The sequence below is a fragment of the Saccopteryx bilineata genome, chromosome 1, assembly GCF_036850765.1.
Source record: "Saccopteryx bilineata isolate mSacBil1 chromosome 1, mSacBil1_pri_phased_curated, whole genome shotgun sequence".
NCBI classification, from domain to species: Eukaryota; Metazoa; Chordata; class Mammalia; order Chiroptera; family Emballonuridae; genus Saccopteryx; species Saccopteryx bilineata.
In genome coordinates this window covers 89,498,375-89,626,107 of record NC_089490.1, presented here as the reverse complement: position 1 = coordinate 89,626,107, position 127,733 = coordinate 89,498,375, and the positions used below count along the sequence as shown (strand labels likewise).

General features: G+C 50.7%; 4 protein-coding genes, 1 long non-coding RNA gene and 2 pseudogenes across 11 annotated transcripts; 4 read left to right on the top strand and 3 right to left on the bottom strand.

Annotated features, from left to right (window-relative positions):
• Positions 1-10,612: 10,612 nt before the first annotated feature.
• On the top strand, positions 10,613-10,893 carry LOC136319260 (small ribosomal subunit protein eS27-like; annotated as a pseudogene).
• A 36,985-nt stretch (positions 10,894-47,878) lies between these two features.
• On the top strand, positions 47,879-55,755 carry CDC42EP1 (CDC42 effector protein 1). 2 transcript variants are annotated; one of them, XM_066258752.1, is made up of 4 exons: positions 47,879-48,053; positions 50,755-50,897; positions 52,585-53,338; positions 54,636-55,755. In XM_066258752.1, the coding sequence occupies exons 2-4, from the start codon at positions 50,856-50,858 to the stop codon at positions 55,235-55,237; spliced, it is 1,398 nt and encodes a 465-aa protein (XP_066114849.1). In that variant the 5' UTR covers positions 47,879-48,053; positions 50,755-50,855; the 3' UTR covers positions 55,238-55,755. The 2 variants fall into 2 exon arrangements, with proteins under 2 accessions (XP_066114849.1, XP_066114859.1); XM_066258762.1 differs by lacking the exon at positions 50,755-50,897.
• A 493-nt stretch (positions 55,756-56,248) lies between these two features.
• LGALS2 (galectin 2) lies at positions 56,249-60,726 on the bottom strand. Its single transcript, XM_066258778.1, has 4 exons — positions 60,573-60,726; positions 57,968-58,050; positions 56,737-56,896; positions 56,249-56,570 (listed from the first exon to the last, which is right to left on the bottom strand). Exons 1-4 carry the CDS (start codon positions 60,576-60,578, stop codon positions 56,424-56,426), a joined length of 396 nt encoding a protein of 131 aa, XP_066114875.1. The 5' UTR covers positions 60,579-60,726; the 3' UTR covers positions 56,249-56,423.
• Positions 60,727-80,184: 19,458 nt separating this feature from the next.
• Positions 80,185-84,328, bottom strand: LOC136325037 (uncharacterized). The gene is made up of 4 exons (XR_010729194.1): positions 84,218-84,328; positions 82,918-83,422; positions 81,451-81,591; positions 80,185-80,301 (listed from the first exon to the last, which is right to left on the bottom strand). It is a non-coding gene; the product is annotated as an uncharacterized lncRNA (long non-coding RNA).
• A 60-nt stretch (positions 84,329-84,388) lies between these two features.
• On the top strand, positions 84,389-107,270 carry GGA1 (golgi associated, gamma adaptin ear containing, ARF binding protein 1). Of its 5 annotated transcripts, none has more exons than XM_066258711.1 (17): positions 84,389-84,570; positions 89,625-89,709; positions 90,821-90,896; positions 91,915-92,013; positions 92,992-93,115; positions 93,610-93,710; positions 94,391-94,471; positions 97,536-97,676; positions 97,754-97,835; positions 99,311-99,418; positions 100,173-100,274; positions 103,442-103,506; positions 103,961-104,127; positions 104,593-104,777; positions 105,684-105,853; positions 106,063-106,173; positions 106,265-107,270. In XM_066258711.1, the coding sequence occupies exons 1-17, from the start codon at positions 84,528-84,530 to the stop codon at positions 106,373-106,375; spliced, it is 1,851 nt and encodes a 616-aa protein (XP_066114808.1). In that variant the 5' UTR covers positions 84,389-84,527; the 3' UTR covers positions 106,376-107,270. The 5 variants fall into 5 exon arrangements, with proteins under 5 accessions (XP_066114808.1, XP_066114800.1, XP_066114817.1 ...); XM_066258703.1 differs by having other exon boundaries at positions 100,122-100,274; XM_066258739.1 differs by lacking the exon at positions 84,389-84,570 and adding an exon at positions 84,780-84,919 and having other exon boundaries at positions 100,122-100,274.
• Positions 107,271-113,262: 5,992 nt separating this feature from the next.
• SH3BP1 (SH3 domain binding protein 1) lies at positions 113,263-126,966 on the top strand. 2 transcript variants are annotated; one of them, XM_066258679.1, is made up of 18 exons: positions 113,263-113,643; positions 114,804-114,846; positions 115,086-115,190; positions 116,376-116,452; positions 116,762-116,873; positions 116,961-117,037; positions 117,518-117,662; positions 118,084-118,152; positions 118,311-118,401; positions 118,841-118,986; positions 119,728-119,839; positions 120,178-120,259; positions 120,347-120,427; positions 122,038-122,154; positions 122,806-122,903; positions 123,227-123,386; positions 124,658-124,752; positions 126,136-126,966. In XM_066258679.1, exons 1-18 carry the CDS (start codon positions 113,585-113,587, stop codon positions 126,546-126,548), a joined length of 2,082 nt encoding a protein of 693 aa, XP_066114776.1. In that variant the 5' UTR covers positions 113,263-113,584; the 3' UTR covers positions 126,549-126,966. The 2 variants fall into 2 exon arrangements, with proteins under 2 accessions (XP_066114776.1, XP_066114786.1); XM_066258689.1 differs by having other exon boundaries at positions 113,586-113,643; positions 114,804-114,877.
• LOC136321715 (U6 spliceosomal RNA) lies at positions 120,574-120,674 on the bottom strand (annotated as a pseudogene).
• Positions 126,967-127,733: the final 767 nt, after the last annotated feature.

The window sequence follows — 127,733 nt, the reverse complement described above, 5'->3', positions numbered from 1 at the left end:
CAAGGAAATTGCCAGGTTCACACAGAGAGGCCACAGTGGGACAAGGCAGAGCCTAGCCCCAGCCCTTCTCTCTCCTCTCCCAAGCTCTGTGCTCAGGCACACACCAGACCTCCCTCCCAACACACCCCTTCCTCTCTGTGGCCCCGGGTGCCCTCAACCTCTTGTACTCCTCCCACCAGCCTGCTCATTGTGAATATTTTTAACTTGGCCTGGAGAACAGGGTGGAAGCCTTGGAAAATGAGGCTGTGGTTAATTATTTTCTCATCAAGAAGCCTAAGCAGGGCCCAGAGAGAAGGCCCAGAAACCAAGAGGCCTGCCGATAAGTGAACAGAGAAGAGAGGGAGCATGGAGTCCTGGCAGGGGCTAGCTGGGTGCCCCGGGTGCCCACCACTCCTGTGGTTCCCGCAGACACCACGTTCACATGTTCATTCATGTGTGTGAGTTACACACACTCAACACACAGTCATGTGCACACACAGTGCCCCGCAGTGGGCATCAAGCCATGTGAGAGGCAGGTGGGGACGTACCCGCTTCCCCACAAAGCAGAGCCTCCTCGTTTGCATCCAATCTCTGCCCTGAGTATGGAAATGAGCAATGAAGCATCACCTCCATTATTGTCCTCTTGTGGGTTCTGCTCCAGCCATACCAGGAAGGCAGGGACTAGAGTAGGGAAAAAGGTGTCTAAACCTCGTACCAGAGGCCCAGGGTCCTATCCCAGGCTCACCGCCAGGAGTGCTGTTCTTTGGAGCCTCAGTTTCCTTCTGTAAAAGCCAGATGCTTAGTAATGCCAGCCACACCTAGAGAGGGAGAGAGAGACTGTCTAGAAACAGTGAAAGTGCCCTAGAGACCTCCATTTGACTTTGTTATGGCTCCTTAGACAAATGCCTTTCCTCTCAAATTCTACATCTGTAAAATGGGCATAATAATCCTCTAGTACAGAAACTGCCTCTGAGCTGCAATTCCATCACCTGTGAAATGGACACAGGGACATCAGTCCTCTTTCCTGCTTCAAAGTAAAGCACGTCCCCAGGCCTTATACCAGTCCGCGTCCCACCACCTCTGACCCTGCTGGTTGGTCCAAGCCACATACCACCCACCCACCCACAGGCCTCTAGTTTCTGTTGACTCTGCAGAGGGATGGCTTCAAAAACAGAACCATTTTAGCTCCTGCTTAAAACCCTCCAAAGGTTTCCCACCAAACTGGAATAAAATGCAAATGCCAGCTGCCCACCCCCCCTTCTCCCACGGCCCCCCTTACTCATTGCTCTCATTCTGTTCCTGGAACTTGATCAGCTTTTCTATCTCAGTGAGGTCTTTTGTCCAGTCTGTTCCCTCTGCCTGAAATGCTTGTCCTTCCATTCCTGGCATGGAGGGCTCCTTCTTGCACTTCAAGTCTCACATTAAATGTCAAGTCTCACATTAATGTCCTGTCCTCTTGGGACAGGAGCACCTACACAGGAAGAGCACCTCTGCACGGTTCCCTTGAACCCCCCAAAACCTCTCTGTCCTATTTTCTTCGCAGCACTCATCTCCAAGAGACAAATTTCACTTTCTTTACCTGGTAGTTGCTGCTTCCACTCCAAGAAGAGAAATGACCTTGGTCAGCAGGAGTGGGCTGGAACGTTCCAAGAATAGTGAGGATGAGGAATGAAGCAGAACAGTAGAGGAAGTCAGCTCTCTGAGTGGGGGACAGAACAGAAGCCCACGCAAGTCACTGTCAAGGCTTTGGTTTTCCCTTTTATCTGTCATAATTCTGTTATTATTGCCTTACCCACACCAGCCTACAGAGTCAGGGAGCCACTTTTCATTCACTCCTTCAAGGCTGCCCCTGGACCTGGCACTCTCTTTCCTCTTTGGCAGCCTCTGTTCACATCCCAGGAATTGGAGCCTTGATTTATCTCTCTGGCTAGACTGCAAATGTGGATGCATGGCAAACCTGGGCTCCCCCAACCCAGACCAAAGACTGATTGCATCTTTTCTGGTGGTTTCCTCACCAAGAGCAGCACCTGGGTCCCACCAATCAAGACATGGCAGTGCCCATCAGAGGACTTGGCACATAGTAGGTGTTCAACAGGAGACTGAGAACAGCCTCAAGACTGGGGAGAATTCCTTTTGATAGACTGCACAATACCAAAGCCAGACCACTCAGGGTTCAAATCCCAGCACAACATGTTTTGTGACCCTGAGCAAATTCTTAAACTTTTCTCACACAGCCTGAGTACAGGCTAGAGTCTAAATGAACACACTCAACTGAATTCATAATGTGATGTCTCTTCCTCAGCGCTCAGTGTCCCACTAGGGCACGTCTGTACTCTAGGTCCTCTCGCTGGGACCTCTTCCATGGGCCTGGAGAAGGAAGGGGGTGGGCTGGGGAGTCTGTCGTAGCCAGTCACAGGACTCTAGGCTGGAAGGGTCTTTAGGACGATCATTTTACATCAGCCACAAGAAAGAAGGAAATTCTGCTACTTGTGACAACATGGACAGACCTTGAGGGCATTATGCTAAGTGAAATAAGTCACACAGGGAAAGACAAATACTGTATGATCTCACTTATTTGTGGAATCTAAAAAAACCCCTCAGAAACAGAAAACAGATTGGTGGTTACCAGGGGTGGGGAAAATGGGTGAAGGGGGTCAAAAGGCACAAACTTCCAGTTACAAGATTAATAAGTTCAGGAACTGCAGTGTACAGTATGGGGACCATAGTTAACAGTACTGTACCACATATTTGAAAGTGACTAAGAGTCCTTATCACAAGAAAAAAACAATTTGTAACTATGTTAAGTGATAGATGTTAACTAGACTTATTTTCTCTTGTTTTTGCCATATATACGTAAGTTAATCATTCTTGTACAACTGAAACTAATACAACGTTGTATGTCAATGTAACTCAATAAAACTGTGGGGGAAATACTGGCATTTCACAGAAATTGGAGGTACCAAGGCCCCAGGCTGCAGTGTCCTGAGTGAGCCCTCTGTTCTCCAAGGCAGAGACAGGACACAGTGACACACGGGAAGAAATGACCTGCACGAGCTGTCCTCCAGAATTACATGCTGGGGACTGCAGAGGCTGGAAGAAGGGATAGACAGGCCCTGTTCCTGCCTTCCCTTTCCCCGTGGTTACCCACAGCAGCCTTGGTATGGGGGAGGGGATGGAGAGTAGAAACAGTGACTCTCCCTCATTCCTATTGGGAACAGCTGCAGAGAGATTTGTGCCTGCCTGTCCTTGGGCTCCCATGGCGCTGCAAGCTGAGCTGGGCAGGGGCAGGTCCCTGTTTGGGGGTCCAGGCTGGGTGGGGGGCTACAGAGAGCTGGGAGAAGACAGAGAAAAGGGCCAGAATTGGTGTTGGGCTTCTCTCCCCAGCCCCCTCTTGGTGGCTGTGCTCCCTGACCACATCACTGGTCCTCTCTGTGCCTCAGTTTCCCCATCTGCACCACTCCATCAGAGGGAGATGCCCCTCCCAGCAAGCCACCAATGCTCCTTCTGAGAGAAGATGGTACCTCCAAAGGAGACAAAGGGTACCTCCAAGGGCGTCCATGGGAGCTCAAGCTGCCTGCCAGCCCTCCCAGGACACCCCAGGAGAGGTGGCCACCTGAGAACGCTGTCTGCAGCCCAGAATTTTAGAGAAAGACCTTAGGAATCATCCAATCTGAGTCAGTAGGACAGGGTAGACTAGGGGACCAGCATGCTGGGAGTCACAGGGTCCTATGGGCTTGAGGGCTGTGTGTCTCCCTCTGTTGCTGAGACCAACTGTGAGGTCACGCAGAAGAAGCCCTGCCCCTTCAGGGAGAGCGTGACCCTGGGGGGCACTAAGAAGTGGAGACAATAGTGGTTGTGTGTGGTTAAATGAATGACTTTCTGTGAAGTGCCTGGCACAAAGTTGGTGTTCAGTGACAGCAACAGTGAACAGTTTGAGAGCTCATCTTATACAGGACATACTATGTACTGAGATAAGAAACCCCCTTTTACTAAGAGGCTTAAAAGGCATTTTATGATTTAGGCCATGCGTTCAGAGAGATTTTGTAAATATGATTTTTATACTTGTGTGTGATTTACACCAGCTGATGGCATTCCTGCTTAGGAAGGGCTATTATATTGTAAATGGAGAGGTTTTTGTGCTAGGTTGTTTTTGTGGCAGAGACAGAGAGAGGGACAGACAGGAAGGGAAAGAGAGAGAGAGAGAGAGAGAGAGAGAGAGAGATGAGAAACATCAATTCTTCGTTGTGGTTCCTTAGTTGTTCATTGATTGCTTTCTCATATGTGCCTTGACCCGGGGCGGGGGGGGGGGGGTCCTACAGCAGACCGAGTGATGACCCCTTGCTCGAGCCAGTGACCTTGGGCTCAAGCTGGTGAGCCTTGCTTAAACCAGATGAGCCTGCGCTCAAGCTGGCAACCTTGGGGTCTCAAACCTGGGTCCTCCACATCCCAGTCCGACGCTCTATCCACTGTGCCTCCACCTGGTCAGGCTGTACTAGGTTTTGAATGGAAAGAGGAAGGAGACTTGGACCCCCTCCCTTCCCCACACCTGTGAGGAAGAAGGTAAACAGCCAGGAATGCGGGAGGGGGGAGAGAGATTTGAGTAGCCCTTTCCTCTCCCCTTTCTTTCTCCTTAATGGGCCATTTACAAACGCTTATCCTCTGACGTCATGTAAGCCCCCCCCCATCCTGAAATCGTGTGTTGACATATGTACCTCTAGACAAAGGAATCATGAGATCCATGTATGTGAACTTGTGTTCTGTAAAAGGTATATAAGATGTAAGAAATCTAATTTCGGGGAGCACGTGTCTTTGGAGCCACAGGCCCCGCGTGCTTCGCTGACTTTAATAAATTCTCTTTTCCTCTTATAGTTATCTGAGTGTCAATCCTCCATTGGATTGCTTTCCTGTAACAGTATAAGCGTTTTCTAGAATTAGTTTCTTAAATCTTATGAACAAAAGTTCCTTAAAGAGGTAAAAAGAGAAAAGCCTGAACTCTGACTAGGGACATAGAAAACTGAAGCTGAGGGAGAGGCAGGAAAGGGCCGCGCGGTCCAGGCAGCAGGAACAGCCCGCGCAAAGGCCCAGGGTTGGGAAATCTTGTTATGTTCCCAAAGGCCCCTCATTCCTCTCACTTGCTGGAACTTGCTCCATTCCGAGCCTTGGGTCCTGCTCACTATAGTCCCTGTGACTCAGACCCACCTCCAGCGGAGAAGATGAGGTGAGTGGGCGGGTCCTGCCCGCAAGGCAGGTGAATAATCCTCCTACTGCCTTCACTGAGGGAACTCCAACCCCATGCTGGGTGCTGAACTCGTTCCATCTCACGCAACCCCAGAGGGCAGGTCTGTTACAGTCCCAGGTGCAAGTGAGGAATCAAGGCCACGGGGCAGAGCTGCCCTGTCCCAACCAGGAACCTGTTGACTTCAGCACGCTCTTGGGAGAATAAGCATCCTCCTTGCGGACATGGAAACTGGGTTCAAATTTCTTGTTTGTTGTTGGGCTTTGGGGAGCTGGAACCTCTTTTCTGGGCCTCATTTTCCCCATATGCAGTGGGGGTAGCCTGAATAAAAAGAACCTGCAGTCCTGTACCAGCTCTGGAGCCAGACTGCTGCATTTAAACCCCCCTCTCTCTCAGTGCCTCAGTCTCCTTACCTGTAAAATGGGGAGGATACTACCTAAAGTGCCCTGCACATAGTAGACATCCAGTATAGCATTGGCTATTGCAGTCCATGAGGACTCTATCTGCCAGAAAGACCAGTGACTCTAGTAGATTCTGCCCCGCTCCTGGCCTCCCCCATTTCCCCCTCATTCTGCCTAAGCCCCAGTACACCTGGACCCTACAGGAACCTTAACACTAGACCCATGCCCCTCTGTCTGGAATGCTTTCCCCTTCCCTTTCCTCAAGACTGGCTCCTCCATCACCTCCGAGTTTCAGCGTGGTGATGTACCCTCCCCAGAGAAGTTTCCCTGTCCTCCAACTGTTTTTCTGTCTCCAGCTCCTATTTTTGCCCTTTGAAGCTCTCATGAAAATCTGTCAACTTTTTGATGTATTTGTCTATTTCCACCCCCATAGAATGTAAGCCCACAAGGACAAAGATGGAGCCCGCCTCCTTCATTGCTGCACCCCAAGAGCCTAGCCCAGTACTTGACACACAGCTGGAACTCTGGAGATATGGGTAGAACAAGTGAACAAATGAATAATACATATTAGATTTCCAATGCATCTCACACACTGAGTCAGCTCCCAGAGCTCAGAGATGACAGGACTCCAGGGTCTGGAGCAATAATAATAATTGCCAACATGGCAGAGAGCTTGCTGCATGCGAGGGTCATTCTGAGTGCTTTCCATAGATTAATGTCTTTCATCCTCACAAGAGACCTGGGAAGTAGCCACTGTTATGACCCCATTTTATGAATGAGGAAACTGAGGCTCCGAGTTAAGTAATTTACCCAAGGGAATCCAGCCAGGAAGTGGGAGATCTGGGATTTGAACCCAAACTCAGTCTGGTTTTGGAGTCAGCTTGCTTTATTCTTAACAGACTTTTTATTTTAGAGCAGTTTTAAGTTCAAAGCAAAACTGAGCAGAAGGTACAGATATTTCCCATACACCTCCTACCCACCCACCACACACACAGCCTCCCCCATCATCACCATTCCCCTACCATCAACTTGCTTTTTTTTAAAGATATTCACCAAAATGTATTTGAGAACTAACCATAAAAATAAGTAAAAAAATTTTTAAAGTAAACAAAATATTTTATCATTTTTTCTAATTGGTCCATGCCTCTCATACTCCCTTATTTGCTCAACTATCATAAAACACCATTCTGGCTCATGGCGTTACCCTACCCTTGGATATAATCTCTCCAAAGCATGATTTTCTCCAACCTATATTTAAACACCCCATTTGATGTGAACTTTCTACCTGGGAGGAGGGGGGTCTCCTCTCCCAAGGGTCAAAGGTTAAGCCAAAATTAACAAGAGCAACATAACTGACCATAAGATTTCACAGGATGACTAGCAACCTAGAACTTGACCAGGTTAACTTTCATAAAACAAGTTCTGCTTATGTAACTACTTGAACTTTCAGTACTTCCTCCACTATTAACTAAATCAAGGCCAGTCTTCCCTAAGGACACTGAAGTTCAAGCTCATTCACTGAGGTACCCTGGCTCCTTGTCTATCATTTCTCTGTGCTCTATTCTGGAAGTTCTTAACTTGACTATATATTGGTGAGAGATGTAGGTGTGCATGAGAGAAAACATAGTATTACAGTAATTAAGAGCAAAGTCTCCGGAACCATACAGCCTGAACTTAAATGTTGGCTATATTATTTACTTGCTATACAAACATGGGCAAATTATGTAACTTTCCAGTGCCTGTGCCTCAGTTTACTTCAACTTGCTTTTAAACACTGACCAACACTGCAAACAGGAAGCCTTCCTGGAGGAGGTGGGGCAGAAACTGGACCTGGTAGAGTGAGGCAGGGAAGTCATTCCTGCCTTAGCGAACGGAGGGGACCCGGGTGCAGCTGGCATGACTGGAGAACAGAGGGCCTGGAGGAAGCCCTGGGGAATAATGACCAGGTGTTCCGGTTTCCTACTGATGCATATCGACCCACCCCACAACATAGCATCAAACAAGCACCACCATTTATTCAGCTCTTGAATCTGCAGCTGGATAGCTGGTCTCTGCTCACATGGCATCACCTGCACAGATCAAAGGGCGCTAGCAGCTGGACAGCAGGGCTCCTCAGGTGCCTAGCTGTGGTCTCACTGCATGGTCTCTATAGCATGGTGGCATCAGGACAGCCAGCTTCCTACATGGTGGTTTCAAAGACATATGTCACAGGAGAACCAGAGGAGGCCATCGCCCTTTCTGACTTGGCCTTGGAAGTCAGCCCGTGTAACCTGTGCCACATTCTATTGGTCAAAACAGTCACAAGCTCTCCCAGGCTGGGGAGGAGGGGACGACGGAGCATATACTGTAGCTCTTGATGGAGAACTGGCCAAGTCCTGGAAGAGCATGTGTGGAGTGGAAAACACTGGTCTAGTAGATATTATTAGAAAATTTATTCTATCACAGCAGGTGACTAGGCTGATCAAGGTGTCATTTAGGGAGCCTGCATGGCACATTCAGTCTCCAAGTCCTGGCTGGAGGTGACCTTATGCCTCAAACCTTTCTTTAAAGTTTTTTAAAACTTAAAAAAAGTTTTCATTGATTTGAGAGAGAGAGAGAGAGAGAGAAAAGGATCAACTTGGTTTTCTACTTAGCTGTTTTGTTTAGTTGTGCACTTATTGGCTGCTTTCCATATGTGCCCTGACTGGGGATCGAACCCATGACCTCAGTGTACTGGGACAATTCTCTGTCCACTGAACCACCTGACCAGGGCCTTAAAACTTTTCATTAGGTATAAAACACAGTAAGATGCACAGATCTTAAGTGGGAGCTCAATGGATTTTTACCTGTGCATACATCCAGTTGACCACCACCCAGGTCAAGACCCTGGATGTTCCTAGAGCCCAGTCAGGAACTCCTCCAGAGGCAGCTGCTCTTCTGTCCTCCATGGCCATGATTGGTTTCACCTGTTTTTGTTCTTCACAAAAAATGGAATCATGCAGCATGTGCTCCTTTGTCTCTGGTGTCTTTCATTCACCACATATCAGTAAGATTCTTCCACATGGGTCCATGTCTTTGTAGATTGTCCGTTCTCATTACTGAATAGTATTCCGTTGTGTGACTACACTGTTTATGGGCATTTGGGCAGTCCCTGTTTGGGGGCTATGAGCAATCAGGTACACTTCTTCTGATAAACATATATATGCCTTCCAGTTGGAGTCACACTCAAGAGTAAGCTTGATTGATCATAGGATTGGCATACATTCAGCCTCAGTCGGTCTACCTGCTTGTATCATCCTCCCACCAGTGTTGGTGGATGTGAGTTCCATGTCCTCAACAACACCTTAGGTGGTCAGTTTAATTCTAGGCAGTCTAGCCTGACCAGGTGGTGGCGCAGTGGATAGAGTGTCGGACTGGGATGCAGAAGGACCCAGGTTCGAGACCCCGAGGTCGCCAGCTTGAGCGCGGGCTCATCTGGCTTGAGCAAAGAGCTCACCAGCTTAGACCCAAGGTCGCTGGCTCCAGCAAGGGGTTACTCAGTCTGCTGAAGGCCCGCGGTCAAGGCACATGTGAGAAAGCAATCAATGAACAACTAAGAAGTCGCAACGCGCAACGAGAAACTGATGATTGATGCTTCTCATCTCTCTCCGTTCCTGTCTGTCTGTCCCTGTCTATCTCTGCCTCTGTAAAAAAAAAAAAAAAAAAATTCTAGGCAGTCTATTGGAATTGATGTGGCAACCCCTGTTGCAGACGAAATTTCACTAAGGGCCATCATTTCTAAGATAGGTCAAAGGAGAGATGAGCCTGACCTGTGGTGGCGCAGTGGGTAAAAGCATCGACCTAGAACACTGAGGTCACCGGTTCGAAAACCCCGGGCTTCCCTGGTCAAGGCACATATGGGAGTTGATGCTTTCTGCTCCTCCCTCCCTTCTCTCTCTGCCTCTCTCTCTCTCTCTCTCTCTCTCTCTCTCTTTCTCTGTCTCCTCTCTCTAAAATGAATAAATAAAAAAATCTTAAAAAAATAACTCAAAGGAGAGATGACATGAAAGCCAACACCTGTCCGATGGGGAGCACGTGGATGCATCTTGTTATTGTCTTATTTGATTTTGCTTTATTTTATGTTTATATCTTTAGTGAGTGATTCTCTGTTAAGTTAAAACTACTAACATAGCCTGACCAGGCGGTGGTGCAGTGGATAGAGCGTTGAACTGGGATGCGGAAGACCTAGGTTCGAGACCCCGAGGTCGCCAGCTTGAGCGCAGGCTCATCTGGTTTGAGCAAAGCTCACCAGCTTGGACCCAAGGTCGCTGGCTCGAGCAGGCGGTTACTCGGTCTGCTGTAGCCCCAAGGAAGGTCAGGGCACATGTGAGAAAGCAATCAATGAACAACTAAGGTGTTGCAACAAAACTACTAACATAAAGCATCTGTGATCCCTTCTTCAAAAACAACTTGATAATGACAAGTAGCCAACAAAGAGACAATTCTAAATAAATTAACTCAGAAAGGGAGACATGGTGGGAAAGGGACTAAGGGAAGCATTGAACCCACTTCAATAGAGAATTAAAACTAAACAAGTAGCCCTGGCCGGTTGGCTCAGTGGTAGAGCATCAGCCTGGCATATGGATGTCCCAGGTTCAATTCCCGGTCCGGGCACACAGAAGTTCCCATCTGCTTCTCCATTCCTCCCCCTCTCATTGGTGTTCTCTCTCTCTCTCTTTCTCTCTCTCTCTCTCTCCCGCCCCTTCCTGCAGCCACAGCTCAATTGGAGTGAGTTGGCCCCACGCACTGAGGATGGTTCCATGGCTTCAGCCTCAGGTGCTAAGAAGAGCTCAGTTGCTGAGCAATGGAGAAATGCCCCAGATGGGCAGAGCATTGCCCCCTAGTAGGCTTGCTGGGTAGATCCCAACTGAGGCACATGTGGGAGTCTGTCTCTCTGCCTCCCCTCCTCTCACTGGATTAAAAAAAAAAAACTAAACAAGTGACGCCTTTCCGGTGGTGACGACTTCCCCACAACAACATGCCTCTCGCAGTGGATGTCCTCCACCCCTATTCAGAAGAGGAGGAGAGGAGAGACAAGAAGAGGCGCCTGGTGCAGAGCCCCAGCCACTCCTGCATGGATGCGAGAGGCCCAGGATGCTGTAAAGTCAAACCATCCTTAGTCTTTAGCAGTGCACAAATGGTAGTCTTGTGTGTTGGCTGCTTCACCATCCTCTGTCAGCCTGTGGGAGGAAAAGCAAGGCTGACAGAGGGTGCTCCTTCTGAAGGGAACAGCACCAAACATACCTGGAACCAAGATGAGTGGGGAACCATCCCAATACACACATTTTGGATTAAAAAGAAAAAACACTAACAAGCAAAGAAGTTATGGTGAAAAAACAGACAGAATTTAAATGTTCTAAACTTTAACAAAGCAAAAATAATATAAAGAATAGTAACTAACTTGTCCTGCAGTGGCACAGTGGATAAAGCATCAACCTGGAAGGCTGAGATTGCTGGTTGAAAACCCTGGGCTTGCCCTAAATAAACCCATAAGCAGGGAGGAAATAGAAACAACTATCAAAAACCTCCCCAAAATAAAAGTTCAGGCCCAGACAGCTATACTAGTGAATTTTATCAAACATTCAAAGAAGACTTGGTTCCTATTCTACTCAAAATCTTCCAAAAAATTGAAGAAGAAGCAATACTTCCAAACACATTTTATGAGGCCAACATAACCCTCATACCAAAACCTGGTAAGAACAACACAAAAAAAGAAAACTACAGACCAATATCTCTAATGAATACAGATGCTAAAATACTAAACAAAATACTAGCAAATCGAATACAACAACACATTAAAAAAAATAATACATCATGATCAAGCGGGATTCATTCCAGAATCACAAGGTTGGTTCAACATACGTAAAACGGTTAACGTAATACACCATATCAACAAAACAAAGAACAAAAACCACATAATCCTATTAATAGATGCAGAAAAGGCATTCGATAAAATACAACACAATTTGGCCCTGGCTGGTTGGCTCAGCGGTAGAGCGTCGGCCTGGCGTGCGGGGGACCCGGGTTCGATTCCCGGCCAGGGCACATAGGAGAGGCGCCCATTTGCTTCTCCACCCCCCCTTCCTCTCTGTCTCTCTCTTCCCCTCCCGCAGCCAAGGCTCCATTGGAGCAAAGATGGCCCGGGCGCTGGGGATGGCTCCTTGGCCTCTGCACCAGGTGCTAGAGTGGCTCTGGTCTCAGCAGAGCGACGCCCCAGAGGGGCAGAGCATCACCCCCTGGTGGGCGTGCCGGGTGGATCCCGGTCGGGCGCATGCGGGAGTCTGTCTGACTCTCTCCCCGTTTCCAGCTTCAGAAAAGTACAAAAAAAAAAAAAATACAACACAATTTTATGTTTAAAACACTCAACAAAATGGGTATAGAAGGAAAAGATATCAACATAATAAAGGCCATTTATGATAAACCATCAGCTAACATCATATTAAATGGCATAAAACTGAAGACTTTCCCCCTAAAATCAGGAACAAGACAAGGTTGTCCACTTTCTCCACTCTTATTTAATGTAGTGCTGGAAGTTCTAGCCAGAGCAATCAAACAAGAAAAAGAAATAAAAGGCATTCATATTAGAAAAAAAGAAGTAAAGGTTTCACTTTTTGCAGATGATATGATCCTATATATCAAAAACCCCAAAGACTCCACAAAAAGACTACTAAAACCATAAACCAATACAGTAAGGTCACAGGATACAAAATTAATATTCAAAAGTCCATTGCCTACCTATATGCCAACAATGAAACATCAGAAAATGAACTCAAAAAATAATCCCCTTGGCCCTGGCCGGTTGGCTCAGCGGTAGAGCGTCGGCCTGGCGTGCGGGGGACCCGGGTTCAATTCCCGGCCAAGGCACATAGGAGAGGCGCCCATTTGCTTCTCCACCCCCCCTTCCTCTCTGTCTCTCTCTTCCCCTCCCGCAGCCAAGGCTCCATTGGAGCAAAGATGGCCCAGGCGCTGGGGATGGCTCCTTGGCCTCTGCCCCAGGCGCTAGAGTGGCTCTGGTCGCAGCAGAGCGAGGCCCCGGAGGGGCAGAGCATCGCCCCCTGGTGGGCAGAGAGCATTGCCCCTGGTGGGCGTGCCGGGTGGATCCCAGTCGGGCGCATGCGGGAGTCTGTCTGACTGTCTCTCCCCATTTCTAGCTTCAGAAAAATTTAAAAGAAAAAAAAAATAATAATCCCCTTCATGGTTGCAACAACAAAAAAAAATACCTAGGAATAAACATAACAAAGAACATAAAGGACCTATATAATGAAAACTACAAAGCCTTGTTAAGGGAAATCAAAAAAGATACAATAAAATGAAAAAATATTCCTTGTGCCTAGATAGGAAGAATAAATATAGTCAAAATGACTATATTACCCAAAGCGATAAACAAAGTTAATGCAATTCCCATCAAAATTTCAATGGCATTTTTTAAAGAAATGGAACAAAAAAATCATCAGATTTATATGAAACTATAAAAAACCCTGAATAGCCAAAGCAATCCTAAGGAAAAAGAACAAAGCTGGGGACATTACAATACCTGACTTCAAATTATATTATACAGTGTGTCTGTAAAGTCATGGTGCACTTTTGACCGGTAACAGGAAAGCAACAAAAGACAATAGAAATGTGAAATCTGCACCAAATAAAAGGAAAACTCTCCCAGTTTCATACCTATTCAGTGCAGTTTGATGTGGGCTCACGCACAGATTTTTTAGGGCTCCTTAGGTAGCTATCCCGTATAGCCTCTACAGACTCGTCACTGGCTGATGGCCTACCAGAACGGGTTTCTCAACCAAACTGCCAGTTTCCTTCAACTGCTTATCCCACCAAGTAATGTTATTCCTATGTGGTGGCGCTTCGTTATAAATGCGCAGATATTCATGTTGCACTTTGGTCACAAATTCGAATTTAGCGAACCACAGAACACACTGAACTTTCCTCTGTACCGTCCACATCTTGACTGGCATGGCCGTGGGCTGCTCTGCTGTATACATGGTGTTACGTCATCATCTGCGCATGCACACATGCTGCCACATCATCCTACAGAAACTGGGAGGGTTTTCCTTTTATTTGGTGCAGATTTCACATTTCTATTGTCTTTTGTTGCTTTCCTGTGACCGGTCAAAAGTGCACCATGACTTTACGGACACACTATAGAGCCACGACAATCAAAACAGCATGGTATTGGCAGAAAAATAGACACTCAGACCAATGGAACAGAATAGAAAGCCCAGAAATAAAACCACATATAGATGGTCAAATAATTTTCAATAAAGGGGCAACAACACACAATGGAGAAAAGAAAGCCTCTTCAATAAATGGTGCTGGGAAAACTGGAAAGCCACATGCAAAAGAATGAAACTCGACTACAGTTTGTCCCCTTGTACTAAAATTAATTCAAAATGGATCAAAGACCTAAATATAAGACCTGAAACAATAAATTACATAGAAGAAAACATAGGTACTAAATTCATGGGCCTTGGTTATAAAGAGCACTTTATGAATTTGACTCCAAAGGCAAGGGAAGTGAAGGCAAAGATAAATGAATGGGACTATATCAAACTAAGAAGCTTTTGCACAACAAGAGAAACTAACAACAAAACAAACAGCCAACTAAATGGGAGATGATATTTTCAAACAACAGCTCAGATAAGGGCCTAATATCCAAAATATACAAAGGACTCATAAAACTCAACAACAAACAAACAATCCAATAAAAAAATGGGAAGAGGACATGAACAGACACTTCTCCTAGGAAGAAATACAAATGGCCAACAGATATATGAAAAGATACTCATCTTCATTAGCTATTAGAGAAATGCAAATCAAAACTACAATGAGAGCCTGACCAGGTGGTGGCGCAGTGGATAGAGCGTCGGACTGGGATGCGGAAGGACCCAGGTTTGAAGACCCCGGGGTTGCCAGCTTGAGTGCGGGCTCATCTGGCTTGAGCAAAAAGCTCACTAGCATGGACCCAAGGTCACTGGCTCGAGCAGGGGGTTGCTCAGTCTGCTGAAGGTCCGCAGTCATGGCACATATGAGAAAGCAATTAATGAACAACTACGGTGTCGCAATGAAAAATTGATGATTGATGCTTCTCATCTCTCTCTGTTCCTGTCTGTCTCTCCCTATCTATCCCTCTATCTGACTCTCTATCTGTCCCTGTAAATAAATAAATAAATAAATAAATAAATATATACAAGCTTCAAATTAGCACCTTTGTAAAAACTACAATGAGATACCACCTCATGCCTGTTAGATTAGCTATTATCAACAAGACAGGTAATATCAAGTGTTGGAGAGGCTGTGGAGAAAAAGGAACCCTCATCCAGTGTTGGTGGGAATGTAAAGTAATACAACCATTATGGAAGAAAGTATGGTAGTACCTCAAAAAATTAAAAATAGAACTACCATGTGACCCAGCAATCCCTCTACTGGGTATATACCCCAAAACTCAAAAACATTGGTACGTAAAGACACACGTAGCCCCATGTTCATTGCAGCATTATTCACAGTGGCCAAGATACAGAAACAACCAAAAAGCCCTTCAATAGATGATTGGATAAAGAAGATATGGTACATATATACTATGAAATACTACTTAACCATAAGAAATAATGACATTGAATCATTTACAACAACATTGATGAACCTTGATAACATTACATTGAGTGAAATAAGTAAATCAGAAAAAACTAAGAACTACATGATTCCATACATAGGTGGGACATAAAAGTGAGACTCAGAGACATAAACAAGAGTGTGGTGGTTATGGGGGTGGGGGGAGGAAAGGGAGGAGGGGAGGGGCACAAAGAAAACCAGATAGAAGGTGACAGAAGACAATTTAACTTTGGGTGAGGGGTATGCAACATAATCAAATGTTAAAAAAAAAACCTGGAGATGTTTTCTCTGAACATACATACCCTGATTTATCAATGTCACCCCATTAAAAAAAACACACACACCAAAAAAACCCCTGGGCTTGCCCAGTCAAGGTACATATGGGAGTCAATGCTTCTTGCTCCTCTCTCTCCTCTCTCTTTCTCTTTCTCTCTCTCTCTCTCTCTCTCTCTCCTTTCTAAAATGAATAAATAAAATCTTAAAAAAAAAAAAAAGAATAGTTACTGGAAAGTGGGTCGGGGGGAAGTGGGTCGGGAGGAAGTGGGGGAAAGTGTAAAACAGCTAATTCATCTTTTATTTCAAAGAGTCAATTCATGCTGATTAAGTTGAAACATTTAGGGTTTTTTAAATAATTTTATTTATTGATTTAGAGAGAAGGAGGGAGAGAGAGAGCAATATAATAGTTGCTTTACTTTAGTTATTCATTGATTGCTTCTTGTTTGTGCACTTGACGGGGCAAGCCTGGATTTTGAACTGGCAACCTCAGTGTTCCAGGTCAATGCTCTACCCATTACACCACAGGCGAAACACTTTGGTTTTTTTTTTTTTTTTTTTTTTTTTTTTTTTTTTTTTTTTTTTTTTTACAGAGGCAGAGATAGACAGACAGGAACGGAGTGAGATGAGAAGCATCAATCATCAGTTTCTCGGTGCGCATTGCGACTTCTTAGTTGCTCATTGATTGCTTTCTCACATGTGCCTTGACCACGGGCCTTCAGCAGACCGAGTAACCCCCTGCTGGAGCCAGGGACCTTGGGTTCAGGCTGGTGAGCTCTTTGCTCAAGCCAGATGAGCCCGCACTCAAACTGGCGAGCTCAGGGTCTCGAACCTGGGTCCTTCCGCATCCCAGTCCGACGCTCTATCCACTGCGCCACCACCTGGTCAGGCACACTTTGGTTTTTTTTAATTACTCTAAATATTCCAGCCTGACCAGGTGGTGGCTCAGTGGATAGAGTGTTGGCTTGGGACACTGAGGTCCCAGATTCTAAACCCCAAGGTCATTGGCTTCAACATGGGTTCAGCTGGCTTGAGCGTGGGTTCACCAGCTTGAGCACAGGGTCACCAGCTTGAGTGTGGGATTATAGACATGACCCCATGGTCGTTGGCTTGAGCCCAAGGTCTCTGGCTTAAGGCCAAGGTTGCTGGCTCGGCTGGAGCCTCCCAGTCAAGGCACATATGAGAAAGCAATCAATGAACAACTAAGATGCCACAACTCTGAGTTGATGCTTCTCATCTCTCTCCCTTCCTGTCTGTCTGACTCTATCTATCCCTCCCCCTCTCGTACTAAGAAATAAAATAAAATAAAATAATTAATTAATTGAACATTCTAGCCTGACTGGTAGTGGCACAGTGGATAGAGCATCTACCTGGGACACTGACGACCCAGGTTCAAAACCTAGTTTGCCAGCTAGAGCACGGGGTACCCGGTTTGAGCATGGGATCATCTACATGATCTCATGGTCATTGTCTTGAGCCCAAAGGTCACTGCCTCAAAGCCCAAGGTCACTGACTTGAGCAATGGGTCACTGGGTTGTCTGGAGGCCCCTAGCCAAGGCATATATGAGAAAACAATCAATGAATAACTAAAGTTGATGCTTCTCATCTCTCCCCCTGTCTCTCTCTCTCTCTCTCAAAAATAAATAAATAAGTACTATAAATATTCCAAGTAAAAGATAAGATAGTCAGACTAGATAAAAGCAACAAACCCAACTATATGTTTCTTATAAGAGATATAATTTTATATAAGACAGAAAGGTAGAAAACAAAAGAATAGTGAGAGATATACCACACAAACAATAACCAGAGAACTCTGCTGTCCTTGTTCCAATGTTACCAAGTAGACTTTAAGATAAGAAGCATTACTAGAAATAAAGGGGACATTTCAAACAAGAAGATATAACCCCAAATTTGTATGCACCTAACAACAGAGCTTCAAAATATAAGCAAAACAATGGAACTCACAGGAGAAACAGACAAACCCATCATTGGAGACTCTAACACACATCTCTCGACAAATATATGTGAATTTAGCAAAGTCACTAGAAAGGGAGGTCAATGTACAAAATCAGCTATATTCTATCCACTGGCCACAAATACATATAAAACAACATTTTAAAACCGAAACCATTAAACTCCTAGAAGATAACATAGGAGACAATTTAGATGACCTTGCATTTGGTGATGACTTTTCAGGTACAACACCAAAGACACAATCCATGAAAGAAAGAATTTGAGCCTGACCAGGCAGTGGTGCAGTGGATAGAGCATTGGACTGGGACGGAGGACCCAAGTTTGAAACCCCAAGGTCACCAGCTTGAGCATGGGCTCATCTGGTTTGAGCAAGGCTCACCAGCTTGAGCCCAAGGTTGCTGGCTTGAGCAAGGGGTCACTCGATCTACTGTAGCTCCCCGTTAAAGACACATATGAGAAAGCAGTCAATGAACAACTAAGGTGCTGCAGTGAAGAGTTGATGCTTCTCATCTCTCTCCCTTCCAGTCTGTCTGTCCCTATCTGTCCCTCTCTCTGACTCTCTCTGTCTCTGTTACAAAAAAACAAACAAACACACACACAAAAAAAAACCCATGAAATAAAGAATTTGATAACTGGACTTCATTAAAGTTAAAAACTTCTGCTCTGCAAAAAAACACAGTCAAGGGAATAAGAAGACACAAACTGGGGGGAAATATTCCAAAAGACATATCTGATAAAGGACTAAAATATACAAAACCTTAAAACTCAACAATAGCCTGACCAGGCGGTGGCGCAGTGGATAGAGCGTCAGACTGGGATGCCAAGGACCCAGGTTCAAGACCCCAAGGTCGCCAGCTTGAGCACGGGCTCATCTGGTTTGAGCAAAGCTCACCAACTTGGACCCAAGGTCACTGGCTCAAGCAAGGGGTTACTCGGTCTGCTGAAGGCTCACGGTCAAGGCACATATGAGAAAACAATCAGTGAACAACTAAAGTGCTGCAACGAAAAACAGATGATTGATGTTTCTCATCTCTCTCCGTTCTTGTCTGTCTGTCCCTATCTATCCCTCTCTCTGACTCTCTTTCTGTCTCTGTAAAAAAAAACAAAAAACTCAACAATAGTCCCTGGCCGGTTGGCTCAGCAGTAGAGCATCGGCCCGATGTGTGGAAGTCACAGATTCGATTCCCAGTCAGGGCACACAGGAAAAGTGACCATCTGCTTCTCCTCCTTCCCCCCCCACCTTCCTCTCCCACAGCCATGGCTCAAATGAGCAAGTTAGTCCCAGGTGCTGAGAATGGCTCCATGGCCTCACCTCAGGCACTAAAATAGCTTGGTTGCTGAGCAACAGAGCAGCAGCCCCAGGTAGGCAGAACATAAGTCCTAGATGGGGGTTGCCAGGTGGATCCCAGAGGGCAGGGGCACATGCGGCAGTCTGTCTCTCTGCCTCTCACTTGATAAAATAAAAACAAAACTCAATAATAAGCCTGACCTGTGGTGGCACAGTGGATAAAGCGTCGACCTGGAATGCTGAGGTTGCCGGTTCGAAACCTGCACTTGTCTGGTCAAGGCACATATAGGAATTGATGCTTCCTGCTCCTCCCCCCTTTCTCTTTCTCTCTCTCTCTCCTCTCTAAAATGAAAAAAAAAAAGATTAAAAAAAAAACCCTCAATAACAAGAAAATAAACAACCTGCCTAAAAAGTGAACAGATGTACAGATGGCAAGTAAACATATCAAAAGATTCTCAAGGCCCTGGCTGGTTGGCTCAGCGGTAGAGCGTCGGCCTGGCGTGCAGGGGACCCGGGTTCGATTCCTGGCCAGGGCACATTGGAGAAGCGCCCATTTGCTTCTCCACCCCCCCCTTCCTCTCTGTCTCTCTCTTCCCCTCCCGCAGCCAAGGCTCCATTGGAGCAGAGTTTGCCCGGGCGCTGGGGATGGCTCCTTGGCCTCTGCCCCAGGCGCTAGAGTGGCTCTGGTCGCAGCAGAGTGACGCCCGGAGGGGCAGAGCATTGCCCCCTGGTGGGCAGAGCGTCGCCCCTGGTGGGCGTGCCGGGTGGATGCCAGTCAGGAGCATGCGGGAGTCTGTCTGACTGTCTCTCCCTGTTTCCAGCTTCAGAAAAATACAAAAAAAAAAAAAAAGATTCTCAATATCATTTATCATTAGAGAGTTGCAAATTAAAACAACAATGATTTACAACTCGTACCTCTTAGAATGGCCAAAATCCAAAAACACTGACGATACCAATTGTTGGTGAGAATATGGAGCAACAGGAACTCTCATCCATTGCTGATGGAAATGCAAAGTAGTGCAGCTACTTTGGAAGACAATTTGGCAGTTTTTTACAATTTAACATAATCTTACCATATGATCCAGTAATCACACTTCCTGGTATTTATCCCAAATATGTTGAAAACTTAAGTCCACACAAAAACCCACACATGGATGTTTATGACAGCTTTATTCATAATTGCCAAAACATGGAAGCAACCAAGATGTCAGGAGGTGAACAGATAAATAAACTGTGGTGCTTCCAGACAACAAAATAGTATTCAGTGCCACAAAGAAATGAGCTATCAAGCCATGAAAAGACATGAAAGAAACTCAAATGTATATTACTAAGTGACAGAAGCTAATCTGAAAAGGCTACTCTGTATGATTTCAACTATATGACATTCTAGAAAAGGCAAAACTATGGCAATGGTAAAAGGAGCAATGGTTGCCAGGATTGGGGGGAGGGAGGGATGAATGAATGGAGCACAGAGGATTTTTCAGGCAGTGAAAACTATTTTGTATGATATCATACTGATGGATACATGTATTACACATATGTCAAAGCTGTAGAGTGTACAACACCAAGAGTGAACCCTAACATAAACTATGGACTTTGGGTGATTATGTATCAATGTAGTTTCATTGATTGAAACAATGGGATGTTGAGAGAGAGAAAGAGAGAGATAGTGTGTGTGTGTGTGTGTGTATAGGCAGGGGATATATGGAAACTCTTTGTATTTTTCCACTCAATTTTACTGTGAACCTAAAACACACACACAAAAAATCTGCTTTTAAAAATGAAACCACCTCTAAGAGTATCAAAACATCAGCTTCCTGGGAATAAATTGAACAAAAGGTGGGCAAGTCCTCTACACTGAAAACTACGAATTGCTATTGTGTAGTAGTCATTAGAAAAATCTAAATAAAAACCACAATTAGATCTCATTTCACACCCACCAGGATGGCTATAATAAAATGACAAACAATAAGTGTTGTCCAGGATGTGGAATATTAGAACTTTCTCACATTGCTGGTAGAAATGTAAAATGGTGTGGCCACTTTGGAAAACAGTTTAGTAATATCTCAAGAAAGTTAAATATAGAGTTACCATATGACCTAGCAATTTCACTCCCAGGTATAAAATACCCAAGAAAATTAAAAATATATGTCTAGCCTGACCAGGTGGTGGCGAGTGGATAGAGCGTCGGACTGGGATGCAGAGGACCCAGGTTCGAGACCCCGAGGTCGCCAGCTTGAGCGCAGGCTCATCTGGTTTGAGCAAAAGTCCACCAGCTTGAACCCAGGGTCGCTGGCTCCAGCAAGGGGTTGCTCGGTCTGCTGAAGGCCCGCGGTCAAGGCACATAGGAGAGAGCAATCAATGAACAACTAAGGTGTTGCAACGTGCAATGAAGAACTGATGATTGATGCTTCTCATCTCTCTCCGTTCCTGTCTGTCTGTCCCTGTCTGTCCCTCTCTCTGACTCACTCTCTGTCTCTGTAAAAAAATTAATTAAGTAAAAAAATTTAAAATAAATAAATAAATTAAATTTAAAAATTAAAAAAATATATATATGTCTACACAAAAACTCACACCTAATGGTCACAGCAGTATTATTCATAAAAGCCCAAAAGTGGAAACAATCCAAATATCCATCAACTGATGCATGGATGAATACAATGTATGTTGTGGAATATTATTCAGCTATAAAAAGGAATGAAGTTCTGATACATGTTATAACATGGATAGAACTTGAAAACATTATGCTGAGTGAAACAAGCCAGACATAAAGGCCATATAGTCATATGATTCCATATATGAAATGGCTAGAATAGGTAAACAGGAAGTAGATTGGTGGCTGCCAGGGACTGGAGGGAAGGAGACTAGGGAATGACTGCTACTGACTATGAAGTTTCTTTTGGGAGTGATAGAAATATTCTGAAATCAGACAGTTGTGATGACTGCACATATTTGTAAATATACTAAAAAACATTAAATTGTACACTTTTTTATTATTGAATTTACAGAGGGTGGGGGAACAAGAAGTATTGACTCATAATTGCTTCACTTTAGTTGTTCATTGACTGCTTGTCATATGTGCCTTGACTGGGCAAGCCCGGGATTTTGTTTTAATTTATTTATTTATTTATTCATTTTAGAGAGACAGAGTGAGAAAGAGAGAGAGAGAGAAAGGGGGAAGGAGCAGGAAGCATCAACTCACATATGTGCCTTGACCAGGCAAGCCCAGGGTTTTGAACTGGCAACCTCAGTGTTCCAGGTCAACACTTTATCCACTGCGCCACCACAGGTCAGGCCAAGCCCAGAATTTTGAACAGTCAAACTCAGCATTCTAGGTCGATGCTCTGCATCACCACAGGCCAGGCTAAATTGCATACTTTATTTTAAATGAATGAATTTTAGGTACATGAGTTATATTTCAATTTAAAAATTTTAATAACATTATTGTGTGAAATTAAACAAGATCTGAATAAATTGAAGGATATATCATTTTCAAGGACTAGAAGGCAATGTTATATCAATTTTTCTCAAATTACTATATAAATTCAATGCAGTCCCATCAAAATCCCAGAAGGTTTTTCCCTGAACTTAACAAGCTGATTCTAAAATGTATATGACAATGTAAACAAAAAGCCATTTATATAAAAGACCACAATAAAAAACAAAACTAGAGAACTTACTGCACCAGACATCAAGAACTATTGTAAGTATAGGAATTTAGACAGTGCAGTGTTCTGACCTGTGGTGGTGCGGTGGATAAAGCGTCGACCTGGAACACTGAGGTTGCCGGTTCAAAACCCTGAGCTTGCCTGGTTAAGGCACATGGGGGAGTTGATGCTTCCTGCTCCTCCCCCTTCTCTCTCCCTCTCTCTCTGTCTCTCTTCTCTAAAATGAATAAATAAATTAAAAATAATAATAATAATAAATAACCTGACCAGGCGGTGGCGGAGTGGATAGAGCGTTGGACTAGGAGGCCGAGGACCCAGGTTCGAGACCCCGAGGTCACCTGCTTGATTGAGCGCAGGCTCATCTGGTTTGAGCAAAGCTCACCAGCTTGGACCCAAGGTTGCTGGCTCAAGCAAGGGGAGCAAGGGGTTACTCAGTCTGCTGTAGCCCCACGGTCAAGGCACATATGAGAAAGCAATCAATGAACAACTAAAGTGTCACAACAAAAAACTAATGATTGATGCTTCTTATCTCTCTCTGTTCCTATCTGTCCCTATCTATCCCTCTCTCTGACTCTCTGTCTCTGTAAAAAAACAAACAAACAAAAAATAGTGCGGTGTTGGTACAGAAACAAATGGACTAATGGCACAGAATAAAACCCAGAAACATGCCTGACCAGGCAGTGGCGCAGTGGATAGAGCATCGAACTGGGATGCGGAAGACCCAGGTTCAAGACCCTGAGGTCGCCAGCTTGAGCACAGGCTCATCTGGTTTGAGCAAAAGCTCACCAGCTTGAGCCCAAGGTTGCTGGCTCGAGCAAGGGGTTATTCAGTCTGCTGAAGGCCTGCGGTCAAGGCACATATGAAAAAGCAATCAGGCCTGACCTGTGGTGGTCCAGTGAATAAAGCGTTGACCTGGAAATGCTGAGGTCGCCGGTTCAAAACCCTGGGTTTGCCTGGTCAAGGCACATATGGGAGTTGATGCTTCCAGCTCCTCCCCCCTCTCTCTCTCTGTCTCTCTCTCCTCTCTCTCCCTCTCTGTCTCTCTCCTCTCTAAAAAAAAAATGAATAAATAAAATTAAATTAAATTTTAAAAAAAGCAATCAATGAACAACTAAGGTGTTGCAACGCGCAATGAAAAACTAATGATTGATGCTTCTCATCTCTCCGTTCCTGTCTGTCTGTCCCTGTCTATCCCTCCCTCTCTCTCTCTCTGTAAAAAAAAAAAACAAAAAGGAAAAAAAAAAACAGAAACAAACCCACACTTGATCTATGACAAAGTGACAGTGCCATGCAATGAGAGATGGATGATCTTTTCAGTAAATAGTGCTGGGTCAACTGGAAAGATAGAATATTGGTGAACCGAATAGTATATTGTATCTTGACCCCTTTCATAGCTTCCTGTGCGGCTGTAAAAAAAAAATTACCACAAACTTGTGGCTTAAAACAATAGAACTTGATACCTTTATAGTTCTGGAGGCCAGAAGTCTCAAATCAGTAACCCTGGGCCAAAATCAAGGTTTTAGCGAAGCCACGCTCCCTCTGGTGGCTGTAGTGGGGAATCGTTGCCTCTTCCAGCTTCTGGAGCTGCCAGCCTTATTATTATTATTATTTATTTTTTTTTTTTGTATTTTTCTAAAGTTGGAAACAGGGAAGCAGTCAGACAGACTCTCACATGTGCCGACTGGGGTCCACCCAGCATGCACACCAGGGGGCGATGCTCTGCCCATCTGGGGCGTTGCTCTGTTGCAACCAGAGCCATTCTAGCACCTGAGGCAGAGACCATGGAGCCACCCTCAGCGCCCGGGTCAACTTTGCTCCAATGGAGCCTTGGCTGTGGGAGGGGAAGAGAGAGACAGAGAAGAAGGAGAGGGGTGGGGTGGAGAAGCAGATGGGCGCTTCTCCTGTGTGCCCTGGCTGGGAATCGAACCCGGGACTCCTGCACACCAGGCCGACGCTCTACCACTGAGCCAACCGGCCAGGGCCCAGCCTTCTTGATTAATGGCTGTATCAGTCCAATGGAAAGGCCAGCAACTTCAAATTGTGCCCCCTCTCTTTGGTCTATCTTCAATAGTCTCCTTTGTGTGTGTAAAAATCTCCCTCTGCCTCTCTCTCTCTCTTTTTTTTTTTTTTTTAGATTTTTTTATCTATTCATTTTAGAGAGAGAGAAAGAGAGAGAGAGAGAAAGGGGGGAGGAGCAAGAATTATCAACTCCCGTATGTGCCTTGACCAGGCAAGCCCAGGGTTTCGAACTGGCAACCTCAGCATTCCAGGTCGATGCTTTTATTCGCTGCACCACCACAGGTCAGGCTTCTCTGCCTCTCTCTTATAAAAATACATGTGATTAGGCCCTGGCCAGTTGGCTCAGTGGTAGAGCGTCGGCCTGGCGTGCGGAAGTCCCGGGTTCGATTCCCGGCCAGGGCAAACAGGAGAGGCACCCATCTGCTTCTCCACCCCAGCCCCTCTCCTTCCTTTCTGTCTCTCTCTTCCCCTCCCGCAGCTGAGGCTCCATTGGAGCAAAAGATGGCCGGGGCCCTGGGGATGGCTTCTTGGCCTCTGCCCCAGGCGCTAGAATGGCTCTGGTCACGACAGAGCGACGCCCCGGATGGGCAGAGCATCGCCCCCTGGTGGGCATGCCGGGTGGATCCCAGTAGGGCGCATACGGGAGTCTGTCTGACTGCCTCCCCGTTTCCAGCTTCAGAAAAATACAAAAAAAAAAAAAAAAAAGAATACATGTGATTATATTTAGGGCCTGTAGGGAAACAGCTGTGGCTAGGCTTGCTCTCTGGTTTCCCAGCTACAAACACTTTGCACGATTAGTGCATTAGCCTCTATGAAAAGCTATGGGTGCTTTCCTTCAGTGGCAATTCTCCCAGAGTGCTTTCCCGCCACCTCAAGGTACAGCTCCCTGATTCCCTCAGCCACCACTGTATGGGGGTTTTCCTGATCCCTTGCCCTCCACTGTGAAAAGCAGTTTTCCTTTGCTTATTTGCTCACCTGTCTCTGTGAGCCTCCAGTGAACAGGCATCACCCAATGCTTTCTGGCTTTGCAGTTCCTCTACCATCTTCGCGAATCCAGTGTGAACCTGCCTGGCTACAGACACCGGCATTACAGGACCCAGCTGGAAAATCCAGGATAATCACCCCATCTCAAGATCCTTAACTTAATCATAGCTACAAACACTTCGCCACATAAGGTATCATTCAAGGCTCCAGGGATTAGGATGTGCCCATATTTTGGGAGTTCGTTTTCTAGCCGACCACAAGCCCTCCCTCACACCATACACAGAAATAAATTCAGACCTAAATATGAAAGACTAAAACAACAAAGCCTTAGGAAGAAAACATCTTCATGACCTTGGAACAGGCAAAGTTTTCTTAAACTACAAACAAAAGCACTCACCATTAAAAAAAGAGAGATACATTAGGCTATATTAAAATTAAGAACTTTGTTCAACAAAAAATACATTCAGAAAAGTTCAGTGACAACCCACAAAGTGGGAGAGGATATTTGCAACATATACACACAGAAAAAAAATAATTTCTAGCCTGACCTGCGGTGGCGCAGTGGGTAAAAGCATCGACCTGGAACACTGAGGTCGCCGGTTTGAAACCCCAGGCTTCCCTGGTCAAGGCACATATGGGAGTTGATGCTTTCTGCTCCTCCCTCCTTCTCTCTCTCTCTCTCTCTCTCTCTCTCTCTGTCTCCTCTTTCTAAAATGAATAAATAAAATCTAAAAAAAAAATATATGCAAAAAATAATAATAATAATTTCTAAAAGGCAGACACCTCAATAGACAAATGGGCAAAAGACTTGAACAGATAAAAGAGAATGTAGCCCAAATGGCCAATGAACACATGAAAAGGTGCTCAGCTTTATTAGTAATAAGGGAAATGCAAATTAAAGCCACAGTGCAATAACATTATCCACCTGCCAGATTGGCTAACATGAAGAAGGCAAACAATACCACGTGCAGGTGAGACGTGGCATAATCAGAACTTACTACTGGGAATGTCAGTTGTTACCATCACTTTGGAAGACTTTTGGCAGCTTCTGTAAAATGGATAAAATAAAATCTGGTATAGTCACACACTGGAGTACCACACAGCAATGTGAATAAATACTGTACCAACTACATGCAACAACACAGGTGGCTCCCACAGATGTTATGGTGAGCAAAAGCAGTTGCACAGAGAGGACCTGATTCCACACAGCAAAACAGATCCAAACCAAAGAGGTCAGGACAGTGGTCCCTTTGCCGGGAGTTAGAAGGGAGCACAAGTGGGCTCGTGAGGGGCTGGTTGTGTGTGGTCTTTATCTGGGCGCTGGCTACATGTTGTGGCCACTCTGTATATGCTTAGAAGAGTTGTGTGTGTGTATATATATGTTGTATTTCAATAGAAAACTCTAACCCCCCAAATAAATTATATGTAATCATATGGAGTCCATTGCAAAGATGTCAAGTGCAGAAATGTATATTGCATGCCATCTTTTGTTTTTAAAAAATGAGGGAGGTGCAGCCTGACCAGGTGGTGGCGCAGTGGATAGAGCGTCGGACTGGGATGCAGAAGGACCCAGGTTCGAGACCCCGAGGTCGCCAGCTTGAGCACGGGCTCTGGTTTGAGCAAAAGCTCACCAGCTTGGACCCAAACTCGCTGACTCCAGCAAGGGGTTACTTGGTCTGCTGAAGGCCAACGGTCAGGGCACATGTGGGAAGGCAGTCAGTGAACAACTAAGGTGTCACAATGTACAACGAAAAACTGATGATTGATGCTTCTCATCTCTCTTCGTTCCTGTCTGTCTGTCTCTCCCTGTCTATCCCTCTCTCTGACTCTCTGTCTCTGTTAAAAAAAAAAATGAGGGAGGTGCAGCCCTGGCTGGTTGGCTCAGTGGATAGAGCTTTGGCCCAGCTTGCGGACATCCCAGGTTAAATCCCTGGTCAGGGCACACATGAGAAGTGACCATCTGCTTCTCTTCCTCTCCCTCTCCCCCCTTCTCTCTCTCTTCCCCTCTCGCACCCAGTGATTCCAGTGTTGAGAGAATAGCACCCAGACAGGGGTTGCCAGGTGGGTCCAGGTCAGAGTGCATGAAGGAGTCTATCTCCCCTCCTCTCACTTAAAAAAAAATGGGGGAGGCGGTAATCATACATGTGTGTGTGTGTGTGTGTCTGTGTGTGTGTGTATTCGTATATATGCTTATGCATACATCATCCCAGGAAGAACGTGAAAGAAACTGCCTGCAGCTTGCCTTTCAGACAGGAACTGGTGGTCTGCATAAAGTTCTTACCCAGTAAGTATAGTTTTTAATTATAAAATAGTTTACTTATATGAAAACATTTAGGAAAAAACAATGAACACATAATTTCAACAACAAAAAATGACCAATGGGGCCTGACCTGTGGTGGCGCAGTGGGATAAAGCGTCGACCTGGAACACTGAGGTTGCCGGTTCGAAACCCTGGGCTTGCCTGGTCAAGGCACATATGGGAGTTGATGCTTCCTGCTCCTCCCCCTTCTCTCTCTCTCCCCTCTCTCTAAAAATCAATTAAAAAATCAATAAATAAATTTTTAAAAAAATGACCAATGTTAGAAAGTACTCTGAAGCAGCAAGGTCCACAGGATACCCCAGCAAAAGGCTGAGTTCTGGATTCTTCAGGTTTATCTTGCAGTCTGAGAACTGTAAAGGGACCCCAGGGGGGCTCACGTGCACCGTACCTACTTTAGAGATAGGGAAACGGGAGACCCTGAGAAGTCACGCTGTCTACGAGTCCCCACCCAACACAGTGCACACGTTTGGTTTTTTCTGGTGGGTAGTGAGATGAAGTTTGGGAGTCAGATGGAACTGAAAGATTGTGTGACCTTCGCATGTCACAGTCTCTTGAAGCGGGGTCTCCTCGTTTGAAAAAGTGAGGGTAATAACCCCACTTCTTGCTGAGACTGTGAGCGGAGTGGCTGTCGGACAACAGAAGCTCTGTAAGCGGCTGGCACCTTCGAGCAGCAGGGCAGGGACCCGGCTGGAACTTTCGTCCACACTGCTCCAAGACAAACGCACGGTGGCGCTCGTTCCCTACAGGTCCAGCGAGTTCCAGCACTTTGGTTACTGGAGAGGAAGGGAGAGAGCCACTACTGAACAGAAGGACTCATATTCGGGTCGGGATGGAAGGGTGAATGAATGCGGTATCCCTGCTCAAGGAGGCAGGGCTGGACTGGAGAGGCTGGGAGGCCCTGAAGAAGGGAAAGGGAGAATTCCTCTCCATCTGGGATTAGAATTTGGAATTAGAATTTAGGATCTTTTTTTTTTTTTTTTTTTTTTTTTTTGACAGAGACAGACAGGAAGGGAGAGAGATGAGAAACATCAACTCTTCCTTGTGGCATCTTAGTTGTTTGTTGATTGCTTGTCCATTAATTGCTTTCTCATATGTGCCTTGACCCGGGGCAGCGGGGGTGCGGGGGTGGGGGGGGCTACAGCAGAGCAAGTGACTCCTTGCTCAAGCCAGCGAGCCTGGGCTCAAGCCAGTGAGCTTGGGCTTCAAGCCAGGAGTTGGGCTTCAAGCCAGCGACCTTGGGCTTCAAGCCGGTGACCTTGGGGTTTTGAACCTGGATCCTCCTCGTCCCAGTCTGAGAGGCTCTATCCCCTGCACCACTGCCTGGTCAAGCTAGAATTTAGGATCTTATAAACATGTTGAATGGTGGCCCAGAAAATATAAATCCACCTGGAATCTGCAAATGTGACCTTATTTGGAAAAAAAGCCTTTGCAGATGTAATTAAGGTAAGGATCTTAGGATAACCCACTCCTGCATTATCCCTGGTAAGCCCTAAATCTAATGACAAGTATCTTTATCACTGACACAGAGAAGATCAGGTAGAAACAGGCACAGACTGGAGGGATGTAGGCACAGCCAAGGAGCAGAGAAGCTGGAAGAGGCAGGAAGGATCCTCCCTCAGAGCCTCCCAAGGGAGCATGGCCCTGCGGCACACCTTCATGTCAGACTTCTGGCCTCCAGAATGGGGCGAATATACATTTCTGTTGTTTTGAGCCACCCAGTTTGTGGCGATTTGTTACAGCAGCCATAGGAAACTAATACAGAAGTCCACATTCTCTTCCTGCCGCTCAGCCTACTGTCCCGCCCCAATTGCCTACAGTATGGCACCCAAGGCCCCCCAACTCCTGACCCCTTTCATCATTTCCTCCCAACCCCAAACTCCACCACAGCCACTGCTTTCCAAACACAGACTCTTTCATAGCTCTAAACTTTTGCATTTGATGGCCCTCTGTCTGGGCTGCTGTTCCTTTGTGGCTTCCCTGGACAACTATCTACCCTCAAGGCCCTCCTTAAACATCCTCTTCTAAGTATATAAGTGTATGCTGACTCAGTGGCTTCTAGCACACCTCGAATCCTCCTTCCAACTCAGTAGCAGTGTCAATCACTGTACCATCACTGTCAGCTCAGCTATGTATCCCCCCACAAGTCCTCATCTCCGGGCCTCTTCATCCCCACAGCTACTGCCCCAGGCTTGCCCCTCCCATCCATCGCCACTCTGTGGCCTTGGATAGATCTCCACGTGGCTCAGATCTCCCACGTCACTTCTCTGCGCACTGGCCTTCAATAGCATCTTGCTGCCCTGAGGAGAATGTTCAAAAGGAATGACAGTACTTCAAATGCCCCTTCCACCTCACCCCAGCCCACCAATGCACACTCCAGGCCTTGGAATAGGCAGTGCCCTTCACCCAGATGCCCTCTCCTTGCCCAGCAGGCACACTCTAACCCATGTCTCAGGCAGCCCCTTCTGAGGTACCCACCATTCAGTAGTGACAATAGCTAAACTGTGGTGACCAGGCTTTACATGTGATAACCCTTAGCTTTTTTTTTTTTTTTTTTTTTTTTTTTTTTTTAGTGAGCGAGACAGAGACAGAGAGGGACAGACAGACAGAAAGGGAGAGAAATAAGCATCAATTCTTCATTGAGGCACCTTAGTTGTTCATCGATTGACTTCTCATATGTGTCTTGACCAGGGGGCTACAGCAGACCGAGTGACCCCTTGCTCAAGCCAGCAACCTTGGGCTCAAGCTAGAGACCTTGGACTCTATCCAAAGACCTTTGGGCTCAAACCAGCAACCATTGGGCCATGTCTATGATCCCAAACTCAAGCCAGCGACCCTATGCTTAAGCTGGTGACCTCAGGGTTTTAAACCTGGGTCCTCTTCATCCCAGGCCAACACTCTATCCACTGCGCTACTGTCTGGTAAGGCAGCCATTTGAATTCTCTCAAGAATCCCAGGAGAAACGCACCATTATGGTATTGAGTTCACAGGTGAGAAAACTCCGGCCTAAATGGGAGAAGAATCGTCCAGAAGTGGCAGAAGAATCTGAAACCAGCCTGCATTGTCATTCCTCCTGGGGGGCCTCAGACTGTGGGCCTGAACTGTTGATGCCTCTTATCCATGCCGCAACCACTCTACTCCAAATGAATCACTCTCTTCCGTGAAGTCTGAATTTTACAAACACGATTACATGGTCGTCTCCCTGCCAGGAAGCTCCTGGAAAACTTTATTTCACTTCCCTAGGTCCACGGCAGGGGTAGTCAACAGAGATACAGCCACTTTTGTATCTCTGTTACTAGTAAAACTTTCTAATGCCCACCAGTTCCACAGTAATGGTGATTTATAAAGTAGGGAAGTAACTTTACTTTATAAAATTTATAAAGCAGAGTTACAGCAAGTTAAAGCATATAATAATAATTACTTACCAAGTAATTTTGTCGGATTTTTGCTAAGTTTGGCAAAATAAGTCTTTATAAAACAACTTACTATAGTTAAATCTATCTTTTTAAATTTTTTTTTTTTTTTTTGTATTTTTCTGAAGGTAGAAACGGGGAGAGACAGTCAGACAGACTCCTGCATGCGCCCGACCGGGATCCACCCAGCGCGCCCACCAGGGGCCACGCTCTGCCCACCAGGGGGCGATGCTCTGCCCCTCCGGGGCGTCGCTCTGCCGCGACCAGAGCCACTCTAGCGCCTGGGGCAGAGGCCAAGGAGCCATCCCCAGCGCCCGGGCCATCTTTGCTCCAATGGAGCCTCGGCTGCAGGAGGGGAAGAGAGAGACAGAGAGGAAGGAGAGGGGGAGGGGTGGAGAAGCAAATGGGCGCTTCTCCTATGTGCCCTGGCCGGGAATCGAACCCGAGTGCCCCGCACGCCAGGCCGATGCTCTACCGCTGAACCAACCGGGCAGGGCCTAAATATTTTTTATTTTATTGATTTTTAGAGAGAGGGGAGAGAGAGAGAGAGAGAAGGGGGAGGAGCAGGAAGCATCAACTCCCATATGTGCCTTGACCAGGCAAGCCCAAGGTTTCGAACCGGCAACCTCAGTGTCCCAGGTTGACGCTTTATTCCACTGCGCCACTACAGGTCAGGCTAATTCTATCTTTTTATTTATACTTTGGTTGCTCCGCTACCACCCACCATGAAAGCTGGAATGCCCACTAGTAAGCGGTAGGGACCAGGTTGACTACCACTGGTCCATGGTAACCAGCATGATGTAGGGGGTTCAATAAACTAGAATGAATGAGTGACTGGTTTCCAGGGCTCTTAGGTCCCAGGAGATTTCTCATCCCCCTCAAAGAAAAGAATAAATTATGCAAATTTTCTGGAGTCAGACCAGTGGTGGGATTCAGCTGGTTCACACTGGTTTGGCAGAACGGATACCTAATTTTTTGTTGAGTTCAGAGAACCGGTTGTTAAAATGGCACTTGTAATCAGGGTTCTCTCTAAGGTGGGTGACTGGGCAGCCGCCCAATGTAGAAATCACAAATTTACATTCCTTACTCTTTTTTAATGTTCATCTGCACAACAGTGTATTCTAAGCACCGTATTTTTTTCACCATCCATAGGTGAAAAAAAATTGCAAGTGAGGATATCAATAAAGAATATGGAAATATCTTAAATAACAGTTTTATTGCTTTTTGTCAGGTATTACTTAGTAATTTTTTATTAATATTAATTTTTTTTTTTTTACAGAGACAGAGAAAGTCAGAGAGAGAGATAGACAGGGACAGACAGACAGGAACGGAGAGAGATAAGAAACATCAATCATCAGTTTTTCGTTGCAACACCTTAGTTGTTCATTGATTGCTTTCTTATATGTGCCTTGACCGTGGGGCTACAGCAGACCAAGTAACCCCTTGCTCGAGCCAGCGACCTTGGGTCCAAGCTGGTGAGCTTTGCTCAAACCAGATGAGCCCGCGCTCAAGCTGGTGACCTCGGGGTCTCGAACCTGGGTCCTCCACATCCCAGTTTGATGCTCTATCCTGACGCTCTATCCACTGCGTCACCACCTGGTGAGGCAATATTTTAAAATTCTCATAATAATCTAGTTTTGTGTACCTCTTTTATTGTTCTTATTTAAGTATTAAATGCATGAAATAATAAACTACCATTTAGTATTTTTTTTTTTTTCATTTTTCTGAAGCTGGAAACAGGGAGAGACAGTCAGACAGACTCCCACATGCGCCCGACCGGGATCCACCCTGCACACCCACCAGGGGCGATGCTCTGCCCCCCAGGGGGCGATGCTCTGCCCATCCTGGGTGTCGCCATGTTGCGACCAGAGCCACTCTAGCGCCTGGGGCAGAGGCCAAGGAGCCATCCCCAGCGCCCGGGCCATCTCTGCTCCAATGGAGCCCTGGCTGCGGGAGGGGGAGAGAGAGACAGAGAGGAAGGCGCGGCGGAGGGGTGGAGAAGCAAATGGGCGCTTCTCCTATGTGCCCTGGCCGGGAATCGAACCCGGGTCCTCCGCACGCTAGGCCGACGCTCTACCGCTGAGCCAACCGGCCAGGGCCTAGTATTTTTTTTTATACTTAAAATGGTCATGGCCCTGGCCGGTTGGCTCAGCGGTAGAGCGTCGGCCTAGCGTGCGGAGGACCCGGGTTCGATTCCCGGCCAGGGCACATAGGAGAAGCGCCCATTTGCTTCTCCACCCCTCCGCCGCGCCTTCCTCTCTGTCTCTCTCTCCCCCTCCCGCAGCCAGGGCTCCATTGGAGCAGAGATGGCCCGGGCGCTGGGGATGGCTCCTTGGCCTCTGCCCCAGGCGCTAGAGTGGCTCTGGTCGCAACATGGCGACACCCAGGAGGGTCGCAACATGGCGACGCCCAGGATGGGCAGAGCATCGCCCCCTGGTGGGCAGAGCGTCGCCCCTGGTGGGCGTGCCGGGTGGATCCCGGTCGGGCGCATGCGGAAGTCTGTCTGACTGTCTATCCCTGTTTCCAGCTTCAGAAAAATGCAAAAAAAAAAAAAAAAAAAAAAAAGGTCATTAGGGCAGAGAACCGGTTGTTAAATTATTTGAATCCCACCACTGAGTCAGACTTTTGGCCCTCTCCCTTCCACTCTCCCTCCTAGCCCCTCCCCCCAGGTTTCTGGGAGAGTACTGGGCTCTCCAGAAAATGCCCCAGGCTCTCCAGCGGCCCATTTCCTGATTACAGATGAAACTAGGGCTTAAAATGGGTGAATCACTAGGAGCCCAGCCAGGGCGTGTCAGAGTGTCAGGCAGGAAGGAGAAGCCAGGTCCTAGTTGACCTCCCCTACTCCTGCCACCCCCAACTTTGCCATCCCTGTGTGACTTCCCCAGCCTCTGGAGTCTCCCTGACACTAGGTGGACAAGGGCCCAGCCCTGGGTGCGATGAGCTTGAGCAACTCCTAGGCTGTCCCTCCTCCCATACTCAGGTCCCAAAGAACCCACAACCTGACCAGTTCCCAGACTCTAGTCTGGACAACTCACTGATGACACCCAGGGAGGTGCTGCTTCTACGTTTTAGACTCAGCAAAACCAGCTCAAGGAGAAGGAAGTACCTGCGACCACCTGTAGGAAGTAAGGAGGACACAGGAAGTTGAATCCACTTTTCTGTTCCCCAGGGGGGCTTAAAGCAGGACCAGTCTTTTTTTTGTTTTGTTTTTTATTTTTCTGAAGCTGGAAATGGGGAGACAGTCAGACAGACTCCCACATGCGCCCGACTGGGATCCACCCAGCATGCCCGCCAGGGGGCGATGCTCTGCCCATCTAGGGCACTGCTTTTGCAACCAGAGCCATTCTAGCGCCTGGGGCAAAGGCCAAGGAGCCATCCTCAGCGCCCGGGCCAACTTTGCTCCACTGGAGCCTCGGCTGCCTGAGGGGAAGAGAGAGACAGAGAGGAAGGAGAGGGGGAGGAGTGGAGAAGCAGATGGGCACTTCTCCTGTGTGCCCTGGCCGGGAATTGAACCCAGGACTCCTGCACGCCAGGCCGACGCTCTACCACTGAGCCAATCGGCCAGGGCCTAGGACCAATCATTTTTTGTCTCAAGGCTCACAATCTTAAGGACAAAGGAGTGATAAGTATGGATTCCTCGCTCCTACCCCAAGCCACCTGGAGGCATCTTATCAAGTGTCCCAGGGGATAGAGGCAAGTGAGGAAACTACAAACTCCCAAGTCCAGATTCAAATCCCAGCTTGACTCCTGATAAGTCAATCACAGTTTCCTGCAACCTTGGGCAACTTTCTTAGGTTCCACAGGCCTCAGTTCCCACAACAGTAAGATGGGAGCAACTCTAGGTACCTGCACATCATAAGATTGTTTTAAGGATCCTAGGAGTTGACTCAGAAAGGGCTGAACGTAGGTGGTGCATGCTCAGTAAAGCGGCTTTTTAACGGTGTTTTGAAGGAATGGGTTCCCAAGGAGGAAGCATTTGGAGTGAATCCTTGTTGTCATCAGGGAGGAATGTTCTCCACACCTGTCTCCAGAAAGCTGGGGCTTCCTTATATAAGTCCTGAGGACTGACCCACCCAGGCCTGCCAGGACAGAGTGTGGGGGTGGGAAGCTGATATTTTTAACAAATGCCCAGAGGCTCCCTTGAATTAAGCAAGTCTGGGAATCTCAGGGGCTGAATATCAAGCCTTTATTTTTTTATTTATTGATTTGTAGATAGGAGGAAATGGGGGAAAAGCAGAAAGCATGAACTCGTAGTAGTTGCTTCCCGTATGTGCCTTGACCAGGCAAGCCCAGGGTTTTGAACTGGTGACCTCAGCATTCCAGGTTGATGCTTTATCCACTGCGCCACCACAGGTCAGGCACCTTTTTTTTTTTTTTTAAGATTTCTGGTAACACACCTTTCACCCACCTGTCCGCATGTCATGGGAGGAAAACCAACTTTCTCTTTTTCCCAATTAGTAATAATACTTGTTAACTGGAAAACACTGGTGAGTGCCAGGTGCTTTACTAAATTAATTCCATCCACTAGCAGCCCTCTGCAACAGGTCCTGTCATTAGCCCTATTTTACAGGTGGAAACAAACAGGAAAGTTAATAACTTGCCCAAGGTCACATCGCTGGAGCTTGGCAGAGCCAGGACTCTTCACTGCCACACTGTGGCCTGTGAGAGCAACCCCAGCACCTTGGAGAAGTGCTCAGATGCTCCAGCCCAGAGCAGGCCTCTCAGGAAAGCCTGCAGTTTGGACAGCTTCGCAGAGCTCGAGGCCCGGGTCCCAGTTTCCCGGCTCTTTCCTTTACCATGTCCACACAGCCACATCAAATCGCTGTGGTTCCTTTACCACATCCCTCTCCACCTCCTGGTCTGTGGCAAAAGAGGGAGCTCCAGAACCATGGAAAGCCTAGACCTTGAGGATAAATGATCTCATCTCCCACCCCCAACCCCACCCCATCCCTGTACTCCTGCAAATCTCTCACTCCCTCACCTGCACCTTTCTTTAGCCTCATCTTCTCACTAGCATTTCTCTGGAAGTGTTGTGCCTTTAATCAGGCTGTTTCCTGGGGCCAGCACATCCTTTCCCAACTTTAAGTTTCAGTTTTAAGAGGGTGCCCTCCTCCAGGAAGCCCTCCCTGACTACCTCCTCTATTAGCTGACTCCTTACCACCACTGCCTTCTAGGGGACGACTGCCTCACATACTGATAATGTTGTGTCCTAAGGGTCTGTTTCCAGGTACTCTAGGAGAGGAGACAGAGAACAGGTGTGGCTCACCTTCTGGGTTAGGTAGGGAAAGAGGAACAGGGCAGGTCACCCTCTTCCTGGCCTCTTCCAGCTGGCCTTGACCCTCAGGGCCTTGGTCAATACCTATTGGGCAACCACAGAACGGAATGGGAAGGCAGCCTGGAGCGGGGAGGAGGACACAGCTGTTTGCTTCCCCAGGGGCACCTTTGGCCAGCCCCACCCCTCAGTGAACCCCTGCCCCTGCTTGGATCTAGGGCTTTGAACAAAAGGAATTTTTTGAGGTGTGAGGTGACATCTTGGCCTGAGTGAGGCATGGAGGCCCTGGGGTGTGGAGGCAGAAGGGAAACTCCAGAACCAAGACTGACCGAGTGAGCTGCAGACCTACCACCTATCCCCACAGAGGTGAGGCTAAGGCTGCCAGGGCCTGCTCCAGGCAGACATGAAGCCCTGTGGCCCTAGCAGGGCAGGATGGGGTCTGCCCTCCTTCTTCCTGCTCCCTCAGTCCCTCCCCCATCAAAGCAGGGCAGGGCGCCCAGACTTGGGGGGGGGTGGCTGGGCCCTGGAGCCATGGATGCTTCCTGCGGACATTCGACTCCCACATTCCTGGCCATTCCGGCCATTCCGAAGACTCCTCAGTCCTCCTCCCTTCTCGCCCTCCCCACCTTGGGGGAGGGCAGCGCCTGGGTCTCAGCTGGCAGCTTGGTGCCTGTAGGGATATGTGGGGACCTCTCTGGGACTGAGGTCTAGACTAGAGGGGCTGCCAGGAGGCCTGTCAGAGGCACCAGGCACCGCCCCTGGGGTCCTTGTGATTCTCGTAAACAGGAAGTCCCCCCCCCAGCCCTGCAGACAGGCCCCTGTGTGTGCAGATGCTGGGCTCTGGAGGCCCAGCGGCCCTTGACCTCTCTGGCTGCTTCCTGTTAGCTGGGCCAGAGGAGGGAGAGAGAGACAGGAACAGCTGGAGATGGTGGAGAGGTGGCCTGAGATGGGGAGAGGCCTGAGAGAGTGAGCGCACAGGAGAAAAGCAAGGAGAGGCCAGGCCTGCCTGGCACATAGTAGGCACTCAATATATAACCTGCTCTGAGGTTAGGAAAGGAGGGGAGGGGCCACTCTGGGGAAAGCAGCACAGCTGGGAAAGAGAGCCTGGAGGTTCTCCAGCTGTGGTCACTGAGGCCTAACACATAGTAGGTGCTGGGTAAAAGCAAAAGGCCTTTGTTTAGAATAGGAAGGGAGGGAGTGTTCTTGGGAGAGCAACGCTGTTGGCAGGGCGAGGAGAATGGGCTCTCCTGGCCTGGCTGCTCCCTGTGGGTAGCCAGTTTCCAAGTCTCAGCTTCCCATTGTCCCTGTCTGGCCCCCACGCTACCCCATGGCCGCTGGGCCAGGCCACTGTCTCAAGGCCCTTTATTTTTAAAATCCCTGCGGTGTTCCCACCCCAAACCGAAGGAGCAGTGCCAGCCACAGATCCGCCTTGGGCCTGGGCTCAGGGCCCAGAGGCCCCGGGGGTGGGGCATCCGGCCACCACAGCTGCCGATGCAATTCTAGGAGGACTACTAGGCAGCCAGCCTGCCTGAGCAGGGTAAGGAGGCCCAGGATGCCCCCCACTGGCCTGAGGTGTTAGCCCACTGGCCTGAAGTGTTAGCCCAGAGGCCCACGTACTTGGTCGGATCCAGTGGCTTATTCTTCTGTAAAGTGAACCTTGGTCTCCCCACATTCCACCAAATAGATTATGTGGATAGCACCCATCTGTGTAAGAAAGGAGGTGTGGGCTCAACCTTGTGGTGGTGATAGATGGGCCTTGCAGAGGATACAGACAGTGTCATAGAGGGGTTAGTTCTAGAAAGAGCCCCCAACTAGCTCCATTCCTTCCTGGCTGTGTGGCCTCGGGCAAGTCATTTGCCATCTGAGCCTCAGGCTTTTCTCTGTAAGATGGGACAGTAATATCTACCATGGAAGACTGTGGTCCATCTCCAGACACAGCAAGGCAGTTATGGTCCCTCCTGGAGCTTAAAGTCCTAGGGGGAGGTAGTTCTGCCATATAAACAAAGTCAGCATGGAAGCGGGAAAGGGTGCTGATTGGGTGCAGGGCGGGAGGGAGAAGTGAATTTAGGTGGGTGGTCTGGTTGGTAGGCTTCTTAGAATGTGAGACTTGAGTCGAGAAGGAGTTAGCCTTTCACTCATCTGGGGGAAAAGAGTGCTGGGCAGAAGAAATAGCAGAGCAAAGGCCCTGAGGCAGGAGGTAGTGGGGTGACCTGAGATAATAGTATGAAAGAACTTTGTAAACTCTCAAGGACTTTGTGTACCTGGAAGGTGATGTCATTATTATTACTGTCATTGTGTCGAGCCTGAGGAGGAAGCAGGGATGTCAGGCACACTCAGGCTGCAGCTGAGAGTTGCCCCTGCACCCTTTCCCCTTCACTTACTCCACCTAGAGAATGCCAGGCTAATGGCCAGCCGATGTGTGTGGGCCCTTGAACTACAAAGGCTCTTCACTCCTGCCCAACACGTTTTTCTCCTTTGATCCTCCCAAAAGCTATGAGGTAGAAAGGGCTAGGCTTATTATCATTGCATCCATTTGATGGACAGGGAAACTGAGGCAGGGAGGGGGGACGGACACAAGATCTGGTAAGAGCTTGCTGAAATCACCAAGCACATTAATGGGAAAGCTGAGCCACATGCCCAAGTAGCCTGGTTCCTAGGCTAATCCATTCACCCTGAGGTGTCCCCATGGGTCCCCTGCCTTGGGTCCCCCCCCAAGAAAACATTTTCCAGCCTCACCCCAGCATCTGTCCCAGTCCCCACAAACCAGTACACAGACTCTACCAGAAGGTGCCAGCCAGCCCCAGGCTCCAGCGAGGGAAGAATGCAGCATGACCCTCCGCATGGGAGCTCTGGCCAGAAGGCCTTGGCAGAAGAGAGGCCGGCTGAGTCAACAAGGGGCTGGCAGAGGCTCAAGCAGGCCCAGCAAGGCCTAGAAGGGGCTGCCCACTCCCCACCCCTCACTCACCATGCACACCTCCCTCTGCTTGTTTGGGCACCAGCCAGCCCAGTTAACCCCTGCAGGTCTGACAGGGCAATGGCCTGGTAAGAGTCAACTGGTCAATCACGCTGCAGAAAGATGCTGAAACAGGTCACTCCACCTCTCTGGGACGGTTTCCTAACCTGTGAGATCTACTTACCCACGAGGGCGTGGTCAGAGTCTGTGATTAATAAAGGTTACTCTGCACGTGAAATGATATAAGCCATTGCATCCTCCCTCTTGATTCCTGATTCCAAAGGCCATAGCTGTGCCCTGTTACCAGGTGTCCAGTAGGTGTTTAGTGAGCGCTTGCTGTGATGTGACAGTTAAGTTCATGAAACAACTTAGAAAATGACAAGGAGTCTGAACCTCTGAACCACCCCAGCCTGGGTTTGTGGAGCTCCTACCCACAAATAATAATAATTACAGGCATTATCATTCCCATTTTAGACAAGAAAACTGAGGCATGGGAAGATAAGAAGCCTTCCCAAGATCCATCGCTGGGACTAGTGGGAGCCAGGTCTTCTGACTCCTGGACAGACATTTGGAAAGGGGGACAGCTGGGGCATCTGTGGGCAGCCCCAGCAGGTGGGAGGTGGAGCAGTGGGCAGAGCTTATGAGGAGTTGATTTCTGCTCCATTTCAGAGGGAAAGTCTTGACTAGCAGGGTTGTCCTCTTGGGGTGAGCTCCCCATCCCCAAAGAGGTGTGAGTAGAGACAACACCCATCAGTCAGGGATGCCTCTGGGCAGCTCCAGCCCCAGGAGGATGTATGCACAACACGAAGTCCCTCCCGCATCCTGAGACGTAGGTCATGGCCCCTTCATGGTCTCTAAGCCTTTGCCCTCAAGGTGGCAGGTGTTTGTGGATACCACAGACCTGGGCTAGAGTCCAGGGGGGACCACGTCCAAGCTGTGAGAGGCTGAGGAAGTCACTTTACCTCCTGGGCCTCCGTTTCGTCACCTGCACTATAGTGTGTTGAGGATTAAGGCATGGAACCCTGTGCTCAAGCTCTCTTCTGGCACTTAGAGGGTGCTGAATATTAATTAACTGTTAGCTCCTCTCACTTCTAATAATCTTTCTCTTATCATCAGTCCAGGAAAGGGAGGAGGAAACCAGGAGCTAAGAAGTAGTAGGGGTGGACCCAGGAGCACCTGGGAATCAACGCAGCTCTATAAGGGATAGGCAGGTGCCGCCGCCAGGCTACGTTCCTTGTCTATGGTCACCCAATAAAGGAGGGCATGTACGTGAAAAACCTTCATCAACCAACGTGAGCTGGCTTTTTTTTTTTTTTTACAGAGACAGAGAGTCAGAGAGAAGGATAGACAGGGACAGACAGACAGGAACACAGAGAGATGAGAAGTATCAATCATTAGTTTTTTTTTGTTGCGACACCTTAGTTGTTCATTGATTGCTTTCTCATATGTGCCTTGACTGTGGGGCTACAGCAGACCGAGTAACCCCTTGCTTGAGCCAGTGACCTTGGGTTCAAGCTGGTGAGCTTTTTTTTTGCTCAAACCAGATGAGCCCTCGCTGAAGCTGGTGGCCACGGGGTCTTGAACCTGGGTCTTTCGCATCCTAGTCCGACACTCTATCCACTGCGCCACCGTCCGGTCAGGCCGGGCTGGCTTTTGTGGAAAGAAAAATGGATGGACCCTTGCATCCAAGAATAAGCCCATGGTCACGGTGGAGAGGAGAGCCCCCACCTCACCCAGAAAGGACCATGTGAAGCCCCAGGGCTGGGTTGGCTGGAGGAGGTGACACTAGAGATGGTCAGGGCAAGGCAGGGCTGGCCCCCAGCCCACCGGCCTATCTCTGGAGCCAGGCTGTATGGCAGAGAATAGGCCATTGTTTCTGCTCCTCAAACACTTTTCCTGTCGTCCCCCCCCCTCTCTCCACCCCACTCCCCCTCACGTTGAGAACAAAGATCTCCTGGAGGACCCTCCCCACTGCCCTTCCAGCCAGGCTCCTGGACGCCAGTCCCAGCCCTAAAGAACCCAGCCCATCATCCCTGGGATGACAGCGTCACCTGGCCCTGACCCTTCCTCTATCCCTCCCCACTCCCTTCAGCTATAGGGGCCTCAGACCCCCATGCCCCCTCCGTCCATTCATCTGACTGTCCTCAGGGGTGAGCTGTAGGAACTGACCCACATCCGTCCTCAGCCCCCGACCAGCCTCTTGTCCTATTCTCCAGGAGAAAGAGAGCCTGGTGGTGGGATTGGGGGGCCCACCCCACCCCCACTGCCCTGCGGAGGACTGAGCCCAGGCGGCCTAGAAGGCTCTGGATGAGAAAACTCTTCCTCACATTCGGCAGGCCGGCCTTGGTCCCTGAGCCTGGAATTCCAGAGGCGTTTCTGGGCAGCCAGACAGCTGCCTGCCTCAGGGAGCCTTGCTCTATGAGTAGGCCTGTGGCCACGCCCTCCAAAATACCCTTGGGATTAACTTCCATTCTGACCCTATATCTCCCAAGAACCCACTCACGCTCAGGCAATGGGAGAAACAGCCAGCTGGATAGCCAGGGCTCAACCTGCCATCACCTGGCCTCCAGGCCTCCGGCCAGCCCCAGGCAGGACCCTGACTCCCAGCATCTCCATCATGCTGGCTGATTCCCCATGGTGCACACACTTGTGCCAGATGAACACATTTCGTGTACCCAACCTGGCTTTCACACTTTCTGGCTTGTGCAGTCTGTGTAAAGTCTCATCCCACCTCCTTCAGGCAGCCTTCCTGGAAGCCCTGCCAAGTGTATATGCTCTGTCTGAGCCTTGACTATCTGTGAGCCTGTCCGTTTCGACCTGTTCGTCTGGGAGCTGGCACACAGTAGGCACTCAGCAGATGTTCACCCACAGTGAAGGCAGCCGCAGGATGTATGGCAGGCAGCAGAGGCCGCCCAGCTCCCCTGCAGACTCGCTGTGCAGCCTGGGCAAGTGCTACCCTCTCTGGGTCTCAGCGTCTCCTGAAGCCCTCTGAGGCCTTGGAATTCCCCACCAAGTGTTGGCTGGAGGGGCTGTGCGGCAGGAGGAAGGAACTAGAGAGGGTTAACAGTAACTCCCAGGGGGATCTCCATTCCTGGCTGCCTCAGAGCACATTTCTGGTGTTAGAGTCAGCTGAGGAAAAAAAAACCCAACCTTGGTCCAGGTTGCTGCCTGGCCTCTGCTAATGAGAACACCCCTGTCAAGGACCCCAAGGCATGCCAGGGTCTGTGAACCCTAAGGGCGGCCATCACTGGGGGTAGGGTGGTGGCCCAACCTAGCCTATGTCACAAAGGTCCTCCCACCCCTCCTCCCAAAGTACTGTGTTCAATCCCTCTCTCCCCTCCTCCATGGTAGACCCTTACCAGATCATCCTCACCCTCTCAAGGCCTACTCTACCTATGGGCAATCTTACCCCAAGACACAAGGCCCAACTCAAATGCCACCTTCTCCAGGAAGCCTCCTTGGACCTCCTCAGTCAGTCCCTTGCCTCCCTGGCCCCTTCTACTACTAACTTGGCCCTTCATACCCACCAACGTCCTGGCCTCTGTCTTGAGAGCAGGGACTGCATTTCCTACTCACGGCTGCCTCCTCACAGGGGACCCACCCCAGGCCTGGCCTAGAACAGGCACTTACTTAGTGTTAAATGAAATCACCTCCTAGAGAAAGGAAAATTATAACAATAGTAATAAGAATAGCTACCCTTTGTTGACCATTAACCACAGGTCAGGCAGTAAACTTCGTGGGGCACCACAGACAAGGCAAATGAGGCCCAGGTGAGGAAGAGGCTTGTCCAGGGTCACTCTGCTAGTGAGAGGCAAAGCCAGGGTTTGAACTCAGGTTTATCTGATTGGAAATGCATGTGGGTCACAGAGGTGGGACCATGGGAGTAGCCCCTGTGGCCCATTGCCTGCCTCTCCTAGCTGGGAAACTACTCAACAGCACACCCCTCTTGGAGAAGCCAACACTGCCCCCCTCCCCTTGCAATGCCCAGGCATGTCAGAGCCTCTACCAGGAGTCCAGTCCAGGGAGCATGTCCCTAGAGTGGTCCCAGGAAGAAGGCACCAGTTTAGGGGACAAGGACCCCTTCCTATGCTGGCCGTGACCATTCATTCCCCAGATGTGCCAGGAGCACAGACATCACTGTCTTGCTGATGATTTCACAGGGCAACAGATGCCAATATAGATGATAGACCAGGTGCTGGGGAGAAGTTCACTCTGAAGGAGGACCTTCAGGAGGAGGTGACATTTCAAAGCAGTCTTCAAGGATGTTTTGCCCAAGGGAGACCCACCAATGAAGGTGATCAAGGCTTTTGCATGTGAGAAAGACGGGGCATGTTCAAAGACCCATGATGGTCAGCAGAGGCCAGGTGTGAGTCAATGTGAGAGCATTCCAGGATGGACGGGGAAATGAGTGGGTAAATCGTAGTAGGTCAAGAGGGTGGGTAGGTGGGTGCAGGTATGAGCAGCAGATAAAGGGATGCTGGATGGATAGAGTGAGTGGGAGGATATACGGGTAGGTAAATCGGAGTCGAAAGATGTATGGGCGTGTAGGTGGATAGATGGGTGGGAATGAATGGATGAACAGACAGGGGTGTAAGAAGTGGGTCACCTGAGGGATGGGTAAGTGGTTAGGTGATTGAATGGGTGGGTAGAAGGTCAATGGATGGATAGGTAAAAGAGATGGGTAAAGAGGTAAAAGGATGGAGAAGTGGGTAAGTAGGCATGTGGACAATGGGTAGACAGCTGGATTGGCAATTGCATCTGGTGGTGGATGGGCCAGTGGAAACTCATGAGCTAGAGGACTGGGTAGACCAATCACTGGGCAGATGCATAAGCTAACTAAAATCCCAGCCAGACTTTGGGATGAAAAGGGTATGTACATGCTCCCCAGGGAGGGGCTGAGCTGGGGGCTGGTGGATACTGCCAAGCCAACTCACTCAGCTCAAGACTCCCACTCCAAACCTCAGTGGAGCCTGGTGGGCAGCCACTGGCATTCCTAGGTCCCCAAGGGGGAAGTTCCCCTCTCTAGCTGTGCCCTGCCCCCTTCACTCTGGCTCCACAGAGGACTCGCTGCCCAGAAACTGCCTCCTTCCCATAAGCTCCAGGCCTTGGCCCACCCAGCCTGCAGGGGTGAGGTGAGGGGGCAGCTAAGCTCTGTGATTATGGCCTGAGGGGGCTGGTTCCTCCAGGAAGAGATGGGGCTCCTGAGCTCCAGGCAGCCAGTCCCACCTCATCCCCAGCTGGCAGGCATTTGTTCTGCATTCTGCACGGTGATTACAGTTCTGCCAGGGTTAACCCCTGCGCTCCTGCGCACAGCCTCTTGACAGGGGAAGGACCGACAGGGACCACAGGAACTTGGGTTAGGAGGAAACCATGGAAAATAGAGAATACCCATCCCTGCATCCTTCACTGGGATGCCCAGACCCTCCCTTTCTCCAATTTTCCAGAGGAAAAAACAGTCAGATACTTAAATCAGGAGTGAAGCCAGGAATAGGAATGCAGCCTACATGGAGAGGTACTCCTATCTGGAAATGAGGGATAAGAGCTCCTCTCAGCCTCAGTTTACCCATCTGAAAAATGGGGCAAAGGATTCCTGACTCACAGGTTGCATCACAGTGAGCGAACAGAGACAAAGTTCCTGGCAGGTAGTAAGAAGGTTCCCTGTTCACCCCAGACCAGTGAGCTAAAGAGCATGGAGTACATGCGCAGCTTGTAACCATGTTAAGACTGTTTTCTCAGCTGTCTCTCTGGGACTTACAAGAAGTAGCAAATACTCACAAGTAGCCAATAGCTGCACTGAAATTATACCCATTTTATAGACAATAAACTTGAGGCTCAGAGAGGCCAAGTGTCTTGCCTGTAGTCAAACAATGTCTAGGAGCCCATGGCCAGGATTTGGATTCCAGGTCTCTGACATCACAGCAAACTGCTTCCTTTGCCAGCTGCTCTGAGGACCCTCTGACTACTAGAATGACGTATAATGTATTGTTCAACCAGGTCACCTTTGAAAGGAAGTGCTATTAATAATTTCACTGGGATAGTAGGCATCATCTGGGACTGTCCTGGGCAAACCAGGAAGTACGGACATCCTGCCACAGTAGGCGGCTTTGGGCAAGTCACTTCGCTTCTCTGCTAAAAGGACATGATGGCAGGCAGTACCGTCTCAATGGGGATTAAATGGGATGATGCATATAAGAGATTGTAGGGCCAGGTATGCATCAGATAATCAGTAAATGCTGGTATTACTACTGCTTTTAGTAGTCCCTGCCTCTGTCACTGTCCTTCCAGTCCATTCTGTTTACTCAAGAGCATCCAAATGCACACCTGATCACGCTGCCTGCTGGCTCCCCCATCCCTGCCTTGGTGAGGCTGGACACATGGCCCAAGGTTAAGCCCTCAAGACCTGGCTCAGTTCTCTCCCTTGACTGTGCCCACCACCCACAGGTCTCTGCCTATAAGGTGGAGCCCCTCTTCTCTCTTACCCATGCTCATCAGCACCTCTGAGATGATTCCCAATTTTCCCAATGCCTGACCCCAGGAAAAGAGCCCTGACCAACTAGAGACTCAATCTTACTCCTGTGCCACTTGAGCAAGTGCTGGAATTCTTTGTGCCTCAGTTTCCCCATTTTCCAGCTATGAAAATAATCCTGTCCCTTGGTGACCAGCATGGAGGATTCAGGAAGACAATGTGAAAAGCCCAGCACTCTGTGAACAAAACCACGCTTCCTCCATCTGTGTGTAAACATGGCTCCTTGTCTCCAGCCCAGTCAATAGTCATCCCACTTCCTCCAGCCACGCCTGCCTCCTTCATGGGGATCTTTAACTCCAACCCATCGCTGGGGCTTTTGTCTCTTGCCAGGTGTGTGGGCACTTTCACTGCCCTTTCCTCTGCCTGTGTATCCTTTACAACTTAACTCAAGTATCACCTCCTCTAAGAAACCTTGGTGAGCCCCACCCCTTCCCTGTTAGGGGTCTGTGCAAGGACAGCCTGGCACAGAGGACTTCCTGCTTGTCCTCTGGGAGCTCAGTCCGAGGGAAGTATTTTTTTTTTCTGGCTTCTGTAAACAATTTATTTATAAAATTAAGTTTTATGCGGTGACATTGATTAATGAGTACATAAGTTCCAGGTAAACATCTCTATAGCTTTATGAACTGTTGATTGTATTGTGTGCCCACCAACCAAAGGAAAATCATTTTCCGTCACTATATATTTGTCTCTTTTTACTCCCCTACCCCCACCCAAGTGTCTTTTTTTTTTTTTTTTTTTTTTTCCTGAAGTTGGAAACGGGGAGGCAGTCAGACAGACTCCCGCATGCACCCAACCGGGATCCACTCGGCATGCCCACCAGGGGGCGATGCTGTGCCCATTCGGGGCGTTGCTCTGTTGCAATTAGAGCCATTCTAGTGCCTGAGGCAGAGGCCATAGAGCCATCCCCAGCGCCCAGGCCAACTTTGCTCCAATGGAGCCTTGGCTGCGGGAGGGGAAGAGAGAGACAGAGAGGAAGGAGAGGGAGAGGAGTAGAGAAGCAGATGGGCGCTTCTCCTGTGTGCCCTGGCTAGGAATCGAACCCGGGACTCCTGCACGCCAGGCCGATGCTCCACACTGAGCCAACCGGCCAGGGGAATATTGGAGAACAAAACAACATGAAGCAGGAATCAGAGATAACTCCCCTCCTTGAGGGTGGGATGGCACAGGTTCCTGGCACAGCAGATTCCCTGACCCTCAGGGATTGGGTTGAGGGTGCTCAATAAAGCTTCCTGAGCCCAACCGTCTGAGGCAGGATCTTACTTACCTATTCAGCAAGTCTCCTAGATGCTGACAGCTCAGAGCACTTAGTAACACAGCACTGGATGCTTGCTCTTATTATCTCATTTCACGTAGGGTAATTAAGGCTCAGAAAAGCTAAGTAACATCCAGGGCAGAATAGGAAGGCAGGTTGCTGGATTCCAGGGTCCACATTCTTGACCCCCACACCACACCACTCTACCTGTGGCCTGCCGTGGCCTGTTCCCTAGTCTGGCTCAAGTCTGTGTCCTGGCACCTGCAGGGCCTGTATAGGATTGAAAGGAACGGGTGGTTGGGAGAAAGAGTAGTCACCACAGCTGATAGAACTCGAGATCTAACTTGGTCTCTTGGGCATTTAAGGCCTCCGAGGTCAGGCTTCTAAGTTCCCTAACACCGGAGGGAGCAGCTGGAGAGCCCAGGAACGAATTATCAGGTCAGAGCGCCCCTAGGCCACGCCGAGAGCCAGTGGAGAGGGGCTTGGCTGCAGACGACCGTGTCGCCTAGCCGGGGCAACCTTCACATTCTCTGGCTCCTCCTGCCCCGGACGGCTGGCCCGGGGCCCCCGCCACTCCCCCTCTAGCTCTGGCTGCTGCTCGAGGAAGCGTGCTGGGTGCCCGGGAGGGGCCCCGGAGGGGGCCGGCCCCGCCGCGCCCGGGGGGGAGGGAGGCAGGAGGAGGGTGCGCGCCCACACCCCGCCCCCGCCGCGGAGCCAGCCCGCGGAGCTCGCGGCCAGGGCGGCGCAGACCGACCCAGCGACTCGCCCGGGCTACGCGCCGGGACGCGCTGCCGCCGCCGCCGCCGCTGCCACTGTCGCGACGTCCGCTCTCACCCGCGGCCCCGGGACTCGCGGAAAGAAGGTAACAGCGAGCTGGCCCGCGGGTCCCCGAGCCCCGGGTGGGCGTGGACGCGGCACCCGCGGGGACTGCACCCTCCTAGGCTCCGCGGGCTGGGGCGGGATAGGGGGGCCCGCCTGCTGAAGGCGCTCGGGTGCCAAGAGAAAGGCCTGGAGTGCTGGTTGCGGAGCAGCGCCAGGACGCTCCAACTTTTGGGTGGTTTTGCCATGTTGTCCGCGGGCGGAGGGAGGGCAAAGAACTGGAGGGGCGAGCAGAGGGCCGTCTAGGCTCCTTCGTGCCCGGGGAAGGGAAGGGACGGGGAGGGAGCCATGTGTCGGAATGTTGGGCTCCTTGGCGAGGCCGGCGCAGAGAGCGGGAAGTGGGGCGGGGGGAGCGCTGGGCAGATGGACCAAGCACCCTGCCCCCTCCCCAACCGCTGCATTCCAGGCCCAAGCTGCAGATGAGGTCATCCCGTCCGGTTCCCCTCCGGCCAAGTCAACCACTGTCCCCTTTCCCCCGAAGCAACCCTCCATAGTCTAACCCGCTGCCCCCCAGAGGGAATGTTTTATGGCTAAAGTCTTTCTCGGACTTCCGATCCCTACTGCCCTCCAGATATTCTGTTCTTGCCCCAACCACGCAAGTCCCGCGAAGTTTGAAGCCCATGTTCTAGACCTGGAAACTGGCTCAGAGAGGCGAAGGGACTGACCCAGATGCCGCCGCGGCACAAAACGCGGCGCGGGGACTGGAACCCAGGTCTGTGGGAGACTCGGCCCGCAGCCGCTCCGCCTCGCCGAGGGGAGGTCCAACTCGGTTTTGACTTGGGGTGGTGGGGCTAGAGGCGTCTCTTCTCCGCCCCACCCCCGCCCCCCGCCACTTCCTCCTACCTCTCGTATAGCTCATGGAGCCCCCTCTTCCTAACCGCTTCTAGTCCCGGGTCCCCGCTGCGACTTCAGACAGCATACTGCTCTCCTGGCCTCAGTTCCCAGGTCCCTACCCCTTGAAACGGCTGGTCTTTGAGAGACGTGAGAAGCCAGACTTCAAGGAGTTAACCCGCTATTCTGGGGGCCCTAATCAGGATAGGGTCCCGCTGTCCATCGACAAGGGTAGGGATACCCAGTGGAGGCTCGCGGGAAGGGGGCTGTGTGCACGCGACTAGCCTCCGGAGGAGAGGTGGCGCCGCTGGCGGACACCGCAGCCTGAGGTCGACTCCCAGGTGAGCGCCAGAGTGCAGCCGCCCCCGCCTGCGCCTCTGCCCACCCCCGCAGACAGACTCGCTCCTGGCTTCCCTTCCAACCACATGTGTCTCCACAGCGGCCCCTGTTGGCCTCTCCTATACAAGGTCCCTGCCTGGCCTCAAACCTTGTCTTTGCAGTCATTACCACCATTGAGTAAACTGTACCATGTGCTCAGGCCTGACTATCTTCTGTACAGTAAATATAAGGACTCCTGGGACACCAAGGCCGCATGGTGATCAGTCCTGCTCAGGACACAGGCACACCGAGTCTGCAGAGCTGAGTCTCCTGCCTCCTGGACCTGCCCTTCCCATGCTCAGGGGCTGGCCATGGCTCCTCTAACAACTCTTCCTCATAACCCGAGTCTTCACCCTCCCCTGGCATTTACTGTGATGTTAGTAGACTCCTGGGAGTTTCCCAGCTGTTCCACCTTTTCTGCTATGTGGCCTGGGGCAAGTTAATTCCTTTCTGTGCCTTGTTTTTTTCACCTGTCAAGTGGGTGTTGTGAGCATTAGCAGGTAGTGTTCCAGGGCTAGTGAGGGGAGATAAGCCTTGCACCAGGACACCCAGAGCCCTGCTTACTCCAGGGCCAGATGGGGCACACCTGATCACCAACAATACTCTGTGGTCAGCATCAAGTGGCAAATAACTGCCATCAAGAATCCCCAGGCCTGACCAGGCAGTGGCGCAGTGGATAGAGCATTGGACTGGGATGCGGAGGACCAGGTTTGAGACCCCAAGGTTGCCAGCTTGAGCGCAGGCTCATCTGGCTTGAGCAAAAAGCTCACCAGCTTGGACCCAAGGTCGCTGGCTCCAGCGAGGGGTTACTCAGTCTGCTGAAGGCCTATGGTCAAGGCACATATGAGAAAGCAATCAATGAACAACTAAAGTGTCACAACGAAAAACTGATGATTGATGCTTCTCATCTCTCTCCGTCTGTCCCTATCTATCCCTCCTTCTTACTCTCTGTCCCTGTAAAAAAAAAAAAGAGTCCCCAGAATGAGAGATGTTAGTATAAGAATGTTGGATTTGAACCTAGAACTAACCTGCTCCATCATCTGGGGACTTAATTACAGTGCCATCTACTCTTACAGCACTCCTAGGGTGGGGTGAGGGGATCAGCCTTCGACGCTGTTCTTATTTTCCACGTGGGAAAAACAGGTGGCCAGTATTAGTGCCCTGCCCTTGGCTCCACAACATGGCAGGGTCTTTCTACTGCAGCAGGCGGGTGGAGAGAGACCTTTTAGAAGTGCCCAGAGGCATTTGGGAGGTGGGATCATCACAAAATGGGGCAGAAGCTGGTCTCCTGAGGCACAGTGACCATGGGGGTTCAGTGGGAGTCAGAGCCCTTTTTGCTGAGAGGGGAGGGGCTGCTTCAAGAAGCTAGGGAGTTGGGGGGCTAGGAGAGAAGTGGGTGTGGCCACATGGCAGACATAGTGACCCCTCCACATGGCATTTCAGAATGATCCCCTTACCCCACTTTCTTCTTCCAGACATTCATCCATCATCTGCAGAGCAGGGAAACCTGTGCCATGTACCTGCTGTATGACCTTGGCCAAGTCCCTTCCCTCTGAACCTTGGGTCCCCCTGTGAAATGGGCCAACCCTGCAGCTCTGTGGAGCTGTTGGAGAATCAGGTGACATCATGTAATGGTTGGCCAACTGCAGTGAGCCTCACAACTACAGTAAACATTCCACGAGGACTTCTTGGTACCAGGGGTGCCAGGGAAAGGGATGATTCAGAACCCCCCCCCCCAGGGGAGGAGTTATGGTTGGGGGAGGATCAGATGGTGGGAAGGAAAGAGAATGTAGTCGGGAAAACAAAGTGAGCTTTGTTTTATTGCCTTCTTTGTTTTTATCTTGTTATTTAACCTATTTTGAATTTCAAATAATATTCAAAGGGGAAGTATTGAGATTTTTATGTTTGGAGGTGGCAGCAAAGGTTTTTTTGTTTTTTAAGTTGAGACTTAGATGTAAGTGTTCTTGTTAAGGATTATTATCAGCTTTTATCAGCTGAGGTCCCAGGCCCATGGAGATAAGCCCAAGGTCACAGGGTGAGGCCACTAAATCCCCCACCTACCCTCATTTGGCCGGTAGCAAGGGGTGATCTTTTAGGTTGTCCTGTGGCATGAAGTTATTAAACTGGTATTGATTTGACACTTGTCAAGTGCAGAGACCAAGCTGGTTGCTGGGAAGGAGGAAGGCCGGAAAATCCAGGCAGGTGCCCCACCCTCAGAATGTGTTGCCAATTTGGGGAGATGAGACCGGGCTCTAGGAGCCAAAGGCTGTGTGAGTCAGAGACTCTTGAGTTCAAGTCTCGACTAGCTCTCTTCATGTGACCTTGAGCAAGCCTGACTTTTCTCTGGGTCACAGGAAAACCAGGGGTTGGACCATAGGTCCATCCGTGTCCTTCAGCCTGTACTTTCTATAATACTAGAAGAGGTAGGGTCAGGCCCCTGGCGAGTTCAGAGATGACTCGGGCTCTTGGAAGACCAGGAGAGGAGGGGGTGGGCATAGAATAGCTTTTGGTACCAGCCGAGCTTTTTCCAAAACCCGATCCCTGATAGTAAGTCTCTTACATCACTGTGACAAACTATGATCAAGGCTTTCCTGCAGACCTTCTCGGAGCCTCAGGCATGCAGGAGACATCTGGAAAAAGCCACTTCTGACTACAGGATCCTTTTTTCAGGAAGCACCTTGAAGGCGGAGGGTCCTGAGGAACCTCTGCCTTAGCTGTTTACACAGACATTCACAAAGGCTTTGATGGGCACCTCCCTCCCGGCCACTCTGAATGGAAGACAGTTTAACAGACAGAGAAGGGAGGTGACTTGCTCAACCCGCCAGCAGGAGGCAGTGTAGCTTGGGGTTCAAGGGATCTGGGTCTCGGGGGCCCTGTTCACCATTTCCTCCTGTGTAGCCTCAGGCAAGTCACTTATTTTTGCCTCAGTTTCTCCCCTCTAATATAGTGCCTCTGTCAGTGCCTCTGTGTGGGTTAAATGAGTGACCAGCATAAGTCATTGGCACTTACTAGGTGTTTCATACACATTGTAAATGTACAGCTCCGAATTTTTTGTGCTCCTTCCTAGTCAATACCTGCTCAAAGGCAACCCAGTTCTGATTTCTGTCTCAATTGTTCAGTTTTGCCTGTCCTTAAATTTCCTATACATGGGCTCACACAGTGAGTTCTCCTTTGTGCATCCGCTCAGCATTTTGTCAGTGACCCCCACCCCTGCTGTTGGCTGTCATTGTGTTTTTCTCTTTAGCTACTCTTATTCAGTCCCAGGACCCTCCAGGCCTACCGACTCCTTTCTGTCTCCCTTTCAGGTCCCCAGCTGGGCAGGAGAGGGGCTGGCCACGGTTGAGGCACGTCATGTGCCTCCTCTATTCTTGGACAGAACATCAATAGCTGATTCCACGGATCCAGTAGCCAGGTGTCAGGGAGAGACCAGACATGGACCCCCCACAGCCTCAGCATTTGGGGGCAGTACATTAGGAGAACAGAGAAGCAGCCTCCACCCACCCCCTTGCACTGGAAGGAGTGAACTGAGAAGTGGACCCACCATCTGCTCAAGGCCCACAGAGGCATGGACCAGCAGCTGTGAACAGCCAGAGCTGATGCCGGGCCCCCAGGGGGCTGGAGTGGCCCCCGTCATGAGCCTGGGCAAGCTCTCACCTGTGGGCTGGGTGTCTAGTTCGCAGGGGAAGAGGCGGCTGACTGCAGATATGATCAGCCCCCCACTTGGGGACTTCCGACACACCATGCACGTGGGTCGTGGTGGGGACGTCTTTGGTGACACCTCCTTCCTCAGCAACCATGGAGGCAGCTCCGGGAGCACTCATCGTTCACCCCGCAGCTTCCTGGCCAAAAAGCTACAGCAGGTGCGCAGAGTGGGGACTCCATCCCGGCGGATAGCCTCCCCATCGTCATCTTCACCTGCTCCACCTGCCGTCTCTCCCATCATCAAGAATGCCATCTCCCTGCCCCAGCTCAACCAGGCTGCCTACGACAACCTGGTGGTGAGCAAGCTCAGCTTCAACAGCAGCCCTGCCAGCTCCACAGATGGTCACTCCAGTTATGGTGAGGGCCTAGGTTATCTGCCTATTTTTCGGGTGTTGAGACCCAGAGGGTTTATGGTTCAACCAAGCCTCCAAGTGAGCTATTTTCCCAAGGTAGTTTGGTATCACCCTGGCGGTCAGGTCCAAACCCCAGACCATGGAAGGGGAAGGGTCAGGGAATGGAACCAGCCCACTCTCCAAAATATGCTAACCAATTTAGAAAACCACTTACATGGACCGAGAAATCAGACACTTCCTACCTGGATGAGAGGCAGGTTTTCTTGGCTCCTTTGGACAGTTCACCTGGAAACCAGGATTTCTGCTGCCACCTGGTGGCTATTCCCTGCCCTGCAGCCTTGCCTCACAACCAGTGGCTGTCTCTAGTGCTCCCCCTGGGGGTCATTGCTCAGAACCCCACTGAAGGCTGGTCCACAATAACCCCCTATGTCTCAGGCCTGGTAGTCTTGGAGTCTTTGGCTGGACTTTTGAAGGGCATCCTTTGAGTATGACTTCTGTGCAGTCAAACCCTGGCTGCTGGTTCTATCCCTCTGACCAGCCCACATACTGTGGGTTCACCTTCAGACATCAACCTTCAGCAATCTCCTGGTCTTAGCAGGAGACCAGGAGGCTATGGGCAAGTTCACTCTACAAAATGAGACTTGGGACTGACCAGGCGGTGGGTGGCACAGTGCATAGAGCATTGGACTGGGATGTGGAAGGCCCAGGTTCAAGACCCCAAGGTCACCAACTTGAATGCGGGCTCATCTGGTTTGAGCAAAGCTCACCAGCTTGGACCCAAGGTCACTGGCTCGAGCAAGGGGTCACTAGGTCTGCTGTAGCCCCACGGTCAAGGCACATATGAGAAATCAATCAATGAACAACTAAGGTGTTGCAACGAAAAACTAATGATTGATGCTTCTCATCCCTTTCTGTTTCTGTCTATTCCTCTCTGACTTTCTCTCTCTGTCTCTGTAAAAAAAAAAAAAAGAGAGAGAGAGACTTGGTAGATCTGAGCTCTAGACTCGGTTCCACCACATCAGACTGTGGCCCTGGGCAAGCCAAGCCCTTCCCTTCTAAGCCTCACTTTCTTCATCTGAAAAATGGGAATGAGGATTATATCAATTGTCCGCTCCCAGGGTTGATGAAAGGATCACATGAGAGACCATGGGGTTCCCTATATTGGAAATATGGGAGAAATTGAGTCTGGATGGGGGGAGTGACTTGTTAGAGGCCACATAGCAAGCTGGGGTTTGTATTGACTCTCTCCGATTCCTGGTTATGAACCCCAGCTCTGACCCTGCTCTCCATTTCTCTTCTAGGCCTGGACTCCGGGTTCTGCACCATCTCACGTGTGCCTCGCCCAGAAAAGCCTCGTGACCGAGACTGTGACAGTTCCTTCCCCTCCGAACCTGAGCTTCGCCGCTCTGACTCCCTCCTGTCCTTCCGCCTGGACCTCGACCTTGGGCCCTCTCTCCTCAGTGAGCTGCTGGGGGTCATGAGCCTCTCAGAAGCCTCTGCAGCTGAGACCCCAGCCCCAGCTCCTGCTGCAAACCCGCCAGTCCCCGCCTCAAGCCCTCTACTTTGTGGACGCTGCCCCAATGGGGTAACCACTGGGTCAGGCCCAGCAGCTGAGGCAAGGGCCAGCCTGGTAGGAGAATGTCCCCGTGCACCTGCTGACATGGCCCCTGGCAGGCACTGGGGAGCAGGCTGGGGTGGCAGCCAGGGCAGCCGCCACTACACTGAGATGGATGCCCGGCGGGAGCTGGTGAAGGTGCTGCCCCAGGGTCGGGCCTCTTGGGAGAGCCTGGATGAAGAGTGGGGGGCACCCCAGGCAGGTAGCAGGGCCCCCGTGCCCAGCACGGTGCAAGCAAACACCTTTGAGTTTGCCGATGCGGAAGAGGACGATGAGGTCAAGGTGTAAGCAGCTGTGCATGGGCTCAGGACCCTGCCCAGCTTCAAGCCATCACCCACAAAGAACCCAGGTGCAGAGCCAGCCTCACCTGATGGCCGGGTCCTGCCAATGATAGATGGGAGAGCCCAAGTTGCCCCCAAACCCTCCACGCCTCTGCCGGACAGACATGGGAGGGAGGCCAGGCTTGTCCTGGGGCCTGAGTATTCCCAAGGGCCCTGCCGGGCTGACCTGTTTCCCACTGCCACTCTGGGCCCAGTGGCCATTCCTTTGTCCCCGCCCCCACTGGCTGGAGGGCCCAGCCTCACAGTGCTGCCTTTGTGCTGGGGAAGTGGGTGGGGGTAGGGAGTATACCACACAGGGCCTTTGTCTCCTCCCAAAGGGACTGCCTACCCCAGCAGGGTCCCACTGCAACCCTGTGCCCAACCCTTGCTCAGGCTGCTTCCCCCACATTTCCACCCTAACCCCCACTTGTCCTGGAAGCCTCAAAGAAAAATCAGGTGTGGCCTCCCACCTTTCTGTGTACCCCAGACCTGCCTCTGTGTCCTGATTTAAAAAAAGGCTTTTTTGATAAAAGGTGTCGTGCAAGATGTTGGGGACCTGGGAGGATAGCATGAGCTCCACCTGCTTAAGTACCCTCAGTACTGGGTTTGGGAGCCAAAGACCCCCCAGGGCCCCTAGTGAATGGAGGGGCCAAGACAGTAATGAGTAACCAGGCTGGAATGAATGTTCCGAGATAAGAGGCCCAGGTGGGAGCCCTTATCTGCAGTTCCGGGAACAGCCCCTGGCCCAGGTGCCTAGAGCCAGTACCTGCCTCTAAGCCCACAGGGCAGCTTGGCAATTGCTCTGGTGATAAGGGGACAAGGCGGGCGGGAGTGGACACTTACAGGTGTTTGGAAGTGTGTCCCAATCCCGACTTGGCAGTCGTATGATCTTGTACCTCAGTTTCCTCTGTATCATCAGGATACTGGGAACGTTAAAATGCATGGGGAACACTAACCACAGTTTTTGACACAGACTAGATAAAGGTGGATTCTTAAGCTTGTTCTTAGTCATGGGGGAGGAAAATGGAGTCAGTGGGGCAGAGACTGCAGGTGGGGAGCCAGGACCCAGCAGCTGCTGATCCCATGCGATTGGGTAGAAGCTCAGGATAGGGGGTCAGTGTCAGGGTCTGTCTCTCCGGAAGGGTGCTGCCCACTCAGTCAAACTTGAAGGAGGAGAGGTTGAGCCCGCCCAGCACACTCATGTAGCTCAGGTGGCTGTAGCCCAGCCTGTTGGGAAAGGTCAACTGGTGCCCGTCTGGCAGCTTCACCTTGAATTCGTCTCTCTCAAAGGTCACGGTGAACTGCAATGGGAGGGAGAGTGTCAGAAAGGCAGGCAGCACCCTGGAAGTGGGCCAAGGCAGTGCCTGGTGGCTCAAACAGTGCCAGCACACGTCTAGCACGGGGTTCCCTACCATCTGGGCTTTTCCTTTGTCATGGTCCTTGGACCCTTTTCCCCTTTGACCTCACCTTGACCTCAGACCCTGGGCTGAAGCAGATGTGGCCTTCCCGTTGCTCCTTCCCCCAGTTGTTGCCATCCCGTGAGTTGCAGACAATGGTGGATTCACCAAAGCGTGGGTTGAAATGCAGGGCCAGCTTTTCTGCCCCCTGGCCCAGATTGATTGCAAAGCTGCAGGAGGAGGGGTAACAGGTGAGGATTAGGAGCTAGCTCTGGGTAAGAGAGGTTGAGGTCTGTGCCGTATAAAGCAAGGGAGGTGACGTGGTCAGACGTGGCACTGGAGTACCACCTTGCCTTAGAAGCACAGGACTAAGGCTCTCTACAGGAGGGTAACAGCTTCAGGAATTGGGAGTGTTTAACCTGGAGAGAATTGCTGTCCTTAGCTATCTGAAGATTTATTAAGTTTGGCCATAAACTGTTGTCAACCTAAGGTGGGGATCTCCCTATCATTAGAAGTATGCAATCAGGGGTTGTGTGACTTCTTGGTAGGATCACTATAGGAGCCTGGGCTAGACCTTCAGAGTTCCCTGAGAGTGGGACATTGTGGATCATGGGGTGCCTTCATAGGGAGGTATCAGACCAGAGGTATCCTACTTTTCTGCAACCTTGAGGTACCCAAGCAGGAGAAAGAGTGAGTTTTCTCTTGGCTTTTATTCCATGCATCTGCCTGTCTCCTCCCCAACCAAAAGGTGATGGAAGTCAGTTTCAAGAAATGCTGACGTTGTTCTCACATAAGAGCCTAGTGCTGAGCAGTAACGGGCCAGGTGGAGGTGTCCGTTTCTAACGAAGAGGATGCAAACGAGACTCTTGGCGCCCCCTGGTGGCTGCCTCTCGTTTAAAGAGTGAAAGGCTGACCTGCCCTTCAGCTGGGTAAAGAGGGTGGTGTGTCCCTGGGTGCTTGGGCTTTTTGTAGAGGCACCTGACCAACCTGGTGCTGGGCAGAGCTCCAGGGACTTCTCCACATGTCCCTTTCAGTATCTGTTGAAGCCAAGGAATATAGCATACAGCGTCATCAGCTGTGAAATTCTCAGAGCCCTCACACCTAGTCTCAGGTATGAGCAGGAGAGGAGCCAGTAGGGGTGTGGGAGTGAGCAAGGATGTAGAAAAGGCCCGCTTGGCCTGAAGTCACTCATCTCTGACCATCTCTCTGGGATGCCCCACCTGCCCCCACCTTCCTGGCCTGCTCCAGGTCTGTGGCCAGTCCTCTTCTCTCCCCCACTCCCCGCCTTCCCCTTTACTCACCCATCAGCATCATTGGCGATCTTGCCCTTGATCTTTAGGGTTGTCCCCAACTTCATGTCCATGTTCAGAATCTCAACTTGCCCCTGCACCAACAGAGAAACAGTCCACACACAGGTGCCCAGATACTTTTCATGAACATTATCCCATCATGATCTGACCATGGGCCGCCTCCTCCCCCTGCCCACATGAGTCTGCAGAGCTGAGAATGTTAAGAGCTGGAGTGCTCTAATCAAAGCTTCCCAGGGTCCTCCTATTGCCCGTTTTGCTTTGCTCTCATCCATCTTCTAATCCACAGTCTGATTAGAAGAACAGCTGGATCTGAAGCTATGAAGCCGAGCTGAGGGAACCTCAGTTTGCCCATCCACAAAATGGGTACAGTTGTCCCTGCTGACCTTACAGTTCCCAAATGTGTTCAAGTCATAAGGGCATGCTGCCCTTAGCAGAATCCCCCAAATGAGGATATATTTGGTTCCTGCACAAATGTGGAGTCAATTTACTAACAGAAAATGACTGTGTCAGAAGCATGCAGGTCTTGCCTGACCTGTGGTGGTGCAGTGGATAAAGTGTTGACCTGGAATGCTGAGGTTGCTGGTTCGAAACCCTGGGCTTGCTCAGTCAAGGCACATATGGGAAGCAACTACTACGAGTTGATGCTACCCACTACTCCCCCCCCCCCCCGCCCTTCTTTCTGTCTCTCCTCTATCTAAAAATAAAAAAAGAAGTATACAGATCTTGGTTCATCCAAAACTTGGAATCTATAAAACTCCAAAAGTTACATGTCTAAATTATCCATCAAAACCCTCTCCAAACCTCACTTTCCTCCCCTATAAAATGAACTGATTTGATTTATTCATTGAAAACTGGTTGCCGAGTGCCCGCTGTGCAACAGTGCAGTTGGAGGCCCTGTGATCGCTAACACTCACCTTCAGGCTGACTGGGAGAATTCAGGATTGTGTTTGTGAACACCCCTGCATAGGTACAGCCTGGCACAGACTAAGGCAAATTGAGGGGCAACCATCATTATGGTTGCAAACTGTTATCCAGGGTCAGTAGTACAGCTGGACAAATAGGAATGCCTGTGGGAATGTACAGGGCCAGCATCCCTGTCCCCATGCAACGAAGTCTGAGTTGCGGAGAGAAAGCGAGAGGCAAGGCTGGGGTGGGGTGGGGGCAGGTGTCAGAGATCCAGGTCTAGTGCCTGCTTTGCCCCTAAATGGCTGAGTGCCCTGGGGCCAGCTTTGCCCCTTTCTGGTCCTCAGTAGCCCCATCTGTAATATAATTAGAGACTTGGTCTCTGGAGGAGGAAAGAAAGGGGACAGGTGGGACGACCAGGAGAAGGAGAAAGTCGGGAAAGAGGAAAGTATCCGGGCCCCAAAGCCCCTCCCTGAGGGCTGAGGGGGTAGACAGCACCATCCCTTCCCCACTGGCTCCGTGCTGGCACTCACGCTCTGCATCCCACCTGTACTGGCTTGCATTGTGTCTCCCAAATAACCAGGTTAACCTGGATCCTGTGAATATAACCTACTGTATCTGGAAACTGGGTCTTTGCAGATGTAATCAAGTTAAGATCAGTTCTTATTGGTTTAGGATGGGCCCTAAATCCAATATAACTGGTGCCTTATGAGAAGGAGGAAATTTAGCCCCAGAAACAGACACACAGAGGAGAAGGGCCATGTGAAAACAAAGGCAGAGCCTGACCTGTGGTGGCGCAGTGGATAAAGCGTCAACCTGGAAACACTGAGGTCGCCGGTTCAAAACCCTAGGCTTGCCTGGTCAAGGCACATATGGGAGTTGATGCTTCCTGCTCCTCCCCCCTTCTCTCTCTCTGTCTCCTCTCTATAATGAATAAATAAAATCTTTAAAAAAAAAAAAAGAAAAGAAAACAAAGGCAGAGACTAAGAGCTGCAGCCACAAACCAAGGAAGGCCACCGATTGCTGGCCGCAGCCAGTAGCGTAGCTGGGAGAGATGAGAAAGCATCCTCCCCTAGAGTCTTCAGACAGCAAAACCCTGCCAACACCTCGCTTTCAGACCTCTAACCTCCCAAACTGTAAGAGAATAAATCTGTTTTGGCAGCCACAGGAAACACACACCATCTAATTCTCAGAAGAGTTGGTCTGTAATTCAATTCCCCAAATGCAGGATACTGCAGCTCAGAGAGGGGCGGTGACTCATCCAAGGCCACACACCAAGCTATGGCAGAGCCAGGTTTGAAATCAAAGAGCCAGGGACCTCAAAGAGCATCCACTCAACCCCCTACAATTTATAGATGACCTCGGACAATTTCATCTCCGGGCCTCAGTTTCTTCATTTTTATAATGCTCAGTAGATGTTAGCAGTTATTATTATTGCCGCTATTAATGTTACTGATGAGCGAACTGTGGCCAGAGAGGCGAAGAGACAGGCTCAGCACAGTGGTGGAGGAAGCAGAGAACTTGGATGCTAAAGGGCTGTGGAGACCTTCTGTCCAACTTCCTCACTATACAGATGGGGAACCTGAGGCCTGGAAAGGGGCAGTGATACTTGATCCCTAGCAACCCCATTCCCATTCAGGCAAAGATGCAGATGGAGACAGGAGGTGGGTGGCGGGGAAGCCAGCATCCTCACCGACATGGCGGAAGCTCCCAGAGGCAGCTCTCGGTGACTGCTGGAGGCCTGGGCTCAGCCTCTCACCTCCTGGTTCAGCTTATATCCCAGAATATTATATATTAACTCCCCAAGGCCATAAATGGGGACTTTGGTCCCTTTGTCCCAGGTATCCAGAACAAACAGACAGAAGGCTCCTCACCCAGCACACACACACCCCTCCGACCCAGCCCAGAGTACCCTCCAGGCTCCCTCCAGCCCAGCCTCCCGCTTCTCCCAGGAGCCCAAGGGCACAGGAACAGGGCCGGACTTGGGCACCAGGAGCCCAGCACAAATGCCATGTGAGCTTGGCGGGCCACCCAGCATGGCCGAGCCCTGCTTCCTCATCCTTAAACAGTGACTCACTTTGTAAAGCACCTTTTAGCTTCTGTTTTCCATGATGTTGAGATTCACTTTAAAAGTCTCTTGTTCTGTTTTCACCCCTCACCTCATGACTTTTCTGATTGTACATGGATGTTTTAAAAGCAATACATGGCGGATTCAAAGAAAACATCTGTAAGTGTCTACAGCAAAGTGTTAAAAGCAGAGAAGGAAGTGAGAGGGCTGAGGTTGGGGGTTGCAGGGGATATAAATGCTTTGCTCTTTATTTCTATTATTTATGGAATTGATATGCTCACCACAGGCAATGAGAGCTATTAATTAAGGAGAAAAAGTATCTCTCACCACCCCACCACCAGAGGAAACCTGGTTACTCTCTTGGTACATTTCCTTCCATTGGCGGTTTCCCACGGATTTATACCCCCTCTGTCTCTACACCTGATGAATCAACTTCATTCAGTAAACGTTAAAGCCTACAAATATGTATTTCAGAGATATATTTTAAAGGCAGTGAAATACTCCACCTTCCAATGACTGAATTTATTCAACCAGTTTCCTTCTGTTGAATACTTGTATTAATTCTAAATGTTTGCTATTAAAAATACTGCTGCATTAAATCTACTTGCACATAAAGGTTGACTGCATCATGACAACTTATTTAGGGTGAATTCTCAGAGTAGAATTTTTCTAGAGCCCCGGTTTGGCGAGCCAGAGCCCTTTCCATTAGAGTTGGTGTTGGCCTCTAGGCAGGCTGCTGGGAGGCTGGCCCAGCTGAGGGCCCTCCAGGGCCCAGGAGCCGGGAGGTGGCTTGCTGCCCGGTGCTCAAATAGGACAGCACCTGCAGTCCCCTGCCCGTGACAAGAGAAGCGTGATTTCCTCATTTTATCCACAAGGAAATGAATTCCTTTTCTGCCTTCCTCCCAGGGCCATGGTAAAGCAAGATAAGGGGTAAATGCTTTATACATGGAAACCCTCCAATCAACAGAACTACACCTTGTAAAGGTGGTATTTTTCTGAGTATAAGAGTAATTCTAGGTCACCGGAGAAGGTTTTGGAAAGTGCACAAAGTAAAAAAAACGTAAAAGTTCACTTGTTTTACAAAAAAGTGGGGTTTTTTTGTTTTGTTTTTTTCATTTTTCCAAAGCTGGAAACGGGGAGGCAGTCAGACAGACTCCCGCATGCGCCCGACCGGGATCCACCCGGCATTCCCACCAGGGGTCGATGCTCTGCCCCTCTGGGGCATCGCTCTGTTGCATCCAGAGCCACTCTAGCGCCTGAGGCAGAGGCCACAGAGCCATCCCCAGCACCTGGGCCATCCTTGCTCCAATGGAGCCTCCGCTGAGGGAGGGGAAGAGAGAGACAGAAAGGAAGGAGAGGGGGAGGGGTGGAGAAGCAGATGGGCGCTTCTCCTGTGTGCCCTGGCTGGGAATCGAACCCGGACTCCTGAACGCCAGGCCGACGCTCTACCACTGAGCCAACCGGCCAGGGCCACAAAAAAGTGTTTAAAGACAAAGGACACATTGTGCACTTTTCTGTGTTTATGTTTTGCAATGAATGGTTTTAAGAAAGAGAGGGAGAAAGAAAATCATCTCTCCTTGCACCTCCAACTTTATTCTCTTAATAACGTCTACCTTCTGAACTCTACAAAGCACTTTCCAACCATCATCACAATAAGTCCAACAAATTCTCAAGTTGATCTTTATTATTACTTCATTTTAAAATATGAACAAAGGTTCCCAGGACGTATACAACTAGTAAGTAGCACAACTGGCCTCGTCTATCAACCCACTGCTCAGGTGACTGTCAAGGCATGACTACCTTCGCTTAGGGAAAGGAATTTTTTTTTTTTTTTTCATTTTTCTGAAGCTGGAAACAGGGAGAGACAGTCAGACAGACTCCCGCATGCGCCCGACCGGGATCCACCCGGCACGCCCACCAGGGGCGAAGCTCTGCCCACCAGGGGGCGATGCTCTGCCCATCCTGGGCGTCGCCATGTTGCGACCAGAGCCACTCTAGCGCCTGGGGCAGAGGCCACAGAGCCATCCCCAGCGCCCGGGCCATCTTTGCTCCAATGGAGCCTCGGCTGCGGGAGGGGAAGAGAGAGACAGAGAGGAAAGCGCGGCGGAGGGGTGGAGAAGCAAATGGGCGCTTCTCCTGTGTGCCCTGGCCGGGAATCGAACCCGGGTCCTCCGCACGCTAGGCCGATGCTCTACCGCTGAGCCACCGGCCAGGGCAGGGAAAGGAATTTTTGACCTCCGGGAGTATGACCTTAAACCAGTGGCCCCCAACTCCCGGGCCGTGGACCAGTACCAGTCCATGGGCCATTTGGTACCAGTCTGCAGAGAAAGAATAAATAACTTACATTATATCCATTTTATTTATATTTAAGTCTGAACGATGTTTTATTTTTTTTTAATGACCAGATTCCCTCTTTTACATCTGTCTAAGACTCACTCTTGACACTTGTCTTGTAAGTTTGACAATTATATTTAAAAAGACCACAGTTTTTACACCGGTCACATAATTTTATTTTGTGCACTTATCCGTCCCACCCTAAAGGCCGGTCTGTGAAAATATTTTCTGACATTAAACCGGTCTGTGGCCCAAAAAAGGTTGGGGACCACTGCCTTAAACACTTTGGATAGTGGCAGCCTCTGAGGTGGCCCCTGGTAGTCACACTCTTGTATGACTGGCTCCCCTTGCACATGGCTGAACCCAGTGACTCTATTCTAGTAGACTACTAGAATATGGTAGGATGTCACTTCTAAGATTAGGTTACAAAAAAAAAGATCACAAAAAGATGATGAGCTCTCTCTCTCTCCCCCAACCCTATCATATTCCTCCCTCACCCCCCATTCTATCACAGCTCTGGAGGACATAAGCAAGCCATGTTATGGGTAGTCCTGTGGAGGGGTCTATTTGCCAAGGAGTGGAAGTCTCCAGCCAATTGCCAGTGAATACCTGAGGCCTGCCAACAGCCATGTGAGAAAACTTGGCGATGGATCTCCTGCACTTAAGCCTTAGGATGGCTGGTAGAGCCAACACTATGACTGCAGCCTTATGGAGACGCTTAGCCAGAAGGCACCCAGCTAAGTCCCATCTGGGTGCCTAACTCACAGAACAGTTTCTTATTTTAAGTCTCTAAGTTCTGGTTGATTTGTTATACAGCAACAGATAATTAATATGCTTTCCCAAGCAATTGTTATAGGAAGCTTGGTGAGAAACGATATTCATGAAGGCCTCTTAACTGAAGAATTTGCAGTCTGTGCATGTCTTTAGACATTATACTTTATTGATTTTTTTTTTTTTTTTGCATTTTTCTGAAGTGAGAAGCCTGGGGGCAGGGGGAAGCAGACAGACAGACTCTCGCATGCTCCCGACCAGGATCCACCTGGCATGTCCACCAGGGGGCGATGCTCGGCCCATCTGGGGCATTGTTCCACGGCAATCGGAGCCATTCTAGCGCTTGAGGTGGAGGCCATGGAGCCGTCCTCAGTGCCCAGGCCAACTTTGCTCCAATTGAGCCTTGGCTGTGGGATGGGAAGAGAGAGATAGAAAGAAAGGAGAGGAGAAAGGGTGGAGAAGCAGATGGGTGCTTCTCTTGTGTGCCCTGGCCAGGAATAAAAACTTTATTGATCTTTTAAAAGAATCAGCCATTGGTTTTATTTCCTTCCTTTATGCTAGTTAACTTTTTCTTTTAGTTTTTCTTTTATTTTATTGCTCTTTTCCTAGATTTTCAAGCTGAATGGTTAGTTCGTTAATTTTTCATCTCTTTTTACTAATAAATGCATTTTAAGGCTATAAATTTTCCTCTGACTACCACTTTGGCCACTTCTGATTGGTTTTAGAATATTCTATTCAGTATTCCAAATGTTACCCTTGAATCAAGCCAGATGATCAGAAAGTTGTTCTCAGCACATAGTAAGTGCTTAATAAATAATTACTGACTGACTTACTGATAGCAATAATAATAATAATAGCAATATTTAGGGGAAGAGTTAGAAGGTGAAACATCAATAATACACCAAGTGGCTAAGCTAATGATGCAATGAAAATATAAATGAACAATTACACAGCTATCAAAAATCACATTGTTTGGAGACTATGTATGGCCATGTTTCCTTGCTTGTTGCACCGTGTTAAGTGAATAAAGCAGCTACATAAGCAGGTTCCCAGGACTTTGTGATGGGCACTCACTGATTGTACCTGAGGCCACCAGGCTGCATGAAGAGGCAATGCTGAGGAGCAGCCATAACAAAGCTTCTGGGTGTTGAGAAGGACATCACCTAGCTGACCACACAGGTTCTCCCTCAGGTAACACAAACACATATAACTTTATTCAAATGCATGGGATTGCCTGACCAGGCAGTGGCGCAGTGGATAGAGCGTCGGACTGGGATGCCGAGGACCCAGGTTCGAGACCCCGAGGTCACCAGCTTGAGCGCGGGCTCATCTGGTTTGAGCAAAAGCCCACCAGCTTGAACCCAGGGTCGCTGGCTCCAGCAAGGGGTTACTCGAAGGCCCGCAGTCAAGGCACATATGAGAAAGCTATCAATGAACAACTAAGGTGTTGCAATGCGCAATGAAAAACTAATGATTGATGCTTCTCATCTCTCTCCGTTCCTGTCTGTCTGTCCCTGTCTATCCCTCTCTCTGACTCTCTGTCTCTGTAAAAAATAAATAAAATAAAATAAAATAAAAAACAAAACAAACAAATGCATGGGATTGATAGCCACCATAGAAGAAAAGTATAAAATACAGGCAGGCCTTAAAGAGACCAAGTCTAGCAGGGGGAAGACAAGCTTGGGCACAGGAAACAACAAGAAAACAATTCATTGCACTGCAGTGGAAGCCTTCAGAACATCCCAGACTCTCAGGGAGGAAGGCGCCCTTGAATGTCATTTAGAGAATGATATAGGACTGGAATCTTTGTTCCACTACTTACTAGCTACATGACCTCAGGCCCACTTAGTTAATCTGAGTTCAGTCTCCTCCTCTGTAAACTAAGAACAATAGTTGTTGTAAAGATTAAGGAAGATAAAGCCTGGTGTTTTGTTAATAGTTAACAGATAATATTTGTTATCATTATCAGAGCCCCATGTCCCACCTGTGTTGGCTGTAAGGGAGGCAGCTCACCCCCACCTGGTGCCCTGAGTGCTCAGGCCTGTAGGAAGGTTCTTTTCACAACCTCTCAGGGCCCCATTATGACTTTTCTGTGCCTGAGGTACTTCTGCACTCATGGGCCCCTCATACATTAAAAAAATAATTATATGGCCCTGACTAGGTGTCTCAATCAATAGAGTGTCATCCAGCATGCCAAGGTCTCAGGTTTAATCCCCGGTCAGGGCATATATGAGAAGCAACCAATGATTGCACAACTAATGCTTCTCTCTCTCTCTCTCTCTATCTATCTATCTTTCTCTATCTCTCTCTCTCTCTCCCCCCCCCTTCTCTTTTTCTCTCTCAAATCAGTGAAAAAATTAAAAAATATATTTATATATTATGTATGCACATATATAAACATACACACATATATAATTGTATTTTACAACTGCATTGAATGAATCAATGTTACATATTAAAATATTTTCTTCAACCTAAAAGTTAATTTTCTTCTTCTGATTTTACAAAACATTAAAGCATTTTGGTGGCCCCTGAAGTGAGGTATTGTGCCTGCTGTGCCTAATGGAGATGTCAGCCCGTGGCTTTTGGTACCTGCTGCCCAGTGGCCTCCTGATGTTGGGGACTTTGGTCCTGAGGTCTCTGAGATCCCTGCCTATCTCCCTTCCTGTCCTTTTCCTCCCAAAGAACAAACAAATCAACACATCAGTCATATCCGCCCCTGCTTCCCTCCCTGCTCACCCTCCCCAACATCCTCTTTCTGAGATGACAGGGAGCAGGGAGGCCAGAAGGCAAGGAAAGCAGAGTTTTTGCATCAAAAGGGTGAATGTCAAGTCCTGGCTTTGTCGCCTACAAGCTAGTAGCCATGGCAAGTGACTTAGAATCTCAGTTTCTTCATTTGTGAAAGGAAGCTAATAATAGTACCTTCCTCATGGGTGTTGATGGGAGTGTGAAAATTTTAATTTTTCATTTTAAAAAGTTAACCTATGTAGCATGTGGGGTAGGTACATCACAGATGTTAAATAAATAAATAAATAAAATGTATTTTTTCTTGCTTCCTTATTTTTGGACAGAATTTCTAAATGGGTAAATGTTTCACGTAAGATGATAAAGGCAGGTATCCAGGCAGACACAAGGAGTGAATCGGCTGTGAGCAGTGGGCAGCACCAGCCCCCAATGGTCTGGACTCTGGCTGGTGAGCACACTCCTTCTGCTCTCCGGGAGGACAAGTCTTGGGAAGCCAGTGTCCATCCTCCCAGAGTCCAGGGAGCCTGGGCCCAGATCATGGGGGAGAGAGAAGAAAGATGCTGGTGAAAGCCAGATGTACCAGCTCAAGGGGTCCAGATCCTCATCCCAGGAAGGTAGGGGCCCTGCTTCTCCTGGACAGACCTGGGGCTCATGACCTGTGCTATCCAGCTCAATGCAGACCAAAATCCCTCCTATCCCCTATCCTATCCTATCTATCCTATCCTATCTTCTTTCCTATCCCTCCTATCCTATCTTCTTTCAGGTGTGTTAGCCTCTGGCCCAAGGAGGACTTTCCCTAGCTGTGTGACCTTGGGAAAGTCACATAACCTCTCTGAAAAATGAGGGTTTTAAGAATGAGCTTCAGCCTGACCAGGCAGTGGCGCAGTGGATAGAGCGTCGGACTGGGATGCGGAGGACCCAGGTTCAAGACCCCGAGGTCTCCAAGTTGAGCACAGGCTCATCTGGTTGGAGCAAGAAAGCTTACTGGCTTGAGCCCAAGGTTGCTGGCTCAAGTAAGAGGTTAATCGGTCTGCTGAAGGCCCGTGGTCAAGGCATATATGAGAAGGCAATCAATGAACAGCTAAGGTGTTGCAATACGCAACGAAAAACTAATGATTGATGCTTCTCATCTCTCCGTTCCTGTCTGTCATCTCTCCCTGTCTATCCCTCTCTCTGACTCTCTGTCTCTGTAAAAAAAAAAAAAAAAGAATGAACTTCAGTTTGACCACCTGTAGATGGGAATTGTAACTATCACACCTGATGGGGTTGATGTGAACCTCAAGGGAGAATATATGTGAGCACTGAGGACACTGCCAATCCATGCTCTGTGCTGAATAAATGCTCACTTACTACAAGTTATTTTAAAGCCTGTTTGGATATTCAGGCTGCCTGAAAGGATGTCCATCCCTGCTTCTCCAGCTCTGCCCAGATGACCGTCTGTTGTTCTAGGGACTTCCGCAGAACCCTTGCCTCACCAGGCCCAGGAATCTTCTTGTTTAACCTGATTGCCAGGTTCAGTGGCCCCATTGTGAACCCCAGCTGCTGGCTGCATTCCTGGTCTGGCGTCCCTCCAGGATCATGTAGGTAGGTCCCCCAGAGATCTTGGGTCATCCTCATCTTATCTAGAATTGGGGAGAGGCCTTGAGGAAGGAAGGAAGTTAGAGAAGTAGGAGGAGGGGATGGCCACAGCCACTTAGCTGTCCCCCTTTCCACTGCTGACCCCATAATCCTTTTACCACCTGTTAGGGTCTTTGTAAAATGACAATGACAACACCCTGCCCTAAACCCTCTAGTGACTTCTTTTCACCCTTAGAACATAATCCAATCACCCCGCTGAGCTGACAGGCCTACCTGATCTGGTCCTGTCTACCTTGCAGCCTCATCTCACCCCACATGCTCCCTGGCCACTCTGACCTCTCTTCTAAATTTACAATGCTTATTCCAGCCTCAAGCCTGTGTTCTTGTTGTTCTCTTCACGAGAACTCTTCCCCAGCTCTTGGCCGGACCTTATCATGTTATCTTAATGCAATGTGGTGGATGGATGGATGGACGGATGGATGGATAGATGGATGACTGAGTGGCTGAATAGTGGATCTGCTGCAGGGAGCACTCATCAAAGAGCCCAGGAGGCCTGACCTGTGGTGGCGCAGTGGATAAAGCGTCGACCTGGAATGCTGAGGTTGCCGGTTCAAAACCCTGGCCTTGCCCGGTCAAGGCACATATGGGAGTTGAAGCGTCCTGCTCCTCACCCCCTTCTCTCTCTCTCTCTCTCTCTCTCTCTCTCTCCCCCCCCCTCTAAAATGAATAAATGAATGAATAAATAAATAAATAAATAAATAATAATTTAAAAAAAAAAAAAAAAAAAGAGCCCAGGAGGGTGGGTGTTTTCAGAGGCTCCAATCTAATGACATAGAGCATTATCACTTCCTTTTAACCTCCCTCCAGATATTATCTGGGCTCTTTGGACAGGGAGTCTCCTTCCCAGGGTCACACCTATCTACCTACACACACACATACTTGGTGCTGGGTGGATTTGCAGAAGAGACACTCACCTGCCCTGAGGAGGATCTGGCCCTGCCTTTGGGTTTGCCAGGAGCTGGGAATTGAGGGTTTTAATCCAGAGGTTGTTTCCCCCTCCATAGATTCACTCCATCATCACCTGTGACCAGGCCATGAAGGTGTACTAGCCTTTGCTGTCCACAGGAAGATTGGGTGGCCCAGGCCTGGGAGAAGGAACCAGGCTCAGGGCTGCGGTCTGCCCTGCCGAGTAAGAGCAGTCCAGGACCACAAGTCCTGTAACAAAAGAGTTTGCTTTACTTGTTTAGTTTTTAGAGAGATGTTCTCAATGGAAACATTCCTCTTGCCGCTCTTAAGAAGCACAACATAGAACATTATGGTTTCTTCTGGGCTTGGCATATGGACTCTGACACATGGTAGGCTCTTAACTATTGTTATTGAATATTTTGTAGTTATTAGCTAATGACTGTCATTTTCTGAATGTTTCCCAAACATTTGGCCATTGTGAAACCCCCCAACCTCTGGACACATGACAGCCCTAATCCTTGGCCTCCCCAGCTGCAGCAGGAGGGGCCAGGAGCAACTCAACGTCTGGTGATCTCTGGGTCTCAGTTACTCTCTCTCTTTCCACCACTCCCCTCAAGGGCTGGAGCTTCCACTGGCCTGCTCGCAGACTTGTGAGTTCTTCTTCCCTGCAGAATCTTAAAGGCTCCCTGCCCCTCCTTCCTCATTCTTCAGACCCTATGTCCTCAGCACAGGCTACAAGAATAAGAGCTGTCCCCATCAGTTCACCAGTGTAGGTCCATTTCCTGGCAAGCAGCTGACACCTGTTTGGTTTTTCAACCCTTATACACTGCTGATAGGGATGTAAAATGGTGCAGCCATTATGGAAAGTAGATTGACAGTTCCGCAAAAAGCTAAACATAGAACAGTATACTATATGACCCAGCACTTTCATTCCTAGGGGGAGTTGGAAGGAGTTGAAAACAGAGACTCAAACAAATACTTGTACACCAACATGCATAACAATGTTATCCACAATAGACAGAAGATAGAAAAGCCAATAAACAGATGAATGCATAAGCAAAATGTGGTATATGTACACAATGGAATATCATTCAGCCCTGAAAAGGAATGAAGTGCTATTTCACGCCATAACACCGCTGAACCTTAAAAACATTATGTGCCTGACCTGTGGTGGCGCAGTGGATTAAGCGTCAACCTGGAACACTGAGGTTGCCAGTTCAAAACCCTGGGCTTGACTGGTCAAGGCACACATGGGAGTTGATGCTTCCTGCTCCTCCCCCTTCTCTCTTTCTCTCTTTCTCCTCTCTAAAATGAATAACAAAGCCTTTAAAAAAACATTATACTCAGTGAAGAAATAAAGACACAAAAAGCCATGTATTGTATGATTCCACTTTAATGAAATACCTACAATAGATATATTCGTAGAGACAGAAAGTAAATTGGAGGTTACCAGGGACTGGAGGAAATGGAATGGGGAGCTACTGTCTTACAAGCACAGAAGCTCTGCTTGGGGTGATGAAAAACTTTTGGAAATAGATGGTGATGGTTGCACAACATTATGAGTGTAATTAATGCCACTGAATTGTGCACTGAAAAATGGTTAAAATAAAAAATGTTATGCTATATATATTTTGCTAAAATTTAAAAAAATTAATGGTGTAATATACATATTCCCAATTACCATGGACAGATACCGTGACAGTAAAGAAGGCTGATAAAAAAAAATATTGATTCACCTGACTTGTGGTGGCACGGTGGATAAAGCATTGACTTGGAACACTGCAGTCGCCAGTTCAAAGCCCTGGGCTTGCCCAGTCAAGGCACATACAACAAGAAATCAATGAACAACTAAAGTGAAGCAACTATGACTTGATACTTCTTGTTCTCTCCCCTCCTCTCTCTGTAAAATCAATAAATAAAATCTTTAAAAAAAATTTTTAAAAATACTGATTCATTTGAAACAGTATTGGAGAAGGGCTCTACTGATACCCTGGACCGCCAGGAAGATGAACAAGTAAGTCCTAGAGCAAACTAAGCATGAAATGTCACTGGGGACAAAAATGACAGAACTGAAGCAGTCCTACTTTGGGCACATCGTGAGAAGGCCGGGTTCTTATAAAAAGGTAATAATACTGGGAAAAATAGAAGGCAGGCAGGAAAGAGAAGGACCAGATAGGAGATGGACTGACTCCATAAAAGAAGCCATGGGCGTGAGTCTACAGGAGCTGGGCAGGGCTGCTGAGGACAGGACATCGCGGACATCACTCAGTCACTGGGTCTACAGGAGTCAGAGCCGACTCAAAGGCACATACACACGCATACCAAAAACCCCCCATGGAATTGTACACTTTAAATAGGTGGATCCTATGTTACGTGAATTATATCTCAACAAAGCTATTTTTAAAATCAGAGTTTCCGCCCTGGCCGGTTGGCTCAGCGGTAGAGCGTCGGCCTAGCGTGCGGAGGACCCGGGTTCGATTCCCGGCCAGGGCACATAGGAGAAGCGCCCATTTGCTTCTCCACCCCTCCGCCGTGCTTTCCTCTCTGTCTCTCTCTTCCCCTCCCGCAGCCAAGGCTCTATTGGAGCAAAGATGGCCCAGGCGCTGGGGATGGCTCTGTGGCCTCTGCCTCAGGCGCTAGAGTGGCTCTGGTCGCAACATGGCGACGCCCAGGATGGGCAGAGCATCGACCCCTGGTGGGCAGAGCTTCGCCCCTGGTGGGCGTGCCGGGTGGATCCCGGTCGGGGCATGCGGGAGTCTGTCTGGCTGTCACTCCCTGTTTCCAGCTTCAGAAAAATGAAAAAAAAAATAAAAAATAAAAAAATAAAATCAGAGTTTCCCTGGAGTCATAATGCCAACTTATTTCACTTATTTTTCGTTTAAGTCTCTTTCTGGAGTCAGGTTCCAGCCATAGGATGTAGTCACCATGTTTTTAGGAGGTTGTGGAAGGGGTATAACCTCTCTCTAGGAGAAAGAAAGCATTTGGCTCCTCCTGCTGGCCACTAAGAGAACAATCGAAATCAGGAAGAAAAGTTAACTGCTAGGCATCTATCTCAAAATAAAAAATGAAAAAATTAAGACACATGTGATAGCCTGACCAGGCGGTGGTGCAGTGGATAGAGCGTTGGACTGGGATGCGGAAGGACCCAGGTTCGAGACCCCGAGGTCGCCAGCTTGAGTGCAGGTGCTCATCTGGTTTGAGCAAGGCCCACCAGCTTGGGCCCAAGGCCCCTGGCTCCAGCAAGGGGTTGCTCGGTCTGCTGAAGGCCCGCAGTCAGAGCACATGTGAGAAAGCAATCAATGAACAACTAAGGTGTTGCAACGTGCGATGAAAAACTAATGATTGATGCTTCTCATCTCTCTCCGTTCTTGTCTGTCTGTCCCTGTCTATCCCTCTCTCTGACTCACTCTCTGTCTCTGTAAAAAAAATAAAAATAAAAAAAAAAAAAGACAAGACACATGTGATAAAAGGAAGGAAGGAAGAAAAGAAGGAAGGAAGGAAGGAAGGAAGGAAGGAAGGAAGGAAGGAAGGAAGGAAGGAAGGAAACATTTTGCAAAAGTCAAAAGGCCTTTAGAAATAGCAAGTCTCCCTCCTCTCCCAAGTCTTTCAGCGATTCTATGAGCCACACAGGTGAGAGTGTGCCATACACACAAGTCCACACCTTGGTTTTGTTCTCATAACAATATGTCTTAGAGATTGTTCCATATTGGTAAAGCACTTTTCTCTTCCTGAAGGTTGGGTCTGATTACTGAGATTCGACTAATAGGAAGTTGATTTGACATACATTTAGTTTGAGTTTAGTGGGTTATAGTGGGTTATAGTTATAAAGCTCACAGTCACTTCTAGGACTAATTAGGTGGTTGCTAGCCCTAGTCCTAATATAAAGAATGGCTTCCAGAATTACTCTTATCATTCATACCTCCTCTGCTGATTCACCTGGTGACCTGACAAAAAGGTGCAGGACAGAGGTCACATCACTATGTCAGCCCAATACATGTCCTAGGCATCTGACATGGAAAGAATGTGACTAGTGGCCTGACCAGGCAGTGGCACAGTGGATAGAGCATCGGACTGGGATGTGGAGGACCTAGGTTCAATACCCCCGAGGTCGCCAGCTTGAGCACTAGCTCATCTGGTTTGAGCAAGGCTCGCCAGCTTGAGCCCAAGGTCGCTGGCTCAAGCAAGGGGCCACTTGGTCTGCTGTAGCCCCCTGGTCAAGGCACATATGAGAAATCAATCAATGAACAACTAAGGAGCCACAAGAATTGATGTTTCTCATCTCTCTCCCTTCCTGTCTGTCTATCCCTATTTGTCCCTCTCTCTGGCTCTCTCTGGCTCTGCCAAAAAAAAAAAAAAAAGAATGTGACTAGTGACTAGTGGAGGAGAACCAAGATCTGGATTGTATGGAGCCAGGAGCTAGTCTCAGGCATGGAAACTTACAAGTGGAGGATTCAATTCCCGCTGACACCTAGTTACAGTGGAACTCCATGCATTGGGAAGAGGATAGGTAATATAGCAAATGTAATTATAAATGCATCGCACACTAGGTTCTTTTTTTTTTTTTTTTTTTTTTTGCATATTTCTGAAGCTGGAAACAGGAGAGACAGTCAGACAGACTCCCACATGCGCCCGACCGGGATCCACCCAGCACGCCCACCATGGGGCGATGCTCTGCCCACCAGGGGGCGATGCTCTGCCCATCCTGGGCGTCGCCATGTTGCGACCAGAGCCACTCTAGTGCCTGGGGCAGAGGCCACAGAGCCATCCCCAGCGCCCGGGCCATCTTTGCTCCAGGAAGGCGCGGCTAAGGGGTGGAGAAGCAAATGGGCGCTTCTCCTGTGTGCCCTGGCTGGGAATTGAACCCAGGTCCTCCGCACGCTAGGCCGACGCTCTACCGCTGAGCCAACCGGCCAGGGCTGGTTCTTTTTTTTTTTAATTTTTTTATTTATTTACTTTTTTTTTAGATTTTATTTATTCATTTTTATTAGAAAGAGGGGAGAGAGAGAGAGAGAGAGAGAACAGAGGGAGGAGCAGGAAGCATCAATTCCCATATGTGCCTTGACCAGGCAAGCCCAGGGTTTTGAACCGGAGACCTCAGCATTCCAGGTCAACGTTTTATCCACTGCGCCACCACAGGTCAGGCCGCACACTAGGTTCTTTTTTATTGGGAGTCACGTGCAATACAAGTGACCAGAACGCCTCTGCTATAGGACAGAAATCTGTGACAGTCCTGTAAACAGCAACTATTCCTGTATGTGACATCGAATGTTTTCTACATCACGACACACGGGTGATGTAGAAATATATAATATCCCTCTCAGCATATAACACATTTTCTTCTGACAAAATTGGCAGCTCCTGATGAAACCACATGGAAAATCTGACTTTGCCAAATTTGACAATATTAAAAAATTTAAGATTTATGTGACATGATCAACAATACATTATGAGTGAGAAAAACTATGCTAAAATAAAAAACCTTTTTTTTTTTTTTTTTTTGCATTTTTCTGAAGCTGGAAACAGGGAGAGACAGTCAGACAGACTCCCGCATGCGCCCGACCGGGATCCACCCGGCACGCCCACCGTGGGGCGATGCTCTGCCCACCAGGGGTCGATGCTCTGCCCATCCTGGGTGTCGCCATGTTGCGACCAGAGCCACTCCAGCGCCTGGGGCAGAGGCCACAGAGCCATCCCCAGCGCCCAGGCCATCTTTGCTCCAATGGAGCCTTGGCTGCAGGAGGGGAAGAGAGAGACAGAGAGGAAGGCGCGGCCGAGGGGTGGAGAAGCAGATGGGCGCTTCTCCTGTGTGCCCTGGCCGGGAATCAAAAACATTTCTTATCAAACATGTAAAGGTCTGACTTTACTTTCTTCTTATAGAAAAGATAATAAAGTCACTGCTATATGAAGAGCATTCACCCCAAAATTGTAGGAAAAAGATGTATCATAGTGGCATGTCAAGTTGTTAAGTAAAAATTTCTTATTGTTCTGATTTCATATGGTATTTGTCAACTTTTTAAAGTTTGTAATTTATAGAAATTTATTTTCTCACTCTAAGTAAATACGTAATTTTGCATGTGTCATTTTATATATTCTTTTTTTTTTTTTTTTTTTTTTTTTTTGTATTTTTCTGAAGTTGGAAACAGGGAGGCAGTCAGACAGACTCCCGCATGCGCCCGACCGGGATCCACCCAGCATGCCCACCAGGGGGCGATGCTCCGCCCATCTGGGGCATTGCTATGTTGCAACCAGGGCCATTCTAGCGCCTGAGGCAGAGGCCAAGGAGCCATCCTCAGCGCCCGGGCCAACTTTGCTCCAATGGAGCCTTGGCTGCGGAGGAGGAAGAGAGAGACAGAGAGGAAGGAGAGGGGGAGGGGTAGAGAAGCAAATGGGCGCTTCTCCTGTGTGCCCTGGCCGGGAATCGAACCCGGGACTCCTGCACGCCAGGCCGATGCTCTACCACTGAGCCAACCAGGCAGGGCTCGCATTTTATATATTCTTGAGTTTACCTGATCCTGGTGTAAAGTGCATGTTTTGCATTGGATAGCTGTCAAAAAAAGATTGGAAAGTTCTGGACTGGACAATGATCTCAAAGACTCCTTCCAGCTCCGGAATTCTCTAACTGTGGGAAACACACCCTATCCCCTAACTCCCAGCATCTGCAACTCTGACCGAAGGACAAGGAAGTCCTTTCTTGGAGCTTATCCAAGTCTTTCCTGCTGTACTTAGAGGCCCTGTCCCTGGGGAAGACAGGAAGACAAAGTGCCAGTGTGCAGAGTTCCCAGGGGAGAAGTGAAGACAAAGGCCTGAAGGGATAAGCTTTAAGGGAAAGGGAAGAGAAAGTAGTTGAACCAAAGCCCCAAACCTAGGAATAGACTTGAGGGCCCCTCCTAATGTAACAATAGTAGTGACCGTTTGGAGCTTGCTTTATTTAGCAGTTATTGAGTACTTACTGTATACTAGGTGTTCTACATGTTATCTCTAATCCTCTGCCAATTGAGGCTCAAGAGGTGAAGCGGCTTGCCCAAAGTCACATGGCTCTGCTCTCTCCTGCCATGCATACCTTTCCCTCCAGCCATGTCATACTTTCTTCCTAAAAATCTTACTTCCCACATACTGTCCCCTCATATTAGGGAGGAAATTTCTCCTCCTCCTTTAGTTCCCTGCTCTAGGGCATCTCCTTTCTCTTACTCCTTCCTCCACTCCCACGGTGATTGATCTTGCTCTCCTTTGCAGCACTTAGGATATAGCTGTCCGGGACTTGTCACAGTGCTGCCCTGCTCCCAGCTCCCTCATGCGTGTCTTAGATGCATCACCAGATCTGAAATAACGTTGTTTATTTCTGTGTTCATTAGTTTACTAGAATGTAAGTTCCAAGAGAGCGTTGTCTTGCCTCACTTATTCACCCCTTTGTTCCATGACACAGACCTTCACACAAGGTGGGGGTTCATAAATTGTTTTCATGTGCAACCTCTACCTCAAAGTTATGCTACAAGCTCGCAGTCCCAGAGCACATAATGAATGGCCAATTAACAAGGGCAATATTTGTATACTGCCTTTCTATTGGTAAAATATGAGATCTCTGGTTTCCTTCTAGCCAGTGAGGTGTGGGTCAGAGTGGCAGACTCCAGGGCCACACACCCCTACAAGCCACATCTACCTACCCTCCAGAAAAGGGTGAGGGGGAAAGGAGGTTGCTCAGACTCTACTCCCCAGCCCCCTATTCCTCCACTCCCCCAACCCAGTTGACCAGCAAGTGTGACTCACCTTGTACACCTAAGCACCAGAGCTGGGAGTGGCTGATGTTAAAAGAGCACGGATCAGGGTCCCACTGAGCTGCAGAGATGGTCCACACTGTGCAGCCAGACCTTCTGTGTGAGTCTGTATCACTCTAGACATGCCCATCTTGGATCTAAGGCCTTTGAGGAACCATAGCAGGCAGGAACATGGGGCTCAGGCAGCAAGGGGTGGACCGAGCACAGGGTAATGCTAACTTTGGACTGCAAATTCCTGGGCCACAGCTCCAGAGAATCAAAACTGAATATGAAATTGTCCAGGAGCCTGCATCTTTCATTAGCTCCCAGGGGCTTTAGATACAGGTAGTCCCCTCAGAGAAAACCAGCAGCGTAGAACCGGTGCAACCTTGAAATCAAGCACTACTTGGTCTCAGTTCCCACTAACTGACAGCCTCGATCAAGATTTTCCCTAACCTCTCTGGACCTCACTTTCCTCCTCTGTAAAATAGGGAGACTAATCCCTACTTCAAAAGTATAATACATATGCAAAAGCCATGACACTCAGCAGGTAAGTCACGGTAGCAAATAACTGGTAACAAATCAATAACTGTGATTTATCATGGAATCACAGCAAAGGCAGTGAAACAAACCATCACAAGGGAGATTCTCACCCATCCCTCAACCTCCAACCCGGATGTGGAAAAGCCCAAGGAATGAGTTCGCTTCTCAAATGGCCTCAGTCCTCTGCCTCCACACACAAGATATGACCAAGTCTCCCGGGAACCAAACCTTATTTTTGCTGTCCCATTATTTCAGGCAATCCAGATTTTCTGGGAAAGCGTTAACTGCAAACAACCAATTAGATCATCTTCTGTAATATAGGCATTTATATTTGCTCTGAATTTATATGTCCTTCTACCTAAAAGTCATTCCTTTCAACAAAGAGAATTTATTTATTTTTTATTTTTTAAGACTTTATTTATTCAATTTCAGAAAGGAGATAGAGATTAGAGAGAGAGAGAGAGAGAGAGAGAGAGAGAAGGAAAGAGAGAGAGGAGTGGGGGGAGGAGCAGGAAGCATCAACTCCCATAAACCGGCAACCTGAGTGTTCCAGGTTGATGCTTTATCCCACTGTGCCACCATAGGTCAGGCTCAACAAAGAGAATTTATTAAATGTACAGAGAAACAGGGCTAAATTGTAATACTTTGTGAGCCTTTTCATTTATGTAAATTCATAAATCAGGGCAATAATTTTCCTAATACGGTATGGCCTAGTTCTGATTCAGAAATACAAGCCCCTGCCTGTTCCTGCATACATACATAAGAGGTTCAGAACATACATTCCACATACTCTACCATCTTTCTTTTTCCGGGGGGGGGAGGTGAGAGGAGGGGAGATAATTAAGCAGACTGCTGCATGTGCCCCGACCAAATTATTTTTAGTGCCTGAGGCTGATGTACTCCAACAGAGCTATCCTCAGCGCCCAGGGTCACGCTTGAAACAATCGAACCAACTGAGCCATGGAGCCATGGCTGTGGGAGGAAAAGAGAAAGAGAGAGAGAGAGAGAGAAAGAGAGAGAAGGGGGAGGGGTAAAGAAACAGATGGTCACTTCTGTGTGCCCTGACTGGGAATTGAACCCAGGGCATCCACACTCTGGGCCAACACTCTACCTACTAAACCACAGGCCAAGGCCTCTACCATCTTTCTGATGCCTGCTTTCCCCTCAGTCAGCAGGTAGCACCTGGAATTGTGGTTCCTGGAACTAAGTACAGACTTTGGATACAGAGACTCAAGCTTGAGTTCAAATTCTGGCTCTGGTCTTCCTAGCTGACTTCAGAACCCTTCTTGAACTTGCTCATCTCTCTGCCTGGATGCCCTTCCTACAACTGGCTCCTTCTCAGCTTAAATGTCACATGGCCTCCACTGTCCTCATACCAGCTGACTGGGGTACGGCCAGTAGTCGAGGCCTGGAATATCCACATTGGATTTGGGCAGACAGTAGAGAAACTGCGGAGCTGGAAAATGGTAGGCCATTCCATTTATTAGAGTCTTGCAATGGTGGACAAGGAAGCAGGCCAGAAAAACCACTTCTGGCTGAAGAGCCAACAAACTGGGAAAAACCCCTTCTCCAGAAAACAATAGCAAAAAATGGCCCCTCCCAATGGTGGCAGGCAATCCACAATCTACAATCTGCCACCCTGAAGGCAAGCACCTGCAGCCTCACATAAGACTATATACATACATGGCGCTGCCCAGTGCTCATGCACCAGTCAGGCAAAGTACAAGCGAACAAGCCTAACATATTTGTTTGCCCAACAGGGTAGCTTTTTAATTATCTTGATGTGTTTTCTTTGCTTTTGTGTTTTCTGTCCTTTAAAGGTAAGAACATGATCTTATGTGGGCTCTTGTGATTGGTGATGGAGGCTGTGACTGTGTGGGGACATTGGCCAACCACATCCTCACATAGGCCTCGAAATTTTCATCTGTAAAACAAAGAGAATAATACCTAACTTTGAGGTCTCTGTGAGGGTGACAGGAGAAAATGACAGCCATGGGCCTTTGTTTCGTCTACCTGGAAGGGGGAGGTGAGCCAGGAACTGACTGCAGTCACAGGGACTGGAGTTAAGGCCATGTCTCAGCTTTTCCCCTGAACCTTCTACAATTTCCCCACGAAAGGACTGCATGCTCTCCCACATAGCACTCCTCCACGGTCTTTCCTCACCTCCTCTTTCTCCTCTCCTGCCCTTCTCAGCAGCATTTCCAGAGGTGGAGGGGTCTTCCTGGGAAGGGTCTGAGGTGTTAAGCCATTGGAGGTCAGCGTGGGTCAGGTGATTATAGCTGCTTCAAGGACAGCTCAGTTTTACTTGCCCCTCTCTTCCCAGGAGTTCCCATGTCACTCAGAACAACATATACTGCTCACAAAAATTAGGAGATATTTCAAAATGAATATGAAGTGATTTTTTAAAAAAAGCATTTGGCTTGACCAGGAGGTGGCGCAGTGGATGGAGCTTGGGAGTGGGATGCAGAGGACCCAGGTTCGAAACCCCAAGGTCGCTGGCTTGAATGTGGGCTCACCAGTGTTAGCGCGGCGTCACTGGCTTGAGTGTGGGATCATAGACATGACTCCATGGTTGCTGGCTTGAGCCCAAAGGTCGCTGGCTTAAAGTCCAAGGTCGCTGGCTTGAACCCAAGGTCTCTGGTTTGAGCAAGGGGTCACTCGTTCTGCTGTAGCCCCACCCATCAAGGCACATATGAGAAAGCAATCAACAAACAAGCAATCAATGAACAACTAAGATGCAGTAACGAAGAATTGATGCTTCTCATCTCTCTCCCTTCCTGTCTGCCTGTCCCTATCTGTCCCTCTCTCGGACTGTCTCTGTCAAAAAAAAAAAAGCCTTTGTTTTGTTTTTGTTTTTTTGTATTTTTCCAAAGTGAGACGTGGGTAGGCAGTCAGACAGACTCCTGCATGCGCCCAACTGGGATCCACCTGACATGGCCACCAGGGGGCGATGCTCTGCCCATCTGGGGCATTGTTCCACTGCAGCCAGAGCCATTCTAGCGCCTGAGGCAGAGGCCATGGAGCCATCCTCAGCGCCCAGGCCAACTTTGCTCCTATGGAGCCTTGGCTGCAGGAGGGGAAAAGAGAGATAGAGAGGAAGGAGAGGGGGAAGGGTGGAGAGGCAGATGGGCACTTCTCCTGTGTGCCCTGGCCAGAAATCAAATCCAGGACTTCCACATGCTGGGCCAATGCTCTATCACTGAGCCAACCAGCCAGGGCTGATTTTTTTTTTTTTATTAAACAAGAACATCAGAAAAGCAAATGACAAGTCAAAGAAAGTTGTTTGGTTATGCAAATGAGATGCAAAACCAACTTTTATTTCATTAGTGAAAATGCACGATACAAAAGGCTGAAAGTACTGAAGCATCTGCACGTTCCCCGATCCCCTTATTTTTGTAAGCAGTGTATTTGCAAATAGTGGAGATGGGAACAGGGGTACAGGCCAAATTTCTGCATTCCTTGTTTCCTGTGTTGGTCCTCCTTCCTTCCACCATCCTCAGGTTCCTCCTTCATACTTTATACCCTGAGTCCTAGTCTGGGCCAGGCCCAAACTGCATAGTCACAGTTCTCTAGGTTTCCCTGAGGCACAGCCTAGAGCAGTGGTTCTCAAACTTTTTGAAGTCAGGGTGCATTTAAAATCCTACAAATAATTGTAGGCATACTATATACAAATTTCTGAGAAATATGTTATAATAATTAAGTCAAATATTAAAGAAAAAAATATAAAATCCAACTGTGCTTTCATGGTAATTAAACGAAATAAATACAACAAAATTAAATTTATCCTGACATTAAAAAAATTTTTATGGCCTGACCTGTGGCGGCGCAGTGGATCAAGCGTTGACCTGGAATGCTGAGGTTGCCAGTTCAAAACCCTGGGCTTGCCTGGTCAAGGCACATATGGGAGTTGATGCTTCCTGCTCCTCCTCCCTTATCTCTCTCTCTGTCTCTCTTCTCTAAAATGAATAAGTAGATAAAAATATTTTTTAAAAATTTTGTTACATTTTTTGAGTTATGATTTTTAGAATTCATAAAAAAGAGGGGTTAAAAAATAAAAAAACAACAAAAAAGTTATCTTTATATATATATAGATACATTCTTAGTATGATTTAGTAAATTCAGCAGGTCCCAGTGCAAATGTGTTAAGTTTTTTCTAATTCTTGTGTGTATGAGAAACATGAGCCTGATGTGTCCTAGCGATTTCTTCAGTGTTTGGGCATATATTGAAAGGCAGACTCTCATTTCCTTGTCACTACATTGAAGAATTCCTCTCTTTTTACTCTTAATTTGTGTTGAGTGCAGAAAACCTCCACCACACATGTCATCTTAACTTGACACCAAACAAAGGATAGAAGAAACTTGCCTCCAGTCTTTTCCGGGAACATGGGGGTAGTGTAAACAATCCAGCACCACAGTTTAACAGTCTTTTGCAACCTAATCAGGCAAGTGAGGTGGAGGGTTGGTCCGACTGTCAGCTTACAGCCAATTCCCCACACCTCTGTCCCCCAAAAATCTAAACTCCAAAGCCCTGTTGGATTTTTGGTCCCCAACAGGCACATATTTCTCTGGAATACCATAGGGTACACCTGGAAATCTTCTAGGGTGCACACTTTGAGAACCACTGGCTAGGGCCTTGGTTAACAGCACGATCTGGAGTGTGTACACACATACTCCCTGTGCACTGTCGGGCACATTCCTGCACCCTTTTATCTATAAAACTTATGAATAATAGTTTACTCATTTATTTATTCATGCATGTTTATTGAACAGCTACTATGTGTTACTCTTTCCAGCTTTGGGGTTACATCAATGAACCAAAGAGATGGAATGCCTAGTCCTCATGGAGCTTACATTCTGCTGGGGGAGAGACACAAAAGACAATGAAGAAAGGTGGAGACAAGTACTGAGCAGAAAAATCAGCAGAGAAAGTGAGTGGGGTTCGTGTGTTGGGGGCTTCGCTTTGTAGACACCCTCTCACTGAATTCTCACAACCATGTTTCAATTAAGAAGCCTAAGAAATAGGGCGGTTGGGTGAGTTGCTCAAGGGGCCATATGATTTAGAAAGCAGTGAAGGCAGAATTTGAACCCAGGTGAAATCAAATCTATGCTGTCTTCAAAAAAGTGACTCTGGACAGCGTGTTTATAACCCAAACCAGTGCAGTAAATGTAGTTGTTTTATTTCGGTAATAATTCATTTCAGTAAATAAAAGAAATAAACGAAAAGAGCTCTAGGGTTATATTACGTCACATCTTTTATTGAGAAATGCAATAAGCATACCTACCACTTTCCTGTATAACTTCAATGGCCTGCGGAGAATTGAGAAAACCGTCTTAGTCTGCTGAATGGTTGAGTTTAAGGAAAAACTGACCCAGCACAAACCCGCTCAACTCCCAGATGAGGTCACTGCCGTTCTGCAAGGTGAATCGAGGTCGTTCAAAGGCCGCAACTGAGCTGAACTGGATTCGCCAGATTCCCTACTCACCGTCGCGCTTTAACCCTCTCGAGTACAGGGCGGCTGGAGGAGCCACGCGCCGGGTCCCGGCAGGCCGCCAGGGGGTGACCGACTGTAAGAGACCCAGGTGGGCCAGGCACCGCATTCCCCTGGGCGTGAACGTCACCAAGAGTCCCAGGCCGCGGGTGGGAAAGGCAGAGGAGGAGGGTCTTCAGTGGAGGGAAGAACGGCTGGAGAAAAGGTACCGAGGCTGGGAAGTCTGTCATTCTGCCCTTCCTGATTTCAGTCTGGTCCTCACCAGTATCTTCAACTCACTGTGGCCGCCTGCAACTCTCTAAAACAAAAGCCTCACTTTGTCGATACCTCCAACGCGTAGCTTACAAAAACAAACAAACAAAAAAACCCCAAAAACTAAACACGGGACCTGCGTGATCTTTTCATGGCCTAATTCTGGGTCAACTCCTTTGGAGCCGTATTGAAAGAGTTTCAATTCAATTCCCCGAACTCCATACTCTCCCCTGTGAACCCAAAGGTTTGGTTCCCTCCACCTAGAATATATTTTTGCACCAGGTTTACCTGCAGAAATCTGTTCTTTCAGCTAAATATCAACTTCTCTGTGAAACCTCCCTCCCCACACCCCCAACACCCCAGTTTGGAGTAGGCACTACTCCTGTGTAGCCAGTACCCCGTGGGATTCCCCCATCACGCCGTTTAACAAGTATCTGGCCTTTGCCTTTCCAAGGCCCCTCACACAGCAAAGCAAATGCAGATTGTGTTGACTGCGGAATGAATGCAGGAGATAGTACAGGGTTCAGGCTCTGCCACTTGTGTGACCTAACGCAAACTATCTGGCTCATGGATTTGTTGTGAGAAGTAAATGTATTAATGTGCAAAAAGTGCTTAGGACAATGCCTGGATCGTTGTAAGCAATCAACAAATTTCGACTCCTAGATTTTCACAGAAGCCAACAAACGTCATTGCCCTTTTAAGAGGCCCGCCCACTTTGGCAAGTAAGCGGAAGTAAGTGAGAACCCAGGAAGTGACCTAAGCCCCTAAGAAACATGGCCGCGGAGCGTCCTTTTTGGAATGGTCACTGGCGTCTCTGTGACGTAGAAAAGTTAGAGCGTACCGTGGGGTTTCCATGGTGCCACCCTTAGCTCCAAGTTCTTCCGCTTTCTCTCCTGCCTCAGCGCTCTGAACAAGAAATCAGAAAGCGGGTCCCGCCCGCGACGTAGACGCCGCTAGGGGGAGGGGTTAGGACAGCACATGACGCTCTAGGCGAGTTCGTTCTGTTCTCCATGGTAGCGAGCGCTCTTGCGCGCTACTCCGGCGCGTCGGGGCGGATGTTGCCCCTTTAATCGACGGAGGGTGGTGCCGACGAGCTCCCGCGAGAGCTCAGGGGGGCGGGGGGTGGTCCCGAGGCTGGGGGTCCGTGGCGGATGGAGCCCGAGATGGAGCCGGAGACTCTGGAGGCGCGAATCAGTGAGTGTCCGGGAGGGGCTCGGGCCGGGCCGGAACCGGAACCGGGGGCACTAGGCGGGCTCCCTCTCTGCGGGGGCGGGGTACGGGGCGCCCCCTCCTCACGCCCCGCCCTCGTCCCGGGAGGGGCGTTGCCCTGAGCCGGTTTCTCCGACTCGGGGATGAAGTAAGACCCCCTCCAGCTGGGTCGCCCACCCATCCTATTCCTGGGCGGCGACCCCCGGGGAAGCTGCGCCCGACTCTGCGCCCAGAAGCCCGGGGAAGGAGAGAGCAGTCTCCAACCACCTCAGGCCCAGACTTCTCCACCGAGAAGCGGACCTCGAAGTCATATACTTGGGCCCGGGAGGAGCAGGCGAGTGCAGGACTGCACCTCAGACCCTGGAGGGAAGAGTTCCTGTTCCCTGTAGGGTCCGAATCCTCTCTCTGGCCCTACATGTTGTGACTACATCCTGCCCCTTCCTTAAGCTTGCAATTTCTCAGATTTGCTCGTTCCCCCGCCCAGGAAGGGAGGACCCACTGATTCATATGACCTCCCCAAGCTCTGGCCACACAGTAAGAAACCCCCAAACCCTACAGGCTTGGAAAATCCCATCTCAGACTCCAGAAGTAGTTTCAGGTTCGCTATCACTACTCCCAGCCCAGCTCCTGAGACTGCACCTCCAGCCAAGACTTTTCCCAGCCCTTGCTGAACTTCCCCGCAAAGTCCGTGCAACCCCTCTTTCTGAATTTTCAGACACTGCTTCCTGTCAGTCAGGCTTCTGAGCCCTCACACTTGCACTCTCCACCTGAGCTTCCTACCCTCCATTGCCGACATCCTTGGCTCTCACAACCCCACTTGTGGACTCTGCCCCAGAAAGCTGTGGCTTGCTTCTCCCTGTGCTAGTGTTAGACGCATGTCTGTGCCAGGGCCTCAGAGAGGCCTCTGGGTCCACCTTTGGCTCAGCCCCTTGGCTTCCGAGACCCCAGGGAGCTACTCAGGGTGAGCAGAGTTGAACCCTGAGGTTAGCTCCAGAACCACACCATCTGCAGGGATATTTCAGGGTCAGTCTGGCAGAGAGGGGGAGGAGGGAGTGGAAAGGAGGCACTCAGCGGCCATTGAGACTGTTCCAGAACGCCACAAGTGTCCAGAGCTCAGCAGCAGCATGGGGGGATGGGCAGGGCCCTGGCTGACACATATGACAAGCTGAAGGACTTGAGGTTTGGATGATACAAAACAGTGTCAGGTTTAGCAACAATGGGGATTTTCTGAGAGGCCAGAATCTGCTCTGAGAAACAGGGGAATCAAGACACCTACATTTGACAGGAGGCTGGACCCCAGTAATTAGGACTGACATTTCTTTTCTCTTTGTGCCCTAGCATAATTATAAGCTCTTCCCTTTGGGTGTTTAGAGATAAAAAGTAGCTTCTGATGGGTAAATGATGACATTGTCACCACTGTGGAGTGACAGGGTGAAGTCACGCCCTGTTGTGAAACATCTTCCTCCCTCCCTGGAGATGTTCTTCCCTATTGCCTGCCAGGGAAAGTGCCTCTCCTGACCCCGAAGAGGTAAGAGGCCTGGGGGTTGGGACTGAAAAAGTTGGTCAGATCTCCTTGGACCCAGAGGACCTCACTCTGTGAAAGCTGCAGAGGAGAAAGCTGATGTCCCATGATTCCATTGCTTCCTCATTATCTTCTAACTCAGGAGCTGACTCTAGAACCAGCTGCTCAGGTCTGCACTCATACTCACATGTCTTTTTTTTTTTTTTTTTTTTTTTTGTATTTTTCCAAAGCTGGAAACGGGGAGAGACAGTCAGACAGACTCCCACATGCGCCCCACCGAGATCCACCCGGCACGCCCACCAGGGGGCGAAGCTCTGCCCACCAGGGGGCGATGCTCTGTCCCTCCGGGGCATCGCTCTGTTGAGACCAGAGCCAGTCTAGCGCCTGGGGCAGAGGCCAAGGAGCCATCCCCAGCGCCCGGGCCATCTTTGCTCCAATGGAGCCTCACTGCGGGAGGTGGAGAGACAGAGAGGAAGGAGAGAGGGAGGGGTGGAGAAGCAGATGGGCGCTTCTCCTGTGTGCCCTGGCCGGGAATCGAACTCGGGACTCCTTGCACGCCAGGCCGATGCTCTACCACTGAGCCAACCGGCCAGGGCCACTCATGTGTCTTTGACACTTGAAGCGACTTCCTGGGTTTTTTTTTTTGTTTTTTTTTTAAAGCTTCTGAAGAAAGGGGCTGTTTTATTTTTTATTTATTTATTTATTCATTCATTTTAGAGAGGAGAGGGAGAGACAGAGAGAGAGAGAGAGGAGAGAAACAGAGAGAGAGAAAGGGGGAAGAGCTGGAAGCATCAACTCCCATATGTGCCTTGACCAGGCAAGCCCAGGGCTTCAAACCGGTGACCTCAGCATTTCCAGGTCGACGCTTTATCCACTGCGCCACCACAGTTCAGGCGCGAGTTCCTGTTTTAAGGTCCCCCATCTGGGTGTCATTGGGTAATATCCAGCCCTCTTCTCTCTAACCTCAGACTGGTGTCCCCAGTCTCTGGCCATATTTGGAGGGATATGAGGCAGAGTTAGATGGCCACTCTTATGGGGGGTGCCTCTTCCTGTTACCCTGGATGGTTAGCAGGGCTTTATTTCTCTGAGACATCTTTTCAGGGCTCCTGAAACAAATTTGTACTGAGAGAGAAAATGCTTCATTCAGATCTCTGCTCAGCTAAACCAGAGAGTGGCACTGCCCCCTCCACATACACTTTCTATATGTTCTTTCTGCTCTTTTTTTTTTTTTTTTTTTTTGTGGCAGAGACAGAGAGAGGGACAGATAGGGACAGACAGGAAGGGAGAGAGATGAGAAACATCAAGTCTTAATTGTTCATTGATTGATTTCTCATATATGATTTGATGGGAGGGAGGCTACAGCAGACCAAGTGACTCCTTGCTCGAGCCAGCGACCTTAGGCTCAAGCTGGTGAGTCTTGCTCAAACCAGATGAGCCCGCGCTTAAGCTGGAGACTTCAGGGTCTTGAACCTGGGTCCTCCACATCCCAGTCCGACGCTCTATCCACTGTGCCACCGCCTAGTCAGGCTGTTTGTTTGTTTTTTGAGAGAGAAACAGGAACATCAAATTGCTCCTTTATGTGGCCCAACCGGGAAATTGAACTGGTAACCTCCACACTCTGGGACGAAGCTCCAACCAACAGAGCTATCCTGCCAGGGCTTTTATTTATTGATTGATATGAGAGATAGAGAGGAAGGAGGGAGGCGGAAGGGAAACATTTATTTGTTAATCCACTCAGTCATGCACTCATTGGTTGCTTCCTGCCTTGACTGGGGTTTGAACCCACAACCTTGTCTTTTTGGGACGACGCTCTTAACCTAGTGAGCTAACCATCCAGGCCCTGCTTTGTTTTTTTTTATAGCATTTCATAACAGTGCAGTTTTCTGTGGAGGGTTGTCTGTCTGAGTAGTCAGTGTGTCTCTTGCCGAACTGTGAGCTCCAAAAGGGCAGGGATTTTGTCTTGTTCACTACTGTGAACATTTATTGAATAAATATGAACTGAATGAATGACTGCCAGGCACTAGGCTCCCAGGGCTCCAGGCCTCCTGCCACGGCATCAGACCCCAAGTGGGCAGCTGCCATATGCTGGGTCTCTAGCCTCCTCCTGTCCACAGATCCTTCTCTGTCCTGTCTCCTGGGCTCTGTTTATTCCACAGCTCTGACTTAATGCTCAGGCTTGGGCAGAACTGGCTGGGACAGGGTGAAGTTTGGAGATAACTTCTGGGAAAGTAGTGAAGATCTATTTCTGGCTGCCCCCATAACTTTATCCTGTATAAAGAATTTTGTCATCCCAAATCAGTCCATATTTTAAGCCAGCTTTATAAATGGGGTAACAGAGCCTTACCTGTGGTGGCGCAGTGGATAAAGCGTCAATCTGGGACTCTGAGGATGACCTCGGTTTGAAACCCTGAGCTTTCAAAGCAGTTTCTACAAATGAATGCTTCCCGTTCCTCCCCACCCCCTTTCTCTCTCTCTCCTTCTCTCTGTCTCCTCTCTCTCTAAAATTAATAATAAGAAAATACAAATGGGGAAACAGAGGTTTGGGGAAGCTCTGTGACCTACTCGGTTGTTGTTTAACCAGTGTTGGAGGTAAGGGAGGTGACTGTTTGGCCTTGTTTACCACCCACTCCTTACCACTCCTGCCTGGCCACAAGCTGAGCCCTCATTCATTCATTTACTGGGGGACATGGGCATGTACACAAGTGTCCGAATCTGGTGCAGTAGCAGGCTTGGGTCCGTGAAGGTCAGGTCTGAGGGACACAGAAGAAAGAGCTGATGCAGCAGTGCTAACCTGGGCAGGAGTGGGGGTTAGGGAAGACGTCCTGGAGGAGGTGATACCTAAGCCATGTTCCTTACCAAGGCGCCTCATGCTCTGCCCTACGTTCAATTATATACCTCTCTTCTCACACAGCCCTTGAGCTGTTCAGAGGCATGCATATCCAGCATGTGGTTATCTCCCTCCAGTCCCTGTTTGTGTTGCCTCTTCCAGGCAGCCTCCCCTGACCCCAGGCTCAACTGGGTTTCTTTCTCTGGTTCCTGTGGCTCCTTTGCCTCCCTATGTATCATTGTATTGAAAACCAAGTTCCCCTGCCCCACTTCCCAGCTAGGCAGACCCTTGGGGAACTGTGGGTTTGTTTTTCTCCTATCTCTGGATCTCTAAGCATAAATTCCATGAGGATTGTGGGGACACAATTTCCAGGAGCAGAACCAGAGGTGTGGTCAGGCACAGCAGACATACGGCCGGCCATAGGGGTGTGGCAGTAGGGAGTAAGGGAACAACCCCCAGAGCACAGTCTCTAAAAATGGAACCCTTTGGGGAGAAGCTGAAAGAGGAAGCCAGTGAACAAGCTTCTTTTTGTCCACAGAGTTAACTAAAACATAAGCACTCGAATCTTGAGGCTGTAGCAACAGGCCTTTTTGAGTGCTCAGTCATACACCCTGCCCTCTACTGCTGGGGGAGGGAATGAGAGAGGCAGGGATCCCTTTGCTAGGCCACATTGGCCTTCTCTTCCTACAGACAGAGCCACAAACCCCCTGAACAAGGAATTGAACTGGGTCAGCATCAACAGCTTCTGTGAACAACTCAACGAGGACTTTGAGGGGTAGGTGGCTTCTCCCTCTTTTGCTGATACTCAACAGACCACTGTGTAGCTGCTGTGCACACTGTATACTCTGGCCTTGGGCGGAGACATCTCCATTCGTAACGTGTTCCCAAGTTAATGACGGCAGTGGGCGCTCGTACTGAGTGCTGCTTGTGAGCCACCCTCTGAGGTGGGCCTTGCTGGACCTATTTTAAAGAAATTGAGGCTCTGGGGACTCAGCAGTCACCCCAAGATCTCACAGAAAATGGTAGTCCTAAGCTTGTGAAAATGCACATTTTCTGGCTGTCCCAAGACTTGACTCTCCAGCAGGGGTTTGGGGTGAACATATTAGCAGGTTCCCAGGTGCTGCAGAAGTTTGGGGAGCAAAGCTCAATGTGTTCACCTCCACCACACCGTCCCCAGTGCAGGTGCTCCACTTGGGGAGGTCATGCAGGCACATGATGTAGGTACTCAGGCTGTTTGTGTGCGACTTCTGTCCCCTCTGTTAGCTGGGAAGGTAATTGAATGCCTGTGAGCTTCCACTTCTTCAACTGTAAAGTAGGGCAATAGCGCCGCCTACCTCAGAGGGCTGTTAGGAAGCCTAGGCAGGAAAGTATACCTTGCACATCATAAGTGCTTAGTACATGTTAGCCGTTACTGTCACTAGTGACAGGCCTTTTAAGATTTGGTAGGCAATATCACCGCCTCTGCCATGCAGCTGCTCTGATTTGCCCCACAGAATGTGTGCTACCTTGAGTTCCCAAGAAGTTATGTCTGCCCATCCCGTCTAGTACATTGTCATAGTCTGTTGCCAGACTGGGCCCTTGAAGGTTGTGGTCATCTCTTTGTACTTGTCTGTATGCCAAGCCAAGGACACAGCAGGTCATAGTTCTTAGTAAAGCTGGCCAAGGGGCTGAGCTCATGCCTTTTGAAGGTCCCTGTACTCCGTGTCTGGCCCTACTCTGTCATGCCACAGTCTCCGGCTCTGTCCTCAGTCCAGAGAGAGAGCTGTGCCTTTGCATCTGCTTGCTGAAGGCACTGAGGCTGCAGCCCTAGCGGGTATTGAGGCAGCCCTCTCCTGGGGTGCCTGAGTTTTGTAGCTATTCTGGTTCTGTCTCTTCCTCTCACCCAGGCCTCCACTTGCCACCCGGCTACTAGCCCACAAGATCCAGTCCCCGCAGGAGTGGGAGGCCATCCAGGCCCTGACGGTGAGGAGAAGGGGAGAGAGGGTGCTGGCCCTCTGCCGACCACATGGATAGCACCAGGGGAGGCCAAGACTGAGGTTTTTGGGGTCCTATCAGACTCTTCAGGACCCAAGGGAGTTGTGCCAAGATGGCCTAGAACGGGGGTCTGGGCCAGCCCCGAGTGTCCCATGGTAACCAGTGGGCTGGCCTCCTACCCCAGACCTTGCACAGGTACGTCTCTTACAGGAAGGAAGCTCCCTAGCATCATCTGGCCCAGAGGCTCCCCACTCCAGCTGTATCTCAGATCTTCAGGAGGCTGGTTATACATATGGAATTGGGGTCCCACCCCAGAGCTGAATCATAACTACAGCACCTGCAGCTAGGAATCTGCATGTTTACAAGGCCCCCAGGGGCATTGTGGAGCCAACCCAGCCCGTCAGTGGTCTCTAGACAGAGGGCAATGCTGTCCTTCCCACGGGGAAACGGGGTGACCCTTGGACTCGGGCTAAGGTTTCGAAGATGTGCCAGTAGCAGAAGAGTATGGGGCAGAGTGTCTGTGGCCTCCAAGCATGGGTGCATACCAACTGACTAGCCAACCTGATTTTAGGTGTTGGCAATAAAGTTTTCCTTTTAATAGTTATGTATTTTAATACATTAAGTTTTTTGTTTTATTTTTTTCCTCTAATACTTACCAGTCCTATGATTTCACAGACACATGGCTTAGGTTAAGACTAAGGTAGATGGTGCCTATTTCAGTTTAGAGAAACAATCCAAAGAATGTAGTAATTTTCAAGTGGCATTCAGATGTGGCCAAGCAGTAGAGAGGCTACAGTGGTGCTCCACACTGGGCATTGCCCAGCTTCATTCCCCAGCAGGTGATCAGTCCCAGGAGCCTCTGAACCTCAGAATCCTCTTGTCCTCACAGGTTACTTTCTCCCTTATAACTAACTACCTGTCTCTGGGCTTCTGGGCCCTGGCCGAGGTATAGGAGGTAGGCATCCTCTGATCCTCCCTGGGGTCCCTGCGCCCCGCCTCCCCCCAGGTGCTGGAAACATGCATGAAGAGCTGTGGCAAGAGGTTCCACGACGAGGTGGGCAAGTTCCGCTTTCTCAACGAGCTCATCAAGGTCGTTTCTCCCAAGGTGGGTGCTCCCAGCCCAAGCTCAGACCCTCACCGTCAGACAGGGGTGACTGACAGACTGCACCTCATCCTGGGGCTTCGCTCCTACTACTGCCTCGGCCCCCATTCGGACTCTACCCAGCACAAACACAAATCCTCTCTCCTGGTCCCCTTCACACAGCTGAGTCCGGGACAGCAGATTTCTAGGAAGAGCGCTTCCACTGACTGCTTGGTCCTTAGGGACAGCTGCACGGAATTCACACAGCAGTCCCAGCACAGGCTGCTCTGGCTCTGAGATCTCTCCCTGCAATCCCTGCAGACCTGGCCATAGTGTCCCACTTGGGTCTCTGGGTCTGTAGTGGAGGTTCTCTCTGTCCTCGGCTCCCAAGAGTGGCTCCCAAACCAGAGTGATGGAGTCTGCTTGCTGCATATGACCACACTCCCAGCGGGGCCCAAGGAGTCCTCCCATAGGCCGTGAACACCTTTGGTGCCCTTTGGGTGAGGCTGCACCTGCTTCGTCCTTCCTCAGACATGCTGACCAGAGCAGCTGAATGGCCCCACTGGCCCCCATTCTCCCGGAACGTGACTGGTGTGACAGCCTAGTTTACTGCTAGGAGGTTGAATGGGACCCAGGGTTGAGCATTTCCACAGCTGCTCTTTCCCTGGTCAGTCCAGTGGCGTCTCCTTCGTGAGGTCAAGAATGAAGCCTTACATGAATGAGCCTGGGCTCTGTGCCTTAACTGTGTCAGCTCTGCAGCCTTACTATGGCACCACTGTTATCTTCTGCACTTCACAGTGGGCACACTGGGGCACACAGCACAGCTAGTGAGTGACAGAGCTAGGCGGTGAGCTATCTGTACTGCCTGGTTGAGATGTGAGGACCCTGTGGGCCAGGTTTCCGAAGGAGTTCTAGGGAGACAGCCAGTTTGGAGCTGGGGCTGCGGTTGCAGCAGATGAAGCCAGCCAATGTCAAGGGCCTCCCTCCCCTTGGTCTTTGAAGTACCTGGGCTCTCGGACCTCAGAGAAGGTGAAGAACAAGATCTTGGAGCTCCTCTACAGCTGGACGGTTGGCCTGCCGGAGGAGGTGAAGATTGCAGAGGCCTACCAGATGCTCAAGAAGCAGGGTGAGGCCCAGAGCCTGGGCTGTGGACAGCGCCTCCTCTCTTCCTCCCCACTTTCTCTCCTCCCCTTCTCTTCTCTTTCCCTCTTTCCCTCCTTCCCTCCTCCCCTTCTCACCTCTTCCCTGAGCTGGGCTCCAGCAACTTCAGGGGCTTCTGGCAGCAAGGTCATGGGCCTGCCATTTAACTTTTCAGGAACATATGGCCTATGAGGCCTTTTTGTTGCTCTACCTGAGGTTAGCTTCGGTGGAGAGAAGGTAGGTTTGGGTCAGACTTCTCAGCGATTGGCTCCCATGGAGTAGCCTCAAAGTATGGATTCCCAGACTCTTCCCCCATGTAATTGGACGTAATAGAAGGTCCTGTCCACCAAGGCTAGAGTCAGCATGCTGAAGGATTGCCCTCCACCTTCCTTTCTGCACTTACCTGGCCGTGTCCCCATCTCACCCCCTGTCCCTGGGCCTGGGCCTTTTTGACAGCCCTCCACCACCCATCTCCTCTAGGGATAGTGAAGTCCGACCCCAAGCTTCCAGATGATGCCATCTTTCCTCTTCCTCCTCCACGGCCCAAGAATGTGATCTTTGAAGATGAGGAGAAATCCAAGGTGAGGCTCGAAGGAGGGGCAGATGAGGGCTCCAGGGCCCACATAGGGGTCAGTGAATTCCAGCCCTTAGCTGCCTTGCCCTTGGAGCAGAGGCTCATGATGAGCATAGCCGCTGTAGTGGGCGACAGGCACCATTTATTGAGTACTTCCTGCATGCTGAGGACTCCCGATACAGTGCCCCTGCATTTAATAAACACAAGAGTGTGTCTTATGTCCTTGGGGTTGGTGTGAGGGCATTTCATTGGTTGACCAGGAGTTTGCATATCTTTGTGTCTTTGACACTTTGGTACTTTCATTAGCTTTTTGTTAAGCATGTGTTCATGGGTGAGACATTAAACAACATAGAAGGAGGTAAGAAAAAGTAAAAGCTCCCCTCCTCAGTCTGGTCCCAGAGGGTAACCACTGTTAAGTTTCTTGTACATCCTTCTAGAAAGGTTCTCTAAAGGTAATAATAGAATATTTTGCACCATTTGTTGAGAACTTACTTCTTCCAGGTACTGTGGGGGAGCAGTTATGCGTGGTGTTGTAGTTGTCCTGTGACCACCACATCAGGTGTCAGTAGATTCTCACCATTTCACAGAGAGCTTAGGTATCATATGGCACAGCCAGGAAGTGGGTAGCCAGCGCATGGCCCAGGGCCCAGGCACTGCCATCACAGACACGCCCTTTTGTCTTCACAGATGCTGGCCCGCCTGCTGAAGAGCTCCCACCCTGAGGACCTTCGAGCGGCCAACAAACTCATCAAGGAGATGGTTCAAGAGGTGATGGCCGAGCCCAGGGCACAGGGAGGAGATGGGATGGAGATGTTGAGTTGGGCTGCCAAGGTGGGGTTGTATGTATACATATGAAGAATTCTGTAATGACCCAGCTAAAGTGCTGTCATAGTGGTGAAAGAACTGACAGACTCTGGGCTGAGCCAGGACAAGAACGAATTTCCTAGCAGCTGAGCTCATCTGCCCTAGGTGGATGGGCTTTTGCAAGAATGACTATCTTTTCCATAAAAATTAGAAATAAATTAGGCTTTACTACATTTTGTGTGTGTGTGTGTGTGTGTGTATGTGTGTGTGTGTGTGTGTAGAGAGAGAGAGAGAATAATGTATGTTAAACTTATAAATACAGGCCCTGGCCAGTTGGCTCAGTGGTGGAGCGTTGGCCTGGCGTGCAGGAGTCCCGGGTTCGATTCCCGGCCAGGGCACACAGGAGAAGCACCCATCTGCTTCTCCACCCCTCCCCCTCTCCTTCCTCTCTGTCTCTCTCTTCCCCTCCCGCAGCCAAGGTTCCATTGGAGCAAAGTTGGCCCGGGCACTGAGGATGGCTCTATGGCCTCTGCCTCAGACGCTAGAATGGCTCTGGTTGCAACAGAGCAATGCCCCAGATGGGCAGAGCATTGTCCCCTGGTGGGCATGCCGGGTGGATCCCGGTCAGGCACATGCGGGAGTCTGTCTGACTGCCTCCCCATTTCCAACTTCAGAAAAATACAAAAAAAAAAACCCAAAAAACAACAACAAAAAACTTATAAATACAGATGCTCCTTGACTTACAATGTGGTTACATCCCAATAAATCCGTTGTGAGTTGAAAATGTTTTAAGTCAAAAATGGTTTTAATACATCTACTGAACATTATAGCTTAGCATACTCTACCTTAAATGTGCTCAGAACACACAGCCAACAACTAGACAAAATTATCTAACACAAAACCTACTTTATACTATAATGTAATCTATTATGCATATTACTTTTACACCATCATAAAGTCAAATAGTTGTAAGTTGGGGACCATCTGTATACAGATGTCATTGGTGCATGCTAAAACTTTTTTTTTTTTTTACAATTTCTTTTTTTATTTTTATTTTTTTTCTGAAGTTGGAAATGGGGAGGCAGTCAGACAGACTCCCGCATGCACCCAAACGGGATCCACCCAGCATGCCCACCAGAGGGTGATGCTCTGCCCATCTGGGGCGCTGCTCTGTTGCAACCAGAGCCATTCTAGTGCCTGAGGCAGAGGCCATGGAGCCATCCTTAGCACCCAGGCCAGCTTTGTCCCGGAGCCTCGGCTACGGGAGGGGAAGAAAGAGAGAGGAAGGAGAGGGGGAGGGGTGGAGAAGCAGATGGGTGCTTTTCCTGTGTGCCCTGGCCAGGAATCGAACCCGGGACTCCTGCACGCCAGGCCGACGCTCTACCACTGAGCCAACTGGCCAGGGCCCAAAAACATTTTTTTATTTATTGATAAGAGCAAGTCATCAAAAAAGTGTGCAGGCCTTGGCCAGTTGGCTCAGTGGATAGAGCATCGGCCATGGCATATGGATGTCCCAGGTTCAATTCCCGGTCAGGGCACACAGAGCAGCAACTATCTACTTCCCTTCCTCTTCTTCTCCTCCTCTTCTCCTTCCCCTCCCACAGCCAATGGCTCTTTTGGTTCGAGGGTCAGCCCCAGGTGCTGAGGATAGCTCAGTCAGTCTGTGTCAGCCTCAGGCACTAAAAATAGCTTAGTTGATTGGAGCATTGGTCCCAGACAGGTTGCCAGGTGCATCCTGATTGGGGTGCATGCGGGAGTCTGTCTCACTATCTCCCCTCCTCTCACTTTTTTTTTTAAAGATTTTTTTTTTTTTTTTTTAGAGAGACAGAGTCAGAGAGAGGGATAGACAGACAGGAATGAAGAGATGAGAAGCATCAATCATTAGTTTTTTGTTGCGCGTTGCGACTCCTTAGTTGTTCATTGATTGCTTTCTCATATGTGCCTTGACCGCGGGCCTTCAGCAGACTGAGTAACCCCCTGCTGGAGCCAGCGACCCTGGGTCCAAGCTGGTGAGCTTTTTGCTCAAGCCAGATGAGCTCATGCTCAAGCTGGCGACCTCGGGGTCTCGACCCTGGGTCCTTCCACATCCCAGTCCAACGCTCTATCCACTGCGCCACCGCCTGGTCAGGCTTTTTTAAAAGATTTTATTTGTTGATTTTACAGAGGGAGGAGAGAGGGATGTGGAGCAAGAAGAATCAACTCATAGTTGCTTCACTTTAGTTGTTCATTGCTTTGATCGGTTGTTGCATGTGCCTTGACTGGGCAAGCCCAGGGTTTCGAACTGAGGACCTCAGCATTCCAGGTCAAAAGTTACAGTCCAGAGGCCCAGAGGGCAAGAGTTCTGGGTTGCCTCTTAAAGGCAAGCTGCATGCTCTGACAGCCAAGAGAACGTCAGGGGTGTCCCCTCATAAGGGAGGTGAGTCAGATGGCACAGTACAAGTCCACCTTTCATTTTGCAAGGGAGGAACGTGTATGGTAAGAAATGTTGGCCTGGGCAGTAGGAGTACTCCTTGCAGTGGGCCTTTCCAGGCCATGAGTGCACCACCATTTGCCGGGCACTAACAGACATTGAGAGGGATCTCTGCACTAGTTTCTAGGTTGTACGTGGTGACCACTAAGGTCTTCTTTCACTCTCAAGTACAGGACCCTCCTCTGAAAGGAAAAACACGAGTATGGCATGTAGAACCACAGGTGTAGGTCTGGGCCCTGGTCCTCCAGAATCATCTGGAAAATGTGTTAGAAACCCAGATTCCTGGGCCACCCCTGGAGATTCTGGCTGAGAGCCCAAGGAATTCTTAGGGGCTTGTGCAGAGGCCTGGGTCCAGGGGGCAATGGCAGGAAAGGAAGTGAGCAAGGTTGACCAAAGGCTTCTTGGACCACACACAGTGCCTTGTCCTGGGCACGAGGGGCTCTTCGCACTGTCTGCCGTAACACTCATAGCAGACACTGGAACAGAGGGGCATGGGCAGCACTTGGCTGGGGGCTGGGCCTGACCCAGGCTTTCGGGCGTTTGTCGGTGATTGCCCAGGATCAGAAGCGGATGGAGAAGATCTCGAAGCGGGTGAGTGCCATTGAGGAGGTGAACAACAATGTGAAACTGCTGACGGAGATGGTAATGAGCCACAGCCAGGGCGGCGCTGCGGCCCACAGCAATGAGGACCTCATGAAGGTGCGCCTGTCTCCACTCTGCCCAGGGCCCTTGCAGGGCCCCTGCCGGCCCTGACCTGCCCTCCCTCCTGCCCCCAGGAACTGTACCAGCGCTGTGAACGGATGCGGCCCACGCTCTTTCGACTGGCCAGTGACACAGAGGACAATGATGAGGCCTTAGGTGAGCCCCAGGCAGGGCTGGCTCATCCTGCCACCTTTTTTTTTGTTTTGTTTTTTGGTTTTTTGGGTTTTTTTTACAGACAGAGAGAGGGATAGATAGGGACAGACAGACAGGAACGGAGAGAGAGATGAGAAGCAATAATCATTAGTTTTTGTGACACCTTAGTTGTTCATTGATTGCTTTCTCATATGTGCCTTGACTGCGGGCCTTCAGCAGAGCTTGTAACCCCTTGCTTGAGCCAGTGACCTTGGGCTCAAGCTGGTGAGCCTTGCTCAAACCAGATGAGCCCACGCTCAAGCTGGCGACCTCAGGGTCTCGAACCTGGGTCCTTCCGCATCCCAGTTCGACGTCCAGTGCGCCACTGCCTGGTCAGGCCCTGCCACCTTTTTTGACCACCCCCCCCCCACACACACACACACACAGGCCCTGCTGAGTATCCTTAGTTGGAAGGAGTCACCACCAGGGGGCCCCTTTCTCCAACACTGACCTTGGGTTTCTCCTACTTGAAGAAGGAAGCAGACAAGCAGAGAGCAGGGACTGAAGTAGTTGAGAGACCTTCTGGACCAGGCCCGTTCCTAGACACCTCGTTTATAGCCCATAGCTATACAGGAGGGAAGATTGTCCCCATTTCATAGCTGAGGATAAGGGAGGGGAGTGACTTGCTTAGATCACAGATTTAAACAGTGGCAGAACCAGGGTGAAGCAGGGCTCTCTCCTGCAGACACTGCCTCCCTGGTAAGGGCTACAGACCGACAGGGAATTCCACAGGCCTAAGCACTCCCCGTGGCTTCTGTTCAGGCCGCATATCAGGATCTCTTCCTGTTCTCTGCTGCCATGTCAGCAGGGGCCCTTGGGCAGCAGTCTGGGACTCTCTCGGCCCCTCATTCAACAGGAGTTCACTCAGCACCTCCCAGGAGCCAGGGATGTGGTCCCCACCTAAGAGGTTCACTGTCCAGAACCCTCTAAGCCCTGACTCCCAGGGCCCAGTGTGTGCCAGACACTGTTCTAGGCCCTCAGGGATATGGCAGTGATCAGAATCGACAAAAGCCATAACCTGTTGGAGTTTGTAGCCTAATAAACCTAGCATATGAGCAGTGGCAGTTTGTCAGGTGATGCTAAGTGACATGTAGAAAAACAAGCAGTAGGGGAACTACATAGCATGTGGGTAGGGTTAGAGAAGGCCGACCTGAAGTCAGGAAGGGATGAAACCCCCCAGGGATCTGGGGGGTATCTAGACAGCAGCCATGTGGGGGCCTGGAGTGGGGATCATGCACTGTTCAGGGGCTGGCACAGGGCAGTGTGGTGGGAACAGTGGACGAGGGGGAACGGAGGGCCTAAGTAAGTCTGAGACGAGACGATGGGATGCCTGTCACCCCTCCCCTCACAAGGGCTGGAATAGATGTGGGGTTCTCGTCTGCCCCCCCAGAGGCTCCCACATTCCTTCACACTGACCTCTCCTCTCCTGCCCATTCCAGCGGAGATCCTACAGGCCAACGACAACCTCACCCAAGTGATCAACCTATACAAGCAGCTGGTGCGGGGTGAGGAGGTCAACGGTGATGCTGCTGCTGGCTCTATCCCAGGTGAGGAGGTGGCGGGCAAACTGGGGAAGGGCCCACCAGACTGAAGGGGCACAGAGTCCAGGGTGGTGCACTGGTCCTGAAGCGGGCAGCATGACCGCCGGGGTGACCCTGCCTCCTTAAGATGGGAAAGGCCCTCAGAATAGAGTCTGTGCCAGGCCTGTAGCTGTGGGGGGCAGAAGTCTGGATGTTAGACACAGAGGGAGGGAGCGAGCGTTTGACAAGGACAGGCAGAAGAAGGAAGGCCTTTCATTTGACAAATCAGGTGCCTGTTGTGCGGGGCTAAAGGACACCCCCAAGGCTTAGTTTAATCATCAGAAGGTGGTAGAGAGGTTTGACACATAAACATTCAGGCTCAGTTTCAGTAAGGGTAAAGTGACAGCTCTGGGAACCACAGAAGAGACCAACCCTTTTGGAGAGGAGTGGGGTGGAGGCTGTGCAGGAGCAGCAGAGCTGAAGCTGGGCCCCAAAGGGTGGGAGGGTTCACCAAATAGAGGGAAGTAGGGAATCTGTTCCAGACAGAGGAATAGCGTGTGTCAAAGGGCTTGGTGGCAGATTTAGGGACAAGGGCCATGTGGCCAAGGAAGGGGAAGCAGGAGAGTTGTGAAGGATGAAGGGACAGTTTTCTGCCCCTCAGCCCCCATGGACTCTGAGAACCTGAGTGTCCTCACCCTGGGGCTCACCTGATTCTTCTTTCCCACCCCAGGGAGCACCTCGGCCCTATTGGACCTCTCAGGCCTAGATCTCCCTCCTGCAGGCACCACCTACCCAGCCATGCCCATCTGCCCTGGCGACCAGGCCAGCCCTGAGCAGCCCAGCGCCTCTGTTTCCCTGCTTGATGATGAGCTCATGTCCCTGGGTGAGGAAGGGGCCCGGCCTGGAGGAGGGTGGGCTCAGCCGCAGGTGGGGTGATGCCTATAGCACACACTGGTTGCAGAGCTTGGTCAGGTTAGCATGTTACTAACTCCCTTAAGTGCTATAGAGCTTGGGGGTGGGCTTGAGGAAGCTGAGGCTCAAGGAAATCAAGGAACTTGTGCAAGGTCAGACAGTCAAAGGGTGAGACTGGCCAGCCCCTGAACCTGATAAGCCAGCGACACCCAGGCTCTAAAGGAAAACAGAGATTTCCCTGCAACAGATTAGAGCCTAGAATTGGATGCTGCTCAGGCAAAAGTCCAGCAGTTTCCCCACCGAGAGGAAGAGGAAGAACACTCCACAGCGCCCAGAAGCTCCAGGGAAGCTTGCAGCAGAGCACCACACTCTGAGACCCAAGCTGGTCCTGGGCAGGGCCTTTGTCACTACAGGGTGGGTCACAACCCCTAAAGAAGAAGCAGAAAGTACCCAGGGGCTAAGCAGTTTTGGAGTTTCTAGTTTTTAGGGCTTAGAAGCAGAAGAGTATAATAGCAGCCTCCTCATAATACCCTGACGTTATAAAAATAGAGAAGTGGTGGGCTTTGTCAAAGGAATCGCAAGGGATGTGTTAGGAAACTAACCTGTAAGCCAGGAGTCAGACTGTGTGTTCCTGTGCCAGTTTTGAGGTGAAAACCAAACTCGACAGACTTGAAGCAGCGGTGCTGTGCTGGGGCCAGTGGGCCAGCCTGGTTTGTATAGAGCGCTGCCCTGAGCACTGCTGGGTGCCATGTTACCTTAGAGCAGCTGCCCTCCACGCAGCACAGGGGACAGTGCTGTCAGCATCCCCATTTCACTGATGTGAAAGCAAGGCTTGGAAAGGCTGGGTGACTTGCCCAAAGAGGGCACCAAGGTTTGGATGAGGCATTCTGATTCTGAAACCTCACTCTGAGCCTCTCTTTGGCCCTGACTCAGCTCCCCAGCCGGGAAAGGGAAATGAGGACTTGGAGTGAGGAGTGTGATGAGGGCGACAGCGAACCAGGTTCAGTTCCCCTCTGAGGGCCCGTCAGCCAGCGCCCTTCCTAGGAGGGTCTGCCCACGGGATCACTCAGGAGTCCCATCCACCTGCCCCCCACAGTGCACAGCCAGGGCGGACTCAGGCAGAGGCCCCCAGCCCTGGATCATAGGTAAAGGACAGCAGTGACAAGCGCACATGGCTCATCTTCCCCAGATCCAGGACTGGGCAGCAGCCACCTGATCAGGCATTTGTTCTACATGGCCCAGCCCCACGATGAGTGGCTGTAGCAAAGCCACTCCTCGTAAAAAGCGAGGTGTGCTGTGCACTTTTTGTCCCTGTGTCGTTTCAGCAGAGGCCTGAGCCTCCAGCTTCCTCTGGTTTCATCTCAAAGACAAAAGAAAATGTGGGCACAGGAATTGGAAATGCCAGGGCAACACTTGCCCAGCTCTGAGGAGTGGGAGAAGCCTTGGGACCTCAGAGGAGGCTTTTCCTAAACAACTTTATGGCAGGAAGGGTGAGGGGTGGGGGCGGGTAGGCAACAAGGACTTCCTGCCTGTCAGAGAGGGTGTGCCAGCATGTTCAGGCACTTCATCTGATCTAATTCTTTACAACAGCCCTCTGATGTGGGTGCTGCTGTTGCCTTCGCTTTACAGATCGGGCATAGGGAGGCTGTCACCAGCTGGGGGTCACATAGCTAAGTGGCAGAGCTGGATTCAAACTGCAGCAATGAGGCCACACTCTGTCCAAGTCCTGACTCTGCCGCTTTCCATCTCTGTGACCTCTACTTAACCCCTCTGAGCATCTATTTTCGCTGAAAGAGGGATGAGAACCCATTCCTGCCTTTTAAGGTTGTTTGAGGAGTGAGACCCAGGTCTGAGTTTCTGACATATCAGTGGGTGTAAGAATTGTTAGTACCATTATGATATCCCTGGTGTCAGAGAGGTGTGTCCAGAGGAAGGGACCCTATAGTCAATTTCCTGAGCTCTGCCTTTGCTTGTCACATAGCACTTCAGGTTGGACCTTACTTATTCAAGATTTGCTAGAAACAGCCTGACCAGGCGGTGGCGCAGTGGATAGAGCGTTGGACTGGGATGTGAGAGACCCAGGTTCGAGACCCCGAGGTCGCCAGCTTGAGCGAGGGCTCATCTGGTTTGAGCAAAAGCTCACCAGCTTGAGCCCAAGGTCACTGGCTCGAGCAAGGGGTTACTCCGTCTGCTGAAGGCCCGCGGTCAAAGCACATATGAGAAAGCAATCAATGAACAATTAAGGTGTTGCAATGCGCAAAGAAAAACTAATGATTGATGCTAGTCATCTCTCCGTTCCTGTCTGTCTGTCCCTATCTATCCCTCTCTCTGACTCTCTGTCTCCGTAAAAAAAAAAAAAAAAAAAGATTTGCTAGAAACAGGGTAACTTGTCTTTTCTAGGTAAAATCTGGGGTGAACTTGGCTGGGCATATGCCTCAGGGCAGGTAGAGGTCGACTGGTTGGTGACCAGCTGCCTTCTACTGATCAGCAGCCTTCCAAAGGGCACACACACAGCTCTCTTTGACACCAGTCAGTCAGCCTTGTTGGCCTGTGCCGGGGCGGATGGCGCCTCCACAGCCTGCCCCAGTCTACCCTGCATTGTGCATATGGGGCCACTACAGCCCAGCCAGCACCTTGCCCATGGCTGCTCCAGTTCTGGGGCAGGCCTGGGTGCAGGGCCCCATTCACTGTATCACAGTGCCCTTCAGACACTCAGAGAGCATCCCTCCAGTCAGTCATTGGCAGGCTGCTGACCCCTGCCCACCTGGCTTTGCAAGGCTAGGAACCTCACTTGGTATCTCCCCTTCCCTGCACACACTCCTCCACCAGCAGCTGCCAGCTGGTGAACAAAGATGAAAGTCCTGACATCTGGACTTGAGTTGGCTTCTGAGCAGCAGAAGAGGAAGCAGTAGGCCCCGGGGAGCGGGCTGTCGGGATTCGTGCTTTCTACTTCTGTTCTGTGGCTGTTCCCTCTGAAAGTGCTGAAGTCGGGGGTTTTCCCTTTTGAGCTGGACCTCTCAAAGGAAGGGGGACGGGGAGGGTAGGTGCCAGGGACCTCAGCCTAGCACCCGGTAATCCCAGCTTTCCCACCTTTGCTCAGGGACCCAGCTCCTTTACCTCTGTCTTTCTTCCCTGCAGGTCTAAGTGATCCTACACCCACTTCAGGCCCCAGCTTGGATGGTGCTGGATGGAACAGCTTCCAGGTAGGAGGGGCCAGAAACTAGTCTGAGCCATCCTGGTAGAGCAACTGGGACAGGAGCCTGAGGGAGCAGTGAGAGGAGAGATGGGTGGGACGGCCACGAGGTGGGGCCCCGGGGGCTAAGGCACCCATCCCAGGGTAGAGAGGGGCAGGTGGGTCCTCTCACCTCCAGGACCAGCTCCCTGCCTGTCTCAGACATAGGCCTCCCTTGGGTTTCTTATTCCTTTTCTCTTGAGGGTGACTTTGAGGTCCCTGGAATATTATGGTTTCTAGAGTAGAACCCCAGACCAGGCCCAACCCACTAATAGACCTGGAGTGAGAGGAGTTGGTCCCTGTGCCTGCTGCTGCTTACCCAGATGTCACCTGCAGGGAGGGGAAGGGGCCTCATTTTCAGCACAGGACAAAGGACATCTTTTCAGCACCACCTCACCCACCTGCATCCTTTGTATGCCCAACAGTCATCCGATGGCACTGAGTCCCCAGCCCCCACTCCAGCATCCAGCATGGACAGTTGGCCCCCAGTGCAGACATCCCTGCCAGTGAGCAGTGGTCTGGATGACCTGGACCTCCTGGGGAAGACCCTGCTGCAGCAATCACTGCCCCCGGAGTCCCAACAAGTGCGGTGGTGAGGACACACCCTGGCTGGCATGGGGGGCGCTGTCCCTGTCCCCACCACATAGGCTTTCCCTGGCCCAGACCGAGCAGGGAGAAGCCCAGTGCTTGGTTCCTCTGAGCAGTGGCTACACTGTACCACCTTGTGCCAAGCACTGCGCTGGGCTCAAGGGAGGCATAGGACCAGAGCATGGAGTTTATGAGAGAAAGGGGACCTGTGTCCCACTCACATGTCCTTCCCCAGGCATCCTGGCACCTGAGAAATATTGAAGGCTTAGAAGGCCAGCAGTGAGGAGGACACTGAGCCTGAGGGGGGGAGGGACAGAAGGAGGGAGAGAGAGAGCTGCCCATTTCAAGGGGAGGAAACAAGGGCCAGAGAGACGGGGGGTGTCAGGGACAGTCAGGAAGGCCAGCCTGTCCTGTGCCCGTGATTTCTTGAGCACCGAAGAGTCATCTCAATGCACCACCCTCTAATAAGGGAGAAGCAACAGCCAGCCCCCCGGCTCACGCTCCGGGACCTGCAGAATAAAAGCAGCTCGCCCAGCTCCAGCGCCACCAGCCTCCACACCGTGTCCCCCGACCCCACTGGGCCTCTGCAGCAGCCCACACAGACTGAGCTCTCGCTGGCCAACATCACTGTGCCCCTAGAGTCCATCAAACCCAGTGAGTAGGGTGGGGCATGGGTGGGCACAGGCTAGGCAGGGTTAGCTCACTGCCTAGCAGCGCCACCACTGCCCCGTCCCTCCAGGAGCTCTTTCTGGGGGAGTGGGTGGGAAAGTGGGGCTTCTTCCTAGTCCTGCCACTGCCTGACTTAGCAGGGAACTCGGGGCAAGACCCTTCCCCTTCCCAGCACTCAGTTTCCTCATCTGTCCCAAAGTAATTGCAAAACCATAAACTCCAGGATTTAGGCAAGAGGACTTTTTATGGATGGCCCCTGCCACCCCTCGGGAACACAGGGCCAGGATACAGAAGCCTGGGCCTCCCCAAGATCACAAAACCAAACAGGATAAAGATCCAGTGTAGGTCTGGGCTTTTCTCACCCAGGAGGGGTGGGAGGGGGCCTCTGGCAGCCCCAGACCCTGCACAGACGGATGACAACGGCCTGTCTTCTCAGCCTCGTCCATTTGGTGAGCCCACTGTGACCAAGGATGTCACATGCTCTGTGTCCCCAGGAAGTAGATAAAGGTGCCCCCTATCTTACCAGAAGCAGCATGACTGGCACAGTCACAGGGTGAGAACAGGACCCCAGCTTACCCACAGTCCTTCACTCCAACATGCCAGAAAGCAGCCGCGCACGTGGCACTGGCAGAGCCCCGCGTGGGGCTTTGTTTGCAGCTGGGTGTCTTGCCTCTGCCATCACACTGCAAGTTTACCTGCCCCTTCTGAGCAGCCTGTACCCCTGGCTGCACTGCTGCCCAGGGTCAGGGCAAGGACCTGAGTGTGTGTGTTTTGATTCGTTCCCAGTCGCGAAGAGCGAGTGCCTGGTGTGAGCCGGGTGTGGGGAGCTGGTTGCATATGCTTGGGCTGGAACCCGGCACTACCCATCGCACTCTCCCCTTCTTCCGGCAGGCAGCATCTTGCCAGTGACAGTGTACGACCAGCATGGCTTCCGGGTCCTCTTCCACTTTGCCCGAGACCCACTGCCTGGGCGCTCAGACGTGCTGGTGGTGGTGGTTTCCATGCTGAGCACTGCTCCCCAGCCCATCCGCAACATTGTTTTCCAGTCAGCTGTCCCCAAGGTGACATGGGTCATACCTCCCTCCTCTCAAGGCAGGATGACTCAGGGCTGGGGTGGGGCAGCTGGGAGCAGGGTCTCTCTCTGGGAGATCAGGGGTAGAAAGGAACCAAAGCACAGAGCCTCAGGACCCCCAGAAAAGGAGCTGGTGTGCAGGCTGGACCTGGGGAGAAGCTGGGATCGGCTATGCCAGACCTGCCTTCCTGTCCGCAGGTCATGAAAGTGAAGCTGCAGCCGCCCTCAGGCACGGAGCTGCCAGCATTCAACCCCATCGTCCACCCCTCTGCTATCACCCAGGTCCTGCTCCTCGCCAACCCCCAGAAGGTGAGGGGCCCGGCTGGGACAGGGTGCCGCTATGGGTTGGGGGCAGCTTCTTCTCCACCTCTGACCCCTGCCTTTACCATCTCTGCCCCAGGAGAAGGTTCGCCTCCGCTACAAGCTCCTCTTCACCATGGGCGACCAGACCTACAATGAGATGGGGGATGTGGACCAGTTCCCCCCACCTGAGACCTGGGGGAGCCTCTAGAACAGAGGGAAAGGGAGAGGAGGAGGGGGCAACGGGACTGGCCACTAGCTAGCCTTGATAGGAGGCTGTGGTGGCCTAGGACACCCTTTGCCTCCATGGCCATATCGTCTGTGCCTGGTGCTTCTCTCCTCACCCCTGCTGGCCCCTCCTTAATTCTTCCCCTGCTGAGCCAAGCCCAGCAGGATGCTGGGCCTGGGTTGCACTGCTGGGGACTTCACAGGTGGGAGCCTGGAGCAGGGAAGGGCTGTGTGGTCTTGGAAGGACTTGGGGTCATCGGAAGAAGCCTGGCTGCCAGGGCAAGGGCCAGGACCTGAGGCCCAGCCCTGACCCCAGCCTGGGGTGGGGTCATCCCCCCCTGTCTCTTATGCCTTACGGGAAGGCCCAGCCATAACTTGGGGCCACACTGGAGCCAGGGACCAGCTTAGGCCCCCTCTGTAGGAAGTGGGTGACTGGGGAGTGATGTGTGCACCCCCAGCTGTTTGCACTCTCTGGTGTGTGGTTTGACTCTCAGCTTTTCTTTCTGAGTGCCCTGTGGTTACTGTGTTAGGGGGTCCAGTGGGGGAGCCAGTCCCACCTGTCCCCTGTACCTCCTGGGGGTCTTCCTCTACCTACCTGGCCCCTTTGCTGTCAGATCTCCTGAGGAGCAGTGGGGGCTATGCAACTGCTGGCCCGAGGGTAATGCCATAGGCAGGTGGCCCCAGCCGGAGGCTCTGGAACTTCTGGCCAAGGGAGGGCCTGCACTAGAGTTCTCAGTGTCTCCTTTATCTACTGGGCTCTATTGGGCCTCCTGTGGGCATCTCACCTCTGTCCATCCATCTGTACATGGGCAGAAGTGGGGTCAGTGTGTGAGTGAGAGCAGGAGTATTTATGGAAATAAAATGTCCTTTTTCCTGGACCAGCTGCTCTCATGGCCCTTCTGAGATGGAGGGAGACAGGAGGGGTCCAGGAGTGGGAGGTCCCCGTGCAACCCTGCAGACCTCTACCTCTGTCTTTGGAGATCAGGCCATGGTTCCTCTCCTCACCACCCCTGAGCCCTGCACAGGAAGAGGCCCTGCTTGGGGACCCGTGGCCACTGCTGAGTCACCAAAGAGGGCTTAGGGCTATGGAGGGCCCAGAGCCGTCCCAGCTGGAAGTGAGTGGCTGCTTGCTTGGGGCCTGCCAGGAACCCTAGCTGCTCACAACTTCCTCCTGCTGCACAGACCTCAAAACACAACTGCAGTGCAGCACCAGCCCAGAGGTACATGCCTCAGCTTCTCACTTTCCGCAGAAGCTGCTCCCAGGAAGGAAGGTACCAACAGCAGCTTGTTGCTAGAGCGGCCCAGGGACCCTGCACTGGGCCTCCTGCCACTCCCAGCTGCAGCACATTTCCCCCTGGTGTTAGTGTTTTCTCTTAACTGGGAGGCTGGGGTCCAGGCCCAGGGAGGGCTTGGAGGCTTTGCAGCGGAGAGCCACCCAGTGCCAAGTTGAGGGGAGCTAGTACAGGGACTTGCCCAGTGGTGTGGAGCCGGCCCTCTATGCTGCTCTGCAGGAGAGGGGTCCTGCTCAGATGAGTCTAGGGCAGGCTGCCTGCCATTTCTCCTCCCTAGCCGATGATGGGAAGACCTGAATTTGAAAAACCAGTTACACGTCTAACCTAGTGGTCCCATCTGAACTGAGCCACCGAGCCCCTTTCCTTGGATACTACTGAGATGTACTGGGGGACAGCCTAGCACATCTGGCTCCCAGCTTCCATCCAGCCAAGTGAGGGCCGCTTCTCTGTGCCAGGTGACACACTGAAGGTCAAGGGAGAGCTTCTCCACATCTGCTATGCTGCTGAGGGGACAAGTGGCTCTTCCAGTTCTTTGCCTGCTGGAGCCTTCTAGCATCCCCAGACTCTGTCCTCCCAGCTCCTGCCCTTCCCCCAGGCAGAATCCCTTAACACTTGTGATGGCCCCAAAAGACAGTAGTCTAGTTGGAAGCTTCCTTTAAATGAAATAACTATCCCCTGTAAGGACTCCCTGGGTCCCGGAAGCAGTCAGTCTCATGCTGGCTGATGAAGAAAGGTTGTGAGGATGTGTGTGACTGCCAGCTGGTAGTCTGGGACTCCTTCCGGTGGGATCCCCAGCTTGCTGTGTGATTTTTTTTTTTTTTTTTTTTTTTTTTTTTTTTTTTTCTGTGTGATTTTTGAACAAGGTTCTTCCTTCTTTGGCCTTTAGGTTCCTTGCTTGAAAAGGTGGGAGGGGCCCTGTGAGCTGTAAGGACCCTCTGAAGAGTAGGAGCAAAAGGGTTCCCCAGGCTGTCAGCTATTACAGGGACATGGAGATTCCTTCCATCTTTCAGACCTCTCACCTTCCCTCACTCTTATTCTATCCATCCAGCTGTCTGTCTGTACTGCAAGTGCCTCTTGAGCAGCCCCTGTGCCAGGCACGGCCCTGTCCTCCACTCACAGCTTGGCAAGGAACCTGTGAACCAGGAGCTCAGCATGGCACACTGAATGAGGGCTGGGAGGGAGGGGCACAAGGCCCTGCAAGGCCCACATCTGAGGGGCTGGCTCGAGAATCTGGTCAGAGGAGGGGACTCTTGGCTTCTATGCTCTGGAGGAGTCATTCCCAAATACTGTTTCAGGCAGAGGTTCAGAGCCCAACGCAGGAAACCCAGAGCCTCTGGTGAACATGGGCTGGACCAGGGGCACAGGGAAGGAGTGTGCTCTGCCTCCACCACCACCACCCCAGGAGCAGTGGGACTTCCCACCTTGAAGCCACACTTCCACTTCTATTTGTGTGGCTGGAGGCAGAAGCTAACTTTTTTTTTTTTAAGCAACCACACAGCACACTGTGCTCATCTGTTCGTGGCAGCCGAGAGAAACAGGCCACTGCTGCCTTGGGAACCTGCCCTGCTGTTCACAGGCCTCTTGGCTGGGACACAGGCACAGCCAGGCAGGTGGCAGGAGCCTCTCATAGGCCTGGCACGGTGCTAGACCTGCTGCATGCAACCTGTCCCTGAATCTTCATAAATGCCCAGTGGCGATGGGAAGCAGGCTCAGAGTGTATAAAGGCCGCTTGTCCTGTACTTTAGCACTCCCTCCAGGTATTATGTATACATTGTAGGGCCCAAACCTGAGCGTCATTCCTGTGGGGTATCTGTCCTGAGGGCACATTGCCACCTGCCTCTTGAACCTGCGTGCGCGCACACACACACACACCACCCTGTCCACTGCCTGCCTCTGCTGCTGTGGTTAAAGGTACAGGCTCTTTAGGGTCTTCAAGACTGTGCTGTATGTAGTTCTTGTGCCTCAGCTTACCCCACGGTTTCCTGGAAAGTCCTTTTGTCCTTTTGATTTGAGGAGTCAAAGAATGTTCTAGAGCCCCAGACATCATACCACATGCCTCACTGCTCTGGGCTGAAGCCTCCACTCGGAGGGCAGCACTGATATGGCCACAAACAAGCAATATATCAATGTGCCTAAAATTGGATGTTCTTGCTCAGTCCTGTGGCCCCACAGCTGACCCCTGCTACCGCCACTTCACTGCCTAGCCACTGGCCTTCCTGCCCACATCCTGCTCTAGCTCACCAGCAGACACGTTCCAGACTGTCACAGGTTTTCTCAGCCTGTCCTGAGCCTCAGCTCCTCATGCCGCTATGGGGACTCAAATGAGAGCAGGGGCCAGCATTTCTGGGTCTTTGGGCGGTGCCCTCTGACACAGGAGAGCTGGTGGGCTTTGGGGATCTGGTGTCAGATCTGCTTTCCAATTTGGACTCCACCACTTACCCAGCTAGGAACCTTGATCTGCTCACCTGTAAAATGGGGACAATACCACCTCACAGGAGGATGTGCTAAAGTACACGATAAGTGCCATTGTCCCACAGAAGCGGGACACGTTTAGTGGGCAACTGAAGCAGGAACGGGTGTAAGGGGGCCTTACGTTCCTGACTTTGCAGGCCGAATAATAAATAGCCAGGCATTGCTCTAAGCATTTTTTTTTTCTTTTCTAAGTGAGAGGATGGGAAATAGATTCCCACATGCACCCTGACCAGGATCCACCCAGCAACCCCCACTGGGGCCAATACTCTGCCTATTTGGGGCCATGCTTACAACTGAGCTACTTTTAGTGCCTGAGGCTGGGACTCCACAGAGCCATCCTCAGTGCCCAGGGTTGATGTGCTCAGAACAATCAAGTCATGGCTGCAGGAGAGGAAGAGAGAGAGAGGGTGAAAGGGAAGGAATGGAGAAGCAAATGATTGCTTCTCCTGTGTGCCCTGACCAACAATCAAGCCTGGGACATCCATATGCCTGGCTGAGGCTCTACCACTGAGCCAACCAGCAGGGCTTGTTCTAAGCATTTTACATATTAATTCAATCCTCATAATAGGCAGATGTTATTATCATTCCCATTTTACCAAGGAGGACCATGAGGCTCAGAGAAGTAAACTACATCACCCAAGGTCACCCAGCAACTGAGAGGCTGAGCCCAGCTAGCAATCTCCATCCACACCTTTAAGCTCTGTTCTTGCTGACTTTTGGGTTGGAAGTAAGTCCATTGATGCAGTATCTTTATTTGTGATTCAAGTTGGCTGTGTTTTTTTGAGCTCCTAGACAATGGGCTATTGCTAGCCTCATAGGCTTCAGCATGAGCCAGATAGGACCTAAGCCCTCATGGAGAGGCACCCAGCAAGGTCAACAAGCCCTTGCAGTGCAGAGTGAAAGGTCTTATGATTATAATGGGGGGTGGCTGGTGACCTCTAAAGGTCCCCCTTCTGCATCTGCAGTTCTAAAACTACAATCTTAACATCCATGGATTGAAACTTCTGAATCCACAGATCTCTGCTTACAACATCCTTTGAAGGAACAGCCTATGATCCAACCTGTGGGGCTTCCAATCTTTTATGATTCAACATCCAAGTGTGCTCAAGTTTAAATATACCCTAAAGTGTACCCCTCACCTAGCCAAAGAGCACAGCAGCAGCTTCACCCCAGGCCTATAGGAAAGAGCCAGGTGCCTTTTCGTGGAGACTCTTAAGTCTGACTGGAGGGGAGCCTGGAGCTCAAGTGGCCTGATTATGGCTCAGGGTGTTTCCACAGCAGCAGCTGTACAGCCCACATGGACTGACCCTCCCCAGGCTGGAGCCAGGGCTCAGGCCTGGGCAAGTCTAGGAGGAAAAGAAGCAGAAGCCAGGCCTTACCCTCAGGGACCTTCAGAACAGCTGGGGAAGTGGACAAGTCCAGACTCACTATGGTCCAGGCTGCAGGCAAGGCTGAAACAGGATGGGGACACCATGTAGCCTGCAGAGTTCCCAGATGGCAGGACAGTGGTAACCTGGTGTCCAGCTGCTGGCTTGGGAGTCTTCAGTTTCCCAATTCTGCACACAGTAGATGGTGCTTGTTGCAGAGATGGGGAACTGAGCCACCAAAAAGTTCAGGGTTCTGGCTAGTGAGGAAGGTGGAGAGGATAGGACTAGAACTCAGACATTGCTATACCAGCTCCACATTTTAAGAAGCCAAGTCTAGCCTGACCTGTGGTGGTGCAGTGGATAAAGCATTGACCTGGAACACTGAGGTTGCAAGTTAGAAACCCTGGGATTGCCTGGTCAAGGCACATATGGGAGTTGATGCTTCCTGTTCCTCCCCCCCTTCTCTCTCCTCTCTAAAATGAATAAAAACCTTAAAAACAATTAAAAAAAAAAAAAAAGCCAGGTCTACACTGAACTCGGGTGTCTCCCTCTATGGAGGCATTCTTCAAGCCCTGTCCCCTCTCTAGAATCCCCTCCAGGGGCCTTCCAGTTGGGGGAAGGGAGGTGGGCAAGGGAACCTTGCCTGGAATCTCCTCATCCTGGCATTAGCTTTTAAAATCCAGCAGCCTCCCAACTTCTGGCCAGGATTCCAAGTGGGAGCCTCTGGCCCAAGCGGTGATAGCTGAGAGGACTCCCTTCTCTACCCCTCTGGGGCCAGTCTGGCTTTCTCTCTGGAGAGTGGAGAGGCAGCCATAGGCCAGCAAGTACCCACTATGAATGAGGTGCCATGCTGGGCACAGAAACAGATGCCTGAGGCCAAGTTCCTGCCCTAAAGAACTGCCCAGTCTGCCCACCCACATAGGTAGGTGCTCAAGTAATCCTCAAACTGAACAGAAACTCCAGCAGATCAAAGTACAGTGCATGTGGCAGGATTCTACCCTATGCCCCTCCCTCTAACCCCACCTCTGGAGGAAGGGGTCAGAGTAAGGAGAACCTACTGTTTCCCAAAGGCTCTCATCTTGTATTAACTAGCAGTATGGAGCACCTACTGTATGTCCAACTGTGTGCAGAACCAGAAATTACTACTGAGTTTGGAGGGACAGCAGCACCCACATTAATGCCTTACAGAAAGGAAGGGCAGGGACTGAGGAAGTTTGCCAAAAGGGGCTTTACAGATGGAGAAAAACTCGGTGCTGGGGCTGGGGGAGAGCAGGGTGTCATCTGGGAGTGTTTGCTGGAGCTGCAGGGTGGTGGACACCCTCCTTGAAAGGAGGGGGAGCATGGATGCTGGAGGAGTGGGCAGAGGTATCCCATCTACTCTTGGTCAGACAGGGTGAGGACAGCTGGCCCATCAGGCCATTAGAACAAGTCATAAGTTTCAGGGACTTGTCCAAGGGCAGACAGCAGCAGGGTGGCCCCCGGAAACCAAAGACCCCAGCCAATCATCAAGCAGGGTAGCAGGCCAGGAGAGCCTTTAGGGAGTCCAGGGCAGCATCCTTTGGATGGTGCCAGTATGGGTTAGGCCTTTCCTTGGCTTTTGTCTCCTAAGCATGGAACCCTCTTTCCCCTTTGAGAGGGGTGTAAAGGTTATTTATACCCACGGCGGGCAGGCCGGTGGGTGGAGCAGGAACCTGGGGCAGGCACTGTGGCAGGAGCGGGCTTACCTGCTTCCCGCGGCCGGGGAGGAGCTGCGTACACTACCTGTGGATGGCCAGGCGGCCAACCGAACTACACTCTCCAGGACGGCCAGGGGCCGTGGGGAGCCCGGAAGACCAAGAGAGCGAGAACCCAAACTTGGAGAAAGGAGTGACCTGGGGGCCGGGGGCGGAGCCGGGAGCGGGGAGGCGGGAGCGAGCGCGAGCGGGAGTGCGCTGGCCCAGGAAGCGGAGAGCGCCGCCCACCCAACCCCGGCGAGAGAGCTGCGGGCAAAGGCAGGCTGGGCCGGGGGCTACCGGCCCTCGAGCCCCACCGTGACCCCGCAACCGCCAGCTCGCCCCCAAGATGATGAAGAGGCAGTTGCATCGCATGCGGCAGCTGGCCCACACGGGCAGCTTGGGACGGTGAGTGTCCACCCCGTCCCTTCGAGCCCCACGCTCACCCCTGCATGACCCGAGGGAAGGTGGAGTGGGGCAGGCTGGCGATAGCTAGACAGCGACCCCCTGACTAACCAGAGTACTGCCACTCTTCCTCCCTTCTGAATCTTCCAGCCAGAAATAGAGGGAAAAGCGCTGGCTTTTGGGTGAAGGGGCACCCCCACCCCTGATAAGAGGGGGTGCAGGTAGCATCAAGGATTCTGAATCTTCTCTGCCTTCATAGGCCTCAGAGTGAACGCTCCTTCCTCGCCTCACTTGTCCCTTCTGTACAATGGGGACAGTTAACCATTTCTGGTTGTCTTGGAGGAGGGGCAGTCGGGGCCCCAGACTTTGGGGGAGGGGAGGAGACTGGGTCCTGGCGTGGTGGGAGGGGCCTGTTACCTTCCGGCTGTGTGCCCCTCTTCCCCCAGCTCCGAGGCCTGCTTCTGTGTCTTGCTTCTGCTTTCCCATCCCCAGGTGGAAACATCCTCAGGCCTCCCTGTTCCCACCCCCAGGGCTTGAGCTGGTGGAGGAGGCCGGAAGTTTGGGGAGCTCCGGGAGCCTGTCTTCTCTCCTCTTCCCCCTGCTTTGGGTGTTTCCCATCTCTGGGCCCAAGGGAGAGTGAACCGGTATCCAGAGACCTGGTTCTAGTCTCACACTGTGTGGGCCTGGGCAGTCAGACTACCTTTCTCTGGACTTGTGTCTACATGTGTCCCAGGAAAGGGGCCCAGGGCCTGCCCCCACTACAGTCCAGAGTCCTGTGTGACTGACAGCCCCAGAGTCTGAGCTCACACACTTCCCGTTCTTGGGGCCAGCCCAGGCCTCCTCTCTTCAGGTCGACAGAAAAGAGAGGCTAGGCCCTGAGGTGACTCCCCCAGTCTCTCCTTTGGTTGTATCCACCCTCTCGGAACTCAGCTCTGGGTGGAGGAGGAAAAGCCATGTATCCTATTGCCATCCCCATGGAATGTGCTCAGACTGGGATGAGGCAGGCAGGCCACCCAGGGCGGGCCCCAACTGGGAGGGGTACTGGAAGCACCTGGGGTTCAGGTGCCCTGTTGGAGTTGGGGGGCGGCAAGGGGTTTCCTAACCTGGGCCAACTCAGCAGAAACTCTCTCTCTTCTCCCCTCACTCCCCCCCCCCCCCCGCAGCACCCCAGAGACTGCCGAGTTCCTGGGTGAGGACCTCCAGCAGGTACATGCCTGGGCCAGCTGCTGGTGGCAAGGCAGGTCTATGCAGGCTGTCAACAGAGGGCCGGGTGGAAATGCCAGTTGGGGGCCTCAGTTGAGTCATTCCCCAGGCTGTTGGCCATTGGGTCCCCAGGAAGAGGGAAGACATAGGTGGTTCCTGCTCTGGGGAAAAACAAAGCAGTGGGGAGGGGGGACAACAACCTTCCAGGATCCATAACTACCCCTCCCCATGTCCCCTCTCAGGTGGAGCAGCGGCTGGAGCCAGCCAAGCGAGCAGCCCAAAATGTCCATAAGCGACTGCAAGCCTGTTTGCAGGGCCAAAGCGGGGCAGATATGGATAAGCGGGTGGTGAGTGGGGGTCCTAGGGTGGAGTGGGCCTGGCCAGGACACCTCTGTCTAATGGGGGAGTAAGGGAATGAGGGTGGGCTGGGTTCTTCTCCCTGCCAGTCTGAGCCTCTGGCCCCAAGGGGATGAACACTGCTCTGCCCCAGGGCCCTCCGGCACCCCACGCATGAGGCCCTATGTCTTCCCCATCCTGTTCTTGTTCCCGCCCCCTTCTGCACCAATCATCTGAGCTAAGGCCAGTCCTCTGACTGCACCTGAACATCTCTGTCCAATCAGCCCTTAGAATAGAGTTGGCCCTCTCAACTAGGGTGGTCTCTGAGGGCTTCTTGAAGGAATTGGCATTTGAGCCGGATTTTGAATGCTACTCACTGGTATTAATCAACAATCAGCACTTACAGACTGTTAGTCTGTTGCTAAGATGTGTCACACTGCGTTGCCCCACTCAGTGCTGACAGCAATGTGGGGAGGCGGCTGCCTTCTTTAGCACTGGTACAGCTGAGGAAAGAGAGACTTAAGAGAGGTAGAGTGACTCACTCAGTGTCACACAAGCTAGTAAGTGGCAGATTTGAAGCGAGACCCATCTGACCAAAGCTGGTGCTCTCTGTAACTCTAGGTGGGAATGGGTCGGGCATGTTTTGGAACCAGTCAACAATTCAGTGTGGCCAGACCTCTGGGGGAAAGGAGCTATAGGTGCCCTGGAAGGTTTGAGACTCACAGCCGCTGTATCAGACACATGCGCCCTGGGCCTGGGGAGAGGCCACTCTGATTCCCAGCTCCTCCAGTCTTCCTCCAGCTGTGTGACCTTGGCACACTCCATGCCCCTTTGTTCTTAGGTTTCTAGTCTGTATTGGGATTTGATCATTCCTTCCACCCCAGTAAAGTGGTTTTTGGGAGCAGGAAAAGGACATCTTGGGTTCCAGGTGCCCTGTTGGGGGGGCAGCAGCAAGGGCCCCCAACATGGTCAGAGCTTTTACATGGTCTCAAGGAAAGGTCACCCTTACCATGCCTTGTCATTATCCTACTTCCACTCTCACCCGTGACTGTGACCCTCCTGGGTTCCCTCCCCTGTTCATGCCCAGTGCCTTGGTGGGGTTCTGCCCCCAAGAGACACATCATGAGCAGGTGAAGGGAGGCCCAGCAGGCAAGCACAGGCACTTAAGCTCACAGCTGGCCCTGCCTTCCCTGCAGAAAAAACTTCCCCTCATGGCTCTGTCCACCACGATGGCTGAGAGCTTCAAGGAGCTGGACCCTGATTCCAGCATGGGGTGAGCACAGACAGGGGCCTTAGCCTTCATCTGGAGAGGCCAAGGAGGGATCTGGGGTCAGAGGGGGTACAGGCCAGGGAGGGCAGCCACACTGGAAAGATGACCAGGCAGGCTGGGGGCAGTGTCTGGGCTGGGGACAGGGTCCAGGTCAGTGAGGGCAGCCAGGCCTGGGAGGGTGTCGGGCTCAGTGAGGATGAAGGACAGATAGAAGGGGCAGGAGGTGGTGGGGAGAGAGGAAGCCCCAGCTTCCAAATCAAGGCAAGGGGCTGGGCTGTAGGAGCCTGGGTCCACTGGGTGCTATGTCCACAGGAAGGCCTTGGAGATGAGCTGTGCCATTCAGAACCAGCTGGCTCGCATCCTAGCTGAGTTTGAGATGACCTTGGAGAAGGATGTCCTGCAGCCGCTCAGCAGGCTGAGCGAGGTGACCTTACCCTACCCCCAGCTTCCCCAGTCTCTAACCCCCAGCTCCCCAGCCCACTCATCCCCTCCCTCCCATGCCTGCCCCTAGGAGGAGCTGCCAGCCATCCTCAAGCACAAGAAAAGCCTGCAGAAGCTGGTATCCGACTGGAATACCCTCAAGAGCAGGTGGGAACCACAGCATCGGGGTGGGGTCCATACCTAGATCAGCCCATAGGGGTGGCCGCATAGCTTCAAGGCCCTTCCTACAATAGGACACTGCAGGGCCCACTGGGTACAGAGTGTGTACTTGTACACACATCTGGCCCTTAGGAATGCACATGGTTATGTTACATGTGAAGGTGTCTCTGTGCATGTGTGTGTGTACCTGCTCGTGCCAGCTAGGGGTGACCTCACAGCCTAAGATAACCCTAAATAATCCTCCAAGATCCCTGATGGCAGACTGCAACCCTGTACTCTGGAGTGGGTTGTGACCACCAAGTCTACCACCAGGTGGCGCCCCCAAGCACTCACAGCCCAGGCCCAGTGGAGCTCTAGGATTTGCAGCTATAAATCCCGGAATCCTGTGTGGTTAGGCATCTGGAGAGGACACTTGGCTCCGGACATGCAATGGGGACAGTGACGAGCCCACCTTATAATCATCCCCAGGCTCAGCCAGGCAGCTAAGAACTCAGGCAGCGGTCACAGCCTAGGTGGCGGCCCAGGCAATTACAGCCATACCACCACAGCCAACAAAGTGGAGACGCTGAAGGAAGAGGAGGAGGAGCTGAAGAGGAAAGTGGAGCAGTGCAAGGTGAGGGGGCACTCGGGGTTACCTGGATGTGTGGGGGTGGCAAGGGTAGGCATTGTCCTCATTTCACAGATAAGGAAACAAGCTCATAGAGGTGATGAGACTTGTCAGGGCCACATAAGTAGGAAGCAGCAGAGTTGGGGCTCGCTGGGTCTTGGAGTGTTTGCTAGGCGAGTTAATGAATGAATGGTGCATGACACAAGGCACTGTGCTAAGAGTGTAGGGAGATGGCGGTGAGGACTAGAAGCTGTAAAAGCTCCTCAGAAGTTCAAGGGGTTTCCAGTGAGCTGTCCCCAAGTACAAACCTTGGCAGAGAGAGAAGAACTGGCATACAGTTTGCGCCAGTTACTAACTCCTCTGAGCCTCAGCTTACCCTCTGGACCCTAGCCTTGCTGATATAAGCCCTCCCCTCTCTGTCCCCAAGGATGAGTATTTGGCCGACCTGTACCACTTTGCCACCAAGGAGGACACATATGCCAACTATTTTATAAACGTGAGTCCAAGACTGGTCTCCAGCCATCCAGAGCTCAGGGGTAGACACCAGAGCCAGGGGGTCTCTGTGAGATGGTGGGAGGGAAGGATCTGCTCTTACAGACCTGGAGGGAGGCTCAGTACCCTGATTTCCCCTGGGGTGCCCCTTTACCCTCACAGCTCATGGAGATTCAGGCTGATTACCATCGCAAGTCTCTGAGCTCACTGGACACAGCCCTGGCTGAGCTGAAGGAGAACCACGGCCAAGCAGGTGGGGACACAGATGGGCCATGACCCCACACTCCTGACCCCCACATGCTTAGGCATGTTAAGAAGCTTGAACTCTATCCTGAAAGGCAATAGGGAGCCACACATGAGTTCTGAGCAGGGGAGGGCTCGATTAGATTTGTGGTAGAAAGATTGTGCTGGCTGCTGCATGGAGGATGGAATGGGAGCAGGGACAGAACTGGAGCCAGGAGACCTGTTAGGAGGCAGAAGGGAAGAGGTGGTGGCCTGGACTGGGGTGGAAGCAGTGGAAGTGATCAGATTTGAGAGATGTGTTGGATGATTTCAGGATGTGTGGCATGGATGGTCAGGTGGGGGTGGTACTGTTAGCCAAAGCAATAGTCATTTGAGGATATCTTGGGGGGTGCCCCTGGCTTTCCACAAGTGGGAGGAACCTGGGCCACTGATCTGTCTCATCCCTGCAGACCCCTCCCCCTCGATGACGGCCGCCCCCTTCTCCAGGGTGTATGGGGTGTCACTGGGAGCTCACCTGCAAGAGCTGGGCCGGGACATTGCCCTGCCCATTGAAGCCTGTGTCCTGATGTTGCTCTCTGAGGGCGTGAAGGAAGAGGTGGGACCCACTGGGGCAGGTGGGGTGGGAGCACTGGGGCCCTCAGTCGTCCCAGACTTCCCCCATGCTGCCTGTACTGTTCCCGTAATCCCACCCTTCAAGCACTAGTCCCAGGAGAAGGCACAGCCTCGTGTTGCTGCAGTGCTACCACCTCCACTTGGTGATGTTCCCGTGGGCCAGGCGCTTGTGCTGTAAGCCCTTTGCATTGAGGAATTTAATTGTCCATTGAATTATCCCAGTAACCTTTGGAGGGAGCCCTGTTGCTCCTTTCACAAGGGGAGATGGAGGTCAAGAGGTAGACATGCTCAGTGGCCCATGAGAAGGTGCCGATGAAGTCAGGGACTGGGGTGCAGTCACTGCCGCACACTGCCCTCATCCGTGCTTTGTGCCTCAGTGTTGCTAGTCCATTGGCTCCTTTCTTGAGGACAGACCCTTAGGAGGCAAAACTACTCAAAAGACTGAGGCTCCCACAATCCTTCAGGGCCCCCTTTCTCCCTTCTACTCCTAACCAGATGCTTCTTTTCCTGCTCTTCCCAACCCCTCCCAGACTTCCCCCTTTGCCCAGAATCCAAGACTTGATGAGTTGAGAGGATCCATGGGCACTGGTGCCCACTCTGTCTGCCAGAGTGGGGGTGCAGCCAGCCACCTACCTCAAGCCAGGAGTGAGGCAGGGTAGCCCGACCAGGGTGTCCTGTCCCAGCCACCCCTCCATGACCCCACCTGGTCCTTCTCACACCCCAGGGCCTCTTCCGCCTCGCTGCTGGGGCCTCAGTGCTGAAGCGCCTCAAGCAGACAATGGCCTCGGACCCACGCAGCCTGCAGGAGTTCTGCTCTGATCCCCACGCCATGGCAGGTACCCACTACAAGGAGCCCTGGGTGGGGCATCCTCCAAATCCCTTCACCAGATACCTGAATGATCCCATAATAGTTTGGTTCAAGGCCTGGTAATCTGCTGAGGAGACATAGGGGTCCTTAAAGTAGGGTTTGTGTTGACTCTCCTGAAATGTACGTATGCTTTTCTGAGAAAGACCACTAGTCTTTATTCTGTTTAAAGGGCCCATGGCCCAAGAAAGGATAGACCTAGATGTGTTAGTGTGAACAGGGCCTAACGAATCCTAACAGATGGAGAGAGCTGGGTACTGGGGTGAAGGTGGAGGCTTGGCTGTGACTGAGCTTACACCACCACTTCAGGAGCCCTCAAGTCCTACCTGCGGGAGCTGCCGGAGCCCCTCATGACCTTTGACCTCTATGACGACTGGATGAGGGCAGCCAGGTGAGGTTGGGTGTAGGGGTCCTGGGGGAGAGGAAGCTGTAGTGGTGCTACCCTCAGCTGGTTCACCAGGTCTGTCCCCCTCCCCAGCCTTAAGGAGCCCGGAGCCCGGCTGGAGGCCCTCCAAGAGGTATGCAGTCGCCTGCCCCAGGAGAACCTCGGTAACCTCAGGTGAGCCCCACGCTGGCCCAGGCCTCCCCGGAGCCAGGCCCTGCTGAGATTCTGGGGCCTGGGTTTCAGTCCTGCCTCCTTGTCCTAAGCAATATTTCAGATGTATGTCTTAGGTGTACTGGTCATATATTTTTAAATTATATTTTTAAAATATGGAACACTTCAAAATTTGCATGTTGTCTTTGCACAGGGGCCATGCTAATCTGTGTCGTTCAAATTTTCATATATGTGCTGCCAAAACAAGCATTGTACTAGTCATGGGTTTTTTTCTTTTAAATATTTATTTATTGACTAGAGAGAAAGGGAGAAAGAGACAGGAACATCGATCTGTTCCTGAATATGCCCTGACTGGTGATTAAACCGGAAACCTCTGCACAAACCCAGACAAGGCTCTAATCAACCAAGCTATCCAGCCAGGGCACTAGTCATATTTTTACTAGACATTGAATTAAACATGTATCTTGAACCTTTAAAGCTACACTATCAGCCTGACTACACTATGGTGTGGTGGATAAAGCCTGGAACATTGAGGTCACCGATTCAAAATTCAGGGCTTACCTGGTCAGGGCACATATGGGAATTGAGGCTTCCTGCTCCTTCCTCCCTTCTCTCTCTCTCACTCTCTGTCTCTGTCCCCCTCTCTCTCCTCTCTAAAATGAATAAAGTCTAAAAAAAAGAAGTTACACCACCTGGTTTCAAATCCCACCTCTGTCATTGCATGGTCCCAAGCAGGTAAATTGGCCTCTCTGTACCTAGGCTGGAAAATGCAGAGCATTAACAGTCCCTCCCACCTGAACTGTGGTGGTGCAGTGGGTAGAGCATTCAACCTGGAACGCTAAGGTCACCAGTTCAAAACCCTGGCCTTGCCACTCCAGGCACATATGGGAAGCAACTACTATGAGTTGATGCCTCTCCCCCCCCCCCCCCCGCTACCCCATTTCTCTTTGTCTCTCTCCTCTCTAAAAATCAATAAATAAAATCTTAAAAAAAAAAAATCCCTACCCTGTAAACTTAGCTCAGTGCCTGATACAGAGGTGGCGCTCAATAAGTCAGCTAATTTAGTACAATTTTTTTTTTACGATTATTTATTTATTTATTTAATTTTATTTATTTATTTTTATTTTTTTGACAGAGACAGAGAGTGAGTCAGAAAGAGGGATAGACAGGGACAGACAGACAGGAACGGAGAGAGATGAGAAGCATCAATCATTAGTTTTTCATTGCACGTTGCAACACCTTAGTTGTTCATTGATTGCTTTCTCATATGTGCCTTGACTGCGGGCCTTCAGCAGACCGAGTAACCCCTTGCTGGAGCCAGCGACCTTGGGTTCAAGCTTGGTGGGCTTTTTGCTCAAACCAGATGAGCCTGCGCTCAAGCTGGCGACCTCGGGGTCTCAAACCTGGGTCCTCTGCATTCCAGTCTGACGCTCTATCCACTGTACCACCGCCTGGTCAGGCTAATTTAGTACAATTTTTAAAACTAGCCCATGTACTGTCTCTGCCACACTTTGGAAAACCCAGCCTAGGAAAGTCTCTGGTCTGGGGGCTGCTGATGGATGTCTGTGGCCTGATGCTGTGCCCCTAGCCAAGCCCACCTCCCGCCTTCCCAGGTACCTAATGAAGTTCCTGGCACGTCTGGCCGAGGAGCAGGAGGTGAACAAGATGACACCCAGCAACATCGCCATCGTCCTGGGGCCCAACCTGCTGTGGCCCCCTGAGAAAGAAGGGTGAGGAGCATGGGTGGGGGAAAGGTGGCAGTTCCCACCCCAACTCTGTTGTCTTTCTCCTGGGCCTCGGTTTCCTCATCCTTAGAATGAGTTGCGCAGCTCATATTCTCAAGGCTGAAGGACAGCCCGAAGGGATCCTGGACCCCTGAGGGCTTTGGAGCACTCTGAGTAATGGTAGCTGTGGGCTGCTTGGTAGGCTGGCTACCCAAGATCTGGTTCTAGCCCCACCTCCACCAGAGACGGCCTTAGGAAGTCACTCTCTCAACCTCCATTTCCTTGTCTGTAAATTAGAAATTATTCAAGGTCTGAGGATTTTTACTTTGGGAATTAAGTGAGATAACAAAAGGAGAAAAGCCTTATAAACTGTAAAGTGCTGTCATCTGTGAAGGGTCGTCATTCACCTGGCTATGGATGGCAAAAGGAGACCATCCATTTGCCGAATACAGTTCTTTGGTAGAGGCTACCTAGGTCCAAGAACTGTGAGGACAGGAGCCATGACCAGCTGCTGATGCCTGTCGTGTGTGAGCGACATGTTTGCTCTCCACGGTGTCTGTGAGCTTTTAAGAACAGGGACTTGATGTGACTGAGTGATTGTTGGGGCCACTTAGACTTTGCTAAATGATAACTCACTGTCACTTCCTTTTGTCCCAGGGACCAGGCCCAGCTGGATGCAGCCTCAGTGTCATCCATCCAGGTGGTGGGTGTTGTGGAGGCTCTGATACAAAATGCAGACACCCTCTTCCCTGGAGGTGAGACTCCTACCCATGTACACATGCCCCTTTGTGCCCTCTGTGCCCAACTTGGTACCCACCAGACTAGCTTCAGTCCCTGGCCACCCATTACACACCCCATGAGGCCTGGATAAAATTGCTTCTCCACTCTGAGGCTCAATTTCTCATCTGTAAAATGGGGATGCTGCTGCCTGCTTTAAGGGATTGTTGTGAGGCTTCTGTGGGAGGGGAAGGCAAAACATGGTCCAGTGTCAGGGAAAAGGGAAAGCGGTCTGGCACTGGCTGAGAAGGGGGGCTGGCAGACACTCTGAAAGCCAAGGCCCACTCCCTTCTACCTGCAGACATCAACTTCAACGTGTCAGGCCTGTTCCCAGCCCCTGCGCCCCAGGACACTGTCAGCAACAAGCCAACCTCTGAGGAGCTTCCAACCATTGCCGTGCCCACCCCAGCTGCTGCCCCAGCCCCAGCCCCTACGCCAGCCTCAGTGGCTACCAAGGAAAGGTAAGGACTCACAGATACAAATGGCCCCTGTCCTGACCCTAGGGTGCCCAGCCTGAGGCACCATCTCTCAGGGCTTCCAGCAGCATTTTAGGAAATGTAATTGTTGTATTTTCACCCAAAATACCAGGTTTCCCAGTTTGGAGTGGGTGAGGTAGAAGCTCTGAGGTAAAATTCCTCCCAGCATCTGACGTATTTCTTTGCTTGTTGTGTGGCTATTCACTGAGCACCTACTATGTGCCGGGCGCTGTTTCAGGTCCCAAGGATGTAGGGAACTAGAGCTGAACATTTTGGAATTTGTAAATACCTTTCAGTCTTCCCTTTGATCCTTGAAATCTGGAAAGGCTGCGTGTACCATGGTGCCTCCATACCAAGCAGGTATTGTTCAGTAGTCACAGACTGCTGGGGCCCAAACCATGAATTTCCTCAGGTGAGCAAGATAGACAAATGCTGCCGTAGAGCTTGTATTCCAGGGGCAGGGAGAGAGAATCAACAAGTACACCAAAAAAAAGGGAACATCAGCAGGGGTGCGTGATTTAAAGCAGTGGTCCCCAACCTTTTTTGGGCCACGGACCGGTTTAATGTCAGAAAATATTTTCATGGACCGGCCTTTAGGGTGGGACAGATAAATGTATCACATGACCAAGACAAGCGTCAAGAGTGAGTCTTAGACAGATGTAACAGGGAATCTGGTCATTTTTAAAAATAAAACATCGTTCAGACTTAATATAAATAAAAAGGAAATAATGTAAGTTATTTATTCTTGTAAGTTATTTATTCTTTCTCTGCAGACCAGTACCAAATGGCCCGGGGGTTGGGGACCACTGATTTAAAGGAGAATAGAGCAGGATAGGAGACTGAGGGAACTGCTTCCAACATGGGTCAGGAAAGGCCTCCTGAGGAGGAGCCAACTGAGCAGAGACCTGGAGGAAGGCAGGAAGCCTTCTCTGCTTCTTGTCCACTCTGGCTTCTAGTGGCTGGGCCATCCCATTAAAGTCACAAGGAAGCTGAGAAGGGAGGTCCTGCACTCTAACTTCCTTTCCTGCCCTGCAGTGGACCACGGACACTGTCACAGCAGCCAGAGTCTTGGTGGATGCAAACCCTGACCAATGCCAGAAGTGTCTTGGGGGCAGGGGGCAACCTGGGGACAGATCCCAGGCCCGGCCACCAGGTGGAGGACCCAAACTCAGCCTGTTGGCTGGAGGTCTCCCCAAGACTACAGAAGACATCTGAGAAATGGTCAACCTTTCCCTGACCCTCTCCTTCTCTTACAGGACAGAGTCTGAGGCGCCCCCCAGACCGGCCTCCCCCAAGATCAGCAGGAGCTCCCCGGAGGCAGCCACCCCAGCAGAGGACATGGCTCGGAGGAGTGAGTTGGCCAACAGAGGGTGGGTGGGGGTGGGCAATCTAGATCTTCTCATGTTTCCAGGCAGCCGGGAAGGCCAGGAATCCAGGGGTTAAAAGCCAGGTCAGCAGCCAAACACTCTGGGTTCAAAGTCCAGCTCTGTGACCTTGAGCAGGTGACTTCACCTCTCTGCACCTCAGCTCCCACCTCTGCATAATGACTGCATGGACAATGGACAATGACCGCACCTGCCTTGTAGAACTGTTTGGACAATTAAATGGTGCTGCCTGGCTCACACAGTAAATGCCTGATAAGGGTCAGCTATCCTGAGCGTGGGGGGCAGTGGGGTCCAGTTCCTCAAAAAGCCCAAGGTCACAAAGTGAAGAGGGAGGACAGTCTTCCAAGGGCAGTGGGGGAGGAGAGACCTGGGGGATTCTTCTGAACCCTTTGGTGCACTCACCTGTTGAGTTGGGCGAAAGCCAGGCAGGTAAGAAAGCCAAGGGTTCAGGTACAAGATTTTGCCCGGGTGACTAGGACCGTTGGGAGGCCCCACCCAGCCCAGGAGGGTCTAGAGTTTTCCACCTGGGTATACAGTGTAGAGCCGGGCTAGATGGAGCAGCTGCAGGAGCCTCTTGACAGTAGGAGCTGGTGGCTGGCACAGGAACCTTCCTGCAGGAGGTGGGCGACTAGCCACCTTTCCTGGATGGCGGGCAAGTGAGATATTTGCTCACTTGAGCACAAGTTGAGGGACTGTCACTGCATCACTTGAGCTGGTCCTCACAGCAGCCCTAGGAGGTTGAGGCGTTCATCCCATCTTACCAATGAGGAAACTGAGGCCCTAGGAGCAAATGATTCGCACAGTGGGTAGAGGCAGAGCTAAGACTAGAGTCCGGACCTCCTGGCCCCATCTAGCCCTCCAACTGCCTCTGGGCATCAGAACTGTGCAGTGGGATCTTCAAGCTGGGGTGGGGTAGTTCTGGTGGGCTTGTGAGAAGAGGGGAGCAAGACCCACATGTCAGGGGAACAGGTAGCATTTCTAAACAGGAGTATGCTGAACACCTCCTCATCCAGCACTGCGCTAGCCAACCGCACACAAGATGGCCACACTTAGTTTATGTTCTAGTAGGGGAGACAAGTAATTCCAAAGCAAAATAAAAACTGGCAAGATCATTTCAGAGGACAGAGTCCTGTAAAGAAAGTGGAACTGGAACATGTGACAGGGCGGGGAAATACTCTAGCTGGGGGGGAGGACAGACAGCTAGGGAGGCCTGAGTAATGAGGAGCCAGCCATGGAAACAGTTCTCAGCAGAAGGAACAGCAGATGCCAAGCTCCTGAAATGGGATTGAGCTCGGTGGGTTTGCCACAGGCCATATGGACACCTTACTGCCCTTTTCCTTCCTCTACAGCCAAGCGCCCAGCACCAGCCCGGCCCACCATGCCGCCCCCCCAGGTCTCCAGCACCCGTTGCTCCCCTCCAGCTCCATCCCTGCCCCCTGGCTCTGGCAGCCCCGTGACCCCCCGGGCTCTGCCCCGCCGTCTGGTTGGTAGCAGCCTCCGGGCCCCCACAGTGCCACCCCCATTGCCCCCCATTCCACCCCAACCTGCCCGGCGCCAGAGCCGGCGTTCACCAGCCTCCCCCAGCCAGACCTCCCCAGGTCCGGCCTCCCCCAGCCCTGTCTCTCTGAGCATGCCTACGCAGGTGGACCTGGGGGTGGCCACAGAGGATGGAGGGACCCCTGAGGCTGTAGGCAGGACCCCAACTCCCACAGCTGTGCCCCCTCAGCCCCGGCCCAGGAGCCTTGCCTCAGAGACTGAATGAACTGGTGGCTCCTCCCTAACAGCCCTCAGTGTCCCCTCCCTCCTATCTTGTCCTCCCAGGACACAGCCCTCGCCCCTCCCAAGGAGTGGAGACCCACTTTGCCTTCAAGTGCCTTGGTGCCTGCTGGGTCAGCCTCCATGGCAAGGAGGACTCAGGACAGTCCTCCACTTCCAGTCCTTTTCCTCTTGGACTTACCCAGGGCTTGGGGGGCTCAGCCAATTCCCCACTCTGACAAGGTCCCAGGGGTGCCACCAGAAGGAAGGAGATCTTGATTGCTCCTACAGGACTTTGATGTTTCTCTTGCCAACGTATTTTTTTGTAAGGCAGGTAAATAAATTATTTTGGACGAAACTGGAGCAGCTACCCAAAAGATAGCTTTATTTTCTGTACTCGAAATAAAGAGGGAAAATTGCCTGTTCTTTGCCTTCTCTCCTTTTTCCTGTCCGAAATAACAGACGTTTTTAAGCCCTTACTCTAGGCAAGTGGTTGGCAAACCACAGCTTGCGAGCCACATGCGGCTCTTTGGCCCCTTGAGTGCGGCTCTTCACAAAATACCACAAGCCAGCGCGCAGGTATGCGCGGGGGGGGGGGGGGGGGGGGGGGGGTATCGTAGGTTGGCCAGCAAATGGGAGACGCAGCACGGGGAAGGCATGCGATTAATGAACAAGTTGAGTGAGCCAGTCAGTCAGCAGTCTCATGTGCAGTGGTTAGTGCTAGTCACGTCCGCAAATCGCGTGGGTGACAAAAGTACCTACTTGAAGCATAAAGAAATATTGGAGAAAGCCTGACCAGGCGGTGACGCAGTGGATAAAGCGTCGGACTGGGATGCGGAAGACCCAGGTTCAAGACCCCGAGGTCACCAGCTTGAGCACAGGCTCATCTGGTTTGAGCAAGGCTCACCAGCTTGGACCCAAGGTCGCTGGCTCGAGCAAGGGGTTGCTCCGTCTGCTGAAGGCCCGCAGTCAAGGCACATATGTGAAAGCAATCAATGAACAACTAAGGTGTCGCAACAAAAAACTGGTAATTGATGTTTCTCATCTCTCTCTGTTCCTGTCTGTCTGTCCCTATCTATCCCTCTCTCTGACTGTCTGTCTCCATTAAAAAAAAATAAAGAAATATTAGAGAAAAACAAATGTAAACTTAGTTCACAGCACAAGTGGTCTGCTTTGAAAGACCTGGAGAAGG

What these genes read in the sequence shown, in the direction of transcription:
- CDC42EP1 (XM_066258752.1), top strand. Translation starts at nt 50,856, where the DNA reads ATGGGCCAACCCTGCAGCTCTGTGGAGCTGTTGGAGAATCAG. An exon ending in TGGAGCTGTTGGAGAATCAG is followed by an intron (nt 50,898 to 52,584) that starts GTGACATCATGT and finishes TCTCCCTTTCAG; the next exon opens with GTCCCCAGCTGGGCAGGAGA. An exon ending in AGATGGTCACTCCAGTTATG is followed by an intron (nt 53,339 to 54,635) that starts GTGAGGGCCTAG and finishes TTTCTCTTCTAG; the next exon opens with GCCTGGACTCCGGGTTCTGC.
- LGALS2 (XM_066258778.1), bottom strand. An exon ending in ATCGCCAATGATGCTGATGG is followed by an intron (nt 56,897 to 57,967) that starts GTGAGTAAAGGG and finishes CTCCTCCTGCAG; the next exon opens with CTTTGCAATCAATCTGGGCC. An exon ending in GCCCAGGGTCTGAGGTCAAG is followed by an intron (nt 56,571 to 56,736) that starts GTGAGGTCAAAG and finishes CTCCCATTGCAG; the next exon opens with TTCACCGTGACCTTTGAGAG.
- GGA1 (XM_066258703.1), top strand. Translation starts at nt 84,528, where the DNA reads ATGGAGCCCGAGATGGAGCCGGAGACTCTGGAGGCGCGAATCA. An exon ending in AGGCCATCCAGGCCCTGACG is followed by an intron (nt 90,897 to 91,914) that starts GTGAGGAGAAGG and finishes GCCTCCCCCCAG; the next exon opens with GTGCTGGAAACATGCATGAA. An exon ending in GCAATGAGGACCTCATGAAG is followed by an intron (nt 97,677 to 97,753) that starts GTGCGCCTGTCT and finishes TCCTGCCCCCAG; the next exon opens with GAACTGTACCAGCGCTGTGA.
- SH3BP1 (XM_066258679.1), top strand. Translation starts at nt 113,585, where the DNA reads ATGATGAAGAGGCAGTTGCATCGCATGCGGCAGCTGGCCCACACGGGC. An exon ending in CACACGGGCAGCTTGGGACG is followed by an intron (nt 113,644 to 114,803) that starts GTGAGTGTCCAC and finishes CCCCCCCCGCAG; the next exon opens with CACCCCAGAGACTGCCGAGT. An exon ending in TCAGTGGCTACCAAGGAAAG is followed by an intron (nt 123,387 to 124,657) that starts GTAAGGACTCAC and finishes CTTCTCTTACAG; the next exon opens with GACAGAGTCTGAGGCGCCCC.